The following is a 110958-nucleotide window of genomic DNA, read 5'->3' on the forward strand; positions in this document are numbered from 1 at the left end:
TTTTCATACACGTGCAATAAATAAGCCGTCCTTCAGGTGTTGGAGGGGTGGGCCGGAATGTCAAAAACAAATGAATGGCGGAAGAAAACTCTAATAAGTCTTTCTAAGACTTTGACTTGTTTTGAAGTCTGTAGACTACCTGGTAAGCCGAGTAGACTGATTTACAATACAGGACATCAGAGTAATTGGGTCCACATGATGGACGGTTAGATCTTGTACACGTTTTCCTGGTTAGCACATGTGGCGTGCAAATTGATTGACTCTTACACGTGCGCGACTCTTTCATGTTGGGCCTGGCGTGTCCAGTGACGCCCGTGCATTGTGTCTGGAGTGCATAATGACATCTTGGGCCCACACAGGAACCGTTGAAGTCGGACGCGGAGTGCGTACTACCCCCGTCCGGACGGTAGGCAGAACTCTGTGGGGTCTACCGTGATGTAAGTATTTTATCAACTCTGTTCATCGCTTTCCTCAGATCATTTTAAGGTACGGGCCAAAAAACGAAGGAGGTAAACAGCTCCAGTTGACCACACCAAAGGAAGCTGCAGTGATAATGACACCCACCGTTGAAACCTTTCTAAGAGCCACCGTGATGTTTTTTTACCATCCAACCTATTCATAAGGTCATGTAGACGTGGATGAAGTGAAAAAACAAATATCATCTTGATCCGAAACTTCTCCAGCTCCCAAGAAGTTTTTAATGGTGGACGTTCAATCCCCACTTTGTGGTCCACTTAAACCCTGTCCCTGCTTCATTTTTTGGCTCATATGTTAAAATGATCTGCGAAAATCTATGAACGGCGTGGATAAATACTTAAATCACGGTGGGCCCCACAGAGCGCTGCCCGGACGGTATAAGACGCAATCCGCGTCCGTTGGAGTCATAAAAACTAGGGCCGTCGATTCCAGCCCGAACTGAGGCTAGTTCCCCACCAACGATTGTAGATGAAGCTTATTGTACAAGGACGTATCTCGGTATCTGGTCTACAATGATGTGGAGCAGACATCCAATCCGTCCATAAGGTGGGACCCATCAAGTTTATCCTGTATACAAAACTTCACTCCTATCCAAAACAAGTGCGTGTCCACAACACGGAAGAGTTGGTACAGGGACGTGTACCATTAAAAACTTCGAACCTCAGCGTGGGGCCCACCCTGTTCTATACAAACGTTGTGACTTGTGACCCGGAATCGGACTTGGTAGTGACCAGTCCACTACCGAAGTCGGTGCTGGTCAAGCTCTGCGGGCCCACCATGATGCATGTGTTTTATCCACATCGTCCATCCATTTTTCCAGCTCATTTTAGGGCATTAGACCAAACATGAAGCATATCCAAAGCTTAACTTAACCACATCATAGGAACCGGTGGGGATAGTGACGCGTACCGTTAAGACCTTCCCAGGGCCAACCGTGATGTTTATATGCCATCTAACCTGTTGATAAAGTCATGTAAACCTAGATGGAGGGAAACCACAAATATCAGCTTGATCCAAAACGTCCTTTGTCCCGGAGAATTTGTTAACGGTGGGTGTTCAATCCATACTATTCCTGTGGTGTGGTCCATTTGAGATCTGGATCTGCCTCATTTATGGGATCATGCACTAAAATCAGCTGAAAAAATGGATAGACGGCATGGATAATAGACATACATCATGGTGGGGCCCTCAGAGCTTGTCCAGCACCCACGTTGGTACTGGACGGGTCACTACCGAAACCGGGTCCCAGACCAATCTCAGGCCTGGTCCGGTGACAGGCCTTGAAAAGTGGAGTCCGAGTAATGGGAATGGGAATGGTTAGTGGGGCCTTGCCGCACGCATGCCAATGTGGCGCGCGTGTTAAAGATCCTGGCAATCTGTCAGGATGGGTCCGCTATGGGCATGTCCTGTCCAACAGATCAGGACAGTACACCACATATGCATAGCATATTCATTGTACACCAGGTCTTCCAGGGTGATCGGAACCCTTTATCTAGTGGGCCAGTATGTACAAAGGATACACCCCAAAAATCACGGTGATTGGATAATCCCAGCCTTTCAATCCTCGTCGAATGTAAACCATCGTTCAACATTTCAAAACCATCAGCGCATTTACTAATGAGACATAATCCGGTGCGATGCACCTACTTTGAGAGATCGTGTGGCCAATTATATCATCATCCAATCAAAGATGGTATACTGATGGGGACTTGATCCACGACCGTTCAATCCCATCCATGCAGCAATCAGATTCACCCGCATCAGGATAGCGGACTAGACGAACTGACGGCTTCAGATTATCATCTGATATTGAATGAACGGTGAGAAATTCACCCATCCTGAGATTATCATCTGATATTAGGGGCCCACTTGTACAATCATGATCAAGCCGTTCAAACCGTGGGGCCCACTCCAGTAGGTCAATGGAGATTGAGTAAATCACTTTCCGCCCTCTGATGAGTGGAGTTTTTCTGAACTATTTGAACCGTGGCCTTTTTCTTTTTCTTTTTTTAAACTTTCCATCAGATACCGACTAATTGCCACGTGAGACATGGATCGTTTGGATACTGGGCGCGGATTGCCTGTGCTCTGTTATCGGAAGCTGTGTGAGGCCTAAAGAAATTCCCATAATAAATCCACTCCGTCCATCAGTTTTTAAATACCACAATAGGACGGAAATATAAAAATCAGATAGATTTAAATCTTTTGTGGACCACACAAAAAGAGAAAGTGGGAACGGGAACGTCCACTGTTGAAACTTTCGTGGAGCTGACCATGATGTTGAAATGTCATCCAAACCGTTAATAGTGTCAATATCGATTAGATAAACTATATGAAAAATATCATCCTGTAAAAAGCTTCTGTGGCCCCCACAAAAGTTTCAATAGTGGTCGTTCAATCTCCTCTTTTTCGTGTGGTATGACCCACCTGAATATTGGATCTGTCTTATTGAAAGGTTTCTGCCCTATCATGGTATTTAAAAAATGATGGACGGAGTGGATTTATCACGAAAATCTCTGTGGGCCTCACACATCTTCCGACAAAAGGGGGACAGGATTAGGCAATCGATTCGGATTGGGTAGTGATCCCTACAGTACCGAGGTCGGTACAGTCAGTGCTGGTTTATGCTATGTAGGCCTCGCCGTGATGCGTGTGTTTTATCCCAGCCATCCATCCATTGTTTTCAGCTCCTTTTAGGGCATCAGTAGAAAGATGAGGCATATTCAAATATCAAGTGGACCACCTTTATGAAAACTTTATAAGGCCCGCTATAATGTTTACTTTCTTGAACATGAGAAGCTTTAATGGTAGGCATTTAATTACCACATTTTCTGTAATGTGGTCCCCTTGAGATTTAGATATATTTCTAGTTTTATCTCATGCCCTGAAATGAGCTGGAAAATTGGGTGGACGGTCTGGATAAGTCACATGAATCATGGTGGGGACCACATACCACCAACCAGTGCTGTCTTTGGTACTGCTGCACCGGTCACGGCCAAGTACCAAATCCCAGTACCAGGTAATCGCTTCCTCAATAAGTGGGTATTATAATACATAGGTATTGAAATTAATGGGATTTATGATTATTCTGTTTGGCTGACTCATGACCTATGATATTAAGATTCTCAATAATTTTAATATTTACATTTAGCTGACTTATAACGGGAATATCAAAATTGGTGTTTTATTTATTTTTTAACATGGGTAAAAGTTTTTTTTAAAAAAACAAGCATGGCCCACCACTTCATGTTATCAATACTAAAATTTAAATACAAGTGGTCAGTTATGCAATTAAAAGTATGAATGGCTGGATATTGCCCACGTATGCAGAATTGCGCATGTAATTCGAATTAATTGATGGAAACTTATAAATCAATCACATTTAAGTGAAGGATAAATCAATCACATTTAAGTGAAGGATTATGAACCGACTAATATTTAGCAGATAAACGGTTGAATTAATTACGTCTAAAATGGCCCATGTGTGTGTGTGTCTATATATATATATATATATATATTCATTTGTAGGTGGTTTATCCAAAGGTCTTTGTCCGTCTGTTTGCACAAGTCTATCCCACTTGTTGGGAGCTTCGGACAGGCAGAGGCTCCAGGGCCACCTGCAATGCATGAATATTATCTACACTATCCATCCACTCTTTTATATCATTTTAGAATACTGGATTAAAAATAAGTCAGATCAAAGGTTCAAGTGGGCTACACCATAGGAAGCAGCGGTGCTAAGGACACTTTGTTGAAACTTTCTTATGGTCGACTGTATTTTTTTATTTGCCATCGATCCGGTTGATATGGTCAGATGAACCTGGGTGATTTAAAAAGAAAAAAAAACAAATATTATCTTAATCCAAAACTTCTGTCATCCCCAAGAAATCTTCAACCAGAGAGCCTTGAATCTTAACTATTTTTTTAATCATGATTGAAAATGATATGTAAAAATAGATGAATGGTGTGGATAAAATTCATACACCACGGTAGACCCTCGGTGAGCCTCCACCTGTCTGGATCTCCTAACAGGTTAGGTTAGTACCTAATCCACATCTGGGGTTACAGGGGACAGGGTTTAGTTGGTGACATAACATCAGCTAACCACTCCTGTCAAAGCTTCTGGGGGCCCACCATGATGTATATGTTTTATTCATGCTTTTCAATCAAATTTTTATCAACTGAATTTAAAATATGAACCCAAAAATGTGAGACAAGTCACGAGCTGAAGTGGACCCGTCCCGGCATGGATTTAAGAGAAAAACAAATATCAGCTTCATCGAAAACTTCTTTAACCTTGAGAAATTTTCAACGGTGAGAGTTCAAAACCCACAGTTTCTTATAATGTGGTCCACTTAAGGTTTTAATCTACCCCATTTTAATACCATGGCAAAATGAATAGATAGCGTCGATAAATCACATACATCATGGTGGGCCTACACACCACCGAGCTAGCTGGTGTTGTGGTCGCTAGCCAAACCACGTCCGGCTATAGATGACATACAGGTGGTCCACGGTAAATCACAAGCGCCCCCTTCTCAACTCGTTTCAAGAATCTAGACCATTCAAATGCTATTACTATCCACGTGTCCCTAATTGCATGGACGTGATTATCCAATCTTGATTATTTTTATGTCCATCTACGATAGTTCCCTAATATCTGAAATCCTTTGCTTGATTCAAACGCCCCTTGCACACGCGTTTCACGTTGGCACGTGTTTAAATGTGTATCTCTAGCACACCCGTGTGTAAGATCACCGCACATGCGTCAGCAGCCCATGCACCAACAAGCTGTGTGGGGTTAGGTGATATCTGTGTTATATCCTGTCCATTCATCTAATCTGCCCGTTTATGTTAAGACGTAATTGCAAAAATCAGATAAATCCAAACTCAAGTGCGCCACACTACAAGAAACAATAGAGAATAGGACACCCATGACTGAAACCTTCTTAGCCGACAGAAGTTTATTGACCGATATTTATGTTTTCTCTGTGCTGTGGTCCACTTGAACTTCTGATCTCCTTCATTTTTGGGCCCATGCCCTAAATTGTGGGGGGAAAACGGATGGACGGAGTGGATCTGAAACATATCAATCACGTTGGGCCCTACAGCGGGGTGGTGTTGGCAACATCACCGGATCCGCGTCCCTTATGAACGGTTAGATGGCATGTAAACTTCATGGTGGCCCACGAATTGAACGGTTTAACTTACCTTAAAGGTTGCCACGTGTACAATTTATGAGTGCACGAGCATGAACCATCATGCCTTCGCAGAGTATCACAGTTTGAAGATCGAGATCAGATTATCCATGCACCGGGCTCACGACTTGGGTGATCATAACCGTTCAATAGGTAGGCGCTGCCATTGATAGAACATGTATTAAATACATCTCCCTATGAAATAATCCCCACCGTACGATGAACGTGCATCAATAGAAACCGTTCTCAGTTTTATGTTTTTAGCTGTCCCTGAAATGCTTGCACGCAATACATGTTTCGTTAATCCAGACCATTGTTCTGTCGTGGCCCACTTTTGATGGACCAGCCCCCAAAAATACCAGATTGGGAGACCATAGAGAGAAAACTTGGACCGCCTATTCATGGGTGGTGATGGGGCTTACCTCATGAACGGTTCATATCACTCGACCGCTGGAGACAGAAATATTTCGGTCCCCATGCGGTGTATATTTCTTTTTTTCTTTGCACAAAGAGATCGGCAACAGCATGGAATAGCGAGGGATTCGAAAACAAACAATCGTTTTCTAAAAGCTCCAAAAGATATTCGCGCGTGAAATGATCGAAGAGGATTCGCGGAATATAGACCATCATGGAACAGTTTCATAGATCTAGTCCATTTATATTACTGGAATCTAAGTGACCATGTCGTCTACAAGAATTCAAGATGATCCATTGATAAATGGAATAAAAATCATTGGTCTTTGTTTTCTAAACATACCCCTTCCTCATAATACTTTGGACCATCTGGATAGTGAATTTGCAAGTTAAAAGTTTATATTGACGAAATTCAGGTTATCTAACGCACCTGTGGGCCAGATGTACCCAGTTAATCTAGTTTTCAGGTGATTTGTTTATAAGCCGTCCATTTTTGTTATGCTAATTTCACACTCTTGATATGTGGATTGGAATGAATTATTAGTAATAACATGATCAATGTCGATCCCAAATAAATAACAGCCAGAATATCTCAAATGCACGTTAATTCTGCACGTGCAGTGAGATTCAGCTCCTCAATTCTATCCGCGCGCGACGCGCTGTAGTGTTACAGATTTCACGAAGACTAATGGTAATATGCATGTCGCTGCATAAAAGTTCCATACAGTGGCCATCTCGTGGTACACGTGTAAAATTATTATAGTAATCATAACCGTTGATATCATGGTCCTACATATCTTACACTAAAAATTAAAAAATAAATCATTGGTTGGACAACTGCGATCATCCGTTGTGCTTTTCTTTGTTATCTAGTCGTTAATTATTTAATTCGAAATCGGATGGATAAAAATATTCATTCTTATTTATTTCTACCTCATAGACTATATAACTTATTTCCCATCCGAATAACGGTTCAGATCATCATAAAAGACTTTCTACAGGTACCATGATTAAGGATCTGCGTAGGATTCTGTCCAGTACCTGCGTATCAGAAACTCCTCGCTTCCCGAAGTGGACATTTTTGGGCGGTGTACAAAGCTGACCGAGCATTTTGCATTCGCAATCGTCTTCCAAGACTACGCAGGTATAAAAACCACTTTTCAAAATCCCATTTTTCAAACCCTCTCTCTCTCTCTGCATCCAAAACCGCTTTTCAGACGTCGCCCAAACCGCTTCTCTTCCCACCTCAAAACCGCCAGCGGTTTTCTCAATCCTCCGTTCCAGTCGCGGTGAATTTCTAGGGCTTTGACTGGATTGTTTGAAATCGTTATCGCTTCTCCGAGGCGGTCTTTTGTTGATTCCAGAAAGTTCTAGAAATTCAACGGCTGAGATGCTTTGGAAGCTCTCGTGACGAAGATCGACGGCGAATTCGGGGATCGGAGAGGGTGGAAGAGGAGTCGGCGCGGATGAAGCAATCATTCAATGATTTCTAGGGTTTGCCGATCGGTTTTTCGCTTTCAGATGGTGCTTTCGTTTGGGTTTTTGTAGTATTTCTCAGGTATTTGTCTTTCTCCCTTTGTTTGAATGTTTTATATTTTTGGAATAATATTATAAATTTCAAATTTGGGTAATTTTGTTATTATTTGTTGGAAATTTTTTAGCTTTGATGAAATGATCATACAATAATCTACCGGGCCATCTGGTTGCCATCTTCCACGTGATGAGGACAACTAAGCCGTACATCATGTGGGCCCCATTTTGTTGATTCCCTGGCCCAGAAACCAGGCCAGTCCGTTCATCAGGCGGACGGCAGTATGGGAAGCAAGTGGATGGCTGGAAAACTTGTTTTAGCCGTTGATTTGTTTTGTGCAGCGTGGTTCTCCTGACAAGTGGACCAGCATGTTTTTTTTGGGGGGCCAGGGCATCTTTGCTGTTGTCCCACTTGATGCATGGTTCGGATACGTGTTGGCCTATGAATGGGTTAGATATTGCAGGACACTGTACGTTGCAAATTGGATCTCAAAAAATTTCATCTCATCCGTCCATTTGTTTTGTGTGTTTTGGCCTCCTTGATGCGTGCATGGGCCTAATTTATGAGCCATGGCATCTAAAGGGTGGGCCACTATGTTTAACTAATTTGTGGGCCATGTCATCTAAATGGTGGGCCATTGTCTGCAACTAATTTATGGGCCATGTCATCTAAAAAGTGGGCCACCATGTTCAACTAATTTATGGGCCAGGGCATCTAAATTGTGGGCCACCATGTGCAACTAATTTATGGGCTAAAACTTGTTTTAGCCATTGATTTGTTTTGTACATGATGGTGCTCCTGAGTCCTGACATGTGGACCAGCTTAGTTTTGTAGGCCAGGCCATCTTCACAATCACAGTGGATCACACTTGATGTACGGTTTGGATCTTGCACATGTTGCCCTATGAATGGGGTAGGTTATGCAGGACTGTGCCGACCGTTTGTTTTGTTCGCTTCGGCTTCCTTGATGAGTGGACTAGCGTAATTTATGGGCTCAGGCATATAAACAGTGGGTCTCACGTTGGATCAAATCTTGTACATGTGTGCTAGCTTGGCATGTGAGCTATGGCACTGGAGAAAGTGAAGATGGGATAGTCCACTGTTGAAATTATTTTGCTGCACTTCACCCTTTATCTCTCTACATGTAGCCGTGGCCTTTCCCCCTGTCCCTTTCCCCTACTCTCTCTAGCATCTCTATCTTATGGGCCGACGACTCGTATGTACTAAATTATACTGATCCCTCAATCTGTGCATTGTATGTGCTGCACCCCCATTATATAAAACTATGATCTCTAATACGTATTATGATTTATTAAAATCAGATTAACTGATTTTTAAGTGGCACCCACACATGCATTTAGGTGGCACATGGATATCATCGTTGTTGAAAATCACTTGTTTGGAATGCTTAGCTATTGAAAATCACTTGTTTGGAATGCTTGGCTATTGAGAATAAAATTCAAAAGATATAATAATTGCCTCTCAAAAAGAAAGAATGAAAGAAAAAAACAGAAAAGTGGTATGTACTATTGTTATGGTGTATAACCATTTGATGTCTTTGCTTTTTCCAATTATTCTGAATTTTGTTTGTCATAACGGATGGAGATTTAAAACAAATCCAGGCACTTCCAAAAGGGCCTACCTGTTAGCCAAGCTGATCAGATTATGGGCAAACTTAATGTAACAAGGTCACAACCTTTTAGGCTTCCTATCATGTGATCCCATCAACTGTGTTGTCTCGAGCACACGTATCATACATCCCTGGAGTTGCAACTAGACTTTCTAATTATGGAATTGTTCGGCTTTGGTTTCTTTCTCAATTTTGGCAACCTCCAAAAAATGTCGATTCATCATTAAAAAAACCTTCATTGTTGAAAAAGATTGTTGGCAAATTAGCAATTGGGAATTTGGCAAGGCTCCAATTGTAGACAGGGCCATCTTTGGTCATAATGATCACTTTTTTTCTGTTTGAATGACCGTTGTGGGATCTTCATAATGCACGTCTCCTTGAAAAGCCACTGTTGGTTTATCTCATGGCATGGATAATTTCTGTGAAATGTTATATGAAATTATGGGCATATTCAAAATTTATTAACAATCCTTGGGTTCTATTCCATAATTGTCATTCCAAAAGATGTAAAAAGATGGAACCACAAAACCAGCTCACCAAAAAAGAAAATGTCATGTTGAGATCCTCATCATTTAGTGCTGTGTTTTCTCTGCCTCCAAATTTTCTTCTTTGTGGTGTTGCCTGATGTGTCTTTCTTGATTTTCCTTTTTCTTTCTTCTTTTTCGTAATAAAGTTTCTGATAACCTTTCAAAAAAGAAAAAAAGTTTCTGGTATCCATAAAAAGGGATTCTCAACATTTTTTTTTTCTCAGAAGCTTGGTCAAGGACAGGTAGAAGCAATTTGATCACCAAACGTTTAAAAAAAACTTTTGTTGAACACTTCTGTAAAACCCAATCAATGGACGCGACTTCTCCATACCTTTTAACAATGCAATGGCAGACATTTCAATACTAGGACACAAACATCCAATTGATAATCTTGAGTTATGGCATTTGATAGTTATTGAAATGTTTTTTTTACATGTTTCTAGTAAATGCACCTATTTATGGATGTTTGAGGTGATATCTTGTTAATATTAATGCCGTTGAGTATGGCTATGGATGAGGGGGCCATTCAGTTTATGTTTGACATCCATACCATGCGGAATTTGTATCCTTCTATATACTGTTTTCCACCTTTCCAAAACAGTCCCATTGAAATGGCTGATGGATCGATATATGACATTTTACACCATCTCACGAGAATAATGTTGACCCCAAGTATGTCAATGGATGATGCCCATGAGGCGTACTAATTTCCCAACTCCCATACGAACAGTTCTTATTCCAGCTAATTGTTTGGCATTTACGTGAAATGAACAGTAGATTGTTTATGTAAGTTACTTGTTACATGCGTAATGGTCTTATCAGTCATTGTGTTGCACCCCTCATCAATGTCATCATATCTATCTTACATGTCATGCTTGTCACAATCCTCTTTTTTTTGGCTGTTCCAAAAATGTCTGGATCAATCATCCCGAGGATTGACAACAGCTATTCAAAAGTCAAAACAACAGGTTCAGCCAATATTTTCATCCTAGCCATGTAGCCTATTGTGGACCAAAACCTGCACCAATTTGCCATTTTGAGGCAGGAAGGAGCTCGAGCACTATCCATATCCTTTAATCTGTCATTTGTGATTTGTTAGTGTTGGCATGGCCTCTACATCTTCTAAAACCATCTGCTGCCATTGTCTTGATCCGTCATCTCCCAATTTCCTTGAGCACCATGGCATAACCCTTCCATTTATGTTCTGCATTTCTTCCTCTACATTCAGCATACACTTTATAATCAGCATGTAAAGGTTGTCTGCTGCATCTCAGCCCTGTTCATACAGCCTCAGTTATTTTTCACTCTTTTAGGCTTTTCTTACTGAGCAAGCTGCATAAATAGTATGTGTAATTGCATGAATAGCAATGATTTGTTGAGACTTGAGATATTGTTCTCACAATGTCAATGTCTTGATTCTTTTGTTAATTGGGTCCAGTCCCTTACACTCCCCATGTCTAGAGTATCACCTGCTCTCAATGTACGGAGATGTTGATGATTATTATTTTTTTAAAGAGCCTTTGATTCTTTTTAATCAGCATGTAAAGGTTGTCTGCTGCATCTCAGCCCCGTTCATACAGCCTCAGTTATTTTTCACTCTTTTAGGCTTTTCTTACTGAGCAAGCTGCATAAATAGTATGTGTAATTGCATGAATAGCAATGACTTGTTGAGACTTGAGGTATTGTTCTCACAATGTCAATGTCTTGCTTCTTTTGTTAATTGGGTCCAGTCCTTTACACTCCCCATGTCTAGAGTATCACCTGCTCTCAATGTATGGAGATGTTGATGATTATTATTTTTTTAAAGAGCCTTTGATTCTTTTTATTTGTTTCATATAGAATCTGTAAGCATGGCATTCCCTTCTTCCTTGATGCCATGCCTGTTTCTGTTAAAAAAAATTGAATTTACACTGACCAATCTGAGTTTTGTGTTTTCTAGAATTCATAAGCACTGTTCTTTCTTCTTCTATCTATATCTGCTCAGTTGCTATTATTCCTGACCTGTTTCAGGCTTTCAGCAGACAGGCTTCAAAGGGAAAAAAAGGCAGTATGGGCCTAAAAGCTCGCGAAAATGCTACTGATTCTCTGAAAGTAGAGGTCGGAGAGATAGACACTAGAGCCCCATTTGAATCTGTCAAAGCTGCTGTCAGCTTATTTGGTGAAGGAGCCTTCTCAGCTGAGAAATCTACTGTGAAGAGATCAAAGGCTCTCCCTACAGAGGTAACCTATAAATCGAAGAAATTTATTTCTGAAACGACGACAATGGTATTTTTTGGAAGCTGCTTGATGTTCGTTTTATAATTCCAACCTCTCTCTCTGGACATAAAATGCATAGTTGCATAATCCTTCTAACAAGCTTTCACTCCCATTTCAAATTGTGCATTGAATCAAACTTATGCTCCAGCTCCATAGCTGTTTATACTTGCTAATGTTTTGGAACAGACACTTGCCCGCTCCCGCATTCCAATCTGTTGCCACTTAACACTTCCATCAACTCTACGAAGGATCATATTGCTGTCAAATTCCTTGTACTTTCTATTTCTTGTTCACATGGATCTATACATTCTATTTGGTCTCCATTGGCGTAGCTTTACTGGAAGCCTGTCAAGGCTACCTGCTGTAGTAGGCTTCCAATTCTTAGTCCTGCCATGACAAGTCAATGTGGCATGTCTGGGAGATCTGGACTTTTCATAAGATGCACCCCTCTGCGCTTGTCCTGTGGCCCAAAAATACGTAGGTCCGGTCATTTGGTGGGTCACATATATGCATTGAATGTGATCGCGAGTTACTTTTGGAACCATCCATACACATTTGAACTGTTTTGCCCACATGAGGATCCGACCAGCGTATTTAAAAAAAATATATATTTATGAACACCTGGATCCTGCATGCAGGAATGTGTGATTGGAGGACTTTGGCTTCCCAACCTCGATGGTAATGTTTGCTCTGAACTCTTCGTTAACAAGTGCCCTGTTGTTTGCAGAGAGTATTGGCGAAAGAGACACAGCTTCACTTGGCTGAGAAAGAGCTGCACAAGTTGAAGGAACATCTGAAGAATGCCGAGACTACAAAGACCCAAGCACTAGTGGAGCTCGAAAAGGCTAAAAGAACAGTTGAAGATCTCACCCACAAGCTTAGAGTTGTAAACGAGTCGAAGGAATCAGCAATCAAAGCGACAGAATCTGCCAAGAATCAGACCAAGCAGCTTGAAAACGTGAACACAGGTGCTTCCACCGTAAACAGTGGTTCATGGAAACAGGAACTGGACAGTGCAAGAGAACAATATGCAGCTACCATTACTGAGCTAGATGCAGCCAAACAGGAACTCTGGAAGATCCGTCAGGATTTTGAGGCATCCATGAATGCGCGGGCCGCTGCCTTCCAGCAAGAAGAAAATGCCAAGCATGCGACAGAAGCTAATAAGGAGAGGATAGGCGAGTTCTCGAAAGAGATTGCAGCTGCGCAGGAGTCGCTGGTGCATGTGAAGCTGGCCTCTGTGCAAGCCCAAGAAGAGCATGCAAAGATCCTTTCAGAAAAGGATGCTGAGCGGCAGAGCGCAAGACGTGCAATAGAAGAAACCCAGATGAAATTGGAGTCTTTGAAGAAAGAATTTGATCCTGAAATGGGCAGGAACCTTGACAAGAAGCTGGCTGAAACGGCTGCTGAGATTGAAGCCTTGCAGAAAGAGATTGAGAATGCCAAAAATTCTGATCTTGATGCAGTGAAAGCGATAACGTCTGATCTTGATGATGCGAAAGAGACACTGCAGAAACTCGCAGACGAGGAGAGCTCTCTTAAGAATATGTTAGAGTCCCTCAAGCAGGAGCTTGAGAGTGTAAAGAAAGAGCATTTGGAGCTGAAAGAGAAGGAAGCGGAAGAAGAAAATGTAGCTGGGAATCTGCACGTCAGGCTCCAGAAAAGCAAGATGGAGCTCGAGATGGCCATTGCTGCAGAGGCGAAAGCACAGGCCGCGTATGATGAACTGATCTCGACCCTCCAGCAGCTATCGTCTGAGTCTGAGAATGCGAAAAGGGAAACGGAATCAATGAAGAAGACGGCAGAAGAGCTGAAGAGGGAAGCTGTAATGACCAGGGTAGCCTTAGAAGAAGCAGAGAAGAATCTACGCGTTGCGCTGAAAGAGGTGGAAGAAGCAAAGGCTGCAGAAACGAATGCGCTGGATCAGATCAAGATCTTGTCAGAGAAAACAAACGCGGCCCGACAATCAACATCAGAGTCAGGTTCCCAGATCACGATCTCAACGGAGGAGCACGAGTCCCTGAGTCGGAAGGTTGAGGAGTCCAACACATTGGCAGAAATGAAGGTGGATGCTGCAATTGCTCAGGTGGAAGCCGTGAAGGCCAGCGAGAATGAATCGTTGAAGAGGTTGGAGGCAGCCCAGAAGGAGATCGAAGAGATGGAGGCGGCCACGGCAGAGGCAATGAAGCGGGCTGAGATGGCTGAAGCCGCGAAGAGGGCGGTGGAGGGAGAGCTCCGAAGGTGGCGGGAGCGGGAGCAAAAGAGGGCGGCTGAAGCGGCTTCCCGGATACTGTCTGAGACAACAGATATGTCTACAACGGCATCGTCGGCTACGAGTATCAAGCCAAACATGCAAGAGAAGACTGGCCTGGTACAGGCTATGATTGTGAAGCCAAATGTGCAAGAGAAGACAGGCAGGAGCGGGAACCATAAGGTGGAGAAAGCAAGGAACCATAAGGCGGAGAAAGGTGCAGTGGTGAAAAAATCACTTTTACCCAACCTCAGTGGCCTCTTTAATCGAAAGAAGAACCAGGTCGAGGGCGGGTCGCCATCTTATCTCCCAGGTGAGAAGCGGGTGTGATTGCTATCTAGGCAAGTGTTTTGATGTTTGATTGGTGTTAATGAAAGAAAAGTTAAAACATATGCAGGCTTTTGTGGTTTGTGTATATATGTAGAATCTGTTTCGGTTTCTGTTTTTTCGCAATTCCAATTGAAGCAGGAGAGAATATATTTTGAGATTGGAATTCACAGCTCAAATGGGTGTTTCATGGTAGCATGAATTGGGATTTGCGATTGGAATCCACAGCGCAAATGGGTGTTTCATAGTAGCATGAATTGGGATTTGAGGAATGTTGAGGCTAAAGTTTGTGATTGGAATCCACAGCTCAAATGGGTGTTTCATGGTAGTAGCATGAATTCGGATTTGAGATTTGAATCCACAGCTCAAATGGGTGTTTCATGGTAGCATGAATTGGGATTTGAGGAATGTTGAGGCTAAAGTTGCAGTAGCTGGACGTGGGCAAGTCGTCAGGCGGGCCCCACCTTGTATAAGGTGCGGTCTGTGATCGGGCTGGGCCATTTTGGTGTTATGCAGAGTAGAAGTGACCTCAAATTCAAATATATGGACCCATTTTCAAAGCACACGCTCTCACACCACAGTGAGATTTCACGACGATGGGTATGGGTACCGGAACTCATGACCTCTTGTGAGTCTACCACCCAGGCATGAGTAAGGATCCATTGTAAGTGGTTCTGAAAATGAAAATAATAATAATGTTAGATGAACTATACCAATGGTTTACATTGGAGATAGGGTCCGGCTAAAGGAAATAAGCCCATTCACAGCCTAAAATTGATATGGTCATGCATGTATGCACCGGTAGGATGCATCTGCTTACTAATGGACGTGAAAATCATAATGAACCAAAACTCAAGTAGGCCATATCATAGGAAACAATTTGGATTGAACATCCACCGTTGATTTTGTGTAAGGACCACTGTGATGTTTATATGCCATTGACTTCAATCATCTCCCATGCCTTGTTAAGATGAGAGGATTACCCAAAAATCACAGTACTTCGAATTGTTTATTTATTTATTTATTTATTTTAAAAATACTTTTTAATATTCAACTGTGTGAACAAAGTACATCCTAGGGTTGTCAATGGGCCTGCCAAAACCAAATCCAGGGTGTGGTCCACTTGCGCATTTAATCTGCATCAATTTGGAATACTTATTAAAATTAATTTTTCAGAATGGATGGACGGCGTGGATAGAAAAACATACATCACGGTGGGCCCACAAAGCCCTTGACCTAACCGTTCGTCTCTAGCTAGGTCCGGTACCCAATCACCAGGCGTTAGTTGATTTACATTCCCAACTAAACGGAGGTGTCCCATCAGACAAAACCCTTTTTATCCATCATGTATATCACATCAATGCAATCAGATCCAAACCCTCCAAATTCGGTGGCCTACTTGGACAGAAAACATCCCCTCCAATGGTACAACTTAACCTTCCAATCGTGGCCATCAAATGGCAGACAATATCAAAATGGTTGCTAATACTTATTAAACGGTCAATATCAGAAACCTGAGCTGATCTGATCAGTTTGATCCTTTTCTACGGTTCGTCCAAAGTAAGAATCCCGATTTGCGGTCTAGATTGAAGTTCTCTCATGCCCTGTGAATGATAGATGGTAACCACCACTTAAGAGGCAGTGGATAACACCTTGGTGTGTTATCCTTACCATATGGGGTCCACCTTGATGTGTTTTTTGTATATCCAATCCGTCCATCGGTTTTTATATCTCATTTTATGGCGTGAGCCAAAACCTTAATAAAATATAAATCTCAAGTGGACCATACTACTAGAAACAATAATGAATAACCGTTAAAAACCTTTTGTGGGCTAAAAGCAGCTTCGGATATATCTGATCTTTGTATTTTCACTTCATCTAGATATTTTTGACATTATAAATAGGTTTGATTGTAAATAAACATTAGACAAAAAAATCTTACGATGGGCCATTTGGAATTTCTAATGGTGAGGCACTCAATCACCACTGTCTCCTGTAGTGTGGTCCACCTAAGAATTTTATCTTAATAGTTTTTGGGACCCTATCCTAAAATTGTATGGAGAAACGGATGGACGGAATGGATATACAAAAAATTATCAAGGTGGGCCCCACTGTATGGGTAAAACACACTAAGGTGTTACCGGGTAACAGCTAATCCGCTCAACGCTTAAGATTTAAGAAATGGTAAAATTCGCGACGTATAGTCCTCATCTTCGCATATTACACACGTGTTTTCATCTGCACAATTAGGGCCCGTTTTATTGCAATCCAAACCATTTGATTGAAATACGTTACAATGTAGACCGTTGTTGCATTACTCTTAACGGTCAATTCGTAGTACACAAATCCAACAGATAACACTCCTCTTATCATGTACTTTTTGATCCATCGTCCATCCGTAGAGAGACAGAACAGAACAACGGTCTGGATTACCCAACCAAAGGCTCCACTTGTCAGCATACGAAACTCATGTACATGCTGGTTCACATACCATATTAGCGCTGAACAAATCATTGCCTTCTCAGCCGTCCATTTAACATCATCAACCAGATGATAACAATTGATTCCCTTCAGATGCTCTATCTACAACGGAATCCACCATTTGGACGATCTGGATTGACCTACAAGTGGGCCGTGTGTACAGTACATACGTCACCACCATATAATAAAAAGGGTGGAAAACTTACATTTTAATTGAATGAAATCCAAACCTCCTCGTCCAATTCTCACTCTCAATCCCAATTCCCACAAACGCTCTCCTTCTTCCTCTATCTTTCAAAATTCCACCAATACCCTTCTGCCTTTTCCTCTTCTCTCAAAGAAATTCCAAGAACACCCTTCGCAACCCTCTCCATGGCGAGCAGCAACAGCAGCAGCAGTAGCAGAGACGATCCTCTGTCCTTCTCAAATCCTTCATCTTCTCCGATCCCAGTCTCTGATGCCGCTGATTCATTTCTCGCCGATCAGAATTCTCAGATCGGCAGCGCCTCCGGAAGCTTCCAGAACGACGGCTTGCTTTCTGCTGGGGGTGGCGACGGCGGCAGTGATGTCGAGTTCGGGTTCCTGCGGCCGGAGTTCCGGCAGGGCCCGCTTGTAGGGACGGTGCAGATCTATGAGAGGCACGTGTTCCTCTGCTACAAGAATCCGCAGGTGTGGCCACCGCACGTCGAGGCAGCGGAATTCGATCGGCTTCCACGGCTGTTGTCGGCGGCCATGACTGCAAGGAAGGGCGAGATGAAGAAGCTGGTAACTCTCTCTCTCTCTCTCTCTCTCTCTCTCTCTCTTGTGTGGATTGATTAGTAGTCTGCTCTGCTACCTGATAATTGTAGTCCACGGATTGTCTTTCATTGTTGGCTGGAACCGTTCATCTGGTGGCTCCTGTGTTTGATGACTTTGGGTTTTGTGTTACTGAATCTTTACTTGTCAAATCTTAACCGTTGATCTTGTTTGTATTGACGGGCAATGGTGGGGCCGCCAGTTCGTGGAGAGGTTTTGCAGCTTAGCCCGTCCATTTTGGGGCCTGGTGGATGATAGGGTTCAAGCCCTATCAATCCCATGTGAAAGAGGGGAAGGGTGTACTCTTGTGTAAAACAGGGTTAAAGGTAAAATCATCTCATATTTATTACTACTGAAAGAACTACATAAATAGAGGTACAAAATCTTACCTAGCTGGCAAGATAAACACAAATACTAACAACCTATTTAAACTCAAATACTAACAACTAAGTAAATCTTCTAATTTAGAGGAGTAAAAACAGCAACTACTAGATACATCAGCATGCAGGACTTGCGTGAATAGGTTGGGCACATACCATTGCCCCCCTCTAAAGCTTGTCCATGTACTCATGACGTGAAAAAAAAAAGATCACTCCATGGTTCCCATGTAGGAAATCGGATTGGGTACCGAGTTACTCAGTACGCTCTTATCGTATTGAGTAAATTACGTTGGGCCCACCATGAATGTACGTAGTTTATCCACGCCGTCCATCTGTTTTTTCAGCTCATTTTAGGGTTTGAGCCTAAAATTTAAGCATATTCAAAGATTAAGTGGACCATACCACATGAAACAGTAGGAATAATGATTTCCACCGTTTAAGCCTTTCTAGGGCCCACAGTGATGTTTATATGTCATCCAACCGTTTATACGATCATAAAGATATGGATGAAGGGAAAATAAAATAAAATACAAGCTTGATCCAAAACTTCTGTAGCCCCTAAGAATTTTCAACGGTAGACGTCTAATTCACACTGTTTCCTCTGGTGTGGTCCACTTGAACTTTGCATACCTTCATTTTTAGGCTCAAGTTCTAAACTTATCTGGTAAAATGGATGGACGGATTGGATAAAGTACGTAAGTCACAGTGAACCCCGCAGAGTTTACTCAGTATGCTTAGGGTACTGAGTTACTCAGTACGCAATCCGCTTCCCCCATGTGGCCTCTTCACTTGGGATGCCAGGAAACCTTCACTGTCAAATCAGCGCCAGATTCCACTGGTAACAAATCGGGCGATTCTGGTTCCTCAATCATGAAGATTTGCTTTTATTTACAATTATGGCCTGGTGTGAAGCGTTCATCTTAGTAATAGTAAAGACCTTGATCACGTCTGATCCTCATATTTTCGGGTGTATCTTTTTAATAGGAGCCATGACTGCTCTAGGCCAAGTTTTCAGGTGGGATTGCATGGGTGTAACATTCGACCGTATACTTATATACCCTCCCGTTTCTGTCTGTGTCGGCACATGATTAGGCGTTGGTCGTGAAGACATTCTCAAGCGTGCAAGCTTTTCCTCCTGGTGACCAACCCCATTGCCTCGTATAGAGTAGAGGGTCGAAACATCAACACTTCTTGGCTAACCTCATCACATAGCCTTTGAATGAACATGCCCATTAGAGCTCGATTTGACCACCCTTCAATGCAATTGGTAAGGTGCTCAAATTCAGCTTGATAGCTTTGGACGGTCCCTGTTCCTTGCTCCAGCTTCCCCCAAATACCATCAAGATTCTTGTAATCGGTCGGCCCAAAACGGATCAACATGGCCTCCGTCATTCCCCATCCATGTTGAATTAGGCAAGGAGAACCTTCTCAATTTCTATTCTCCGATGGTAGCGAAAAAATTGCTCAAATTTGTAGATGAACTATAATGGATTGTATCTACCAAAGCGTGAAAAATCAATCTGAGCGAAACGTGGTTGAATCCTTCTGTCTCTTTGTCCGTTTGGATTCACAGCACTGGATTCTTTGATCCCCGAGTGTTCTCTATTGGTGGTGGGTGGAAGCTGCAAGATGAGGCGCTCCAACATTTGTTTGATCAATTTAAACTAGGTGTTCATATGATCTAATGCTTTCTGCAAGTGCTCCACACATTGCTCCATTAGACTTGGATTTGGTTGTTGCCTCTATCTTTTTTGGCATGCCTCAGAAGGGTTGCTGTGATACCAAATGATAGGGCTCAAACCTTATTAACTCTTATTTAAACACAAATACTAACAACTAATATATTTAGAAAATTTAGATTTGTAACACAAAGGGCCCACGCTATCACATACGCGGTGCACGAAAATATAAAAGATTACGAGAGTGGCCCATTTGGAAGTAGGGACTTCTAATTTAGCGTGGGTAGTGCAACAACCACTTGAAAAGACAATGACGCCAATAAAATTAGGTTTGGGAAATGATTTACAAAAAAATGAGATTTTCGTTAGGGTTTTGGGATTTAGGGATTGAGATTTATGATTTTTTCTTTTGGGAATTAGGGATATAGGGATTAAGGGATTTATGGATTAGGTAGGGTTTGGGAGGGGAATCAAAGAGGGAAAAGAACCAAAAGGGGCCCACACGTGGCAGCCCGTACCGATGCACCTGCGTGTGGGTCCATGCATTGATGGGTAGGGGAAAAGAGAAAGGAGGTGGATTGGGTTGGGTTTTGATGGGTTTAGAAGAGTTGTAATGGAAGGAAAAATAAGGAAAAAGAGAAGAAGTGGATTGCCTTGTTGGAGAAGAGAAAGAGGAAGAAAACACCTTTGAGGAATCCACCACCAAGCAAGCCTCTACCCTTCCATAATTCAATTGGAAGGGAGAGTTTCTCACAAACCCTAAAAACAAAGAGGAAAAATACCCTTTCAACACAATGACCTTTTTTCTTTTAGTTTTTTCAAGCTCCCATTAGGGTTGGACGTCCACCCCTCCTTTGCTTTTATATTAAAACTTCAAAAAGTTTACAAATATGCCCCTCACTTAAGTGACATAGCCCACCATCCAAAATAAAAAAAAGTCAAACACTTACCATCAATCTTAACCGTCTAATAAATTCTAAAAATAACAAAAAAACATAAATGAAACAAGATCAGGATCCAAAGGGCCTAGATCTAAAGGATCTGGTGGCCTGATCGATAAGATCCAACGGTCGGATCGACACGAAAATAAAAATCCTATGGCTAAAACTGTCTCCTAAGCACCCACATGCATCATCCCTAAGTGGGGTCTTCCTGATGCACGTTCAATGCATGTGGGGTCTTCAAAATGGCCCAACGGGCCTCATCTGGAACTCGTCTTCCATCCACAAAGAGAGTTGTGCTGATGTGGGTGGTCGCCTCCGTCTCTGGTACACCTGAGTAGGTTCTCCGATGTCCCCATCAATTACGTGACCATAAACATATTCACAAGAAAAATTGAATACATATTTGGAATATGTACGTATTTTGAATTTTCTAAATATAATTTTTTTTTTTTTCAGAATTTTTCGGGCTAAAAGAATTTTCAACTGTTAATGGAGTCATAGCTAAGGTATTCTGTAACGGTAATGGTGACCGTAACAACCACCACCGTTACCTTTACGATACGGGTTGTAACGACCGTTATAGTCTCTCTCTCTCTCTCTCTCTCTCTCTCTCTCTCTCTCTCTTAAATTGAAATAAAAAACCCACAAAACCTGTATTGGCCTCTATCACGGACCGTAATGGGGCTGTTACGGCCTTTACAAGGGGCGTCACAGGCTTATGGGTCATTTTTTTTTTCCATAATGGCTGTTACGGCCTTTATGACTCCGTAATGTGTAACGGTTGTCATTATTACCTTTAAATGATGGCTTTTACGACCCCGTAACGGTTGTTACGACACCATGGTCATAGCGGTCGTTACGTCAATGTATTGGCCGTTACGGCCAATACTCGTATCGGTAACGGTGGTGATCGTAACTGCTACTGTTACCGATACAGAATACCTTGCTCCCCATAGATAAGGAAACTGTCCATCGTTCTAAGGATCGCAGGGTTTTTCGTTATCCAATCATGTGAATAGTCAACCACTTCATAGAAGGTCAGTCAGTTTGCATGAGCTAACAAATTCTCTGAACTCCCTTGATCCAGTGAGCCTGTAATGCAGGGGCATTTTCACACTAGGCTTGAGTGGGGTCGCTTGTGGGATGCAGGGGCACACTCGGGGTGGGTGTGGCCCACGGAGGAGGTCTCGTGTTCGAGACTCCTCACCAGGGGTGATTAATGCGCATTTCACACCAGGCTCGAGTGGGGTAGCTCGTGGGATGCGGGGACACACTTGAGGTGGGCGGCCCATGTGATTTGGGGCCCACGAAAGGGGTTCAGCCGAGGTCCTAACCCATGCGATGTGGGGCCGGGCTATGAGATAAAGGGATTAATTCGCCATACTCTAACAGTTCGAGCTTTTAGAGCAAGTGGTTAATTGTTCTGCATCAGCCTGCTTGAGCGTTCGAACTTTTTTGAGCTGAATCTGATCACATTGAAGTTGCCCCCAATACACCATGGGCCCTCCAAACCTGCTGTTGATTGACTTTTCCTCACTTCAGAAGTCGGCCTTCAAGCTTCTCTACTAGGCCCTTGTACATCCGATACCACCCATACTGTCGCGTCCATAGTCTGTGATGGGAGGCATTTAGAGAATTATTGGTGGGTTTTGAATTTTTAGAGTAAGTGGGGTTTGGGTTTTGAAGGTATTTGGTGATCATTGGTGAGTTTTGACTTTTGGACGAAATGGGTTTTCTGTTCAAAAGGTTTTTGCAGATTATTGGTGGATTTTGATATTTAGGGGAAATAAATTTGGATTTTGGAGATTATTGGTGGCTTGGAGGAAACAAGATTTGGGTTTTGGAGATATTTGGAACTATTCATCGATTTTGAATTTAGATATTTGCAATGATTTGTATTGGGGTTTCAAATTATATTTGGACATTAGCATGGTTTGGTTTGAACCTTTTTGATATATCTGCAGCTCGACTCTTAGGACTTTTGATGCATGACCAATGCATGAAATCAAACAATGTGTGAGATTAATCAATAAAATTAAATTAATTAATAAAAATCACAAATCCTGCGAACATCATCACAAATATCAAGATTCTAAGAGGAAAGTATGCATAGTTTAAGCCTAAGTTGTTAAGTATCATCTTATGATCATTAAACATGGAAAACTAGGATTTAATGGATGTAGAGACATCTAAATAAGCATATGGTTAGGTCTATTATAAATGGGAAGGTCTAATACTACCTAAGGTTTACTAGATTTGGGTGTGGGTGAAGCTAGGGTTAGGGAAGTTTGGGGAAAATGTGAAATTAGGGATAAATTGAGGAAGGGATTAAAGGATTTAGGTATTATGAGATGGGAATTAGGGTTTTGGATGTAGAGAAATTAGGGATTTTAGGTTAATTGAAGGATTTGGGGATCCAAGGTTTAGGAATTTGGGAAACTTGGGAGATTTGGGGTTTTAGGGTCAGGGTTAGGGTTTTGAACAACGGATGAAAGGGTTTTGAAGGGGAAATCAAAAGATGCAAGGGGAATAAAGATATGGACGTATGGACCAGCCCATGGGCTCTCACGTATGGTTGTACGGTCACATGTGTGGGGTTCGGTCGGCTTGGCTTTGGTCCGTAATCATGGCGTTTTGATGGAAATGATAATGAAGAAGAAAGGAAGGTGGTTGGAAGGGTTCTGGATGGCTTGGGGTGAAGAAAAGGAGATTTCAACAAGATACCTCGAACGAAGAAGGAAGATTCAAATGTGGATAACTGGAAGCCTTGCACTCTCGTGATTGAAGATAGGCATCACATTGATCTTCTCTCCAAATCTCATAGAACTAGTCTTCACATCTCATGAAGAAGAGAAAACAAAGAGACGTTTATTTATTTATTTTTTTGTTGAGAAAATCACCATTAGAGAGAGCTTCACCACCCCCCATGGGGTCTTCAACATAGATACTCGCCTAGCCACAGAGAGACTGGGGCCCGCCTCATCCTTTGATATGTGCGCAAAGGTGTACGTGATGTGATGTCCTCATCAATTTCCTTGACAACTGTCGAATTTTGCAGAACAACAGTTTTAGATGTTAAATTGAGCTAATGTTCGGTGAAGTTATTTTCACCACATTAGAACGTTTCATTATTTAGGGTTAAATTTTTGTGTTGTGATTAAGGTTTTGGACAAGTTTTAAGTGTAGGCTTGTCGTTGCCTAATTATTTGAAAATAATTTGCATGCAAGTCCTTGTTTTGAGAATTATATTATTTGGATTTTGAAGTTTGGAAATAGAACATGTTTCTCTAGTGTAAATAGTAGCAGGCGGGTTTTGCTTTTCAAGAGTGGTTTTTGGGTTTTGGATGGTATCGGTGGAATTTGATTTTGGAGGAAATGCAATATGGATTTTTGGATGTACTGATTTGTTGTGCTCTTTTTATTTTATTTTTATTTTTTTAAACACTTGTTCATATATATATATATATATATATATATATATATATATATATATATATATATATATATATATCCTTTTTAGTTTGTTTAGTAACGTTAGGATTTGTAATGTTTCGAGTTCCTTAGATAATGAATCAGATTTGACTTTCGGAGTAGAAGTGGTTAGATTTTTATTTGATGATATTAATTTTCTATGGAAATTGATGTGGGGACTAGGTTTGGAGGGATGAGTTAGATCTTTGTTTCACTGTGGCTTTTTGATATTTGGAGAGAAAGTTATGTGGGAGTTTTAGTCATCTAGATCAATCACATGTTTCTTCATAGGACCTTTGGCTATGCACCAAACAATTTTAATATCATCAAGGCTTGAGTGTGTGATGAATTTACTTGTTGGCCTGATACCTACACCTTACTGGTGATTCAGTTCTTGGACTGTTTTGAAAGTGTCCTCTTGCCTGATAATCATAGGAGAAATTCATTGAAGAAATTCACCCTGACTTTTGATTCCAAGTCTAACCTTGGAGGTTCCTTGTACAATGAATGGTGGGAAGGTGATGCTTGCGCCACCTTACATGAAATCTTCTTTTATGATTCCATCCTATCATAGCCAACTACCAAAAATGTCATGAAACATTATTTGCATAAACTAAAGTAATGCATAAATACATGAAAATAAATGGATAATTACTGACAAGTATGGCAGGCTTGAGACCATTTGCTACTTGTAACTTGCTGTCCTTGAGGAACTCCTGAACTTGGAGAGTGTTCTCATAACTAGCAAAAGACCAAATGATGTTAACAAGGTTATAATATCTTTATAACCGACCCCAATTAATTGGATAATGCTTAGATGACTATGATGATAATATCTTTGCAATTATTGCTCCCGTCTATGTGAATCCAGACAAATAGTTTTTTTGTTGTCTTGAAACTTGACAAATTTGTCTTTCTTTTAGTGATGTTTGGTGTTGTTGTCACTTGGTATTGGTTCCCGCATGGAGGAATTAACATCATAAGCAAACAATGGTAGTTAGTGTGTGTGTTGTGTGTGTAAATATCCTTTTATTGATTATGGGACCCTTCAATGAAGTCGTAGAGTCTCTCTCTCTCTCTCTCTCTCTCTCTCTCTCTCTCTCTGTTTAAGGGTAATACATCTGTTTACATTGAATGGTTGCAAAGACAAAAATCAAAGTAGTAAAAGGATACAACCCAAAATTACAACCCTAACAGGATGAAACTACATAAACATTTACATTCTTAACCCAGATACCCATTCTAATACATTTCTTTTGGATTTTCAAACTACTACTTCCCATAATGCTTGTTCGCGTAGGAAGCATCGCCTATTACGTTCCACCCCATATATTCTAAAAAACCGCTAACAAGACTAGGTGCCAAATCACCGACTTTTCCTTAGAAACCTGTTGTGCAAGCCCGAAGCGAATCTACTATTGATTGTGGCATAACCTAGTCAACACCAAAAGATGTTACAAACGCGAGCCAAACTTGCTGCGCAAAAGGGCAATGAATGAAAAGGTGATCTATCGATTCTGCATTGTTCATACACATTTGGCAAATGTTGGGGAGGATCATAGACCTTTTCTAGAGATTATCTATGATTAAGATTTTCTTTTACCTAACTAACCAAACAAAAAAGCCACCTTGGAAGGTGCATTGTAGAACCAGGAAGCATGGAAATGTTCTTGTCTTCTTTACCTCCCCCCTCGCTTGGACACCATATTTGGAAACTATAATTTCTCTCCACAACTTGCCCACTTCGGATTCAAATCTCCATTGCCACTTTCCTAGCAATGCCGCGTTCATAGACTCCAACACTCTAATGTTTGCCCCACATCGGAAAATAAATTGCACACCTCTTCTCACTTTAGTAAGTGGAATTTATGCTTTTATTTGGCCTCTCTTTATAAGAAGTCAAGCCTTAACTTTTCCGGCCTGTCCAAAACTGACTCTAGACAAATAAAGACATGAAGTAGAGGGGAAGGTTTAGGGCTGTACACGAGCAGAGTTAGCTCGGTAACTCGCTCGACTCGACTTGAAAAAGCTCGATTCGACTCGGTTCGAAACTGAGTTCGAGCCGAGTCGAGTTGATTTTTTTAGCTCGAAAAAATTTCAAACCGAGTTCGAGCTTGCCCGAGCCCGACTTGACTCGGATCGAACCCAACTCGAATCGAACTCGGATCGATTCAGTTCGGTGACTCGGTTATTTTGATATTGCTGTTGCTCACCAAGTGTTTGATGAAATGACTCAATGAAGTGTGGCTGGTGGCAAGGAAGGTACGTATATGAAACAAATACCCTTTTTTTTTCTTGATTTTTATGTTGTTTACAAGGTGTTTGATGAAATACCTGTAAATCCATTGTTGTTGTTTTACATACAACAAGTTTTTGAAAGTCCAATTCATGTGTTTGTGAAAATGCTGCACAGATGAACTCGGCTCGAACTCATCTCGAATTGGCCTGAGCTGCTCACCGAACTGAGCTGAGTTGGCCAGTCAGGCTCGAGGACCGAGTCGAGCTGAGGTCAGCAAGTGGCCGAGCCGAGTCGAGTTGTGTTGAGCTTGACTCGGATCGACTTGTGTACACCTCTCGGAAGGTTAGAGTTGTGTTAGTAAGGGTGATTCGACCTCCAATTGATAGATGGTGGCTCTTCCACCTCGATAACTTCCCCTCGAACCTTTCAACTACCCTACTCCACTAATATTTTGCCTTTTTTCCTAAGCATTGCGAAAGGCCCCAATAAATGGATGGAAAAGACGCAATTCCACACCCAAATACATCTGCAGAAGTAGATGCTTCCTCCTTGGATAGCCTAATGCTTAGCTTCTCACTTTTTCTAACATTAATCGTTAGTCCTGACAAGGACTAAACCTTTAGTCCCCCACTCGTTAGATGAGCTGGTGGAGATATTGTAGCGTGTGTGAGTGATCCAGGGTTCTACCCTTACTAATATTACCTTAAAAAAAAAAAAAAAAAAAAAAAAAGTCTTGACACCTCTTCGTAACATTTCAAAGATTTCCTTAATTATCCACCATCAATATTTTTGCATCACAAAATAGAATTGTATCATTTGCAAATTACAAATGACCCCCCCCCCCCCTTTGATAACAATAGGTTGTGCCCACTCTTTTTTAGGTGAGACTAATCCTTGCGGATGCACACAATCACCTGCAAACCACGTGCATCGGGTAATCCTGGGGAGGGGAATCGAACTCGCGTCCGTGGGGAGCAAACCTATGGTGCTAGCCATTCGCCCAAACACTGTGTGGGTTTCCAGTCCCCTTCTTGTGATTCTTTGAAACGAGAGATAAGACCTGCCTCTTGACCTTTTGCTAACATTCTATTTAAAGCTTCCTCTACCACTATGCATTTCAGGCCATTATTAAGGATAGCTGCATGGAAAATGTGCCTTAGCCCAAAAATTGGGCTGGTGCACTCATCAGGTGGTTGCTGCATGTACATTGAATGTGGACTGTCGGTCATACTTTTGTAACCATTCATTTTTCTGGAATGCATTGGCTCTCCCTGACTTGCATGAGTTTTGGGCCTAGGGTGCATTACTCGATAATAGAAAAAAGCTTTTATCGTGCACTTGTGGGTGGCATGGGCATCTATGGAGCACTTGTTCTTGATGTTTTAGATAGGTTCATTCCTCATCATCATCTAAGCCTTCACCGAACTAATTGGTGTCGGCCAAGTAGCATTCCTCAAAAATATTATTATTATTAGAAGTAGGCAGTACGGCTTTTTCACCATCCCTGGCAGAGATAAATTAGTCATTATTGTGTTGCATTAATTCTTCAATTGCATACACAACTGTTGTTATAGGCTAGAGATGAACTCTTCTCTTATCCTCTTTAAAAAAAGGACTATTTTTCTCTCTTTTTCATTTTCTTTTTGCTCTTTCTTTCCTTCAACAGACCCGCTTAACTATATGTGAGGGGCACGATGGCACCGAGACATCAAACGGAGATGTATTGATCTTTCCAGACATGATTAGATACAGGTTAGACCACATGTTACATTCAAGTACCTTTTGGTTGCTTGTGCATCAAACATATGAAGTTTCAACATTGTTTTCCTTTGAGGAATGGTAGTCGCATACGGCTGTGTGCCCATTTGCTGGAGTAAAACACAAGCTCCTTACAGGTGCCAAAGGAACGCCGACGTTTGAGATCCAGGTTGCTCATCAGGCAGGCTCCACGATGAAAGTGCCATGGCCTGAAAATAAGTCCTGTCTACTTGTCAGGTCTGCCACGTGTTTGTGAAAAAAAAAAAGACAGTTAAAAACAATGATCAGTGATCCCATTCCACATACATGTGCAGCTCACGTGATTGGTTGACCCTCCTATTTATTGAGCTAGGCTACATTCACCATGGGGCCTGCCTGATGAAAAACTCAAATATTGCCATTGTCTACCACTACCAGTCTACCACACATGTTTGGTGCTTGCTGATGCCTGCCTGCAAGTAGCGTTTCTCCTTTTATTTTTCTAGATTCGTTCCACTGATTTTAAACCTGTGCAAGGTTACAGGGGATTGACGCATTTTGATGTCGACACATTTGTGGAAGAAGTACTCGTGAAAGACACTGAATGGCTACCTGGAACATCTGAAACTCTAAAGGGTTCATACGTTTTCGTATGTTCTCATGGGAGCAGAGATCGGAGATGTGGTGTTTGTGGTCCTGCTCTCATTACAAAATTCAAAGAAGAGATAGATGCACGTGGCCTGCAAGGTCAAGTGTCTATCAGCCCCTGCTCACATATTGGGGGCCATAAATATGCAGGGAATGTCATTATATTTGGTCCAAATCTCGATGGAGAACTGACAGGTCATTGGTAAGTGAAATCCATTCACTTGATTTATAGCTTATCTTCTATGCCAGTTACCTATTTATGGTTTCATCTTTTATTTCTAGTTTCCAAAATGTTCAGGGAAATTCATTTGCATAGAATAGTTGAAGAAGTATAGTTTACTGAGATGCATGATTCTGAACAAGTAGGGCCTTCAGCGATCCAGACCGTGATCTGATTGGCCCCACCATGGATGGGGGATGGGCCAAGATATCTCAAGTTTGAAATATCAAAAAATCTTATAAATCTTTGGCCTATTGTCCAATATGTGAGATTTTTAGGGCATCTTCCTGTCCACCATAATGTCCATTGATCAATTGTGTCTTCAAACTGGATTCGTGTAGTATGGTCCACACCGTATAGACGTCCACCTCTGTTAATTCCTCAAAAAAGTATTCTCTTGTTAGTTTTCATGGTATGGTCCATCAGATCAAATGACTGTAATCTGGATCACTGGAATGTCGGCCTTACATGTGCAGTATTGCAAAAATCTCAACAAATGATCCTTATACTTCAAGAAAGTCTCTCCCTCTCTCTCTCCCTCTCTAAAATATTTTAGAGTAAAATGGATTGTTAGTCATCTGGTTATGTTTTTCACAGGTATGGGTATGTCACTCCAAATGATGTCCCGGTTTTGCTTGAGCAGCATATTGGTAGAGGAGAAATTGTAGATGCACTGTGGAGGTAGCTTTTCATTCCTGAATTAGCTCATCTTGATTTCAATATTTCTGATTGTTTTCTTTCTGCTTTTCTGTATCAAAGGTAAAACTTTCTTATTCCAAGGAAAATTCAATCATTTTATGTATAATTTAGAACTTTTGAAATAGTAACTGCAATACAATTTCTTACAGAGAGTTTTATGCATTAGGATGCATTCCTTGACATGAGTATTACCTAGTGGCGAGTCTGGGATGTTGGAATTTGTTTGGCTTGCTTGATTTTCATTTGTCATTTCTCTAAGAGAAGGTTTGAAATTGGTGTATCAGATTCAGGTATCATATCATTCACCACTGATATGGCTCTGTATTGACCTGTATTGGGCTGTTTATGAACACAAAAAACAAAGGTAGGATAACACAAATCGGGGAAGCTTAATTTATGAATAACAACACCAAATACAAATACAAAGTCAAATATGAGGGAACTTCAAAAAAAAAAAAAAAGGATAAATAAGAGGGAACTGTTGGGAATTCACTTGCCCAAAGAGAGGGTATATCCAATGAGAGGAGTCATGACCTTTCCAAATAAACTACAAGAAACTCTCATTGAAGTGGAATAGAAATTCTCGAATGCCTTTGCTAGGTGTACATAAGGGCATATATTGAAGAGGGTCACCTTATGGGAAAATGCAGTCATTGTTGTCCCATTGGACCCAGTGCCCAGGTGGTTTGGCCAATAGTGGGTCAAGAAATATTGAATGGTGATGTGGGCGGGGGTTTCCGAGGAATACAGCATCATTGGAAACTATCATCGACGACATCATTGGAAACTAAGGTTCATTCTTTGCATGTACGGGGATTTCACCAAATCATATTTGAATCTTCCATCCTTTCCCAACATTGAAAATCTTCTTTTACTTTATGGTGCTACTGTTTTCCTAGCCTTGCCATAGTGCTTCATCACCCACAACCATGCTTCTTGTCTCACCATCTCTTTGGTGGGCCAAGTTGAATCCACTATCTTTGGGCAATATTGCTGCATTAGTCTCCTCGCTGTGTAAAGAACTCACTCTCCTGTCCGGTTTTGCAAACCTTTCCCGTAAGGCTTTATTAAAGTTTCACAGTTCTTCATAAACCATGTGTTTTCAGATCCCAATTTGCTTTTCCAATAGACAAGTTATTGAGCTAGTCTCCATGACCTGTAGATGTTGATAGCACATCAGGGATTTCGATAATCTTTGGCTAATTGAATGGAGAACTAATTTCCAAATCATCTAGATTTTGTGGGTGACTAGGGATTGATCTAGTTCTTCATGGCATGTATAAAGATAGGTAATGTTAAAGATGGGATTGATCCCCATCTCTTTCGGTTTTCTTAGCTGATATTTATTTGGCCCAATTTTCTTTGTGATACGGCAAGGCCTTTGTTTTGTGCTCTAGCTTATGATATCTACCCATTGGGAACTCTTCCTTAAGCAAACCATTACCAAGTCATAGTCTTCATACTCCGGATATTGATGATGGGTGTTATTGATCCTTTTACATTGATCATAAATTTTTTGAAGGTTTGCTTAAACTTGTTGATGAATCGGACAAATATGGCTAGCAAGCTCTTTCGCTTCCTTGCTACTTTTTTTGGGATTAAGTAAGGGACTAAGGGTATATGGTCCTAGATTCTATGGAGTTTCAACACGAGGTCATGGGTTCGAGCACCCCTTGTGGTGTGAGTGCGCGAGAGTGTGTGTGGGAGGGGTGAAGTGTGTGTGTTAAAAAAAAGGTATATGGTCCTGCATGTGGTTTGTGCCTCTACCATGTGCTACTTCAAATGGCGTCTTGCGTGTAGACCAGTTCTTAGAAGTGCAAAGGCAAATTTGACTTGGTTAAGACAAAGTCGCAACTATGTAGACTGCAACCTACAAGGCTTTGGAGTAGATTGCCTTGGGATAGATTCACAACTTCAATTTAGCCATCAGTTCGGGGGTGATAGGTATTGTAAGAGTGGAGTTGGGTTCCCATGTGTCTCTATAGGATGCACATGCACGGGTCACCAATTCTGTCTTGGTTGAATTTTAAGGTTTTTGGCACTCCATGGAGTCGAATAATCTCTTTGAAGAACAGGTGGGCATTAGGGCAAGTGTTAGTGGTATTTTTGCAAGGGTTATGAAATGAGTTATTTTTGAGAACTGTTTTTTTTTTTTTTTTTTGAAGCGATAATCATTTTATTAGAAAAAGGCCAAAGCCAAAGAATACAAAAGAAAAAGAAAAATAAAATTATGACCAAAAGATCCTCTACAGTTCTGACCACTTAACAGGAAACGGATTAGAATCTAAAATATTAGTTGCTTGTGTCCACTTCAAAACATTCAATTTCGCTCTATTGAATACTTCCTCAAGACGACCTCTTCGATTTCTGAAACAGCAATTGTCCCTTACTATCCAGATGCTCCATAAACCTGATAGGAGACACAAATGCCAAACTTGCTTCCCTACTTACCTTTGTCCCCTCCATGCCAAGCTAATAAAAACTGATTTATCGAACCTGGAACAATCCATGCAATTTCAAACAATTGAAGAAACCATCCCAAATCTTTGTAGCAAAAGGACAATGAATAAAGAGATGATTGACCAATTCGCCCATCTTGAATCAATAATAAACGAACATTTGGAATAATCATGTGATGCTAACCAAGTTGTCAATTGTAAGTACCTTATTCGTCCCCACTAACTAAGCAAAAGCTGCCGCCTTTGAAGGAGCACCATAGCGCCAAACATCGGGCATATACACTCAAACTGTCTCTGTCTGCCATCAATCATCATAAAAAATGATTTTACCAAATTTTTTTTTTCAGATTTATCTTTTAGCCACATCATTGAATCTGCCTCTGAGATGGATGGATGACAATTTGAAAGCATATCTAACAACCTAACCAATTCATCCATATCTTCATCTTTCAAATGTCTTCTACGAGGAGCCCAGGTAATTTCCTCACCATTAAAAGAGAAACAATGATCAACCGAAATATTTCCTCCTGAAACACTTGAAAGAAAGATATAGGATAACCATTAAGCTTGGGGGCTTTATCCCTTCACAAATTTGAAATAACTTGATCTCCTCATTGATTGAAACTAATCAATTTACATCTTCCTCACTTATAAAATTAGAACCCATTACTGATGGTTTAGATAAATTGGGTGTCTTAAAAGTCCTATAAATGTATCTGTCAGGACTCAGGAGAGTTGAGATCTATGTCCTATTGTGATTTTATTCTAGGCAGTCACGTGTGCATGTTGCGTGCGTGCATGGGTGTGTGTGCATATATGTGTTTGTGTTCGAGTGCATGTATGTGCGTTCATGCATACACATGAGCGTATGTGTGGGCATTTTAGCTTCAGGTTAGCTGGATAAGGTGTATTATCTCTGGTTCTGCCTTTTTCCTTTCTTGTAATTGCTTTGTGGCTTTTCAATAAAAAATCCATTCATTAAAGAGGGCAAATTATCCAGAGAAGGTCAATGCTATTCTTCTTTGGATAAAGCGATAAAAGCTTCGAGTTAAATCACTTCATTGCATTCTATCATTTTCTATTCTTATGGTTCTTTTATAGAAGAATTTAGTTCTTTTACAAATTATAATGTGAAATCTCTTTCCTATCAGTTTGTTCCCTAGGTCTCCTAGCCCTCCTTTGGTAAATCAGTTTATGATATTTGCATGTTCCCTTCTTTTCTCGCCTTTGGCGGACTTTTCAATAAATTTAATATTATATATCTCTCAATTTTATTTTTTTTTGCATGTTAGAGATGCTAGTGTGTGTGTGCGTGTGTGTGTGTGTGTGTGTCACACTTATTTCCAAATTGGGTGGTGTTGTTGCTTAGAACCTATTTCTGCACTTCTTCTATGATTCTATATATGGCCTACCATGGCATTTTGTTCAGGCCTATGTTTCATTATGGGTTCGGACACAAAACTTGACCCAACCTGCCAACACGACTCGGACCGACTCAAACAGTGAGGTTTGGGTCGACCCATTTCCCCTATAGGTTGGGTTTGGGTTTGTGTTTTGTCAACTTGAAATCAAATGGGTTGGGTTTGGGTTGTGCTTTGTCAACTCGAAATCAAATGGGTTGGGTTTGGGTTTGGGTTTGTTCGGCCGGACCTGGCAGTCGTGAATATATTCCCCCCTGCTTCCTCGCTATATGCGTATTTATATTATAATATAATGTAAGTTTAAAAACTATAAACTTAAGTTATGATGGTTGTAATTTGGTTGTAGTAAGAGTTTTATTTTATATTTATTAGGAGATCTAAATATGTGGTTGATTGTTTATATTTTTTATACAAAATGAAAATATTTTTATTTTTAATTTATTTATTTTTATATTTTTTAATTAAATTGGTCACGTGGGTTGGGTTTGGGTTGGCCTTTCAACCCCTTTAATAAATTGGTTGGGTTTGGTTTGAACCTTATCTCATTATGATTGGAACCTAACCCGACCCAAACCCAACCTTACATGATCGATTGCCACACCTAATAGTGGGAATTGAAAATTTGAAATAGTACACTCAAAATGGAAATGGGTGTAAGGAAATCAATTAGGGATGTGTAAAAAGTGACTCCCATAAATCATAATGTTCATTATCTTCTAGCCGTGGGATACATTTTACAAACAAATAATGTCATTGAGTCATCTACTACTGCTATAATTTTCGGTTGTTGTATATCAATAATTGCAATAAACATTTTATTATTTTAAATAATGTTTATGGACATTCAGCAAATTTGACTTTCAAAAGCAACCATTGATCTCATCTTTATATTTGTGTCCACTGCTGACACACATGTCAATGTTCAAGTTTAATAGGTTCATGTGTTAATGTATGGCTGATTCGCTTATGTCCGTGCAACTTTCTTTGTACGTGGACTCTTTATCTATTGCATTGATGGATCTTTGTTTTCTTTAGTTTGATGGGCTTTTTCTCAATGATTTTTTGTTATTTGTTAAAGGAAAAAACATAGGTTCATGTATTACTTGTGTAAGAATCAAGATTAGTTAAGAAAATAAAGTTTTGAAGAAATGCAAAATAAAAAAAATATGAGTGCAATATAACTATTTTATCATTTGAAATAATCTAGGACTTGTTGTCAAATCAGTCTTTCAAAAGTCACCTTGTTGTACACCATGTATTCATGTCCAACACCACTACACGTGTCCGTGTTCAAGCTACAATGTTACATCGGCTAATTTATTAGCTATGCAAAATTAGAAGCGTATAAAATTCTCAAAGAATGGAGAAAAATATTACTTTTCAATTAGTCATAGTAATATGTCGGAGCAAACTATATTGAAGTTATTACATTCTTTGAGATAAATGGGTACAAAATTGTCCAGACGGATCATGCATTGGTGAGAATTCTTTCATGGCATGACCTGCAGTTAGTTTTCAACCCATCTAAGAAAACTATTGCAGTTAATCATAGAATTCATGTTTAATCATGAACCATGTCAATTTTGTCTGAATTGAATCATATGCTGTGAATTGTCAATTCTAGCATTTTAACAAGAAGTCATACTAATATTTGGAGGAACTTTTACCGAGAATGGGTTCTAGCAGTGGATGCTTTGTGCCTAACTATTCATGTACGTGTGTTTCAATGTATATATTGATTTGTGCATGTTGACTTTGATTTCAGGGGTCAGATGGGTTTGTCAGAGGAGGACCAAAAGAAGGCCCAGGACCTCAGATTTCGACTTAATGAAGAAACCAATGCAGAGAAAAGTGCAAAAGAATTTACCCAAGCAGTTGAGATTGGAAGCGATGTGAATGAGACCCAGGCTGATGTGGTTGGATGCTGCCAAGGTGCCGGAAACTCTTCTTGTTGCCAGAATCCAAGTCCAAAGGAAAAAATTAAAAGCAATCAAGTCAATGGAGAGGGGGTGAAGAGCAACAAAGTAAGAGCAAGCAATAGTGGCAAAGGGCCTTACACTCGCAAGGCGTGTGCAATGCCAACATGGTTTGAGAGTTGGGAACGGGAGGACACATATGCAGCAATTGCAGTCGCTGGGGCAGTTGTGTCAGTCGCCATAGCTTACAGCTGTTACAGGCAGTTGAGATAAGAAGTCTTCACCTTCAAAAGCTAGAGTAAGTAAGATTTTTTTTTTTCTTTGTTTTTTGTATTGCGTTCCATGTTACATAGGGCCCGTGTATTCAAATGGTAGAATTTGGTTGTATTTTGTTTATGATCTATAGAAAATGAAAGAGAAGAAGTCCAATCTTTCTAGAAAATAGGTAACTAAGTTACATGACTTGGGTTATGATCTTTATTGCAATTAATTCAAAAATCCCATGTTTGCTTCTACTTTCATTTATTCCTCATAACGGTTGTTTGGATGCACCCAAAATGCAAATTGCAGCATGTTATTCACGTGTTCGCATTTTAAAGTAGCAACTGTCCCCTTGTCTTAAATGGAGGGCAACGTACCACTTATGCTCATTTATGAAATGACCTGAAAGCATGGATAAAATGAAAATGGGTCCGACCCCTTTTCATCCTATCTTCATTCTGGGCAGCATATGGGATGAGCCAGCTGCAGCATTGTCTGATTAATCCATTGTTCTTATCGGTAATGGCATGAAATGCCTATAGTGCAATTCAGGGTGGATGACTCTTATCACCAGTGTGAAGGTCGTCGGCCTCTGGTGACCTCCAATCTTCTAACATCAGAGTAAGTGTGGCCCACTTTTCAATCTCCTGATTATCTCAGTTGGATTCAATTGGAAAATTTGTCTTGGGAGCAGGCAGTCGTGTCATTTTCCTCCCTGACAAAAGGGTGCATTTGGATATTGATTGAATCATGCTGGATTCATTAGTTGCATTGAAATTTTGGAAATTGATGGTTGGCTCTGCTATGTTTGGAGTGATTTGAATTTTGAGAAATACAACAGATGAATGTAGGTTTTTTTTTTTTTTTTTTGGTTTTGTTTTTCATATCTTTGTGCCATTATCAATGTCTAAAACATTCTCAAATTGAGATTCTGCACTAATGGAGGATCCAGTATATGGATGGACTCAATCAGTATATCATGCTGCTACATGCGGGTGAGAGAAATATATTTTACTCAAGTTCTTTGGACTCTACACGCCAGTGAGAGTTATATTTAATTCAGATTCTTCGACTCTACTGTTTCAGTTTCTGGTACAAGTATGCATTGATGATATCAATTGTGAGGGTTGAAAGGTTTTGTAAGTCGAACATCTGTGAGAGGTTTGATCAACACAAAAGCGTTTATAACAGTTGTGAATGAAATTTGGTGAGGTTTGATCAACACAAGCGTTTATAACAGTTGTGAATGACATTTGGTGAGGTTTGATCAACACAGTAGTGTGTGTAACATCATCACAACATTGCACACCGGTGCAAGATTTCAGCCAATGATCAGTTGGGCTCTCAGTCATCAGTATTATCTGGTCCAAAAATCAGTTTGGTTGGTAGGATTTATGATTATGGACTTAAAGTGGGGCTCGTGATTCAACATAAAACATGGTACACCAATTTTCAGCCAGACACGGGTTTTCTATTATAATTTGGACTTCGAAACAGGACAAGAGATGAATTTTCTATTATTATTTAGACTTTGAAACAGGACAGCGAAAACATGAAATTTGTGACCATCAATATATGGTTGGATACGTTAGATAGAAAAGTATAAACCATATCATCCTTCTTACCTGGTGCTTCTATTCCCTTGAGATATTTTGCTCGTCTCCCAGCTCCAACTCTCTTATTGTCGTTGTATGGGGGAAAAAATCTACAATAGCATTCGATTAATAAATAGAATACATTCTCTGATTCCCTTTCTCCAAACTGTCAGAGTTTGTAAAAGAATTCTCATTCCCACTTCGTATTTGATTCTAAACCCAATACACATGGATCCCCAGTCATATTTACTTTTCAATTTTGTCGATGGTGGTGAAACATTAGTATCTCTGCATTTAGTTAATGTTGACAACTGTATAATTGTAAATATTCTTAAAAGGATTTGTTTGTGAATATAAGAAATGGTTTGACTTTATGGCATTTTATCTATAGGGTAGTTTTGTGAACAATTCAATATCGGAAAGAATGTTAACTTTGTAAGTTGCAGAGGAATCTCACCTGACAAATTATTCTTCTTCGAGAGATTTAATGATTCAAGATTCTTTATGTTTCCCAATGATGTTGGAATTCGGTTTAAGAAATGGTTGTGTAGGATATATTAAGCACATGCAATGACTTAAGATCCCAATTGATTATGAGATATCCTCATGAAATTGGTTATTTGTGGGATCTACTACAGTGAAGACAATAAAAATCTTTACCAGTTCTATTTCTTGCCCTTTGCTCACTGTAGTCACTTATCTTAATAGTATCTAGTATCAAATACTTTGCTAATGAAATTGGAGGACCATGCACCACGTGCTCCCATTTATGAGATAACCTCAGAGGAGGGCAGATAGGGCACTACCACTAAGATCTAGCTAGAGACAACCAGTCCTGTTAGGGGCTTTAGGGCCCATCATGATGTATATGTTTGCTGTCCATTTATTTTAAAATATCATTTTAAGGCATTAACCCACTAAGGCAGATTGAACGCTCAAATGGTGTCCAACACATGAAGCAATGGGGATTGAACTCCTAGCATTTAAAACTTCTTAGGGTCCACCGTGATGTTTATTTGCCATTCAACCTGTTAATAAGGTCACATAGACCTAGATGAAGGGAAAACATAAATATCAGCTTGATAAAAAACTTCTGTGGCTGCCCAGAAGTTTTCAGCAGCGAGCTTTCAATCTCTGCTACTTTCTGTGGTGTGGATGGATGGTGTTGATAAAACATACACATGGTGTGCCCCACAATTATACTACCTCATTCATGGATGGAGTGGGCTCCACCACATGGCATAATGAGATTTGTGGACCCAAATGATGCACCATGCATGTTGCCACATGATCTGGTAAGCGATGGCTGTCATATTTCGGGTCTTGCTGGAAGTTGGATAGATTGATAATATGAATACGAGGGTTGAGAGTTTGTAGGCTGAAATTCATGGGTTTGTGATAGTAATAAATTAAAGTACATGGGCTAACATCTGAGGTTTTGAAAAGCCAATAAGTATGTATAAGAGAACCCATCTCTATGTCACCATGTATCACAATGTCTAACCACGGTTCCAGATCGAAGATGTCCATTAGTTGGATCCCAACCGTGTAAATCATTTGGTCCATCAATCAGGCTGGTTAGTAGGATCCATTATCTATGGACTTCATCATAAGGATGGGTTTAACTAATAAAAAACATGCCACACGTATAATTTTCAATCAAAGACTAGTTTTCTATCACACCAATGTCCACAAATGGGATAGTAAAAGCATGAAATGTGTGCAGAACAACACTTAGTTGAACACATAAAACATAATATTATAAATACAATCCTTAATTATTCCCTTTGTGCTTTAGTATTCTTGAGTTCTTCCAACATTTTGCTATTATTATTATTATTATTAAACGTTTGCAGTAAGGTGGGAGCACACCACCTGTAACTTTGTTGATATGATTAAAATAATGTACAATCATTTGGATGGGCTCCACAAGAAGAAATGTACCTCACCTAACTTAGTATCGATGCGTTAGACTACATACCTCACATGGAAAAATTAACAAAAGCATTTTATCAATAAACATAATGTATTTTCTCTTTCCCTTTGTCCAAAGTGCTAGAGTCCAGAAAAGAATTCCCATTCCCACGCCATATCCAACTCCAAACCCAATGCACATGGATTTCCAATTGTATTCGCTTTCCGATTGTGTTGATGGTAGTGTAACCTTGGTATCTCCACATTTCTTTGTTAGCGGAGGACCACATAATCCCAAGTTCCCTTGAAAAGATTCATTCGTAAATGTAAGAAACTGATTGCTTTGCGGTATGCTACCTACAAGGTGGTTTTGTGAAAGATTCAACACCTCAATGAATGTTAATTTTGTAAGTTCTGGAGGAATTTCACCTGACAAATTATTTCGTGAGAGATCTAGTGACTCAAGATCTTTTATATTCTCAATTGATGCTGGAATTTGGCCTGTGAGGTGGTTGAAGGACATATTTAGCCCATGCAGTGACTTTAGATACCCAATTGATTTTGGGATATCCCCGTAAATTTGGTTATTTGAGAAATCCACTATGGTAAAGGCAGTAAGGACCTTTACTAGCTCCATTTGTTGCCCTTTGCTCACTACAGTCACTTTATCTTGATAGTATGCATGTCCAAAACCTTTCCTAAGGAACTGAGATTGGGATTTGCCCTCCTCCATCATTGCCTTCCAACTCTTGAACATATTTGATGGCATGCTACCTGTGAAGCTATTAGAAGAGAGGTCGATGATTTGTAACAACGGGGAGTTGCGAGTTGTTAGGAATTGTCCAACAGTGCCATCAAATTTGTTGGATCTCAAGATGAGAATGCGCAGCTGGGGAAAGTTTTCCAACTGAAAAGGGAAGGTGTCATTTATTCGATTGTTTCCAAGGTTTAACACCTCCAGTTCCTTGCAATTGGCCAAAGACCTTGGCACCTGCCCTTCTAACTGATTTTGACTAAGATCAAGTGTCTGTAGAGTACATTGCTCTGTGAATGTTTTAGGCAAGATGCCTTGAAATGCATTTCCTCCAAGATTCAACACAATGAGGCTAATGCTGATTTCGCCTAGACATGGTGGAATCGAACCATTGAAGCGGTTGTCAGACAGAACGAGGACTTGTATTTGAGCATTGCAAAAAAGCAGTGGAACTTCTCCACAAAATTTATTGCTTGAAAGTGAATAGAATATGATGGAAAGTGGAGGGATTGGTATTGAGCCCTCTAGCTTATTAAAGCTTAGGTCAAGGTATTGCAACGTGCTTATGGAAAGACCAATAAGTGGTGGCACTAATCCCTCCAAAGTATTATGAGAAAGATTCAAATAATACAAAGTCCCATTTCCAACCTTCCATATCCAATGGGGTATTTCACCATTAATTTTATTATTGGAAAGGTCCAAATATTCCATCTCGTCTTGGCTTCTCAAGATATCTGGAAATTTGCTGATGTTGCAAGATCTTAATGACAACCATTGAATTTTGGGGAAGGATATGGAGGTTGCATTGCTTCTGCTATTGCCGACTGAGAGGAGGCGGTTATCTGAAAGATCAAGGTACTGGAGGTACTTAAGGTTTTGGAATAACCTGACGAGGTCCACATCACCGCTGAAATTGTTTGATGAAAGCCAGAGGTCATGAAGCTTGGTGAGTGCAAATATGGATCTCGGAATAGGCCCTTGCAAGCTGTTATTACTCAAGTCAATCGTTTGTAATTGTGAAGAGGATGCATTCTGGAACTCGCCAAGCTGACCAGTAAATTGGTTATCTTGGAGATACAGCTCTAGTAATGCTGGGAGTGAAAACAATGATGATGGAATGGTCCCACTGAGTAAATTGTTAGACAAATAAATGAACTGTAGCACTGAAGAGGATGTGTATTGGAACTGGTCAAGTTGACCACTAAATTGATTATATCGAAGAATCAACACTTGTAATGATGGGAGTGAAAACAAGGATGATGGAATGGTTCCACTGAGTGAATTGTTGTAAACTCTGAGCGATTGAAGATTTTGAAACTTGTTGCCATAGGAAGAAGGGATTGGACCGCTGAAATTATTGGATGAAAGATCCAAAGACACGAGTTTGTCCAGCTTCACAAGCAATGATGGCAATGGTCCGCTGAAACCATTGGCTGAAAGATCCAAATGAGCGAGGTTGCTGAGGTTGGCAATAGAGGATGGCAATGGTCCGCTGAAACCATTGTTTGAAAGATCCAAATGCATGAGTTTCTCGAGCTTCACAGGCCATGACGGCAATGGTCCACTGAAACCATTGTATGAAAGATCCAAATGCATGAGTTTCTCGAGCTTCACAAGCCATGATGGCAATGGTCCGCTCAAATCATTGTTTGAAAGATCCAAATGCATGAGTTTCTCGAGCTTCACAAGCCATGATGGAAATTGGCGGGCTAGTTTGCAATCTCTAAGCTGGATCTTTGTCAGCAGTTTGGAATTAGTGAATGAATCCCGTAGGTTGCTACAAAATCCAGTGTCGGATAGGGACAACTCCCGGAGAGTATTGTTTGGAGGGATTTCACCCGTCAGAAGTTGATTGTATCCTACAAAAAGGGTTTGTAGGTTTGGCAGCCTGAAAATACTCTCCGGAAATTTGCCATGCAAACCACAACTTCTGAGGCGCAGTGAAGTTAAAGAAGAGAAGTTCCCTATGAAGTTAGGTACCACCGAAGAGAGAGAGTTTCCACTGAGGTGGAGTTCAGATAGGAAATGGAGGTTGGAAAGGGAAGGATGGATGGGGCCTGAAAGATAACAACCTCTCAAGCTCAACTTGCGGAGAAGAGGGAGTGCCGAGGATAAGGCCATGCCCCACTCGCTACCCTGCGCTGAGATGTTTACCCAATCGAGATGGAGTTCTCTCAGACTCGAGAGATTTTGGACGAATGCTCCAATATTCGGGATTTCGAGTTTCAGGTATTCAGCAACCGAACCATTGCTATATTCATTGAAAGATAGATCGAGGGACACCAAAGTGGTCAAGCGGGAGATTTCCAGCGGGATTTGGCCATAAATTCGCAAAGAAGAGAGGTTGAGATGGGTCAAACTGGTGAGCTGCTCAAACCCAGATGGGATTGGAGAGGGATCAAACTCATTGAAAGCGAGGTTGAGCTTCTGCAGGCTCTGAAGACGAAAGAGGCTTACAAAATCAATCCGACCGTAGATACGGAGCTTGCTGAGGTCGAGACTGGTGACGTGACCAGTGGCACCATTGCACGTGATGCCTTCCCAAGAACAGCAATCCCTGTTATCAGGATTCCAAGAAGGGAGTCTAGTTTTGGTGTACGGAACAGAGAAGTTAAAGCCTTGTTTCAAGTGGAGCAAAGCAGAGAAGTGATCTTCAATGCATTGCTCTTCGGTTGACAGGGCCTTACTGTTATTGACACTGGCAAAGACAAAAGAGGAAGAGAAAAGGAGGGAAGATAAAAGGAGAAATGAAAAGGCTTTATGAGTGAGAGGGTGGAGGAGATCCATTTGATTTTCTTGCAAGGATTTGGAATGTGTAGGAAGAGAGAAGGTTGGGAGGCATTATATAGGGAAGGGAAGGAGTGTTTAAATCAATACCAACTACTCACATGCAATCACCGACAGCAGAGATTCGTTTAAGAAGCACGGCCCACATAGATAGCCCCGCGCGGGACCTTTCACAGGCATGCAACAGAAGGGAACTCAGATGGGTTTATCCACGCCGTCCATCCGTTTTTCCAGAGATCATCGTAGGTGTTGAGCCAAAAATTAAAATATATCCAAAGCTCAAGTGGAGCATACCTCAGGAAACAGTGAAAGTATTGATTTCCACCGTTGAATCCTTTCTAAGTTCCACAGTGATGTTTATTTGTCATCCAACCTTGTTCATGAAATCAAACCAACATGGTTGAAGGGAAAACACAAATATAATCTTGATCTAAAACTTCTGTGGCCCAATAACTTTTCAACGGTAGACGCTTCATTTCACACTATTTATTTCTGGTGGTGTGGTCCACTTTAGCTTTGGAAAGTCTTCATTTTTTTGGCTAAAGCCATGTAATTATCTGGTAAATGAATGGACAAGGTGGATAAATTAAATACATGAATGATGGTGGGTACCATAGTGTTTACTCAGTAGGCTTAGCGTAATAAGTTGCTCACTACGCAATCCGTGTGACATAATAAACATTGCCCCAGGTGGTTTTCAACGGTGGGTGTTCAATCACCTCCGTTTCATGTGGCGGGCTCCACCTGAGATATGGAGCTGCCTCATTTTTTGAGCATGGTAGGCCCAAGAGCATTTCCAGCACCAAGTACAGGAAGGATCACTACCAAAGCCGAGTACAAGGGGAGGGCTTTCCAATTCCCAGTTCCTTGTCCAAAAGCGCACACGTTCTCATCTCTCTCTCTCTCTCTCTCTCTCTCTCTCTCTCTCTTTTTCGTTTCCTATTTTTGCTTTCGAATGCGGATCGTCAGCGCCTATGATATCCGCGGAGAGGAAGCCGATTTCGTCATACCCTCCTGTGGGGTCCACCGTGATGTAAACGTTTTATCCACGCCGTCCATACATATTAAAAGATCATCTTATGGCATGATCAAAAAATGAAGCAGGTCCATATCTCCAATGGACCACACCAAAGGAAGCAGTGGTGATAATGATACCACCATTGAAACCTCTCTAAGGGCCACTATGATGTTTTTTTTTACCATCCAAGAAGTGAAAACACAAATATCAGCTTGATCCGAAACTTTTGCAGCTCCCAAGAAGTTTTTAATGGTGGACCTTCAATACCCACTTTGTGACCCAATTAAGCCTTGGTTCTGCTTCATTTTTGGGTTCATTCTGTATAATGATCTGTAAATAGGGATTGACGGCGTGGATATGTCGTTTTCATCACGGTGGACCCCACAGAGCTCTGCCCGGACGGATTACGTCCAGGCGGTGACGGATTTCAGTTGGGAAATCAGCTAATAAAAACTCAAAAAAGAAAGAAAAAAAATATTAGGATTTATAATTGGAAAATATACATGTTTCCTCTTTTGTACACAGATTTTCTCTCCCGAGGGTGTTTTGACACTTGTAACCACCCACTGTCGACCGCACCAAAATGCATGTGTTAGATCCACATTGTCCATCCATTTTATTTTATTTTATTTTCCAATCATTTTGAACAATTGAGCCAGATGCAAAGCTCAAGTGGGCCACAGCAAATAAAGAAATTGGGATTGAACGGCTATAATTGAAACCTTTCTAGGGCCTACCGCCTACCATGACGTTGATTCTCCATCTAACTTATTCATAATATCACACGTACGGACATACCTGGATGAAGGGAAAACACAAATATCAGCTCGGGTGAAGTATCGAGCTCGGAACAGGCAGGGCAAGTACCTAATCTAGGCGTGGACCACACCATCCGGAAACAGTAGTGATTTATTTATTTTGGGTTAGCTTGTTAGTACACACCCATGTCAGTACACACTCCATGTCAGCCACCCTCGCTAGGGATCGATGACCAAGACCTCAAGAGTGTTGAAACTAGGCATCTTCACTCAGTCTGCCAGTTGAGCTATGGATCTGGATGTAAAACGGTAGTGATTTAAATCTAAGGAATGTTTATGGTCTTGTATAGTTTTTCCTCATGATACTAAGAAAAGGTTTTATTAAAAAAATTTTAAAAAATAAAAATAAAAAACCTCTCGCCCTTAAAACTTCCTTAGACCCACTGTAATGTTTATTTGTCATTAAACCTGTTGATTAAGCCACAGAACCCAAGATGTTAACAAAACACAATTATGGTCATATATGACGGGCACCAAACGTGGAAGTAGTGCATATGGTCATATATGACCACAGTGTAATTACCCGCTGATAGTCTCACGAAAGAACTTTTATTTTTTTTCCCTATAGATCCCCTTACCTCAATTGCGGTTGAGGCTCAAGTCTCAATCACCAAATACAAACCGTAGGATTAAATCGAGAGTTTGAGATAAACTGGTGAAGGAAAATTTTCTTTTGCTTGTCTTGCCACTAAGGATTTAGAACCGTCCACTGAAACCCACAGGCCGATAGGTCCAATGATCAACTGTCCATGTTCTAGATTCCCATCATGATAAAATTATACTGAAAGGATATATTACAACTGTCTCTGTCTATACATGAACCTTGAAGTTTGGAGGGAGAATTTTCAATGGCTAGTATTCAATCCTAAAAATCAAATGTTAGGATCATAAATGACGAGTGATCATAGGAGTAACACTATTTTTTGTAGTAATAAGAATTTGGACGGTTTAGATTATTAGACCATCCTAATTGATGACATACACTAAATCCTAAGAGGGTCCACAACCAAAAGCTTTGTAAGGTCCACTGGCCATGTTATGTCTATTTGATATCTGGTCGGGTCCCAGTTTTGTCATATCAATATTAGGGCATGATCCATAAAATTATCTAAATCTAATCCATCCTAAGAAAAATTTGTTGAAGGCAATATGAATATCAATTTTGAACACTAAAAAGCAAAGTTCTAATGGGTCATATGAAAATCCAAGACTCAAAAGATTGGGATGATTATGAGGTTATAGCTTTTATAAGGAAGTGATGAGAACACATCGGTTCAGATCTCATCTAATATATGATCAGAGGTGAAAGTCCATCCCATATCCTACCTAAATCCATGTGGGAAATCTGATTTATATATAAATAATAATAACAACAACAACAATAACAATAATAAGCTTTAAATATTAAAATTTGGTCAGTTTTGGCAACTGCTTTAAACAGTTAATCTCAAACTTTTTCGATTTAATTCTATGGTTGCTATTTGTGACAGTGGTTTTCAGCATTCGGACAGGTAAGAAGACTGGCATGTGACATGAAAATGAGAAGAGAAGCAAAGGAATCAACGTGTCATGCACGTCAGAGCTCTATCCATCTTGTCGTGTTAGCATAAAAAGCTATACAGAAGGTGATCGTTGTTTTCAGCATGCTGACAGGTAGGAATATAAGTGTGAACATACACTTCAAAGTCTCTCCTTGGGCTGGCATGTGACATGAAAAGGAGAAGAGAAGTAAAGGAATTAACGCGTTAAACATATCAGACATCTATCAATATAGACACACCAGTATATAGAAAGCTGTGCAGATAGTGACCAGGTAAAGACCTTCATCCATTCATTGATAGAATGCATTGCCAGCCTATTGCTATTGGATACGCCTAGGTTTTAGTCTTTTCATGCCTGTTTGGTTCATGGATTATCATAGTAAAGCAGTGTAAAACTTACATTATTTTTTTAATTTTTACCTTATAGATTGAATGTACCGGTTCAATATATATATATAGGTCAAATCATTTTAATCTTTCGGAATTACCGCATGGTATGGATTGGTGAGGGTGTGTTGATGTGGCATAATTTTATAGGCCCCATCATGATGTTTGTTATATGCACACCAATTATTCATCTAGCGTGATCGGTTATAAAATGAGACAAAAAATGAGGTAGTTCCAAAACAGAAATGGACAACACTACAACTAGGAGTGGGAGTTGAACACTTGTCATTGAAAACTTCATGATCAGGTCCACAGAAGTGTTGGATCTTTTGCAATTTTAGGACATGCCATAAAATGATATTGCAAAATGAATAGAGGGTGTGGATGTAAAAACATGCCCAAATCTCTGAATTCAAGCAATGTGCCCACCTATATTTTGATTGGATTTATTTTGAAGCATCCATAAAATATGAGGCCCATCATTATAAATGGTTTAGATCATTGAAAAGATCATGAACCAAGCACCTACGACCCAACATATATATCTTATTGCAACACACCATTGATGTACTCTAGCAAATCTTGTGTGTTGATTCTTTCCCGAACTCTCTTTTCTTCTCCCTACTACAAGAGCACATATGACTTCAACTATACATGCATGTAAGTCCTTGCAAATGACTTGAACATTGGAATAAAGGAGGGTTAATAATTTGATAGATGGATGTGGCCTTTGCATGGTTATCATCTAAACAACTTTTCACGCTAGCGTGATTGTGGTGCTCGGCATGATTATAATATCTATACCATATAACTTTGCCCCTTTCCTTGTGCTTCATTTTTACGTGGCAAAGTCCCATGGGTACCATTATAATGTATTTGTTATGAGTCGGGATCCTCTGTTATCTGGTCAATAGAGAATTCTGTTACCCTTATGGTTTGGCGTCCGAAGTTGTTTTTATTTATTTTTATTTTTTCAGTGAGTGGTGACGTGGACCAATGAGAATTAGGGTATCAGGAATTCTCTGTTGACCTGATAACAGAGGATCTGGACTCATTTGTTATACATATCAACATAGTCCATCCCATTTTTCTGATCATTGTAGGAGATGGTATAAAAAATGAGGCAATGCCACCCACTGTTGAAACCTTCCTTGTGACCATGATGATGCTTATTTACTATCCAATGAAAAAGCAAATATCAGCTTGATCCAAAACTTACGTGGCCTCAAGAAGTTTTTAATTGTAGACATTCAATCCTCACTGTTTTTTATGGTGTGGTCCGCTTGAACTTTGGATCCACCTTATTTTTTGGTTCATGACCTAAAATAATCTGAAAAATTGGATGGACAGTGTGGATATGACACATACATCATGGTGGGGCATGCAAAACTTTGACATGGTAACATGTTACGTGCAGAGTTTTGTACACGGTCATTATGGAAACTTGCGTAGTGTGCGGCAAACATTGGTTCTGATAACCCCATGTAGGAAATCTTATTTACATTTATAAAATAATGATAATAATTAATCAGTTTTAGAAACTACTTTAATTGGAGAATCTCCAACTACTAAATTCGGGAATAAGGATTGATCTTCTGACAAGTACTAAAAGGGAATCTCTACTTTAAAGTTTTCAAAGTCTCTCTTCCTTCCGTTAGAGAGGCAAAGGAAGAAAGGACCCTGACATGCAAGGAGAGGCAAAGGAATCAACAAGCAAGTCATCCTTGCAAACCGTCCTATCAATTTACTCACCCTAGCGTGGAAAGTTGTGCAGAATGTAACCATGGAATGACCTTCATCTGCCAAAGTAGGACCTACCTATCTTTTTCAATGTTGTAGAGTACATTACACGCAGTATTGCTATTGGATATGCGTAAGTTTTAATTCTTTCAATACCCTGTATTCATCTTTCCATGTTCTTATCAATGGGCCTCACCTTGGATGAAACGTGGAAAGCTTCATGTTGGATGAAAGAGTGAGGGCCCATCATTATAAGTGGTTTAGATCATTGAAAAGACCATGATCTGAGCACTAAAGTCCCAATATATCTTATTGCAACACATGGTGATGTAGGCATGCAAACCTTCGGTGATAATCCTTTCAAGCACTGTTTTTTCTTATCCCTGGTAGTAGAGCATGCATGACACAAAACTATACATGTATGTGAGTTTGTGTACGTGAGTTGAAGGGTCAACACGGGACAGAGATAGACCTGCAATTTAATAGATGATGTTGGCTTTCCATGGTCGTCATCCAAACAACTTTCCACACGAACGTGACTGATCGGTGCTTTATTTGCTGATTATCATGGCGTTATTATATAATATAAATTCATGGGTCCCCAACAACAACAAGATGGTCCAGGGTTTAGCAATTCCAATCTGTCCATCTGGCATTCCCTACTCGAGCGGATTCAGTTGATTCCAGGGTCCATTGAGGTCGGTGGGTCCCTAACTCTGGGGTCCACCATGATGTATATTCCTTACATCCATGTCGTCCATGCATTTTGACAGCTTACTTAAGGGCATGATCCAAAAAATAAAGCGAATCAAAAACTTAGGTGGATCAACAAATATCAGCTTGATACAATACTTTTGTGGCCCATGAGAAGTTTTTAATGCTAAATCACCACTGTTTCATGTGGTGTGGTCCTCCTGAATTTTGGATCTGGATCATTTTTGGTCTTGTGTCCTAAAATGAGATAGCAAAATGGCCACTATTTCATCTGGTGTGGTCCACCTGAATTTTGGATCTGGATCGTTTTTGGGCTCATGCCCTAAAATGAGCTAGCAAAACAGATGATTGGCATGGATATACAATAAATACATCTAGGTGGGCACTATGGTGAAGGACACATCGTATTGTTGGGGGCACACCTAATCCACTCTTCATTGGGATCATCCAATCCGTGTGTCCAATAGATAACTGGTCTGAATCAATATGTACTACTCATTTCACGAAAGCACTGTTTTTCCCTTTTACATATCGTCTTGCCTCAATTGCAGCTGAGGCTGTAGTCTCAATTGCCCAATACAAGAGCGTTGGATTAAATCCAGAGTTCAATATAAACCAGCTCTAACGGTTGCTCAAACCAGGAAAGAGGAAAAAAAATATTCTTTTTCTTCTCTTGTCACTTGGGATTTAGAACTGTCCACCGGAGGCCACAGGCTGAGTGCTCCAATGATCAGAACCGTCCATGTTATAGATTCCATTCTAATTAAGAAGGCCATCGTAATAAAATTGCACTGAAAGGATGATTACAGCCGTTGTTGTCTATAGATGAACTTTGTCGTGGGGATAGAGAATTTTCAATGGCTTGTATTCAATCCTAAAAATCAAATGTTATTATTTGTTCTAGTAATAAGAATTTGGGCGGCTTTTATTATTAAACCATCTCAACATGTAGGTCCTAATGGATGGTGACATACACTACATCCTAAGTGGGTCTACACGTCCACTGTGATGTTTATTTCACATCTTCACTGTCCTCCTGTTTTGCCAATTCATGTTAAGGCATGATCCAAATTTTTTTTATCTAAATTCAATTTTAATGGGTCATGAGAAAATCCATGACTCAAAGATTAAGATGATTATGAGATCATAGCTTTTATATGGAAGTAAAGAGAGCATCAATTCAGATCAAATCTAAGATACGATTGAAGGTAAAATTCCATTTGAATCTCAAATGGGGGCACCATATCCTACCAAAACCCAAGTGAGAAATCTGGTTAAGATTTATAAATAATCATAATAATAATCTTTAAATATTAAAAATTGATCAGTTTTAGTAAATGCTTTGAACAGTTTATCTCAATGCTGGATTTAATCCTATGGTTGCTATTTGGCTGCCAAGTCCTGAATTTTTTATTTTTTCTTTTTCTTTTGAGAAAAGGAGCAGACGGAGGCCCTATATTCATTTCATCATCAACAAAATTTACATTCGGGATTGACCAGATAAATAGGACTGGGCAATCCTATCGTGGCTAATCTGAAAAGCAAGAATGAAAACAGATACAGAAAAAGGCTAAAAGGGGGCAGAACCAAGGCCTGAACATGAGACAGGTACTGGAAACTGAATGTCTGGTGTGAACATAAGACTTGAAAGTTCCCTCTCCGACAGGCATGCCACATGGAAAGAGAGGCAAAGGAATCAACAAGCGTGTCATGCACGACGAAGCATTCTACCAATTTAGTCATGCATGCCACATGGAAAGAGAGGCAAATGAATCAACAAGCGTGTCATGCACGACGAAGCATTCTACCAATTTAGTCATGCATGCCAGTGTCGAAAGCTTTGCTGATGGTGACCATGGAAGACCTGATAGAGTTTGAAAATATTGACCCACCTATTTCTTATTGCTATCTAGAAGAATATATACAAGTATATAGAACAATTACACGCAGCTGTTCAGCTTGAAAATCAGCTTAATCAGGTAGCTGTTGCACGCAGCTGTTTAGCATAAAAATCAGCTTAATCAGGTAACTGTTACACGCAGCTGTTCAGACTAAAAATCAGCTAAGAGTGATCTTGTGCTTGATTTGAGGAGTCCTTCGTTATATGCCCCTGCAAGATGGAGCTATGACATAAAACGCTCCTGCAAGATGGAGCTGTGACAATGGTTTTGTCAGTAAATCCGCGAGCTGATCTTGAGTGTAGCTGTTCAGCCTGAAAATCAGCTAAATCCGCGAGCTGATCTTGAGTGTAGCTGTGACAATTACACGCAGCTGTTCAGCCTGAAAATCAGCTTAATCAGGTAGCTGTTACACGTAGCTGTTTAGCATAAAAATCAGCTTAATCAGGTAGCTGTTACACGCAGCTGTTCAGCCTAAAAATCAGCTAAGAGTGATCTTGTGCTTGATTTGAGGAGTCCTCCGTTATATGCCCCTGCAAGATGGAGCCGTGACAATGGTTTTCTCAGTAAATCTGAGAGCTGATCTTGAGTGTAGCTGTTCAGCCTGAAAATCAGCTAAATCCGCGAGCTGATCTTGAGTGTAGCTGTGACAATTACATGCAACTGTTCAGCCTGAAAATCAGCTTAATCAGGTAGCTATTACACGCAGCTGTTTAGCATAAAAATCAGCTTAATCAGGTAGCTGTTACACGCAGCTATTTAGCATAAAAATCAGCTTAATCAGGTAGCTGTTACACGCAGCTATTCAGCCTAAAAATCAGCTAAGAGTGATCTTGTGCTTGATTTGAGGAGTCCTCCGTTATATGCCCCTGCAAGATGGAGCTGTGACAAAAAACACTCCTGCAAGATGGAGCTGTGACAATGGTTTTGTCAGTAAATCCGCGAGCTGATCTTGAGTGTAGCTGTTCAGCCTGAAAATTAGCTAAATCTGCGAGCTGATCTTGAGTGTAGCTGTGACAATTACACGCAACTGTTCAGCCTGAAAATCAGCTTAATCAGGTAGCTGTTACACGCAGCTGTTCAGCCTAAAAATCAGCTAAGAGTGATCTTGTGCTTGATTTGAGGAGTCCTCCGTTATACGCCCCTGCAAGATGGAGCTGTGACAATGGTTTTGTCAGTAAATCCGCGAGCTGATCTTAAGCGTAGCTGTTCAGCCTGAAAATCAGCTAAATCCGCGAGCTGATCTTGAGTGTAGCTGTGACAATTACACGCAACTGTTCAGCCTGAAAATCAACTTAATCAGGTAGCTGTTACACGCAGCTGTTTAGCATAAAAATCAGCTTAATCAGGTAGCTGTTACACGCAGCTGTTCAGCCTAAAAATCAGCTAAGAGTGATCTTGTGCTTGATTTGAGGAGTCCTCCGTTATACGCCCCTGCAAAATGGAGCTGTGACAAAAAACACTCCTGCAAGATGGAGCTGTGCCAATGGTTTTGTCAGTAAATCCGCGAGCTGATCTTGAGTGTAGCTGTTCAGCCTGAAAATCAGCTTGAAAATGTGCTTGATTTGAGGAGTCCTCCGTTATACGCCCCTGCAAGATGGAGCTGTGACAAAAAACGCTCCTGCAAGATGCAGCTGTTTAGCATAAAAATCAGCTTAATCAGGTAGCTGTTACACGCAGCTGTTCAGCCTAAAAATCAGCTAAGAGTGATCTTGTGCTTGATTTGAGGAGTCCTCCATTATACGCCCCTGCAAGATGGAGCTGTGACAATGGTTTTGTCAGTAAATCCGCAAGCTGATCTTGAGTGTAGCTGTTCAGCCTGAAAATCAGCTAAATCCGCGAGCTGATCTTGAGTGTAGCTGTGACAATTACACGCAACTGTTCAGCTTGAAAATCAACTTAATCAGGTAGCTGTTACACGCAGCTGTTTAGCATAAAAATCAGCTTAATCAGGTAGCTGTTACACGCAGCTGTTCAACCTAAAAATCAGCTAAGAGTGATCTTGTGCTTGATTTGAGGAGTCCTCCTTTATACACCCCTACAAGATGGAGCTGTGATAATGGTTTTGCTAGTAAATCCGCGAGCTGATCTTGAGTGTTGACGTGATGAACATTGAGAATGCCACGTTGAACCATATCACAAACAAAATGTAAATTAATCTGAATATGCTTTATCCGAGAATGCTGCACTGGATTAAAACTGAGATGAGTTGCACCCAAATTATCACATAACAATTTCGGTGAATCTTTCATTAGTAGCCTGAGTTCTGTGAATAGTGAGAGCAGCCACACAGTTTCTGAAGTTGCATTTGCAAGGGATCTATATTCAGCTTCGGTCGACACTCTTGCTACAACTTTTCGTTTTTTTGAACTCCAAGATATGGCGTTTGATCTAAGAAAGCAGATGTATGTGGATGTGGATGTACGATCATCAAAATTGCCTACCCAATCAGCATCAGAGTATGTTGTGAGAGCAAAACTGGAATTTTTGGTGATGTGGATGCCATGAAAGATAGTTTGCTTCAAGTAGCGGAGGAGTCTCTTTGCAGCTGCCCAATGAGTTACTGTGGGGCAATGCATAAACTGTGAAAGTTTATTTACGGAGAAGCAAATGTCTGGACGGGTGAGAGACAAATATTGAAGACCACCAATGGCACTTCAAAACTCGATCCCAAACACTGAAACTACCCATCCCTCGATCACAACCCCACCATCTCCAACAGATATCCCTCTTATTGCTCTGATACCATGATAGAGTTTGAAAATTTTAACCCACCTATTTCTTATTGCTATCTAGAAGAATATATACAAGTATATAGAATAATTACGCGTAGCTGTTTAGCCTGAAAATCAGCTTAATCAGGTAGCTGTTACACGCAGCTGTTTAGCATAAAAATTAGCTTAATCAAGTACCTGTTACACGCAGCTGTTCAGCCTAAAAATCAGCTAAGAGTGATCTTGTGCTTGATTTGAGGAGTCCTCCGTTATAAGACCTTCATCCATCAAAATGCCTGACCCCACCTTTCTTCATTAATGTTGCTAGAATAAATTGTCAGGCCTATTGCTATTGGATATGCATAGGTTTTAGTCTTTTCCACCTGGCTTCATCTTTCAATGGTCTGATCAATGGGCCTCACCTTGGATGAAAACGTACGTGAAAGCTTTACAAGGTATGAAAGAGTGAAACTGTGAATATGGATGAATGTATGTTACCCGTAAAAATATGGCTAGGGGTATATTTTTGTGTCCACGGTAATAGTTGTGTGGCATCCAAACTGTGAATCTAATGAGGCCCATCATGAAGATGTTAACAAAACACAATTATATATGGTCGTATATGACCGGCACCGAACGTGGAAGTAGTGCATATGGACATATATGACCATAGTGTAATTACCAGCTGATCATCTCCCGAAAGAACATTTTTTTTCCCTAGAGATCCCCTTGCCTCAATTGCGGTTGAGGCTCAAGTTTCGATCGCCAAATACAAACCGTAGGATTAAATCGAGAGTTTGAGGTAAACTGGTGAAGGAAAAGTTTCTTCTACTTGTCTTGCCACTTAGGATTTAGAACCGTCCACTGAAGCCCACAGGCGGATAGGTCCAATGATCAACTGTCCATGTCACGATCACCATCTGCGTAGCTTTCTACGATAACATGAGTAGATCGATAGAGCTCTGATGTGCATGACACGTTGATTCCTTTGCTTCTCTTCTCATTTTCATGTCACATGCCAGTCTTCCTACCTGTCGGCATGCTGAAAACCATACCAACCATAGAATTAAATCGAAAGAGTTTGAGATTAACTATTTAAAGCAGTTGCCAAAACTGACCAAATTTTAGTATTTAAAGCTTATTATTACTATTGTTGTTGTTGCTATTATTATTATTTATATATAAATCAGATTTCCCACCTGGATGTAGGTAGGATATGGGATGGACTTTCACCTCTTATCCTATCTTAGATGTGATATGAGCCGTTGTGTTCTCATCACTTCCACATAAAAGCAATGACCTCATAATCATCCCAATCTTTGAGTCTTGGATTTTCATATTACCCATTAGAACTTTGCTTTTTAGTGTTTAGAATTCATATTCATACATAATATTGCCTTCAACAAATTTTTCTTAAGATGGATTAGATTTAGATAATTTTATGGATCATGCCCTAATATTGATATGACAAAACTGGTGACGAGAGCAGATATCAAATAGACATATAGACATGGCCAGTGGACCTTACAAAGCTTTTGGTTGTGGACCCACTTAGGATGTAGTGTATGTCATCAATTAGGACCTACATGCTGAGATGGTCTAATAATCTAAACCGTCCAAATTCTTATTACTACAATAAATAATGTATACTCCTATGATCACTTTTCATTTATGATCCTAACATTTGATTTTTAGGATTGAATACTAGCCATTGAAAATTTTCCTTCCAAACTTTAAGGTTCATGTATAGACAGAGACAGTTGTAATATATACTTTCAGTATAATTTTATCATGATGGCTTTCAGAGAATGGAATCTAGAACGTGTTTTTAGCGCAGGACAAGTAGGAGGAATCTACGGTGTGAACATATACTTCAAAGTTAACATGTTAAGCACGTCAGACCTCTATCAATTTAGTCGCCAGCCAGTGTAAGAAACTATGCAGATGGTGACCATAGAAAGACCTTCATCCATTAATTTTGATAGAATGCATTGCCAGCATATTGCTATTAGATACGCCTAGGTTTTAGTCTTTTAAGCCTGCTTGGTTCATGGATTATCATAGTAAAGTGGCATAAAACTTACATTATTATTATTATTATTATTATTAATAACCTTTGATTGAATATTGGGTCAAATCATTGTAATCTTTGGGAATCATGCACCGCATGGCATGGATTGGCATGGGTGTGTTGATGTGGCATAATTTTATAGGTCCCATCATGATGTTTGTTATATGCGCACCATTGATCCATCTTGCATGATCAGTTTATGAAATGAGACAAAAATTGAGGTAGTTCCAAAGCAGAAATGGACCACACCACAACTAGGAGTAGCGGTGGATCCTTACTCTTGCTCGGGTGGTAGACTCTCAGGAGTTTCAAGACCCGGTCAAGAGTTCGAGCATCCATAGGTGGTGAAATCCCACTACAGCGTGAGTGTGTGTTAAAATATTATAAAAAATAAAAAATAAAAATTAAAAAAAAAAATAAAACTAGGAGTGGCAGTTGAACACCTGTCATTGAAAACTTCTTGAGGTCCACAAAAGTGTTGGATCTTTCTCAATTTTAGGACATGACATAGAATGATATTGAAAAATGAATATATGGTGTAGTTTTGTGTCCACAATAATAGTGTAACATCCAAATTATGAATCAAATGGGGTGGAAAGATGGGATGCACCAACAATCATGCTGATAAAAATCTTACATGGGCCACGCCATATGAAGCAATGTAAAAACATGCCCAAACCTCCAAATTCAAGCAATGTGGCAAATTTATATTTTGATTGGATTTGTTTTGGACATCCATAGAACATGAGGTCCATCATTATAAATGGTTTAGATCATTGAAAAGACCATGAACCAAGCACTAACGACCCACCATATCTTACTGCAACACACCTTTGATGTACTCCAGCAAATCCTGTGTTGATTCTTTCCGGAACTCTCTTTTCTTCTCCCTAGTACAAGAGCACATATGACTTCAACTGTACATGCTATTAAGTCCTTGCAAATGACTTGAACATTGGAATAAAAGAGGGTTAATAATTTGATAGATGGATGTTGTCTTTGCATGGTTATCATCTAAACAACTTTTCACACTATCGTGACTGTGGTGTTAGGCATGATTATAATGTCTATACCATATAACATTGCCCCTTTCCTTGTACTTCATTTTTACATGGCATTCCTGTGGGCCCCACTATAATGTATTTGTTATATCACATAGTCCATCCCAATTTTCCGATCATTGTAGGACACATGATATGAAAAATGAGGTAAATCTAAAACTCAAATGGACCACACCACAAAAAGTTGTTTAAGTGAGTGGCATATGATACACGTGGCAACCCGTACAGATGCACGGCGTGTGGGTCCATGTGTGGATGGGTAGGGGAAAAGAGAAAGGAGGTGGATTGGGTTGGGTTTTGATGGGTTTAAAAGAGTTGTAAGGGAAGGAAAAAAAGGAAAAAAAAAAGAAGAAGAAGAAGTGGATTACCTTGTTGGAGAAGAGACAGGGGAAGAAAGCACCTTGGAGGAATCCACCACCAAGCAAGCCTCTACCCTTCCACAATTCAATTGGAAGGGAGGGTTTCTCACAAACCCTAAAAACAAAGGAAAAATACCCTTTTAACACAAGGAGCTTTTTTCTTTTATTTTTTCCAGCTCACGTCCACCCCTCCTTCGCTTTTATATTAAAACTTCAAAAAAATTACAAATATGCCACTCACTTAAGTGACATAGCCCGCCATCCAAAATAAGCAAAGTAAAACACTTACCATCAATCTTAACCATCCAATAAATTCTAAAAATAACAAAAAACATAAATGAAAAAAGATCAGAATTCCAAGGGGCTTAGATCTAAAAGATCTGGTGGCCTGATGGCCTGATTGATAAGATTCAATGGTCGGATCGACACAAAATAAAAATTCTATTGCTAAAATTGTCTCCTAAGCAGCCCACACGCATCATCCATAAGTGGAGGTCTTCCTAATGCATGTGGGGTCTTCAAAATGGCCCAACGGGCCCCATCTGGAACTCGTCTCCCATCCACAAAGAGAGCTGCCCTGATGTGGCTGGTCGCTTCCATCTCTGGTACCCCTTAGTAGGTTCTCCGATATCCCCATCAATTATGTTACCATAAACATGTTCAAAAGAAAAATTGAATACATATTTGGAATATGTACTTATTTTGAATTGTCTATATATAAATATATATATTTCCAGAATTTTTCAAGCAAAAAGAATTTTCAACCGTTAAGGGAGTCATAGCTAAAGAATTGTATAACGGTAATGGTGACTGTAACATCCACCATCCTCACCTTTACGATACGGGTTGTAACTACCGTTATAGTCTCTCTCTCTCTCTCTCTCTCTCTCTCTCTAATTGAAAGAAAAAAAAACCTGCGAAACCTGTATCGGCCTCTATCATGGACCGTAATGGGGCCGTTATGGCCTTTACATGGGGCGTAACATAGGCTTTACAGGTTATTTTTTCTATAATGGCCATTATGACCTTTTTGACCCCGTAATGTGTAACAGTTGTCAGTGTTACCTTTACATAATGGTCTTTATGACCCCATAACGGTTGTTACGACACACCATGGTCATAGCGGTCGTTACGCCCACGTATTCGCCGTTACGGCCAATACCCGTATCGTTAACGATGGTGATCATAACCGCTACTGTTACTGATACAAAATACCTTACTCCCCATAGATAAGGAAACTATCCATCGTTCTAAGGATCGCATGGTTTTTGGTTATCTAATCATGTGAATAGTCAACCACTTCACAGAAGGTTAATTAGTTTGCATGAGCTAATAAATTCTTTGAAATCCCTTGATCCGGTGAGCTTGCTTGAGCATCCGAGCTTTTTTGAGCTTGAATCTAATCACATTGAAGTTGCCCCCAATACACCATGGGCCTTCCAAACCTGCTGTTGATTGACTTTTCCTCACTTCAAAAGTCGGCCTTCAAACTTCTCTAATAGGCCCTTGTACATCTGATACCACCTAGACTCTCGTGTCCGTAGTCCGTGATGGGTGCCATTTAGAGAATTATTGGTGGGTTTTGAATTTCTAAAGTAAGTGGGGTCTGGGTTTTGAAGGTATTTGGTGATCATTGGTGGGTTTTGATTTTTGGACGAAATGGGTTTTCTGTTCGAAAGGTTTTTGCAGATTATTGGTGGATTTTGATATTTAGGGGAAATGAATTTGGATTTTAGAGATTATTGGTGGCTTGGACTTTTGGAGGAATCAAGATTTGGGTTTTGGAGATATGTGGAACTATTCATCGATTTTGAGTTTAGATATTTGCAATGATTTGGATTGGGGTTTCAAAATATATTTGGACATTAGCATGTTTTGGTTTGAATCTTTTTGATATATTTGCAGCTTGACTTTTAGGACTTCTGATGCAAGACTAATGCATGAAATCAAATAATGTGTGAGATTAATCAACAAAATTAAATTAATTAATAAAAACCACAAATCCTGCTAACATTATCACAAATATCAAGCTTCTAAGAGGAAAGCATGCATAGTTTAAGCATAAGTTATCAAGTGTCGTCATACATGATCATTAATGTAACGTCTCGGAAAAATCTATACAAAGACCCGAGTACCACCTCAGGCAGAAATCACTAAGGACCGAATCCTTTAGAAATTAGACGAAAATTAATTAAGTGCTAAACTGAATTAATTGGTGAATTAGTTCAAATCACTTTCTATACGAATTACAAGATCCAAAACCAGCAGAATCGCTAGTTCTACGTTACCTAAAAACCTAAGATCAATCTCAAAACCCAGTTGCTCATGAGAGCACATTGAAACTCCGTATCGGACCTGGACCGCGCGTCGATAGTCCGATTAACGCGAAACTATACGGTTATGACCGCCTTAATGGGCTTGACAACCATCTTGGGAATCAAGTCCAAATTGTATTCAGAAACGCATAACTTGAGCCCGGAGTGAAGTGTGTGAGAAACGCAAATATCTTTAGAAAATGAACTCAAACTTAAGTGAATTGGGTCGTTCGCTTGCAGACCAAATTTAAGGTTTCAGATCGTCAGATTCTGACCCAACTACACCATCGGATCAGGAAAATTTCCCAACACATGTCAGTGTACTTGTGGCCCTGATCGAGTGACGATGACCGTCGAACTGAAACTGGTCCTCCACGATCGATCTACAAATCCGATCGGACCGAAATCTTAATCTGACATAAATCCATTATTAAGGAACTTTCTCTAGATCGTATGCGAGGTATGGACCTCCAGATGAGCTCCGTTGGCCCGAAATAGACGACCTTTGGCTATAACCTAAGTATACCATGGCCCTAAGGCCATTGACATTAGTTCTGGGCCTATAAAAGGGCCTTAACCCACCCCTCTCTCATTCCATACGAATTTCCTCCAAGCCCTAGGAGAGAGAAGAGAGAAAAGAAGAGAAACGTGTAAGGAGAAGAGTGAAGGTTAGGGAGATTGAGGCGGTGGTTCTCTCGTACAACTACACGCCCTAGATCGCCTCTCTGCTATGCTACTCAACTCGTTTTGACTGTGATTTGGGTAAGGAATCCTAACCCTAATCTCCTTTTAGGAATCCAAATAGAAGAATCTACGAAATAGCTAACCTATCTCAATGTATAGGTACTCGTTATTTCGTATTCGGGAACATAGGATTCAAATTGAGTTCGATACGAGTATACTGACGAAAGGTGTGGACTATAAACGTTTAGATTATGGTTTTCAAGGCTTTCAATGTCAGTTAATGATTTATGACTGGCTTGATTGTTGTCACATGTACTTAGATTCGATATTTTCTGTATATTACACATATATATGTACTATGTTGAATATAATGCATTCCATGTGTTTATTGAAATCTTTAAATGAATATGGAATCATGATTTGTGCTTGCCATGATTATTGATTGAGAATAAATTATTGTTGTATGTGTGGCAACTCCTTTGTGAAAGGATTTGCTATAATGTATGTTTTAACTAATTTATTACATGTATGTTAATATGTGTAGTCTAAGTGTTTGATAAATTGTCTAAATGAGAAAATGCTTATTAAAATGTATTTAATGAGGGTGTTGAGATAGGATTCTCAATTACCTTATCTATAGTTATAGTTTCCTTCATACAACCTATCTTGCTACTACGTGCTTTATGGATAAAATGCCTATGTACGATAACATGTGCTCAATGTGTTTGGTAAATTGCTCAAATGAGATTTATATTTGAACTGATTGTCACATGTTGTTTTTGACTATCACATATGAATGCCTATTATGTTTGAGTATGATTGAGACTAATATGTAGTCCAGGCAATCGGTAATGGTTTACGACCAGTGGCTGAACTAAGTTTCACCACAACAGATACATTCGATGAATCCGAGTTGTACGGTGATTATCAACAGTGGTTAGGCCACGAGAAGTGCGTATGCGCTCCATGTCAATTAATTCAATGTGCGCTCGTACCAGTCGAGCTTGTTAAGTAACCCGATTGGCCTAATGTATGTTTACCATGTATGGACACTACTGATTGAATCTAAGGTACCACTTACTAGTGAAAAACCCGTTTAACCTTAATACCACGATCCGCTAAGATTCATGAGCTGGGCATGGTGGTATGGGACACCGTGGTGGAGCTGTCGGCCTACGCTGGGGTGACGAGCCTCTCCGTAGTGTCCAGTGAGCAAACCAAACTCGTAAGCCGAATACGGTGGTATGTGACAATGTATTCGAGTTGTCGACTTACGCTAAAGTGATGAGCATTTCCCGTAGTGACCTCGAGTATAAACTAGGCCTACGCCGAGGTGATGAGCCTCTTGTAGCGACCTGAACTTGCCTGTCCACTGTTTTTAAATCAAGGGTGACGTTGCCCTATAACTTGCCTATCGTATGTGATTAACTAGGATTAACGACCCTATATGGATCATCGTTTGAGAAATTGATATAAAGGGAGGTACCTTAGCTTCCCGAATTTGTTGTATGAATAAGCCTAAATAAATTACTTGACTAACACGACCATGCACCGCATTGCATGTGCTTTGGCGAGGAAGCGCACGTTTAGGGAGTTTGTCATGCGTGATCGTGAGAAGATGTCGTTGAGGGAGTGCAGGCGAGGACATGCATCATTATAGCATATTATTCCTGCATTAACAAGAGTATTTAGGACATTATAGCATATCATTCCTGCATTAATGAGAGTACTTAAGACATGATTGTTGTACTGCTTGATTGAATTGATAACATGTTAACCTTTGCCTTATAGTACCACTGAGTTGATCACTCACTCCTATTCTAGGACGGTGTTTTAAAACACCAACCAGACTCTGTTGTAGCTACAAGTGATGTCGAGGCTTACGAGATGGAGCCTAATTTTTATGATGACGAGGAGTTCTCCTACATGCAACTCTCTAGCGGGTCTATGTAGACCTAGAGTTGCGTCGACGGGGTTACAAGGATATGGATTAGATGCCATTACATTGTATTATTTTGTGAATTTTGAAGCTATACATGTAATTATTTAACCGGGTGACATGTTCATACTCTGGGGACTTACAACCACTTATATGCTTTATATACTTATCATAGTCTTTCGCTTGCATAATCTAATTGTCTCTAGAGTATGATATGTTGATTTAGTGTAATCCAATTCATGTTTAATGCACTAATATGGACAACATTTAATTATTATTATGTGTTGCATAAGTGATGCGTTGGAACTCGGGAGTTGAGCTTTTGCTCAACCCCCGATTTTCAGGGTGTTACAATTAAACATGAAAAACTAGGATTTAATGGATGTAGAGACGTCTAAATAAGTATATGGTTAGGTCTATTGTAAAGGGAAAGGTTTAATACTACCTAGGGTTGACTAGATTTGGGTGTGGGTGAAGCTAGGATTAGGGAAGTTAGGGGAAAAGGTGAAATTAGGGCTAAATTGAGGAATTAGATGAAGGGATTAAATGATTTGGGAATTATGAGATGTAAATTAGGGTTTTGGATGTAGGGAATCAGGGATTTTGGGTTAATTGAAGGATTTGGGGAACCAAGGTTTAGCAAATTGGGAAAATTGGGAGATTTGGGGTATTAGGGTTAGGGTTAGGGTTTCGAACAGTGGATGAAAGGGTTTTGAATGAGAAATCAAAAGATGTAAGGGGAATAAAGATATGACCATATGGACCAGCCCATGGGCTCGCACGTATAGTTGTACAGTCAAATGTGTGGGGTCCAGTCGGCTTGGGTTTGGTTCGTAATCATGGGGTTTTGATGGAAATGATAATGAAGAAGAAAGGAAGGTGTTTGGAACGGTTATGGATGGCTTAGGGTGAAGAAAAGAAGAGATTTTAACAAAATACCTCAAATGAAGAAGGAAGACTCAAAGGTGGATAACTGGAGGCCTCGCACCCTCGTGATTGAAGATAGACATCACATCGATCATCGCTCCACATCGCACGGAACCAGTCTTCACATCTCATGAAGAAGAGAAAACAAAGAGACGTTTCTCTCTCTCTCTCTCTCTTTCTCTCTCTCTCTCTCTCTGAGAAAATCACCTCTCTCTCTCTCTCTTTGAGAAAATCACCATTAGAGAGAGCTTCACCACCCCCCATGGGGTCTTCAACATAGATACTCGCCTAGCCACAGAGAGATTGGGGCCCGCCTCATCCTCTGATACGTGCGCAAAGGCGTACGTGATGTGATGTCCTCATCAATTTCCTTGACAATTATTGAATTTTGCAGAACACAAGTTTTAGATGTTAAATTGAGCTAATGTTCGGTGAAGTTATTTCACCACATTAGAACATTTCATTCGTTAGGGTTAAATTTTTGTGTTGTGATTAAGGTTTTGGAAAATTTTTAAGTGTAGGTTTGTTGTTGCCTAATTATTTGAAAATAATTTGCATGTAAGTCCTTGTTTTGAGAATTATGTTATTTGGATTTGAAGTTTGGACATGGAACATGTTTCTCTAGTATAAAAAGTAGCAGGTAGGTTTTGCTTTTCAAGAATGGTTTTTGGGTTTTTGATGGTACTGGTGGCTTTTGATTTTGGAGGAAATGCAATATGGATTTTAGGATATACTGATTTGTTGTGCTCTTTTTATTATTTTATTATTTTTTTAAACACCTGTTCTATATATATATATATATATTCCCTTTTAGTTTGTTTGGTAACGTTGGGATTTGTAATGTTTTGAGTTCTTGAGATAATGAATTAGATTTGACTTTTGGAGTAGAAGTGGTTGGATTTTGATTTGATGATATTGATTTTCTATGGAAATTGATGTGGGGACTAGGTTTGGAGGGATGAGTTAAATCTTTGTTTCATTGTGGCTTTTTGATATTTGGAGAGAGTTATGTGGGAGTTTTAGTCACCTAGATCAATCACATGTTTCTTCATAGGACCTTTGGCTATGCACCAAACAATTTTAATATTATCATGGCTTGAGTTTGTGATGAATTTACTTGTTGGCCTGATACCTATACTGTACTGGTGATTCAGTTTTTGGACTGTTTTGAAAGAGTCCTCTTGCCTGATAATCATAGGAGAAATTCAGTGAAGAAATTCACCCCGACTTTTGATTCCAAGTATAACCTTGGAGTTTCTTTGTACTGCGCCACCCTACATGAACTCTTCTTTTATGATTCCATCCTATCATAGCCAACTACCAAAAATGTCATGAAACATTATTTGCATAACCCGAAGTAATGCGTAAATACATGAAAATAAATGGATAATTACTGACAAGTATGGCAGGCTTGAGACCATTTGCTACTTGTAACTTGCTGTCCTTGAGGAACTCTTGAACTTGGAGAGTGTTCTCATAACAAGCAAAAGACCAAATGATGCTATCCATTTTTTAACAACATTATATTATCTTTGTAACTGACCCCAATTAATTGGATAATCCTTAGATGACTATGATAATAATTTCTTTGCAATTATTGCTCCCATATATCCATGTGAATCTAGACAAATAGTTTTTTCGTTGTCTTGAAACTTGACAAATTTGTCTTTCTTTTAGTGATGTTTGGTGTTGTTGTCACTTGGTATTGATTCCTGCATGGAGGAATTAACATCATAGGCAAACAATGGTAATTAGTGTGTTTGTCGAGAAGAGGTTATGGAAATGTTTGTCTAATTGCAAGAGGAAGCTAATAGTCTCACGCAGCTGCCGGGCTCCCTTCGAGTTGCTTATCAAATTCTCGAGCTCCCGCGGCGGTCGGGCTCTCTCTCAAGATGAGGAAATAATTGGAAATGCGTATCTCTCCGCATCTTTGCCAACTATAGCGATGGCTAGAGATGGTGAGGCTAGAGAAAGTGAGTGGAAACTAATTACGAAGAGGAATCATATCGATAAAAAGAAAGATGTCAATAGCTACCCAACCCTCTTTGTCAAAGGTTTCCCAGAAGGTTGGCTACCCATCAACTTTGCAACAGTTTTTGGGAGAGCTGGAATAGTGATGGATGTAGTGAGACCTAGACATAAACAAAACGGATTTTACAGGGGGTTTGCTTTAGTGAGAATGAGTTCGGAGAGAGAACTAGCCAAGGCGATTGAGATTCTTCATTGCGAAAGCTTCGGGAGAGTGAAGATGCTAGTCCAGAGAGCAAGGTTTGGTTCGGAATTGAAACGTAAAAAAATTGCAGGCGAGTACAGACAGAAAAGGGCCCCAGCAGTGCGAAGGGAACCCAATCTGGATAGCTTCTATCAAAAAAGAAATTCTTCTTTCAAGGAGGTGCTCACAGAATCAAAGATAGACGGGAAGGACAGAGCAGACACCGGCCGAAAGACAGTATTAACCAATGAAGAGTCGTTAGAAGAATCAAGCGAAGTCCCTTATGTGATCATTAACCAAGATATCCTCGATCGCTCCAGAATCGAACTCTCTAATTCGGTAGTGGCCTTCATCAAAGAAGGGGCTTCTATAGCTCAAGTTGGAGATTAGATTTATGATTGTTGCAGACTTACATCGGAGAATTACATTATTAAACCGATAGGTTTCAACGAACTCTGGATCAAGGTTGGTCCAGGTGCGAAGCCAGACCTCTTGATTATGGTTGCAGCGTTGCACAAAGATGGACCGATCTGCTCCATTCAGACTTGAGCAGAATTCTCCGCATTCGGATACGAAGATGTGTGGATTCTCATTTGGTCGGTTCCCTTGGAACTCTGGAACGAAGACTTCTTCTTAGCAGCAACATCCCAATTGGGCAGTTTCATTGAAATCGACCCGAAGACAAAGCAAGGAGAGGAGATGGGGGTTATCAGAGTTAGGGTGCAACGTAAAAAGGGGAAGTTTCTTCCATCTTTCATCTACGCTTCGGCTGAGGGTAGAAAACTCATCCTTCCGATTCAATAGGAGAGGAAAGATGACCCAATCCCCCGTTGAGGAGACATTTGGAGGCCCAGAGGGTCTTAGGTATCGACAGACAAGAATAGCGAAGCAAGAGTTGAAGACGAAGGTGTACGTCCTCCCTGCTCAAGAGAACCACCCCTTCCGAGTGGTACTGGAAACTTGTGTAATATTGGAGTACCATACCGTTTGACAGACACACGTCGTATTGTAGAAGGGAGTAGTACTCCTATGGACGGCCGATTCAAAGCTCATCTCCTTTACCGATAGACACGTGTTCGAAGCAGAAGATAGATATCCTAGCCCTACGTACGCGATTGGCGACGACCCCACGTAACTTACCCGATCTCGAGATTCGATACGATTCTCAGAGCATTGGGATAGCGGCCGAGCCTGGCTACTTCGTAGGGACGCGTGGCAGATATCAAGAGAATAGTCCGGGTTGGGAGCACTCAAACCAGGAGGTTTGGAAGACGCAATTATTGAAAAGTCGGGAGGCACAAGATTGTTGATTTTTGAGACGCCGGTTCGGTTCCCCGATGCCAGCTCGAGAGTCGAAAAGCAGACTTGATACGAGCTTTGGGTCTGACAATGTAGCTTTAGACGCTGCAGACCCAACTCTCGATGCTCAGATTAATGATGGCACTGTTTTGTTGCTATTCGAGATGGAGACACGTGTTCGCATCTGTGATAGCCCGAACCAACACCACTCCATGTACCCGCTCTCTCTCTCTACTGAGGAAGAACTCTATCGCTCTCAACCAACTCAACCAACTGCTCGAAAATATGGAAGGTGAAGATCTATTAGAAGGTGATAGAGATTTTCAATCCTGGTCTTCGGATTGTGAGATCTCCCTTGTAAGTCTTTCGTCCTCTATAGAGGGCCTTTCAGAAAGAGGTCTCATTACCCTCTTCCACGAAGACAATGGAGATCACATCACAGAAGCAGAACCCCTTCAGATCAGAGCGGGGCCGGTCTTAGAAGAAACGAGAAGAACTCAACTAGTTAGAAAGGATTTTGAAGATCAAAGGGCGGATTTGGTCAACATCATCTAAAAGAAAAAATGGATTAGAGATGCAATGGGCCATGTGGGAAGGGCCATAGGCTTATCTTTTGGCAACTACCCAGAGGACTTTGTAGCCCTTTTCCATTGCATAGAAGCCTGTGGGCGATCGTTGATGGCTTCAAGATCTCCTAATAGGCCCTCCACCAAGTCGATTACCAAGAAAAAGCCTCATAGTTTGCACACGAGCCCCTGCTCGTCTAAGGGGGTTCGCCGGAATTGCATCAGAGGAGGTCCTTGGGGTAGATCAGTTTCCTAAATGAAGATTATTTCCTGGAATGTTAGAGGGGTGGGATCCAAACACAAGAGAAGGATCATCAAAGATATTTGTGGGAGATGCAAAGCGGACGTCATTTGTCTTTAGGAAACCAGGGTTTAGAATTTCTTTGATTCTCTGCCAAGCATGCTTTAGAAAGAAAAAGACGCGAAGTGGGTCACGCTGGATGCTATTGGACATGTTGGAGGAATCTCGGTGGCATGGAAATCTTCATCTTGGTCCGTTCTCCAATCCTGGAATGGATCATTCTTTGTGTCAATAGTCCTTAAAGAGATTGCTTCTGATTTCTCGTCTTATTATAGCAGTCTACGATCCAAATCAGGAGGACAAAAGGAAAGAGTTTTGGGAAGAATTGAATGAAGCTAGGTTCAAATTCGACGGCCTGTGGTGCATAGGGGGTGATGTCAATGTTACGAGATATGCGGCTTTCTCATGCGCTCTTCCATGCGCTCTTTCTCACAATGGATTGACGATCAGGAGTTGGTGGATCTCCCCCTGTCTAGATCCAGATTCACTTGGTCGAATGGTAGGACCTTCCCGATTCTTGCTAGGTTGGATCGTTTCCTCGTCTTGGTCGAGTGGACAAAAGCCTTCCCTCTCGTTTCTCAATCTCTCTGGCCGAGAGCTACCTTAGATCACATTCCGCTATTCCTTGATGCCGAATTTGATAATTGGGGGCCAAAGCTATTTAGATTCGAGATCTCCTGGTTAAAGGTTTAAGGTTTCCAGTCTATGATCAGGGATTGGTGGATAGGATTCAATGTTGAAGGGTTCGCAGGATACAGGCCAAGTACTAAGCTGAAAATGCTCAAGGAAAAGATTAAGGGGTGGAAAACCAATGATCTTGGGAAAAGGGACTTAGAAACTTCCCAAATTCTGGCTGAATTGCAGTCGATTGATCGCAACGTTGAAGATTCTCAGATGTCAATAGATACACTTCTTAGAAGAATTCATCTTACTCAAAGTTATGCAGCTAGGGTGTTTGAGCATGAAGTATCTTGGAGACAAAAATCTCGATCTTAATGGATTAAAGGAGATAAAAATACTAGGTTCTTTCACTATATTGCTAGCGCTTGGGCCATAAGTAACAAAATTTGCAATCTTATGGCTAATGGGGTTCGACTAGAAGATAAGCACAATATCTTGAAAGAGGTAGTTCGGTTCTATTCTGATCCCCTTCATAGCGAAGGATGGCAGCGGCCCAAGTTAGACCTTTTGCATTTTGATTGTATTTCTAAAGTGGAAGCCAAGGGTCCTAAAGGGCTGTTCTCGCCTGAAGAAGTTAAAGGGGTAGTGGACGCCCTGGGAGGAGATAAGGCTCCCAGTCCTGATGGTTTTCCGATCACTTTCTTTTGAACGTTTTGGGAAGTGATTAAGGAAGACATGATGGCTTTCTTCTTAGAGTTTCACGCTAGAGGTCGCCTTTCGACAGTTCTAGGGGCTTCCTTTATTGCTCTCATTCCCAAGTCTCAGGGTGTTGATTCGCTGAAGGACTTTAGGTCGATCAGTCTTTTGGGCAGCCCGTATAAGATTTTGGCCAAAGTCTTGGCGTCTCGTTTGAAAGGGGTTCTAGGCGACATTATTTTAGAAAACCAAAGCGCATTTATCTCGGGAAGGCAAATCATCGACAACGCTCTTATCCCCTACGAATGTTTGGACTTGAGTCATAGATCGGGATCTAAGGGTCTTCTTTGCAAGTTAGATATTGAGAAAACTTATGATCATGTTGATCGGGACTTTCTCCAATATATGTTGTCCCGAATGGGGTTCGGGTCCAAGTGGAATGGTTAGATTAAAGAATGTTTATGGTCTGCCTATTTCTCGATCCTCCTTAACGGTTTCTCGAAAGGGTTCTTTAGCAGCTCGAGAGGCCTTCAGCAAGGTGATTCGCTGTCTCCGTTCCTATTTCTCATTGTCGAGGAGGCCCTATCCAGAATGTTGAGATCAGGCCAAGAAGAAGGTATTATCAGTGGCTTCAGGGTTAAAGGTAATAATCTCATATCCCACATCCAATTTGTAGACGACACCCTCCTTTTTTGTGAGGCGGATTTTGATAAAATCAACAATCTGTGTACAATCATCAGATGTTTTGAAGCTACTTCGGGCCTTAAAGTCAATTTGGAAAAATCTTAGATGTTCGGTGTGAATTTGAAGGAGGAAGAGCTGCATCAATTTGCTGATTTCTTTCAATGCTTCGCGAGAAATTTTCCGACCACATTTGTCGGTCTCCCCCTCTGTATTGGCAAGCCCCCGAAGATTTTATGGGACAAAATTATTGATAGGTTTGAAAGGTACTTAGCCAGATGGAAATGCAGATATTTGTCGCTTGGTGGTCGGCTCACGTTGATTAAATCATCACTTTCGAATCTGCCCCTATACTTCATGTCTCTCTTCACATGCCCGCCCTTGATCCTGTTGACGCTAGAGAGATTGAGAAGAGATTTCCTGTGGCATGGGAAAGAGGAGAAGAAAAAATTTCACCTTGTTCAATGGAAGGAGGCGTGTGATCATGTGAAAGTAGGAGGAGCAGGGGTCAGATATCTGAAAGATATGAATGGGCTTTTCTAGGTAAATGGACCTGGAGGTTAGGGACGGAAAAAGGGACAATGGAATATGTTAATCAAGTGCAAATACAGTAGTTCAGCGGGAGGATGGTGGACCAAAGATTCCTCAACTTATCGTGCTTCTTGTCTTTAGAAAGATGTCTTATTTGTAAAAAAAGAGGTGCTTAAAGGAATTAAATTTGTTGTAGTGAAGAGAGAGAACATTCGGTTCTGGCAAGACACTTGGGTGGGAGATGTGGCCTTAAAAGGTGGTTTTCCTAATATATTTCGTCTGGCTCCTAATCCTGGTGCATCATTAGCTGACTGTTATTCCTTTAAAGGGGACGAAATTATTTAGAATCCCAGCTGCCGCAGAAATTTGCTAGATAGGGAGATTGAAGAATATGCAGCTCTTCTTGGGTGTATCAGCAGTACTAATCCAGATCTGTCTGGAGAAGACAGGCTCCTTTGGAGTCTCAATAAGCTGGGAAAGTTCTCCACTTCATCCTTTTACCGCTGCCTCAGTAGTATCCCCTCCCCCTCGGCTGATTTAATGACTCATCATGTGTGGAAGTATAAGTTCCCCATAAGATAGTGGTCTTCGGGTGGCTGGTGGGTAAGAAGAAGGTTTTGACCAAGGTGTTTTGTAACGGTAATGGTGGCCGTAACGGCCACCACCATTACTGTTATAATACGAGCCGTAACGGCCGTTATAGCCCCTATATCAGTCGTTTTTTATTTTTTGAAAAATGTCGTTACTGGACCGTTACGGCCGGTTTTTCTGTAACGGCTGTTACGGCCGTTTCGACCCCGTAACGTGTAATGGTTATGATAGTTATTGTTACGTAACGGCCGTTACGTAACCAATTTTGAATACCCTGGTTCTGACTGTCGACAATCTAAGAAAGAGGGGAATGATTCTCACAAACATCTACCTATGTTGCTTGACTAATGAGGAATCGGTAGATCACCTTTTCATCCAATGTCCCTTTTTCAAGCGGGTTTGGACGACAACCATATAGTGGTTTAGTCTAGCGTGGGTGTTTCCAGATTCGATGAATCGACTTCTTAAAGCTTGGCATGACCCTTCCCTCGGGAAGGAAAAGACTATTGTTTGGAGAATGGCCCTCTTGGCCGTCTGGTGGGCAATAAGGGAAGAAAGAAATGGGAGGTGCTTCAACAATATCTCTAACTCGCCGGAATTAGTCTGGTGTAGAGTTCATCATTATTTAGCTGAATGGGCCTCTATTTGTATTAACTTAGATGGTTGTAATCTTTTTCCTTTTCGAGGGTGATCGTCCCGCTACCTTAGCGGCCTGATCTCCTCCCCTTTGTTTTTGCTGGTTTTTCCTCTTTATAAAGTATCAGTTATCTCTTTAAAAAAATGGTAGTTAGTGTGTGGGTGTGTAAATATCCTTTTATTGATTATGGGACCCTTCAACGAAGTCGTAGAGGATCTCTCTCTCTCTCTCTCTCTCTCTCTCTCTCTCTCTCTCTCTCTTCTATTTGTTTAGGTGTAATATACCTATTTCCATTGAATAGTTACAAAGACAAAAATCAAAGCAGTAAAAGGATACAACCCAAAATTACAACCCAAACAAGGATGAAACCAGTGTTCGAAATATCAGTATCGCACTATGTATCGCACCCTTGGGATACAGATGCGTATCGGTTATCGCACAGGATATATCGTTTGTATCGCATAATTTATTGCACTTTTTGGGAAACATGGGGAAACATTGAGGAAATGGTTAAATTTTTTAATGAAACTCTGGGGATTGTTAAAAAATCCCTTAATACACACTTCTAAATCATAACATCTCAAAAAAAATATGCACATAATGAGTTTCCTTTGTATAAGGTCCTAAGCTATGAGATGTTTAACTGAACTAATGCAATTATATTTAAATTGGATGCATAATATTTATAAATATATCATAGTCATGTATGAAAACACAACCAATTCATTGAAAAGCAAAAAAAGAACTGAAGAAGTAAAATTTGAGAAATATACATATCAATGATGGGAACTAGTTGTGGTCTAGACCCACATAGAGTTGTCGTGCCTCATAATCATCATCTCCATCTCAATTTGGAAGTAGTTTTACATTCCTCCCATTGGTGTGGCCTACCATAGTTTTTTAATCAGGCAGCTTTTGTATGTACAGATCACCGGATGAACGGTGGATTTTACATTTATAGCATGTCAGATGGAAAATAAATGACATGGTGGACCCTGAAGTGACGTCACCAAGTTCTATATGGCCCACCATGATGTGTGTTGTATCCACACCGTCCATCCATTTGGAGATATCATTTCAGGCCATGAGAAAAAGAATGAGTTAGATCCAAAGCTCAAGTGGACCCAACCATAGAAAATAGTGGAGAGAGGGACGACCACCATTAAAAATTTCTAAGGGGCCACAAAAGTTTTCAATCAAGCTGAAATTTGTTTTTTCCCTTCTTTCATGTCTGTCTTAACTTATAAACAGGTTGGATCTCAAATAAACATCATAGTGGACCTTAGGAAGGTTTCAACAGTCGTCCCTCTCCCCACTGTTTTCTGTGGTGGGGTCCACTCCAGATTTGGATCTGACTAATTCTTTGCATCATGCCTTAAAATGATATAGCCAAATGTATGGACGGTGTAGATACAACACATGCATCATGGTGGGCCCCACAGAACTTCGTGCATCACTTCAGTAGCCAGTTTGGCTACGAAACCTGTCAGTATCTTCCGCGTTCGGACGTGGATTGCGTACTACCCCCGCCCACCCCTAGCTCCAAATGGGCAGTTCTGTGGGCGGGCCCACTGTGATGTATCTGTACATCCAAGCCATCAATCCCTTTTCTCAGATTATTTTAAGGCATGAGCACAAAAATGAGGCAGATCCAACGCTCAAGTGGACCACCCCAAATAATAAGCTTGGTTGCATTAAAATGCACAAAGCATTAAATGTCAATTGCTTTAATGCTGGTGGTCGGTGCTCTGTGGGCCCACCATAATGTATTTGTTTCATCCATTCCATTCATCCATATTTACGAATCATTTTAGGGATTGATACAAAAAATTATAGGGATGTAAATCATAGGTGGACCACACCACAGGAAAACAATAATGATTGGATATCCATCATTAAAATCCTCCTAAGGCCCCCTGTACTGTTTATTTGACATCATCTGTTGATTGGGTCCTAAAGACCCAGATGAAGGGAAGAAATAAATAGCAGGTTGATCCAAAGCTTTTATGGCTCCCAAAACGTTTTTAATGGTCAACGCTCATTCAACACTGTTTCCTGTCATGTGGTCGACTTGAGTTGTGGATATGGTTTAATTTTGGGCTCAACATCTAAAATGATCAGTAAAAACGGATGGACGGCGTGGATAAACCACATACATTAAAGGTGGGCCCAAGTGAGTTTAATGAGTACCATAAGAGTGTACTGAGTAACGCACCACGCACCGATCGGATTATCACGAAGCGGATTGTGTACAGAGTAACTCAGCGTACTGAGTAAACTCTGTGGGGCCCATCGTCAGTCATGAACTGTATCAACTCCGTACATCAGCTTTATAATATAATTTTAGGGCTTTAACCAAAATTTAATCATATCCAAATTTTAAGTGGACCACACCACCTGAAATAGTGTGAATTGAAGTCTACCGTTGAAAATTCTCGGGGCCCACAGAAGTTTTAGATCAAGATGATATTTGTGTTTTCCATTCATCCATGTCTGCGTGATCTTATGAACAGTGTGGATGACAAATAAACATCACCAAGGGCCTTAAAAATCTTTCAATGGTGGAAATTAATACTTCCATTGTTTCCTTTGGTATGGTCTACTTGAGCTTTTGATATACTTCAGTTTTGGGCTCAACCCCTAAAATGATCTGGAAAAACGTATGGACGGTGTGGATAAACCACATGAATTCACAGTGGGCCCAACAGAGTTTACTCAGTACGATGAGAGTGTACTGAGTAACTCAGTACGCGTCCCGATTTCCATTAAACCCATCCGCGCCCTTCTCCTTCACATTCCCTCTCCTTCACGAACGGAGCAACATTCGCAGCGAGGTTTCCTCAGTTCGGCTTGATTTCTCGCCGGAATCTCGGAAAAATTCCCACAGACGCTCTCCAATTAGCGAAGAAAGAGGGAAATTGTTGTCGAATGGCCCATCTCCGATCACTGATCTTCGCTGCAGCATACAGGTACTCTCTGATTTCTCCTCTCTCTCTCTCTGTTTTTTTTTTTTTTAAATTCTTCACATATACGCAGCTTTTTATGGTCGGTTGTGGCCATATCGACGATATATCTTCTGATATCTACGATATATTGGCCGATATCTGGATTTTGGGTTTTTTGGTATCTTCCGGGGGTTATCGCGAGGGTTTCATCTCGCAGGGGTGTGATAACGATAATATCGGCCGATAGTATCGATATTTCGAACACTGGTTGAAACTATATAAACATTTACATTCTTAACCCAGGTACCCATTCTAATACATTTCTTTTGGATTTTCAAACTACTACTTCCCATGAGCCTTGTTTGTGTTGGAAGCATCGCCTATTATGTTCCACCCCATATATTGTAAAAAACTGCCAACAAGACCAGGCACCAAATCACTAACTTTTCCTTAGAAACCCGTTGTGCTAAGCCCAAAGTGAATCTACTCCTGATTGTGACATAACCCAGTTAACACCAAAAGATGTTACAAATGCGAGTCAAACTTGCTGCACAAAAGGGCAATGAATGAAAAGGTGATCTATCGATTTTGCATTGTTCATACACATTTGGCAAATGTTGGGGAGGATCATAGACCTTTTCTGGAGATTGTCTATGATTAAGATTTTCTTTTACCCAACTAACCAAACAAAAAAGCCACCTTGGAAGGTGCATTGTAGAACCAGAAAGTATGAATGAAATGTTCTCATCTTCTTTACCTCCCCCCTTGCCTGGACACCATATTTGGAAACTATAATTTCTTTCCACAACTTGCGCACTTCGGATCCAAATCTCCACTGCCACTTTCCTAGCAATGCCACGTTCATAGACTCCAACACTCTAATGTTTGCCCCACATCGGAAAATAAATTGCACATCTCTTCTCACTTTATTAAGTGGAATTTATGCTTTTCTTTGGCCTCTCTTTATAAGAAGTCATGCCTTAACTTTTCCAGCCTGTCCAAATCTGACTTCAGACACTTCAATAAAGACATGAAGTAGAGGGGAAGGTTAGAGCTGCGTTGCTAAGATTGATTCGACCTCCAATTGATAGATGGCGGCTCTTCCACGTCGTTAACTTCCCCTCGAACCTTTCAACTACCCTACTCCACAAATGTTTTGCCTTTTTTCCTAAGCATCGCCAAAGGCCCAAATAAATGGATAGAAAAGATCCAATTCCACACCCAAATACATCTGTAGAAGTAGATACTTCCTCCTCGGATAGCCTAATGCTTAGCTTCTCACTTTTTCTAACATTAATCATTAGTCTTGACAGGGACTAAACCTTTAGTCCCCCGCTCATTAGATGAGCTGGTGGAGATAGTGTAGTATGTGTGAGTGATCCAGGGTTCTACCCTTAGTAATATTACCTTTCAAAATAAAAACAAAAAACTTTAGTCTGGACACCTCTTCGTAACATTTCAAAGTTTTCCTTAATTATTCACCATCAATATTTCTGCATCACAAAATAGAATTGTATCATTCGCAAATTACAAATGAGATATCTAGTCCCCCCCTTTTTTTTTATATGACAATATGGTGTCCCCACTCCCTTTTAGGTGAAACTAACTCTCGTGGATGCACACAATCACCTGCAAACCACGTGCATCGGGTAATCCCGGGGAGGGGAATCGAACTCGCGTCCGTGTGGAGCAAACCCACGGTGCTAGCCATTCGCAAAAACCCTGTGTGGGTTTCCAGTCCCCTTCTTGTGATTCTTTAAAACCGGAGATAAGACCTGCCTCTTGACCTTTTGCTAACATTCTACTTAAAGCTTCCTCTACCACTACGCATTTCAGGCCATTATTAACGTTAGCTGCATGGAAAATGTGCCCTAGCCCAAAAATTGGGCTGGTGCACTGATTAGGTGGAAGCTTCATGTACATTGAATATGCACTGCCGTTCATACTTCCATAACCGTTCATTTTTCTGGAATGCATTGGCTCTCCATGACCTGCATGAGTTTTGGGCCTAGGGTGCATTACTCGATAATAGAAAAAAGCTTTTATCGTGCACATGTGGGTGGCATGGGCATCTATGGAGCACTTGTTCTTGGTGTCTAAGATAGGTTCGTTCCTCATCATCGTCTAAGCCTTCACCGAACTAATTGGTGTCAGCCAAGTAGCATTCCTCATAAATAATATTGTTATTAGAAGTAGGCAGTCATTATCGTGTTGCATTAATTCTTCAATTGCAAACACAACTGTTGTTGTAGGCTAGAGATGAACTCTTCTCTCTTATCCTCTTAAAAAAAAGAACTCTATTTTTCTCTTTTTCATTTTCTTTTTGCTCTTTCTTTCCTTCAACAGACCCGCTTAACCATATGTGAGGAGCATGATGGCACCGAGACATCAAATGGAGATGTATTGATCTTTCCAAACATGATTAGATACAGGTTAGACCACATGTTACATTCAAGTACCTTTTGGTTGCTTGTGCATCAAACATATGAAGCTTCGACATTGTTTTTATTTGAAGAATGGTAGTTGCATAGGGCTGTGTGCCCTTTTGCTGGAGTAAAACACAAGAACCTTACAGGTGCCAAAGCAGCGCTGAAGTTTGAGATCCAGGTTGCTTATCAGGCAGGCTCCACGATGAAAGTGCCATGGCCTGAAAATAAGTTAGTCCTGTCTACTTGTCAGGTCTGCCACATGTTTGTGAAAAAAATACTGTTAAAAACAATGACCAGTGACCCCATTCCACAAACATGTGCAGCTCACCTGATTGGTGGACCCTCCTATTTATTGAGCTAGGCCACATTCACCATGGAGCCTGCCTGATGAAAAGCACAAATATCGCCATTGTCTACCACTACCAGTCTACCACACATGTTTGGTGCTTGCTGATGCCTGCCTGCAAGTAGCGTTTCTCCTTTTATTTTTCTAGATTCGTTCCACTGATTTTAAACATGTGCAAGGTTACAGGGGATTGACGCATTTTGATGTCGACACATTTGTGGAAGAAGTGCTCGTGAAAGACACTGAATGGCGACCTGGAACATCTGAAACTCTGAAGGGTTCATATGTTTTCGTATGTTCTCATGGGAGCAGAGATCGGAGATGTGGTGTTTGTGGTCCTGCTCTCATTACGAAATTCAAAGAAGAGATAGATGCATGTGGCCTGCAAGGTCAAGTGTCTATCAGCCCCTGCTCACATATTGGGGGCCATAAATATGCAGGGAATGTCATTATATTTGGTCCAAATCTCGATGGAGAACTGCCAGGTCATTGGTAAGTGGAACCCATTCACTTGATTTATACTTATCTTCTATGCCAGTCACCTGTTTATGGTTTCATCTTTTATTTCTAGTTTCCAAAATGTTCGGGAAATTCATTTGCATAGAATAGTTGAAGAAGTATAGTTTACTGAGATGCATGATTCTGAACAAGTAGGGCCTTCTGCGATCCAGACTGTGATCTGATTGGCCCCACCATGGATGGGGGATGGGCCAAGATATCTCAACTTCGAAATATAAAAAAATCTTATAAATCTTTGGCCTATAGTGCAATGTGTGAGATTTTTAGGGCATCTTCCTGTCCACCATGATGTCCATTGATCAATTGTGTCTTCAGACTGGATCAGTGTAGTATGGTCCACACTGTATAGATGTCCGCCTTTGTTAATTCCTCAAAAGAGTATTCTCTTGTTAGTTTTCATGGTGTGGTCCATCAGATCAAACAACTGTAATCTGGATCACTGCACTGTGGGCCTTACATGTACAGTATTGCAAAAATCTCAACAAATGATCTTTATACTTAAAGAAAGTCCCTCCCTCTCTCTCTCTAAAATGTTTTAGAGTAAAATGGATTTCTAGTCATCTGGTTATGTTTTTCACAGGTATGGTTATGTCGCTCCAAATGATGTCCCAGTTTTGCTTGAACAACATATTGGCAGAGGAGAAATTGTAGACACACTATGGAGGTAGCTTTTCATTCCTGAATTAGCTCATCTTGATTTCAATATTTCTGATTGTTTTCTTTCTGCTTTTCTGTATCAAAGGTAAACTTTCTTATTCCAAGGAAAATTCAATCATTTTATGTATAATTTAGAACTTTTGAAATTGTAACTGCAATACAATATCTTAGAGAGAGTTTTATGCATTAGGATGCATTCCTTGACATGAGTATCACCTAGTGGCTAGTCTGGGATGTTGGAATTAGTTTGGCTTGCTTGATTTTCATTTGTCATTTCTCTAAGAGAAGGTTTGAAATTGGTGTATCAGATTCAGGTATCATATCATTCACCACTGATATGGCTCTGTATTGACCTGTATTGGGCTGTTTATGAACACAAAAAACAAAGGTAGGATAACACAAATCGGCGAAGCTTAATTTATGACTAACAACGCCAAATACAAATACAAAGTCAAATATGAGGGAACTTCAAAAAAAAAAAAAAGGATAAATAAGAGGGAACTGTTGGGAATTCACTTGCCCAAAGAGAGGGTATATCCAATGAGAGGAGTCATGACCATTCCAAATAAACTACAAGAAACTCTCATTGAAGTGGAATAGAAATTCTTGAATGCCTTTGCTATGTGTACATAAGGGCATATATAGAAGAGGGTCACCTTATGGGAAAATGCAGTCATCGTTGTCCCATTGGACCCAGCGCCCAGGTGGTTTGGCCAATAGTGGATCAAATATTGAATGGTGATGTGGGCGGGGGTTTCTGAGGAATACATCATCATTGGAAACTACCATCGACTACATCATTGGAAACTAAGGTTCATTCTTTACATGTACGGGGATTTCACCAAGTCATATTTGAATCTTCCATCCTTTCCCAACATTGAAAATCTTCTTTTACTTTATGGTGCTACTGTTTTCCAAGCCTCACCATAGTGCTTCAGTCACCCACAACCATGCTTCTTGTCTCACCATCTCTTTGGTGGGCCAAGTTGAATCTACTATCTTTGGGCAATATTGCTGCATCAGTCTTCTCGCTGTGAAAAGAACTCACCCTCCTGTTTGGTTTTGCAACCCTTTCCCGTAAGGCTTTATTAAAGTTTCACAGTTCTTCATAAACCATGTGTTTTCAGATCCCAATTTGCTTTTCCAATAGACAAGTTATTGAGCTAGTCTCCATGACCTGTAGATGTTGATAGCACATCAGGGATTTCGATAATCTTTGGCTAATTGAATGGAGAACTAATTTCCAAATCATCTAGATTTTGTGGGCGACTAGCGATTGATCTAGTTCTTCATGGCATGTATAAAGATAGGTAATGTTAAAGATGGGATTGATCCCCATCTCTTTCGGTTTTCTTAGCTGATATTTATTTGGCCCAATTTTCTTTGTGATACGGCAAGGCCTTTGTTTTGTGCTCTAGCTTATGATATCTACCCATTGGGAACTCTTCCTCAAGCAAACCATTACCAAGTCATAGTCTTCATACTCCGGATATTGATGATGGGTGTTATTGATCCTTTTACATTGATCATAAATTTTTTTGAAGGTTTGCTTAAACTTGTTGATGAATCGGACAAATATGGCTAGCAAGCTCTTTTGCTTCCTTGCTACTTTTTTTGGGATTAAGTAAGGGACTAAGGGTATATGGTCCTAGATTCTATGGAGTTTCAACACGAGGTCACGGGTTCGAGCACCCCTTGTGGTGTGAGTGCGCGAGAGTGTGTGTGGGAGGGGTGAAGTGTGGGTGTGTGTGTTAAAAAAAAGGTATATGGTCCTGCATGTGGTTTGTGCCTCTACCATGTGCTACTTCAAATGGTGTCTTGCGTGTAGACCAGTTCTTAGAAGTGCAAAGGCAAATTTGACTCGGTTAAGACAAAGTCGCAACTATGTAGATTGCAACCTACAAGGCTTTGGAGTAGATTGCCTTGGGATAGATTCACAACTTCAATTTAGCCATCAGTTCGGGGGTGATAGCTATTGTAAGAGTGGAGTTGGGTTCCCATGTGTCTCTATAGGATGCGCATGCATGGTTCAAAAATTCTGTCTTGGTTGAATTTTAAGGTTTTTGGCACTCCATGGAGTCGAATAATCTCTTTGAAGAACAGGTGGGCATTAGGGCAAGTGTTAGTGGTATTTTTGCAAGGGTTATGAAATGAGTTATTTTTGAGAACCCTTTTTTTTTTTGAAGCGATAATCATTTTATTAGAAAAAGTCCGAAGCCAAAGAATACAAAAGAAAAAGAAAAATAAAATTATGACCAAAAGATCCTCTACAGTTCTGACCACTTAACAGGAAACTGATTAGAATCTAAAATATTAGTTGCTTGTGTCCACTCCAAAACATTCAATTTCGCTCTATTGAATACTTCCTCAAGACGACCTCTTCGATTTCTGATACAGCAATTGTTCCTTACTATCCAGATACTCCATAAACCTGATAGGAGACACAAATGCCAAACTTGCTTCCCTACTTACCTTTGTCCCCTCCATGCCAAGCTAATAAAAACTGATTTATCGAACCTGGAACAATCCATGCAATTTTGAACAATTGAAGAAACCATCTCAAATCTTTGTAGCAAAAGGACAATGAATAAAGAGATGATTGACGAATTCGCCCATCTTGAATGCATAATAAACGAACATTTGGAATAATCATGTGATGCTAACCAAGTTGTCAATTGTAAGTACCTTATTCTCTCAAACTGATCTCTTTGACTGCCATCAATCATCATAAAAAATGATTTTACCAATTTTTTTTCAGATTTATCTTTTAGCCACATCATTGAATCTGCCTCTGAGATGAATGGATGACAATTTGAAAGCATATCTAACAACCTAACCAATTCATCCATATCTTCATCTTTCAAATTTCTTCTAAAAGGAGCCCAGGTAATTTCCTCACCATTAAAAGAGAAACAATGATCAACCGAAATATTTCCTCCTGAAACACTTGAAAGAAAGATATAGGATAACCATTAAGCTTGGGGGCTTTATCCCTTCACAAATTTGAAATAACTTGATCTCCTCATGATTGAAACTAATCAATTTACATCTTCCTCACTTATAAAATTAGAACCCATTACTGTGGTTTAGATAAATTGGGTGTCTTAAAAGTCCTATAAATGTATCTGTCAGGAGAGTTGAGATCTGCGTCCTATTGTGATTTTATTCTAGGCAGTCACGTGTGCATGTTGCGTGCGTGCATGGGTGTACGTGCATGTATGTGTTTGTGTTCGAGTGCATGTATTTGCGTTCATGCATACACATGAGCGTATGTGTGGGCATTTTAGCTTCAGGTTAGCTGGATAAGGTGTATTATCTCTGGTTCTGCCTTTTTCCTTTCGTGTAATTGCTTTGTGGCTTTTCAATAAAAAAATCCATTCATTAAAGAGGGCAAATTATCCAGAGAAGGTCATTGCTATTCTTCTTTGGATAAAGCGATAAAAGCTTCAAGTTAAACCACTTCATTGCAAATTGCATGCTTGTTTGCTTGTGTGTGTGAGAGAGACACTGATTTCCAAATTGGGTGGTGTTGTTGCGTAGTCAAATGGGTTGGGTTTGGGCTGTGCTTTGTCAACTCGAAATCAAATGGGTTGGGTTTGGGTTTGGGTTTGTTTGGCCGGACCCGGCTGTCGTGAATATATTTCCCCCTGCTTCCTCGCTATATGTGTATTTATATTGTAATATAATGTAAGTTTAAAACTATAAACTTAAGTTATGATGGTTGTAATTTGGTTGTAGTAAGAGTTTTATTTTATATTTATTAGGAGATCTAAATATGTGGTTGATTGTTTATATTTTTTCTACAAAATGAAAATATTTTTATTTTTAATTTACTTATTTTTATATTTTTTAATTAAATTGGTCATGTGGGTTGGGTTTGGGTTGGCCTTTCAACCCCTTTAATAAATTGGTTGGGTTTGGTTTGAACCTAACCTCATTATGATTGGAACCTAACCCGACCCAAACCCAACCTTACATGATCCATTGCCACACCTAATAGTGGGAATTGAAAATTTGAAATAGTGCACTCAAAATGGAAATGGGTGTAAGGAAATCAATTAAGGATGTGTAAAAAGTGACTCCAATAAATCATAATGTTCATTATCTTTTAGCCGTGGGATACATTTTACCAATAAATAATTTGTCACCGAGTCATCTACTACTGCTATAATTTTCTGTTGTTGTATATCAATAATTGCAATAAACATTTTATTATTTTAAATAATGTTTATGGACATTCAGCAAATTTGACTTTCAAAAGAAACCATTGATCTCATCTTTATATTTGTGTCCACTGCTGACACACATGTCAATGTTCAAGTTTAATAGGTTCATGTTTTAATGTATGGCTGATTCGCTTATGTCCGTGCAACTTTCTTTGTATGGGGACTCTTTATCTATTGCATTGATGGATCTTTGTTTCTTTAGTTTGATGGGCTTTTTCTCAATGATTTTTTGTTATTTGTTAAAGAAAAAAACATAGGTTCATGTATTACTTGTGTAAGAATCAAGATTAGTTAAAAAAATAAAGTTTTGAAGAAATGGAAAATAAAAAAAAAATATAAATAAGTGCAATATAACTATTTATCATTTGAAATAATCTAGGACTTGTTGTCAAATCAGTCTTTCAAAAGTCACCTTGTTGTACAACATGTATTCATGTCCAACACCACTACACGTGTCCGTGTTCAAGCTACAATGTTACATTGGCTAATTTATTAGCTATGCAAAATTAGAAGCGTATAAAATTCTCAAAGAATAGAGAAAAATGTTACTTTTCAATTAGTCATAGTAATATGTCAGAGCAAACTATATTCAAGTTATTACATTCTTCGAGATAAATGGGTACAAAATTGTCCAGACGGATCATGCATTGGTGAGAATTCTTTCATGGCATGACCTGCAGTTAGTTTTCAACCCATCTAAGAAAACTATTGCAGTTAATCATAGAATTCATGTTTAATCATGAACCATGTCAATTGTATCTGAATTGAATCATATGCTGTGAATTGTCAATTCTAGCATTTTAACAAGAAGTCATACTAATATTTGGAGGAACTTTTACCGAGAATGGGTTCTAGCAGTGGATGCTTTGTCCCTAACTATTCATGTACGTGTGTTTGAATGTATATATTAATTTGTGCATGTTGACTTTGATTTCAGGGGTCAGATGGGTTTGTCGGAGGAGGACCAAAAGAAGGCCCTGGACCTCAGATTTCGACTTAATGAAGAAACCGATGCAGAGAAAAGTGCAAAAGAATTTACCCAAGCAGTTGAGATTGGAAGCAACGTGAATGAGACCCAGGCTGATGTGGTTGGATGCTGCCAAGGTGCCAGAAACTCTTCTTGTTGCCAGAATCCAAGTCCAAAGGAAAAAAATTAAAAGCAATCAAGTCAATGGAGAGGGGGTGAAGAGCAACAAAGTAAGAGCAAGCAATAGTGGCAAAGGGGCTTGCACTCGCAAGGTGTGTGCAATGCCAACATGGTTTGAGAGTTGTGAACGGGAGGACACATATGTAGCCCTTGCAGTCGTTGGGGCAGTTGTGTCAGACGCCATAGCTTACAGCTGTTACAGGCAGTTGAGATAAGAAGTCTTCACCTTCAAAAGCTATAGTAGGTAAGATTTTTTTTCTTTCTTTGTTTTTTGTATGGTGTTCCATGTAACATAGGGCCCATGTATTCAAATGGTAGAATTTGGTTGTCTTTTGTGCGTGGTCTATAGAAAATGAAAGAGAAGAAGTCCAATCTTTCTAGAAAATAGGTAACTAAGTTACACGACTTGGGTTATGATCTTTATTGCAATTAATTCAAAAATCCCATCTTTGCTTCTGCTTTCATTTATTCCTCATAAGGGTTGTTTGGATGTACCCAGAATGCAAATTGCGGAGTGTTATTCACATGTTCGCATTTTAAAGTAGCAACTGTCCCCTCGTCTTAAATGGAGGGCAATGTACCACTTGGGCTCATTTATGAAATAACCTCAAAGCATGAGTAAAATGAAAATGGGTCTGACACCTTTTCATCCCATCTTTATTTTGGGCAGCATATGGGTGAGCCAGCTGCAGCGTTGTCTGATTAATCCATTGTTCTTATCGGTAATGGCATGAAATGGCTATAGTGCAATTCAGGGTGGATGACTCTTATCACCAGTGTGAAGGTCGTCGGCCTCTGGTGACCTCCAATCTTCTAACATCAGAGTAAGTGCGGCCCACTTTTCAATCTCCTGATGATCTCAGTTGGATTCAAATGGAAAATTTGTCTTGGGAGCAGGCAGTTGTGTCATTTTCCCCCCTGACAAAAGGGTGCATTTGGATATTGATTGAATCATGCTGGAATCATTAGTTGCATTGAAATTTTGGAAATTGATGGTTGGCTCTGCTATGTTTGGTGTGATTTGAATTTTGAGAAATACAACAGATGAATGTACGTTTTTTTTTGGTTTTGTTTTTCATATCTTTGTGCCATTATCAATGTATAAAACATTCTCAAATTGAGATTCTGCACTAATGGAGGATCCAGTATATGGATGGACTCAATCAGTATATCATGCTGCTACATGCGGCTGAGAGAAATATATTTGACTCAAATTCTTTGGACTCTACACGCCAGTGAGAGGGTTATATTTAATTCAGATTCTTCGGCTCTACTGTTTCATTTTCTGGTACAAGGATGCATTGATGATATCAATTGTGAGGGTTGAAAGGTTTTGTAAGTTGAACATCTGTGAGAGGTTTGATAAACACAAAAGCGTTTATAACAGTTGTGAATGAAATTTGGTGAGGTTTGATCAACACAAGCATTTATAACAGTTGTGAATGACATTTGGTGAGGTTTGATCAACACAGTAGCGTGTATAACATCATCACAACATTGCACGCCGGTGCAAGATTTCAGCCAATGATCAGTTGGGCTCTCAGTCATCAGTATTATCTGGTCCAAAAATCAGTTTGGTTGGTAGAGGAGAAATTGTAGATGCACTGTGGAGGTAGCTTTTCATTCCTGAATTAGCTCATCTTGATTTCAATATTTCTGATTGTTTTCTTTCTGCTTATCTGTATCAAAGGTAAAACTTTCTTATTCCAAGGAAAATTCAATCATTTTATGTATAATTTAGAACTTTTGAAATAGTAACTGCAATACAATTTCTTAGAGAGTTTTTTGCATTAGGATGCATTCCTTGACATGAGTATCACCTAGTGGCCAGTCTGGGATGTTAGAATTAGTTCGGCTTGCTTGATTTTCGTTTGTCATTTCTCTAAGAGAAGGTTTGAAATTGGTGCATCAGATTCAGGTATCATATCATTCACCACTGATACGGCTCTGTATTGACCTGTATTGGGCTTTTTATGAACACAAAAACCAAAGGTAGGACAACACAAATCGGGGAAGCTTAATTTATCAATAACAACAACAAATACAAATACAAAGTCAAATATGAGGGAACTTGAAAAAAAAAAAAAAGGATAAATAAGAGGGAACTGTTGGGAATTCACTTGCCCAAAGAGAGGGTATATCCAATGAGAGGAGTCATGACCTTTCCAAATAAACTACAAGAAACTCTCATCGAAGTGGAATAGAAATTATTGAATGCCTTTGCTAGGTTTATATATGGGCATATATAGAAGAGGGTCACCTTATGGGAAAACGCAGTCATCGTTGACCTGTTGGACCCAGCGCCCAGGTGGTTTGGCCAATAGTGGGTCAAGAAATATTGAATGGTGATGTGGATGATCTCTTTGACTGCCATCAATCATCATAAAAAATGATTTTACCGAAAAATTTTCAGATTTATCTTTTAGCCATATCATTGAATCTGCCTCAGAGATGGATGGATGACAATTTGAAAGCATATCTAACAACCTAACCAATTCATCCTTCTCTTCATCTTTCAAATTTCTTCTACAAGGAGCCCAGGTAATTTCCTTGCCATGAAAAGAGAAACAATGATCAACCGAAATATTTCCTCTTGAAACACTTGAAAGAAAGATATAGGATAACCATTTAGCTTGGGGGCTTTATCCCTTCACAAATTTGAAATAACTTGATCTCCTCATTGATCAAAACTAATCAATTTACATCTTCCTCACTAATAAAATTAGAACCCATTACAGATGGTTTAGCTAAATTGGGTGTCTTAAAAGTCCTATAAATGTATGTCAGGAGAGTTGAGATCTGTGTCCTATTGTGATTTTATTCTAGGCAGTCACGTGTGCATGTTGCGTGCGTGCATGGGTGTGTGTGCATGTATATGTTTGTGTGCAAGTGCATGTATGTGCGATCATGCATGCACATGAGCATATGTGTGGGCATTTTAGCTTCAGGTTAGCTGGAAAAGGTGTATTATCTCTGGTTCTGCCTTTTCCTTTCTTGTAATTGCTTTGTGGCTTTTCAATAAAAATTCCATTCATTAAAGAGGGCAAATTATCCAGAGAAGGTCATTGCTATTCTTCTTTGGATAAAGCGATAAAAGCTTCGAGTTAAACCACTTCATTGCAAATTGCATGTTTGTTTGCTCTCTTTTATCATTTTCCATTCTTATGGTTCTTCTATAGAAGAATTTAGTTCTTTTACAAATTATAATGTGAAATCTCTTTCATATCATTTGCATGTTCCCTTCTTTTCTCGCCTTAATTTGCGTGTGTGTGTGTGTGTGTGTGTGTGTGTGTGTGTGACAGAGAGAGAGAGACTTCTTCTACGATTCTATATATGGCCTACCATGGCATTTTGTGAGGTTTGGGTCGACCCATTTCCCCTATAGGTTGGGTTTGGGTTTGTGTTTTGTCAACTTGAAATCATATGGGTTGGGTTTGGGTTGTGCTTTGTCAACTCGAAATCAAATGGGTTGGGTTTGGGTTTGCTCGGCCGGATCCGGCGGTCATGAATATATTCACCCTTGCTTCCTTGCTATATGTGTAATTATATTATAATATAATGTAAGTTTAAATACTATAAACTTAAGTTATGATGGTTGTAATTTGGTTGTAGTAAGAGTTTTATTTTATATTTATTAGGAGATCTAAATATGTGGTTGATTGTTTATATTTTTTCTACAAAATGAAAATATTTTTATTTTTAATTTTTTTATTTTAATTTTTTTTAATTAAATTGGTCATGTGGGTTAGGTTTGGGTTGGCCTTTCAACCACTTTAATAAATTGGCTGGGTTTGGGTTGAACCTAATCTCATTATGATTGGAACCTAGCCCGACCCAAACCCAACCTTACATGACCCATTGCCACACCTAATAGGGAATTGAAAATTTGAAATAGTACACTCAAAATGGAAATGGGTGTTAGGAAATCAATTAGGGATGTGTAAAAAGTGACTCCCATAAATCCTAATGTTCATTATCTTTTAGCCGTGGGATACATTTTACCAATAGATAATTTGTCATTGAGTCATCTACTACTGCTATAATTTTTGGTTGTTGTATATCAATAATTGCAATAAACATTTGATTATTTTAAATAATGTTTATGGACATTCAGCAAATTTGACTTTCAAAAGCAACCATTGATCTCATCTTTATATTTGTGTACACTGCTGACACACATGTCAATGTTCAAGTTTAATAGGTTCATGTGTTAATGTATGGCTGATTCGCTTATGTCTGTGCAACTTTCTTTGTACGGGGACTCTTTATCTATTGCATTGATGGATCTTTGTTTTCTTCAGTTTGTTGGGCTTTTTCTCAACGATTTTTTGTTATTTGTTAAAGAAAAAAACATAGGTTCATGTATTACTTGTGTAAGAATCAAGATTTGTTAAAAAAATAAAGTTTTGAAGAAATGGAAAATAAAAAATATAAATAATTGCAATATAACTATTTTATCATTTGAAATAATCTAGGACTTGTTGGCAAATCAGTCTTTCAAAAGTCACCTTGTTGTACAGCATGTATTCTAAAACTAACTGCAGGTCATGCCATGGAAGAATTCTCACCAATGCATGATCCGTCTGGACAATTTTGTACCCATTTATCTCAAAGAATGTAATAACTTCAATATAGTTTGCTCTGACATATTGCTATGACTAATTGAAAAGTATTATTTTTCTCCATTCTTTGAGAATTTTATATGCTTCATCTAAGAAAACTATTGCAGTTAATCATGGAATTCATGTTTAATCATGAACCATTTCAATTGTGTCTGAATTGAATCATATGCTGTGAATTGTCAATTCTAGCATTTTAACAAGAAGTCATACTAATATTTGAATGTATATATTGATTTGTGCATGTTGAATTTGATTTCGGGGGTCAGATGGGTTTGTCAGAGGAGGACCAAAAGAAAGCCCAGGACCTCAGATTTCGACTTAATGAAGAAACCAATGCAGAGAAAAGTGCAAAAGAATTTACCCAAGCAGTTGAAATTGGAATCAATGTGAATGAGAGCCAGATTGGTGTGGTTGGATGCTGCCAAGGTGCCAGAAACTCTTCTTGTTGCCAGAATCCAAGTCCAAAGGAAAAAATTAAAAGCAATCAAGTCAATGGAGAGGGGATGAAGAGCAACAAAGTAAGAGCAAGCAATAGTGGCAAAGGGGCTTGCACTCGCAAGGCGTGTGCAATGCCAACATGGTTTGAGAGTTGGGAACGGGAGGACACATATGCAGCCCTTGCAGTCGTTGGGGCAGTTGTGTCAGTTGCCATAGCTTACAGCTGTTACAGGCAGTTGAGATAAGAAGTCTTTACCTTCACAAGCTATAGTAGGTAATATTTTTTTTTGTTCTTTGTTTTTTGTATTGTATTCTACGTTACATAGGGCCTAAAATTTGGTTGTATTTTGTGTATGATCTGTAGAATATCAAAGAGAAGAACTCCAATCTTTCTAGAAAATACGCAACTAAAGTTACATGACTTGGGTTATGATCTTTATTGCAATTAATTCAAAAAATCCCATCTTTGCTTCTACTTTCATTTGTTCCTCATAAGGGTTGTTTGGATGTATCCAAAATGCAAATTGCAGTGTGTTATTCACACGTTCGCATTTTAAAGTAGCAACTGTCCCCTTGTCTTAAATGGAGGGCAATGTACCACTTGCGCTCGTTTATGAAATAACCTCAAAGCATGAATAAAATGAAAATGGGTCCGACTCCTTTTCATCCCATCTTCATTCTGGGCAGCATATGGGATGAGCCAGTTGCAGCAGTCTGATTAATCCATTGTTCTTATTGGTAACGACATGAAATGCCTATAGTGCAATTCAGGGTGGATGACTCTTATCACCAGTGTGAAGGTCGTCGGCCTTTGGCGACCTCCAATCTTCTAACATCAGAGTGTGGCCCACTTTTCAATCTCCTGATTTTCTCGGTTGGATTCAAATGGAAAATTTGTCTTGGGAGCAGGCAGTTTTGTCATTTTCCTCCCTGTCTAAAGGGTGCATTTGGATATTGCTTGAAGCATGCTGGAATCATTAGTTGCTTTGAAATTTTGGAAATTGATTGTTGGCTCGCTCTGCTATGTTTGGTGTGATTTGAATTTTGAGAAATACAATAGACGAATGTAGGCTTCTTCTTCTTCTTCTTCTTCTTCTTCTTTTTTTGTTTTCATATCTTTCTGCCATTATCAATGTCTAAAACATTCCTGCACTAATGGAGGATCCAGTATATGGATGGACTCAATCAGTGTATCTTGCTGCTACACGCCAGTGAGAGAAATATATTTTATTCAAATTTTTTGGACTCTACACGCCAGTGAGAGCTATATTTTATTCAGATTATTCGGACTCTACTGTTTCATTTGCTAGTACAAGGATGCATTGATGATATCAATCGTGAGGGATGAAGGGTTTTGGGTTTTGTAAGTTGAACATCTGTGGGAGGGTTGATCAACACAAAAGCGTTTATAACAGTTGTGAATGAAATTTGGTGGGGTTTGATCAACACATATGCATTTATAACAGCTGTGAATAGAGCTGTACACAAACTGGGTTTGCTCGACTCGAAAAAGATCGATTCAACTCAGTTCGAGTCGAGTCGAGCTGATTTTTTGCGCTCGAAAAAATTTCGAGCCGAGCTCTACTCAACTTGGATCGAAGCCCAACTCGAATCGAACTAGTTCAGTGACTTGGTTATTTTGATATTTATGTTGCTCACCAAGTGTTTGATTAAATGACTCAACAAAGTGTCAGTTGGTGGTGAGGAAGGTATGGATAAGAAACAAATATCCTAATATCTTGATTTTGATGTTGCCTACTAAATGTTTGATGAAATACCTGTAAATTGTTGCTGCTGTTTTACATACATTGAGAAATTGAAGGTGCACTCCATGTGTACTGGCCGAACTAAGCCGAGCTAGCCAGTCAGGCTCGAGGACCGAGCCAAGTCGAGTTCGAACTGGTGTCACCTAGTGGTTGAGCCAAGTCAAATTGTGCCCTGCTCGGCTTGGTTAGACTCGTGTACAACTCTAGTTGTGAATGACATTTGGTGAGGTTTGATCAACACAAGCGTTTATAACAGTATCACAACATTGCACGCTGGAACAGATTTCAACCATTGATCAGTTGGGCTCCCAGTCATCTATATTATCTGGTCCAAAAATCAGGCTGGTTGGTAGGATTCATGATTGTGGACTAAGGTGGGGCTCTTGATTTATGGACTCCTAGGTGGTGCTCAACTGATTAGTGGTATCTAACATAAAATATGTTACACCAATTTTCAATCAGAGATGGATTTTCTATTATAATTTAGACCTCGAAATAGGACAAGATGGATTTTCTATTATAATTTAGACTTCAAAACTGGACAGCAAAGACTTGAAATATGCGACCATCAACATATAGTTGGATTCGTTACATAGAAAAGTATAAATATCATTATTCTTTCCTGTGCTTCAGTTCCCTTGAGATATTTTGCTCCACCTAGCTCCTAAGCTCCAGAGTTCACAAAAGAATTCCCATTCCCACTTTGTATCCAACTCTAAACCCATGGATCCCCAATCGTATTTACTTTTCAATTGCGTTGACAGTGGTGAAATGTTAGTATCTCTACAATTTGTTAATGTTAATGTCTACATAATTGTAAGCAATTTATTCATGAATATAAGAAACTGTTGACTTTGCTATATTTTACCTAAAGAATAGTTTCGTGAAAGATTCAACATCATAAAGAATGTTAACTTTGTAAGTTATAGAGAGATCTCACCTGGCAACTTATTCTTCGAGAGATCTAATGACTCGAGATTCTTTATGTTTGATGATGATGTTAGAATTTAGTTGATAAAATGGTTGTAAGATATATTGAGAACATGTAGTGACTTTAGATCTCCAATTACAGGATATCCTTGTGAAATTGGTTATTTGCGACATCTACTACGGTGAAGATAGTAAGAATATTTGCCAGTTCCATTTCTTGCCCTTTGCTCACCATAGTCACTTATCTTAATAGGAGGCCGGACAAGGTACTACCCCTACTAAGACCTAACTAGAGACAACCAGTCCTGTTAGGGGCTGTGGGGCCCATTGTGATGTATTTGTTTTATCTACGCTGTCCTTTAATTTTGGAAGATCATTTTATGGCATGAACTCAAAGGAGGTAGACCAAAGGCTCAAGTGGCCCACACCACCTGAAGCAATGGGGATTGAACCCTTACCGTTTAAAACTTTGCAGGGCCCATCCTAATGTTTATTTGCCATCCAACCTGTTCATAAAGTCACATATACATGGAGGAAGGGAAACATAAATATCAGCTTGATCTAAAACTTCCATGGATCCCAGCCATGTAAATTATTTGGTCCATTAATTAAGTTGGTAAGTACGATCCATTATCTAAGGACTTTATAAGATTGGGTTTAACTAATCAATAATATCTCATGGGAAACATGCCACATGTATAATTTTCAATCAAAGACTAGTTTTCAATTACACCATGGTCTGCAAATGGTATAGTAAAAGCATGCAATGTGTGCACAATAATACTTAGTTGAATACATAGAATATAATAATATAAATACAATCCTTATTCCCTTTGTGCTTTAGTGTTCTTGAGTTCTTCCTACATTCTGCTAGTTTTATATATATATATATATATATATATATATATATATATATATATATATATATATATATATATATATATATATAAATTTAAACCCTTTACAGAAAGGTGGGAGCACACCACCTGTAACTTTGTTGATATGAATAAAATAATGTACAATCATTTGGGTGGGCCTTACAAAAAGAAACGTGCCTCACCTAGCTTAGTATCGATGCATTAGACTAAATGCCTTACACGGAAATATTAACAAAAGCATTTTATCAATAAACATAATGTATTCTCTCTTTCCCTTTGCCCAAAGTGCTAGAGTCCAGAAAAGAATTCCCATTCCCACGCCGTATCCAACTCCAAACCCAATGCACATGGATTTCCAATCGTATTTGCTTTTCGATTGTGTTGATGGTAGTGTAACCTTGGTATTTCCACATTTCTTTGATACTGGAGGGCCACATAATCCTAAGTTTCCTTGAAAGGATTCATTTGTGAATGAAAAAAACTGATTGCTTTGCGGTATGCTACCCACAAGGTGGTTTTGTGAAAGATTCAACACCTCAAGGAATGTTAATTTTGTAAGTTCTGGAGGAATTTCACCTGACAATTTATTTCGTGAGAGATCTAATGACTCAAGATCTTTTATATTCCCAATTGATGCTGGAATTCGGCCTGTGAGATGATTGAAGGACATATTTAGCCCATGCAGTGACTTTAGATCCCCAATTGATTTTGGGATATCCCCGTAAAATTGGTTATTTGAGAAATCCACTATGGTAAAGGCAGTAAGGATCTTTACTAGCTCCATTTCTTGCCCTTTGCTCACTACGGTCACTTTATCTTGATAGTATCCATCTCCAAAACCTTTGCTAAGGAACTGAGATTGGGATTTGGCCTCCTCCATCATTGCCTTCCAGCTCTTAAACATATTTGATGGCAAGCTACCTGTAAAGCTGTTAGAAGAGAGGTCGATGATTTGCAATAGTGGGGAGTTGCAAGTTGTTAGGAATTGTCCAACGGTGCCATCAAGTTTGTTGGATCTTAAGATGAGAACACGCAATTGGGACCAATTTTCTAATGGAATAGGAAATGTGTCATTTATTTGATTGCTTCCAAGGTTTAACACCTCAAGTTTCTTGCAATTGGCCAAAGACCTTGGCACATGACCTTCTAACTGATTTCGACTAAGATCGTCTCTAGAGTACATTGCTCTTTGAATGTTTTAGGCAAGATGCCTTGAAATGCATTTCCTCCAAGATTCAAAACAGTGAGGCCAATGTTGTTTTCGCCTAGACATGGTGGAATTGAACCATTGAAGCGGTTGTCAGACAGAATGAGGACTTCTATTCGAGCATTGCAAAAAAGCAGCGGAACTTCTCCACTAAAATTATTGCTAGAAAGTGAATAGAATCTGATGGAAAGCGGAGGGATTGGGATTGAGCCCTCTAGCTTATTAAAGCTTAGGTCAAGGAATTGCAACTTGCTTATGGAAAGATTGTGAATTGGTGGCACTAATCCCTCCAAAGCATTATGAGAAAGATTCAAATAATTCAAATCCCCATTTCCAACCTTCCATATCCAATTGGGTATTTCACCATTGATTTTGTTATTGGAAAGGTCCAAATATTCCATCTCCTCTTGGCTTCTCAAGATATCTGGAAATTTGCTGATGTTGCAAGATCTTAATATCAATTGTCGAATTTTGGGGAAGGATCCGGAGGTTGCATTGCTTCTGCTATTGCCGACTGAGAGGAGGTGGTTATCTGAAAGATCAAGGTTCCAGACGTACTTACGGTTTTGGAATAAGCCAAGGTCCACATCACCGCTGAAATTGTTTGATGAAAGCGTGAGGTCAGAAAGCTCAATGAGTGCAAAGATGGATCTTGGAATAGGCCCTTGCAAGCTGTTGTTACTCAAGTAAATCGTCCCTAATTGTGAAGAGGATGTGTTCTGGAACTCGCCAAGCTGACCACTAAATTGGTTATCTTGGAGATACAGCATTTGTAATGATGGGAGTGAAAACAATGATGATGGAATGGTCCCACGGAGTGAATTGTTGGACAAATCAATGCTCTGTAGCACTGAAGAGGATGTGTATCGGAATTGTCCAAGACCACTAAATTGGTTATCTTGGAGATGCAGTGTTTGTAATGATGGGAGTGAAAACAATGATGATGGAATGGTCCCACTGAGTGAATTCTCGGACAAATCAATACTATGTAGCACTGAAGAGGATTTGTATTGGAACTGGTCAAGTTGACCACTAAATTGATTATATGAGAGATCCAACATTTGTAGTGATGGGAGTGAAAACAATGATGATGGAATAGTCCCACTTAGTGAATTTTGGACAAGCATGAACGATTGAAGATTTTGAAACTTGTTGCCATAGGAAGAAGGGATTGGACCGCTGAAATTATTGCATAAAAGATACAAAACCACGAGTTTGTCCAGCTTCACAAGCCATGATGGCAGTGGTCCGCTGAAACCATTGAATGAAAGATCCAAATGAGCGAGGTTGCTGAGGTTGGCAAGAGAGGATGGCAATGGTCCGCTGAAACTATTGTTTGAAAGATCCAAATGCATGAGTTTCTCGAGCTTCACAAGACATGATGGCAATGGTCCACTGAAACCATTGTTTGAAAGATCCAAATGCATGAGTTTCTCGAGCTTCACAAGCCATGATGGCAATGGTCCGCTGAAACCATTGTATGAAAGATCCAAATGCATTAGTTTCTCGAGCTTCACAAGCCATGATGGCAATGGTCCACTGAAGCCATTGTATGAAAGATCCAAATGCATGAGTTTCTCGAGCTTCATAAGCCATGATGGCAATGGTCCACTGAAGCCATTGTTTGAAAGATCCAAATGCATGAGTTTCTCGAGCTTCACAAGCCATGATGGAAATTGGCCCTTTAGATTGCAATCTCTAAGCTGGATCTTTGTCAGCAGATTGGAATTACTGAATGAATCCCGTAGGTTGCTACAAAATCCAGTGTTGGATAGGAACAACTCCCGGAGAGTATTGTTTGGAGGGATTTCACCCGTCAGAAGTGGATTGTATCCTACATCCAGGGTTTGTAGGTTTGGCAGCCTGAAAATACTCTTGGGTATGGCTGAAGACAGATCGTTTCGACTGAGGTCGAGTTCAGATAGGAAACGGAGCTTGGAAAGGGAAGGATGGATGGGGCCTGAAAGACCACAGCCTCTCAAGCTCAACTTGCGGAGAAAAGGGAGTGCCGAGGATAAGGCCATGCCCCACTCGCTACCCTGCGCTGAGATGATTACCGAATCGAGATGGAGTTCTCTCAGACTCGATAGGTTTTGGACGAATGCTCCAATGTTCGGGTTTTCGAATTTCAGAGAGTACAAACCATCGTAACATTCATTGTAAGATAGATCGAGGGACACCAAAGTGGTCAAGCGGGAGATTTCCAGCGGGATTTGGCCATAAAATTGCAAAGAAGAGAGGTTGAGATGGGTCAAACTGGTGAGATGTTCAAACCCAGAAGGAAATTGAGAGGGATCAAAGTCATTGTAAGCGAGGTTGAGCCTCTGCAAGCTCTGAAGACGAAAGAGGCTTACAAAATCAATCCGACCGAAGATACAGAGATCGCTGAGGTCGAGACTGGTCACGTGACCAGTGGCACCATCGCACGTGATGCCTTCCCAGGAGCAGCAATCCCTGTTACCAGGATTCCAAGAGGACAGTGTAGTCATGGTGTACACAGCAGAGAAAGTAAAGCTCTGTTTCAAGTGGAGCAAAGCAGAGAAGTGGTCTTCAATGCATTGCTCTTTGGTTGAAAAGGCATTACTGTTGTCTTCAGTGGCAAAGACAGGAGAAGAGAGGAAAAGGAGGGAAGAGAATAAGAGAAATGAAAAGGCTTTATTAGTAAGAGAGTGGAGGAGATCCATTTCTTTTACTCGGGGGGATTTGGAATGTGTAGGAAGAGAGAAGGTTAGGAGGCATTATATAGGGAAGGGAGGAGTGTTTAAATCAATCCCAACAACTCACATGCAATCACTGCAGCAGAGATTCGTTTAAGAAGCACGGCCCACATAGAGAGCCCCGCCTTTCACAGTCATGTGCGCCACGGTTCTTCTCTTTAGTCTCTCTCTCTCTCGGCCTAAAGACAAATTCCATGGAGAGAGCGCGTGACAACGTGTCACACGTTCTAGAGGTCCTGGCATGATCCATGTTCGGCATTGTTCGGCATAAAGACAAATTCCATGGAGAGAGATGTGACAACGTGTCACACGTTCTAGGAGTGCGGATCATCTGTTTCCAAGCGCACAGGGTATCCAGTGTCCTTGAATTTAATTGGTCCACATCATCTGTGCTAACATCAGCATAACAATCTAATGAAAGAAAAAATTATTTACAAAATACTGCCTTATTTACCTATAATGTAACGGTCGAGCACGCTATCCTAAGGACGCGTTTTTGGACCTGGGCTGATGTCGGTGGGACCTTGGCCAAGTGAGGTCACTAAGTTTTGTGGGCCCACCATAATGTATTTGTTGTATCCATACCGTTCATCCATTTGGAAAGATCATTTTAAAAATAAGTCAGATAAGCTCGAGTGGACCCAATCAGAGAAAACAGTGGAGACTGAACACCTACCATTAAAAACTTTCAGGGCTACAGATGCTTTCAATCAGGCTGATATTTGTGTCTTGCCTTCTTTCATGTCTGTGTTAGCTTATGAATAGGTTGGATCTCAAATAAATATCAGGGTAGACCTAGTAAGGTTTCAACGGTGGGCATCACTCTCCCGCTGTTTTCTATGGCGGGTCTTCCGGAAGCTTTGGATCTACCTCATTCTTTGCTTATGTCCTAAAATGATATCTCCAATTGGATAGATAATGTGATACAAAACACAGATCATTGTGGGGCCCACAGAATATGGTGACGCCACTTCATTAGCCAATCTTGCTAGTCTCATTGCTCAACTTCTCAGTAGATAATCCGGATCCATCCTCCCTGTCTATCCTTTTTCCGGAATGATTTTAACATATTATCCAATAAAGTCATACAATTGTTAGGTAGATCACACCATTGGAAAGTGGTCATTGAACGGCCACCATTGGAAGCCTCTAGTGTTAATTAATGTTTATTTGCCACCCAACCTATTGTTGATAAAGTGTTGAGCGTCAAATATTGCTTGTTTTCCCTCGTCTATATGTTGGTTTTATGAACATTATATTGCTTACTATTGTGTTTTACTCATGTTTGTGTTGTAAGATGAGTTTAAGAGCTTAGATTGAAAAGAATGTTAAAAGCATGAATTTGATGCTCAAGAATCACCAAGTAAAAGAATGGACAATTTGGAGATAAAGATTGAAAATTTTAAGACCCCAAGAATCAAGAAAACCAAATAAAAAAATAAGGAAGTACAGAAATTCGTAGGATCTAAGCTTAAATGACATCGAAGATGTCATCGAAGCCAGTCTTCGATGACATCGAAGGAATTTAGATGACATCGAAGAATGATAGAAAAATCAAGCTTGGTTGCTGGACAAATTAGATGCAATCTTCGATAACATCGAAACCAGTTCAATGACATCGAAGCCAGTCTTAGATGACATCGAAGGTTACTCGACGTCATCGAAGGGTTTACGCAGAGCTAACGCGGAGTGAGAAAATTTAACACGGTTTTCAGATTTTTTAAACCAGTTTGAAGGAGAGAGTTTTCCACTTATAAATAGGGCTTTCCAAGGTATTCTTAAGCATCTTTTAGAACATTCAAGGGCAAGATCTTTTAGAACATTCAAGGTCGGAAATCTTTCTTTGCACAGATGAACCATTACTTGGTCGCCCACCTCGAATAATTTTTGTCGTCGATGCTTGTCCACTTGCTCCTTGTACTTTCCGTTCGAGGCATGTAATTTGGTCTATACCCCCGCATGAATGCTATGATCCTATCTGTCATATGTTCTGCTGCGATGCTCATGCCTGAGAGCTTGGGCAGAGGGAGCAAGTCTAGTGTGTGGCGATGTACTTGTCCGTAAATAACCTGGAATGAGAATTTTCTTGTAAAGCAGTTCACCATGTTGTTGAATGTAAATTTCGCTTGAGACAAGACCAAATCCCACTGCTTCGGTTTTTCTCCTGAAATACATAGAAGGAGGTTTCCTAACGTACGATTCACAACCTTGGTTTGCCTGACAGTTTGTGGGTGGTAGGCGCTGCTGAACTGAAGTCGTGTATCAAATCGAGTCCACGAAGTCTGTCAAAAGTAGCTTATGAACTTCGTGTCACGGTTAGAAGTAATAGTCTTGAGAACCCCATGTAGCCGTACAATTTCTTTGAAAAATAGATTCGCCACGTTTGTTACATCGAGAGTCTTCTTGCATGGAATAAAGTGTGACATCTTAGAGAAACGATCTACTACCACGAACACCAAATCCATGCCGCGTTGTGTTCGTGGGAGACCAAGCACGAAGTCCATAGATAAATCCTCCCAAGGGCCGTCGGGCACGGGTAACGGGGTATAGAGGCCCATATTATGAGATTGCCTCTTGGAGTCTGACAAATATAACAACGTTTGATTGCCTTTCCCACATCACGTACCAATTGCGGCCAGTAATACCGTTCTTCCACAAGAGCTCGCATCTTGTTTCGCCCAAGGTGTCCACTAAAGTCACCTCTATGTAGCTCTTGAATTATTTATTCTCTTAACGAACTGTTTGGGATGCACAGTTGATTTCCCTTGAAAAGGAACTCGTCTTGCATATATAAGTCACCGGGGTGGCTTTCCTGGCATCTAACCCATGCATCATTGAAGTCGTCATCGTCGGCATATATGTCTTTGAGGTGCTCGAACCCAATAACCTCATTGCTCATAGTGATTAACAAAGTTGCACGGCGACTCAGTGCATTGACTACTTTGTTCTGTTGCCCTGACTTATGTTTTAGCACAAATGTGAATTCCTTAAAAAACGAGATCCATTTAGCATGCACACAGTTAATGTTAGCTTGATTATTAATGAATTTAAGAGCTTGATGGTCCGTGTAAAGTATGAATTCCCTTTGAATCAAATAATGTCTCCAATGTCACAGTGCCTGGATCACCGCGTACAACTCGATCTTATATGTAGACCACTTCTTGCGTGCATCGCTAAGTTTCTCACTGTAGAAGGCTACCAGTCTACCTTCTTGAGACAAAACTCCCCCAACCCTGACATATGAGGCATCACATTCGACTTCAAACAGTTTGTCGAAGTTGGGAAGTACAAGAACAGGGTTCGTGGATAATCTATGCTTGATTTCAGCAAAACGCTTGATTTCGGCAAAGCTCCTGTCCGCTTTATCAGTCCACTGAAATTACCTTTTTTTCATGCAATCTGTGATTGGTGACACAATGGTACTGAAAATTTTCATGAACCGACGATAGAATGTCGTCAGTTTCTGAAAACTTCGCACTTCGTGAATATTTGTGGGAACTGGCCATTCTCTGATTGCGTTCACCTTTTCCTCATCCACCTAAATGCCCGTGGATGTTATGATAAAATCCAGAAACAATAAGCTATCAGTAATGAAGCTGCGCTTTTTAAAATTGATATATAATTAATTTTCAGTGAGCATCTGAAGGACCTTCTTGAGGGGTTCTATATGGGTGGTTTCGTCTTGACTATATATTAAAATATCATCAAAATAAACCACAACGAACCGCCCAATGAAAGGTTTCAGAACTTGGTTCATCAATCTCATGAATGACCTAGGCGCATTCGAAAGACCGAAGGGTATGACCATCCATTCGTACAATCCTTCCTTGGTCTTAAAGGCCATTTTCCACTCATCACCCGGCCGTATTTGAATCTGATGGTAGCCGTTCCTTAAGTCCAATTTAGAGAATATTTTTGCACCCTCTAACATGTCCAGTATATCATTTAACCGAGGTATAGAAAACTTGTATTTTATACTGATTTTGTTGATGGCCCGGCTGTCGACACACATGTGCTAACTCTCATATTTCTTTTGAGTTAATAGAGCTGGTACGACACATGGGCTCATACTTTCTCGAATAAGACCCTTGCGGATCATCTCCTCCTCTTACCCTTGTAAAATCTCGTACTCATTCGATAATGAGGACGATTGGATAAACTGGACCCGGGGACAAAGTCGATATGGTGTTAGATATCCTGCATGGGGGGTAACCTATTAGGAATGTCATCGAGCCAGATTTCTTTGAATTCATGTAACAAGGGTCTTAGTCTTTTAAGGATGATGGTAGGCTGAAGTTCTTCCCCTTTTATAATTAATGCATAAGCCTGTCCTGTTTCTTTAGATTCTTCCATGAAGTTTCGTATAGTTAAAAGAAAACGGCCCTCCACTTTAGAAGTTTCAAGTGGTCCCTTTGGATCCATAAGGGCCAATATGGTCTTCCAGCCATCCTTGATGAAGATATATATGTTATCTCGCCCTTTATGAGTGGCGTCACGGTCAGATTGCCAGGTTTGACCGAGTAGTATGTGACATACTTTCATGTCAACCACATCGCTTACTACGTCATCCTTATAATGTTCGTCAATTGAAAAGGATATGGTGCACCGTTCAGTTACCTTTGTTTCGTTGACCTTCTTAGTCCAACCGATTGTATATATGGAGGGATGACACTTCATTTTCAATTGCAATTTTTTCACCATGACCTTGAAGATAATGTTCTCACTGCTTCCACTATCAATGATCACGTCACAAACCCTTCGATTCACCGTACACCTAGTGCGGAAGATGTTATGCTGTTGTAGATATAGTTCTTTTCTTGGTGCATATAATAGCCGCCTCATGACGAGCGACTCGCCGCGATCTTGCTAAACCCAACTTGAATCATCTACCTTATCCTCGGTGGTATGCTCCTGTTCTTCAACATCTAGATCTTCATAGGCGTTATCAATACTGTCATCATAGATGGTGAGGTTCGCCACTTTTTGTTGGGGATAAGTATTTGATAGGTGGCCCGGTTGGCCACAACGATAGCAATTATCGGGCCTTGGTCGAGCATAAGGTGTCGGGATTCTACATGGACCAGCAGTAGTCGATATGCCCTTTTGGGGTCTAGCTCGCCTACTTCCCTAATCTCGGCTTTCAGACGTAAGAGGTTGAGTGCGCGCTCCTACGGGCTCATTCCCATTGGGTTGTAGAGCTCCTTAGGGCGGACCTTCCGCATCAATCCTTACAGTATGATAGGTCCGTATGTTAGGACGTTCAAGTTGCACTTCCCTTTAAGTAGCCAACTTGATCGCATCATTCATCGTCCAGACGAACTGCATCTGGACCGATCCTGGATCGTCATACACAATCCACAGTTGAATCGGGCAACTTGCTGTGATTTAGTTTCGACCAAATCGTTACACGCTGCCAGGCGGTAAAATTCTTCTACGTATTTTCTTACCGACCGACTACCCTGTTAACAATTTTGGTATTATTGGAATAATATTTGATCGTAATCGCTAGGGAGGAATCAGGCACATAATAGTTGTTTCATCCGCTATCATGTGCGGATTGATGCTTTCATCTGCCTGATTCGTGCGAGTTGTAGTTGTTTCCACCAAACTGAAGCTCCGCCTTTTAACTTGTAGGCCACAAGCTTGACATTCTTTGCTTCAGGGATGTCCATATAGTCGAAAAATCGCTCAACTTCAGAAAGCCAATCGAGGAAGTCCTCAATGTGTAGTTGGCAATTGAAGTTAGGAATATCAACCCGCATCTTAAATTCTTGATCGGTTCGTTCTACTCGATCGCCACCTTGTCTGGGGTGTTGGAAGATTATGTCGTCAATCTCCTCCTCACTGGATCCCCCTTCCTTAAGAATGACCCTTGGACGCACTGCCGGTACCATCCTGCTATCAGGGCGATTACGAGTTTCAGTAATTGACGGCGGAGGATTACCACCAGGAACATGGAGTTGCCCTAAGGTTTCCGCCAAGAGACCCGCTATGCGGTCGATGGAAGCCTACAGCCCTTGCATAGCTTGCCGATTTTCTTGTTGCACTGTTCAAAAGCTACCGCCATTAAAGGTAAATTCCCTAGAGCACCGCCCATGGGATTGTTGCCCGACCCGTCGTTAGAAGCCATCTATCCGAGGAAAAATCTCGCTCTAATACCAAATTGACGTAGGGAAGGACATGAGGTCGAGCACTGTCTTCCTCAAGAGGATAACTATTCCGAATCCACGGAACTTCTCTGGACTCCTCACAGGAACTTCTCGAATCCACGAGGAAAGAAAGCAGAAAATAGAAATAAATTCTAATAAATTCAAAATTGATTAATGAATAAATAAAAACAAGTTCACAACCCTTTAAATAGGGGTACCAAGCAATGGGAAAGAAATCAGAATCAAACTACAATTAGAACTCCTAGAATTTGCATCTTACTTAAATAGTAAACTTACTATTTATAGACGGTCGTGATGTCTACTAGTGCGCAAGGTTTTTGGCCAAAAATAGTAAGTGTCCTATTTGGCTTCACCAAACCGTTCTCCTAATTTTTCTAAGCTCTTTTCACGTTGGATACAACTCCTAAAGCCCAATGGATGAAGAGTTATAATCAAACTAAAACTTACTATTTATAGTAAAAACGAAATTAAAATAGGAAAATGACCATCGATCTGGCGGTATTTCGCAAATCCGGCTTGCGTAACCCGACATAGCGGGGTTGGTTGGCTAAAGTAGCTCGTTGTATCCAAAATCATATATTTTACGTCAGATAACTCATTCCGGATTGCGAGATACGCTCGATTTAAGGTCCAATGATTTGGATCAGTTCTGTCGCCGACCATGCCTTTTCTGATCCATCTTGGCCATGTAATTGTCCACGACCCGCTCTACATCAATTTGAAGTAATTATCCTTGAGAAAAACGGTGATCAACCTCATCACATTCATCCCCACGTTAGTTATCTTTTTATAGTCATCATCTAGACAACTTTTCACACTAATGTGACTGTGGTGCTTGGCTTGTTGATTATCAATACCAAATCATATGATATACGTAACTTCGTTGGTCCATAGCAATATTGATAAGATAGTCAGGGTTTTCGCAACTCTAATTTTTTCCACCCGGCGTTCCCAGTTAGGAGCAGCTTTGATGGATTCTCTTGTCCATTGAGGTCGGTGGATCCCGGACTATATGGGTCGGCCATTGTGAATGCCCCTTACATCTATGCCGTCTATCCATTATAATAGCTCACTTTAGAGCATGATAAAAATAAAAAAAATAAAGTAGATCCAAATCATAAGTGGACCACACCACAGGAAATTTTGTAACCCAATAAATTTTTATGATACTCAGGTTTCATAAATACTTGAGAATTTTTTTTTTTTTTTTGTGTATTATTAGTGTAAGCTTGTATGCATGTGAAACCCATATAACTTGTATAGACAAAAATTTGAGAACTCTGAACAAGACAAAACCTTCAGGACGTCTCATTGCAATAATTCAACCATACATTACCAGACTTAGGGCCCAGATTCGTAAGATCCACAGTCCGACAGACCCACAACTTGCTGTAGGAATATTCGGCGCTAATTTACATTGATCGGATCGTCAAATTTTGAAACGGACCGCCCAAATCCACTTAGACTAGCCTAAAAACACGTTGGATGGTTGATGGACCAATCTGGATCAATCTTAGGGCGATCTGACCACTAAAATCATATAAATCATAATGAGCACCTGAAAGTACACGACGTGTAGTACACAAGGAGTCTGACCCACTCCAGGAAATTCCACTAGACCAGTACAGGGCTGGGCCACGCAGTGGACGGCTTGGATCATCCATCCACAAAAATCGACCAAAAAAAAAAAAAGTTATCGGGTCAGCACGGGTCAAACTCGATAAAACGACAAACTCGAAGAAAGTTACCCCTGACCCACCATAATAGTCCTACAGATGATCTGGACCGTCCATCATGTTCGGAGTACAAATCCGATCAACCGTATGTAAGAATCACACCTTTACACGCACGTGCGGAGGGGAATTCTCCACTCATCTGAACCGTTGGAGGCTATACATCTCAGCCCTTCAATTCCTTCTCGCTCGTATCCTTCAAGAAACCATGTTTTTTTACTTTCCGCCAACGATTTCAAACAGTTACAAGCAAGATGTGATCGTGGCCATCCACGTCGTCTCCGGATCATCCCCAGCATATAAAGGGTATCTAGAGGATCATATACAGTTAGGAACGCTAACAGAATACGCTCCCCCATGTGCGTCTGTCCTCGTGCACGAAAAACCTGCGGAAAGTGAGGATTCAATCCCCATCTACTTTCCGATCCTAACCAACCGAAAATTGGATCCCAAAAGCTTTGTGGGACCCATCCAAGACGTCCAGAACGTTTGGATCGCAAGATTAACAATTCGAATGAAATCCGCCATTAGAGGTGGGGTCTTCTTCCCCGTTCGAACGGAGCAGAAATCCTGTTTCGAACACAGAGAAAGAGAGAGGAAAAAGACAGAGAGGGAGAGATAAAGTAGAGAGAGAAACAGAGAACGTCCTCCATCGCTGCCGGGTTTCACAGCTGAGTCCATGACTCGCTCCTTAACTCAGAACCAGGTCTTACATTATCTTCGACACTCTCGCAAGATCCTTCCTTAACCAGAGATCTCTGGACATACAGAGAAGGTGGAAGAAGATATCATGGAGGAGTGAAGAAGAGTTGCAGCTCTACTTTCGATTCTACTGAGTTGAACAGCGAGTCGACTCGCTGACTTAATCACTGCTGAGATTCCATAAACTTGCTGGTTGGTTTTTGGTTGCCGATTTCTGAAGGGGAGAAGAAGGAAGAGGAAGGAAGAAGAAAGAGAATAAGGAGGGAATTCGTTTTCCTTTCTACCGACTCCGACCAACCCAAACGGAACCTTACACGACCCATTGCCACACCTAACAGTGAGAAATGAATGGGAACTTGTGTTTAAGTTTAATAGTTTCATGTGTTAATGTATGGCTGATTCTTTCTTTGTATGGGGACTCTTTATCTATTGCACCGATGGATCTTTGTTTTCTTAAGTTTGATGGGCTTTTTCCCAATGATTTTTTGTTATTTGTTAAAGAAAAAAACATAGGTACGTGTAAGAATCAAGATTAATTTAAAAAATAAAGTTTTGAAGAAATGGAAAATAAAAAATATAAATAAGTACAATATAACTATTTTATCATTTGAAATAATCTAGGACTTGTTGGCAAATCAGTCTTTCAAAAGTCTCCTTGTTGTACACCATGTATTCATGTCCAACACCACTACACGTGTTCGTGTTCAAGCTACAATGTTACATCGGCTCATTTATTAGCTATGCAATTCAGGGTGGTCGGCCTCTGGTGATCTCCAATCTTCTAACATCAGATTGTGGCCCACTTTTCAATATCCTGATGATCTCAGTTGGATTCAAATGGTAATTTGGCTTGGGAGCCGGCAGTTGTCTCATTTTCATTTGCTAGTACAAGGATGCATTGATGATATCAATCGTGAGGGTTTAAAGGTTTTGTAAGTTGAACATCTTTGAGAGGTTCGAACAACATGAAAGCGCTTATAACTGTTGTGAATGAAATTTGGTGAGGTTTGATCAACACAGAAGCATTTATTACAGTTGTGAAGACATTTGGTGAGGTTTGATCAACACAAAGCATGTATAACAGCATCACAACATTGCACTAGTGCAAGATTTCAGCCATTGATCAGTTGTGCTCTCAGTCATCTATATTATCTGGTCCAAAAATCAGGCTGGTTGGTAGGATTCAGGATTGTGTACTTACTAAGGTGGGGCTCATGATTTATGGACTCCCCAGGTGGTGCTCAGCTGATCCGTGGTATCTAACATAAAACATGTTACACCAATTTTCAGTAAGAGATGGGTTTTTTATTATAATTTAGACTTTGAAACAGGACAAGAGATGGATTTTCTTTTATAATTGAGACTTCGAAACGGTGAAAACATCAAATATGTGACCATCAAAATATAGTTGGATACGTTAGATTAGAAAAGTATAAATATCATCATTCTTCTCTCGTGCTTTAGTTCCCTTGGGATACTTTGCTCCTCCTATCCCTAATTCTCTTATTGTGGTTGTATTAGATCAAATGCTGGAGAGGGAAAAATCAACAATAGCATTCGATCAATAAATAGAATACATTCTCTGATTCCCTTCCTCCAAAGTGTCAATACATTTTCGGATTCCCATTCTCCGAGGTGTCAGAGTTCACAAAAAGAATTTTCATTCTCTACGTTTAGTTTATGTTGATGATTACATAATTGTAAGTTTCTTTGAAAAGATTTATTTATGAATCTAAACTGTTAACTTTGCGGTATTTTACCTATGGAATGGTTTTGTAAAAAATTCAACATCATAAAGAATATTGACTTTTTAAGTTGTAGAGCGAACTCAACTGACAACTTGTTCTTCGAGAGATCTAATTAAAAGAAAGTGATTGGCCATGCTTCGGGCATAACTGGTCATTAATTTAATAGCTGCGGTTAGGTAGAGATGTTATGCAGATCTTTCAGCCTTTGTACTTGTAACTGCACACATTTGTAAAGTGTTAATGCATCATCCTTTGAGGCAGTGAAATATACATACTAATAAGTGTTAATGCATCACACTTATTGGGTGAGCTGGGTTCAATCCCAATTAGTGTGGTGTTACTTTTTTTACTTAAAAATAAAAAATAAAAATTATTTGTTAAGTAGCTTTCCATGAAGGAGTGAAGGGATTTTGATTAGTTAGCTTTACAAGGTTAAACTGGTTATTTGGGCCTTTAAGGCTTGTTTGGAACACATGATTAAATGGTATGGAATTGCATTAGAACGAATTAATACCATTATTGCACAATGATTGTATGTATAGAAATACCATGGTATTTTGACCGTCCAATTCCACACCTGGGATTAAGTAAAATATATGTTTAATAGGCCACAGAATTGTAATTAATGGACCAAATTTGACAAATAATGTCAATACACATATGCAATTCAAATTTTATGGGTAAAGGATGCATATGGATGAATGGTGTGGATAAAATACAAATGTAGTGGATTTTGAAATCCACCATAAGGATAGCGGCATCTATTGCTGCAACCGGATGATGTGATACTTGTATTATTAATCCAATCATTTCTAAATGCCCGTTGGAATTTGCATGAGACCACACCTAATCCAATGTTGCCTTTGTATTTTTGGATACAAAGGTTATACTACAAGCATGGCAATAAACGCTTTCAGGTCCTTTCCCAGGCCTCAAAATGCATCCAGATACAATGCTAACTTGTAGCGTTCTCTTTCTTTATTTGAGGCATAAAGATGGTTAGGATGAGAACATGTAAAAGTGACGTGCTTTATATCTTGATCCAGATGTTATAGTATATATTGAGGCATAAAGATACTTTTTACATTCATTTTATGTGCATTACACTATCTGTCATTATGTTCTGTTGTGGAAGCTATTGATTCGTGTTTCCACATGAAATTCAAGTTGTCCTGGTGACCCATGAAGGTATATGATATCATACAGCTTAGTTTTGAAAGCTGCAAACAGAGAAACAATTAGATATGCTTCACCTCAATGTGTAGTTGGATTAGAGTTAGCAATATCTAGTGAAGAAGTTAATAGAATGATAGAATTTAGAGCTAGGGTCATGATAACCAAAAGTTTGGTCATTCTTGTATTTGGTGAGCCATTCTTGTACCCCAGATACATTTTTGTACTACTGAGCCATTTTCATGCCCATGGGCCATTTTTTGTATTTGGTGAGGCATTTTTGCACCCAGAAGTCATTTTCATGCCCATGAGCTATTTTTGCACTGATGAACCATTTTCAAACCCGTGAGTCATTTTTGGGCCTGTCAACCATTTTCACACCCGAGAGCCAATTTTGCCATTTTTATACCAGTAAGCTATTTTCATTCTCATAATGCTTTTTGTATCACTTATTTATTTATTTATTTTTATCACTAGGGGTTCTGTAGACAGTTGGTGGGGAGCTCTAAAATAGTATGTAGAGAATTATAGAAAATTATGTGGTAGAGAAGCATGTCAATTGCCTAAAGATCTTTAGAAGTTTCTAGAGTTTCTAAAGAGGTCCTGTGGATAGTGTCATATAGAGAAAATCTAAAAGTATTCTCAGTTGTTGGATGATTATCACATGGCATCATCGTAGCAATCAAAGTTTCTAGAGTTTTCAAGTGAGCAATATCCAAATCTAGTTATCTAGAGTAATGAAGTTATACAGGCAATTGATCCCACCATGAAGATCACATCTGTATGTTGAGTCAGAACATCACTTATCCATCTGTTTTGATGGCGTGACCCGCTTGATGAGTGAATCAACTGATTTTTGCTTCAGGTTACTTTCATGATGGGGCCTACCATTTGCATGCTTGTCCCACTGGTGACTCGTTAGTAGGAAAGATGGAGCAGCATTTTCTACACAAGGGCAATGAGAGGAATTTCAGCCTCAAGCTTTTATTGATAAAGCAAGATTTTCTGCATTTGCATGTTTTTGTAGATCATGACATGTAACAAACTACTCGTGAAATTCCTGCAAGTCCATGTACTGAAAAAGAGTACAGGGAAGATTTTCTATTTCTTTGCTTTACCTCTCTCTCTCTCTTTTCATTTTTTATATTCTTGATGGAAAGAACTGCAAATGCATAAGATACTTAGAATGGTAATATATATCTTCTTTTTAACTCTCATCTAGTCTTGGTTACTTACGTGATGATTGTGTCTGGAAATAAGTAGATGCTTTTTTTCTTTCGATCTGTTTTCTTCTTCTTCTTCTTCATCTGATCAATATTCTCATGTATGCAGAGAACTCACTAATCAGGCCTCCTACTTTGAATATCTTATCAATATTTTCTTGTTCGCAGAGAACTCACTATATAATCAGGCCTCCTACTCTGAATATCTTCCCATCTGAGCCCATGCATGTAGAGCCACACCAAGGTATAATATTCAAAGAACTCTCTCTCTCTCTCTCTCTCTCTCTCTCTCTCTCTCTCTCTCTCTCTCTCTCTCTCTCTCTCTCTCTCTGTGTCTTTGGGTTCATCAAGCAGTCCAAGACAACAGCCGTACCAAAGAATGGTCCATTACACCCCCCCACACACACATGGATCCTTACTCCTGCTCCGGTGGTAGACTCTTAGGAGTTTCAACACCCGGTCAAGGGTTCGAGTATCCATAGGTGGTGAAATCCTACTAAGGCGTGAGTGTGTGTGTGTGCATGTGTTATATATATATATATATATATATGGAATCCTCTCCTTGTTGCAATTTTTCAATTTTTTTTCTTAAATTTTTTTTAACCATTATCACCCATAGCTTGATTAGGGGTGTGCTTAGGGACAGGCTTATTCTGTGAAGACTAATTTTACAGGAATAGTTAGAGTGGGTTTTCTAACCGAGTGGAGCTTATGACTAGAAAATTTGGTGTACGGAAATCTTTGCCACTCAGACATGAGTAAGGGGAAAGCACCAATATCAACTTGATCCAAAAATTCGAAGCCCTAAGAAGTTTTTAACAGCAAGTGTTTGATTCTCGCTATTTCCCACAGTGTAGTCTACAAATTTTGGATTTGTTTTATTTTTGGGCTCATGTCCTTAGCTTTAACTGGCATAGCAAATGGGCAGCCCATATTTATTTAGTAAATTCCTTGATTTTAGAGTAAAAAAATAAGTTGTCACTCTCTGCATAGAAAATGATACAGTAATTAGTAAATAATTATTAACCAAATAGGCTATTACTTGGTTATTTGAGGGCATGGATTGGGTATTCCTCTCACCAAGATTTAGCCAGAGACGGACAGTACTGCTGACCGCTACTTGACGCTACAATGATGTATATGTTTATCTAAGCTGTATATCTATTTTAAAATATCATTTTAGAGCCCGATACTCTAAAGGAGAAAGATTGAAAACCTGGGTGAATGGAAAACATACATATCAAACCAAAACTTGTGCCCCTTAAGAGGTTTTCAGTGGCAGACATTCAATCCCTATTGTTTTCCAGAGTGTAGTCTACTTGAGCATTTAATCTGCATCAATTTTGATATATTTATTAAAATTAATTTTTCAGAATGGATGGACAGCATGGATAGAAAAAAATACATCACAGTGGGCCCACAAAGCCCCTGACCGAACCATCCGTCTCTAGCTAGGTCCGGTACCCAATCCCCGGGCATTAGTTGATTTACATTCCCAACTAAACGGAGGTGTCCCATCAGACAAAATCCTTTTTATCCATCAGGTATATCACATCAACGCAATCAGATCTAAACCCTCCAAATTCGGTGGCCTACTTGGACAGAACACATCCCCTCCAATGGTACAACTTAACCCTCCATTCGTGGCCATCAAATGGCAGACAATATCAAAATGGTTGCTAATACTTATTAGACGGTCAATATCAGAAACCTGAGGTGATCTGATCAGTTTGATCCTTTTATACGGTTCGTCCAAAGTAAGAATCCCAATTTGCAGTCTAGATTGAAGTTCTCTTATGCCCTGTGAATGATAGATGGTAACCACCACTTAAGAGGGAGTGGATAACACCTAGGTGTGTGTTATCCTTACCATATGGGGTCCACCTTGATGTGTTTTTTGTATATCCACTCCGTCCATCGGTTTTTACATCAATTTTTATGGCGTGATCCAACACCTTAATAAAATATAAATGTAAGATGGACCATACCACTAGAAACAATAATGAATAACCATTAAAAACCTTTTGTGGGCTAAAATCAGCTTTGGATAT

At 40.0% G+C, this 110958-nt stretch overlaps 4 protein-coding genes across 7 annotated transcripts; 3 read left to right on the forward strand and 1 right to left on the reverse strand.

Moving 5' to 3' along the window:
- The first annotated feature begins 7231 nt into the window (after positions 1–7231).
- LOC131255845 (WEB family protein At5g55860) lies at positions 7232–14776 on the forward strand. Its single transcript, XM_058256732.1, has 3 exons — positions 7232–7647; positions 11787–11996; positions 12760–14776. Exons 2-3 carry the CDS (start codon positions 11826–11828, stop codon positions 14611–14613), a joined length of 2025 nt encoding a protein of 674 aa, XP_058112715.1. The 5' UTR covers positions 7232–7647; positions 11787–11825; the 3' UTR covers positions 14614–14776.
- Positions 14777–17301: 2525 nt separating this feature from the next.
- Positions 17302–84057, forward strand: LOC131255846 (altered inheritance of mitochondria protein 32-like). 4 transcript variants are annotated; one of them, XM_058256737.1, is made up of 5 exons: positions 17302–17856; positions 76623–76708; positions 77238–77543; positions 78151–78234; positions 83391–84057. In XM_058256737.1, exons 1-5 carry the CDS (start codon positions 17464–17466, stop codon positions 83608–83610), a joined length of 1089 nt encoding a protein of 362 aa, XP_058112720.1. In that variant the 5' UTR covers positions 17302–17463; the 3' UTR covers positions 83611–84057. The 4 variants fall into 4 exon arrangements, with proteins under 4 accessions (XP_058112720.1, XP_058112719.1, XP_058112718.1 ...); XM_058256736.1 differs by lacking the exons at positions 76623–76708; positions 77238–77543; positions 78151–78234 and adding exons at positions 28266–28351; positions 28881–29186; positions 29802–29885 and having other exon boundaries at positions 17317–17856; XM_058256733.1 differs by lacking the exons at positions 76623–76708; positions 77238–77543; positions 78151–78234; positions 83391–84057 and adding exons at positions 28266–28351; positions 28881–29186; positions 29802–29885; positions 35549–36214 and having other exon boundaries at positions 17320–17856.
- A 4416-nt stretch (positions 84058–88473) lies between these two features.
- Positions 88474–89064, forward strand: LOC131255848 (uncharacterized). Its single transcript, XM_058256738.1, has one exon. It carries the CDS (start codon positions 88489–88491, stop codon positions 88903–88905), a length of 417 nt encoding a protein of 138 aa, XP_058112721.1. The 5' UTR covers positions 88474–88488; the 3' UTR covers positions 88906–89064.
- Positions 89065–93380: 4316 nt separating this feature from the next.
- Positions 93381–96125, reverse strand: LOC131255223 (receptor-like protein 50). Its single transcript, XM_058255916.1, has one exon. It carries the CDS (start codon positions 96123–96125, stop codon positions 93381–93383), a length of 2745 nt encoding a protein of 914 aa, XP_058111899.1.
- Between the last annotated feature and the right edge of the window lie 14833 nt (positions 96126–110958).

This window comes from Magnolia sinica, chromosome 9 (genome assembly GCF_029962835.1).
Source record: "Magnolia sinica isolate HGM2019 chromosome 9, MsV1, whole genome shotgun sequence".
Classification (NCBI taxonomy): Eukaryota; Viridiplantae; Streptophyta; class Magnoliopsida; order Magnoliales; family Magnoliaceae; genus Magnolia; species Magnolia sinica.

Bases quoted from the DNA above. Each gene is read 5' to 3' on its own strand.
- LOC131255845 (XM_058256732.1), top strand. From the start codon at position 11,826: ATGGGCCTAAAAGCTCGCGAAAATGCTACTGATTCTCTGAAAGTAGAG. The intron at 11,997-12,759 runs GTAACCTATAAA...TGTTGTTTGCAG, and splicing joins CAAAGGCTCTCCCTACAGAG to AGAGTATTGGCGAAAGAGAC.
- LOC131255846 (XM_058256733.1), top strand. From the start codon at position 17,464: ATGGCGAGCAGCAACAGCAGCAGCAGTAGCAGAGACGATCCTCTGTCC. The intron at 28,352-28,880 runs GTTAGACCACAT...GCAAGGTTACAG, and splicing joins CCAGACATGATTAGATACAG to GGGATTGACGCATTTTGATG. The intron at 29,187-29,801 runs GTAAGTGAAATC...TGTTTTTCACAG, and splicing joins GGAGAACTGACAGGTCATTG to GTATGGGTATGTCACTCCAA.
- LOC131255848 (XM_058256738.1), top strand. From the start codon at position 88,489: ATGGGTTTGTCAGAGGAGGACCAAAAGAAAGCCCAGGACCTCAGATTT.
- LOC131255223 (XM_058255916.1), bottom strand. From the start codon at position 96,125: ATGGATCTCCTCCACTCTCTTACTAATAAAGCCTTTTCATTTCTCTTA.